This window comes from Panthera uncia, chromosome X (assembly GCF_023721935.1).
Source record: "Panthera uncia isolate 11264 chromosome X, Puncia_PCG_1.0, whole genome shotgun sequence".
Taxonomy (NCBI): Eukaryota; Metazoa; Chordata; class Mammalia; order Carnivora; family Felidae; genus Panthera; species Panthera uncia.
Genome location: NC_064817.1, coordinates 39,490,023 through 39,634,201, shown reverse-complemented (window position 1 = coordinate 39,634,201; position 144,179 = coordinate 39,490,023). Strand labels below are relative to the sequence as shown.

General features: G+C 43.2%; 2 protein-coding genes, 1 non-coding gene and 1 pseudogene across 4 annotated transcripts; 2 read left to right on the top strand and 2 right to left on the bottom strand.

Moving 5' to 3' along the window:
* Nucleotides 1–29,117: 29,117 nt before the first annotated feature.
* On the top strand, nucleotides 29,118–76,516 carry ZNF41 (zinc finger protein 41). Of its 2 annotated transcripts, XM_049643758.1 has the most exons (5): nucleotides 29,118–29,206; nucleotides 49,622–49,868; nucleotides 62,118–62,244; nucleotides 62,505–62,600; nucleotides 72,331–76,516. In XM_049643758.1, exons 2-5 carry the CDS (start codon nucleotides 49,797–49,799, stop codon nucleotides 74,349–74,351), a joined length of 2,316 nt encoding a protein of 771 aa, XP_049499715.1. In that variant the 5' UTR covers nucleotides 29,118–29,206; nucleotides 49,622–49,796; the 3' UTR covers nucleotides 74,352–76,516. The 2 variants fall into 2 exon arrangements, with proteins under 2 accessions (XP_049499715.1, XP_049499716.1); XM_049643759.1 differs by lacking the exon at nucleotides 29,118–29,206 and having other exon boundaries at nucleotides 40,804–49,868.
* Nucleotides 76,517–88,917: 12,401 nt separating this feature from the next.
* Nucleotides 88,918–96,876, bottom strand: ZNF157 (zinc finger protein 157). Its single transcript, XM_049643231.1, has 4 exons — nucleotides 96,871–96,876; nucleotides 93,345–93,471; nucleotides 92,951–93,046; nucleotides 88,918–91,596 (listed from the first exon to the last, which is right to left on the bottom strand). The coding sequence occupies exons 1-4, from the start codon at nucleotides 96,874–96,876 to the stop codon at nucleotides 90,374–90,376; spliced, it is 1,452 nt and encodes a 483-aa protein (XP_049499188.1). The 3' UTR covers nucleotides 88,918–90,373.
* TRNAS-UGA (transfer RNA serine (anticodon UGA)) lies at nucleotides 92,308–92,392 on the top strand. Its single transcript has one exon. It is a non-coding gene; the product is annotated as a tRNA-Ser (tRNA).
* Nucleotides 96,877–101,459: 4,583 nt separating the features above from the next.
* LOC125931276 (60S ribosomal protein L23a-like) lies at nucleotides 101,460–127,240 on the bottom strand (annotated as a pseudogene).
* Nucleotides 127,241–144,179: the final 16,939 nt, after the last annotated feature.

The following is a 144,179-nucleotide window of genomic DNA, read 5'->3' as shown; positions in this document are numbered from 1 at the left end:
CCTTGGGATCATGACCTAAGCCAAAATCAAGAGTCAGGTACTCAACCCACTGAGCCACCCAGGAGCCCCTATTTTTTTAGAACAGTTTTAAGGTTGCATAAAATTGGTCAGATAGTACAGAGTTCCCATGTACCCCTCTCTCCATGGCTGTTTTCTCTTGTTAGTAATATCTTGTGTTTACATGATGTATTTGTTACAATGCATAAGTTAATGTAGATACCTGATTATTAATTGAAGTCCATGGTTTACATTATGTTTTACTCTTGGTTTTGTACAGTTCCAGGAGTTTTGACATGAAACTCTGGAAACCACTGATCTTTTTACTGTCTATAATTTTTTTAAATGTGGTAAAAAAAAAAACACATAACATAAAATTTACCGTCCTAACCACTTTAAGCGCACAGTTCAGTTGTGCTAAGTATATCCACATTGTTGTGCAACAGGTCTCAAGAACTTTTTCATCTTGCAAAACTGAAACTGTCCTCATGAGACAACAACTCCTCATTCCCCCTTCCCCCCAGGCTTCTGGTAACCACCATTCTACTTTCTGGTTTTATGAATTTGACTACTGTAAATACTTCATAAGAGTGGAATCATACAGTATTTGTATTTTTGCAACTGATTAATTTCACTTAGCATAATGTCCTCAGGGTTCATCCTTGTTGTAGCATGCGTCAGAATTCCCTTCCTTGTTTAGTAAAAAAAATTTCTTAAGTGTTTATTTATTTATTTTGAGAGAGCGAGAAGGGGAGGGACAGACAGAGAGGGAGAGAGAGAATCCCAAGCAGGTCCTGCTGTCAGCACAGAGCCTGACTTGGGGCTGGATCCCAAGAACTGTGAGATCATGACCTGAGCCGAAATCGAGTTGGACCCTTAACTAACTGAGCCATCCAGGTGCCCCAGAACTCCGTTCCTTTTTAAAGCTGAATAATATTCCATTATACGTATATATCACATTTTGTTTATCCATTCCTCCATCCGTGGGCATTTGGGTTGTTTCTACCTCTTAGCTATTGTGAATAGTGCTGCTATGTTTTGCTTTTTCCAGAATGTCATGTATTTGGAGTCATACAGTATGTAGCCTTTTCAGATTGGCTTCTTTCACTAATATGTATCTAAAGTTCCTGCATGTCTTTTCCTGGCTTGATAGCTTGTTTCTGTTTTAAAGAATTGAATAATAGTCCATTGTGTGGGCGCACCATGGTTTGTTTTTTACCTTTGCCCTTTGAAGGACATTTTGGGGGGCGCCTGGGTGGCTCAGTCAGTTGAGCGTCCGCCTTCGGCTCAGGTCATGATCTCACACTCCGTGAGTTCGAGCCCCACGTCGGGCTCTGTGCTGATAGCGCAGAGCCTGGAGCCTGCTTCAGATTCTGTGTCTCCCTGTCTCTCTGCCCGTCCCCTGCTCATGCTCTGCCTCTCTCTGTCTCAAAAATAAATAAAAACATTAAAAAAAAATGAAGGATATTTTGGCTGCTTCCACTTTTCAGCAATCATGATTGAATCTATTGGAAGCGTTCCTGTCTTGGTTTTAGTGTGGACACAAGTTTTCAATTCATTTGGGTTAATACCTGGGAGCACAGTGCCTGGGTCATATGGGAGCACTATATTTAGCTTTATAACAAAGTGCCAAATTCTTCCGATAAGAAGGCTGTGCCGTTTTGCATTCTTGTCAGCAGTGAATGAAAACTCCTGTTGCTCCATATCCTCATCAGCCTTTGCTGTTGTCAGTTTTTTTGGATTTTAGACATTCTCATAGGTATGTAATGGAATTTCAGTGTTTAAAAAAAATTTTTTTTAATGTTTATTTATTTTTGAGAGAGACACAGAGCATGAGCGGGGGAGGGGCAGAGAGGGAGACACAGAATCCGAAGCAGGCTCCAGGCTGACCTGTCAGCACAGACCCCGACGCGGGGCTGGAACCCACAAACTGGGAGATCATGACATGAGCCGAAGTTGGTCGCTTAACCTACTGAATCACCCAGGCGCCCTTCAGTGTGGTTTTAATTTGCATTTCCCTGACAACATATGACACGGAGCATCTTTTCATGTGCTTATCTGCCATCTGTATATCTTCCTTGGTGGTTAATTTCCTGTGAGGTTATCAGTGATGGGAATCGGTGGCAATCAGTGATTAGTGGACTTCGGAGGACACAGGGCAAGAATCTATGCAGCTGTTTGCTGCCTGTTGAGTCTGGGGTAGAAGTCCCTGGATGTCAGGTTTTACTGTCTACTGGATCAGTGATTTGGGATCTGTTGATGTCAAGGGTTGGAGATCTGTGAGGGTCAAGAAAATGGAGTTCTGGTGCTTAACGCAACTGAGGGCCCGTGAGAACTGTTGATTGGGGGAAATGTGTAGGTGAATGATTGGGAGGCCTATGGGTTAGGGATTGTGGTTGTCTGCAAGGCAGCGATTGGGGACATCTGGGGTGTAGGTGTTCTAGAGGATTGTTAGGGACTATATGACTAGTGACTGTGGGTGGCTTATGTTCTGTGTGGTCTCTGTGAGGCCTTAGTCTTATGAAATCTATGCCTTTTAGTGATTGAGAATCTGCAATTAAGGGGTTTGAGGGTCAAGCCAGTGGGTTTCCCGGGGGACACAGATGGAGGCAATTCTAGACCAGTATTTTTTAACCAGCACCAGATTCTTGAGTCAGTGATGCTGAGCATATGAGCTTTGGAAGTCAGCAAATGGAGTATTCTTGGTGGTCATTTACTGGATGTGTAATGGGCCAGTGATTCACAGCCCAGTAATGGCAATGATTGCTTCTCTAGAACATAATTACTGAGAAATAAAATATATAACCCCCAAACATCTAGAGCAACGTCTTTGTTGTGGGGGCGGGGCATATGGTGCTTTGTGGGCTGTTTTAGCACCATCAGTGTCTCCAGACATTTCTAAATGTCCTTGGTGGGGTGCGTATGGCAAAACCTCCCCCTGCTGAGCATTACTGGTCTAGAAATAAGGCCAAAGAGTCACACTGAATATAAATGATTACACTCACCCCTAATAAACATAGAGAATCTCACAGTTGGATATATGAATGAAATACAGCTATGGTCAATGTCGAGTGGAAACGAAATGGAAAAGTTGGAAATAATAAAATGGAAGACCGTGTTTCGTAAGCATGTTGGGTCTGGTGACGCAGTTCACTGTGGGTCTGCACGTTCCAGTATGGGGAAGTGACTGGGTTTCTAGAGGTTAAAGGTCATGGAAACTCAGTTCTGAAATACAGAGGAAGATGACAGGGGGGTGAAGTTGTATTCAGAAGGAGTGTGTGGTGGATGGAAAAGTGTGGGGTCTTGATCTTGCCATTAGCAGGCAGTAGAGGTTTCGCTTTGAGGATGTCGGAAAGCACAAGCTTCCTGCCCCTGTGGACTATCTTGATTATAATTTGAGATTTTGATCTGGTGGCAGGCATGTTGCCTCCTTCTATTATTTTTGCTCGTGTAAAACTTAAGGGAGATGTCCGCTTCTGGAATGATCCAGTTGATGCATTCTCTTCCCAGAAAGCAACTCTAAAGGCTGGAAAGGGGCGCCTGGTGACTCAGTCAGTTAAGGGTCCGACTCTTGATTTTGGCTCAAGTCATGATCTCACGGTTCATGAGTTCGAACCCCACGGTTCGAACCCCAAGTCATGAACCCACGGTTCATGGTTCTGCGCTGAGAGTGAAGGCTGCTTGGGGTTCTCTCTCTCTCCCTCTCTCTCTCTGCCCCTCCCCAACCCGTGCTTGCTCTCTCTCTCTCTCTCTCTGCCCATCCCTCTGCTCTCTTGCATGCACTTTCTCTCAAAATAAATAAACTTAATGGGGCGTCTGGGTGGCTCAATCAGTTAAGCGTCTGACTTCAGCTAAGGTCATGATCTTGGGGTTTGTGGTTTCGAGCCCCATATCGGGCTTTGGGCTGACAGCTCAGAGCCTGGAGCCTGCTTCAGATTCTGTGTCTCCCTCTCTCTCTCTGCCCCTCCCCGACTCATGCTCTGTCTCTCTCTGTCTCAAAAATAAATAAACATTAAAAAAAATTTTTTTTTTAAGAATTGACAGACGTCTGTTTCAGACTGCATCTCCCTCGCTCTGCCCCTCCCCCGCTAACACTGTGTTTCTCTCAAAAATAAGCATTGAAAAGAAAAAAAGGGGGCGCCTGGGCGGCTCAGTTGGTTAAGCGCCGACTCTGGCTCAGGTCATGATCTCACTATTCCTGAGTTTGAGCCCTGCGTAGGGCTCTGTGCTGACAGCTCAGAGCCTGGAGCCTGCTTCTGATTCTCTCTCCCTCTCTCTGTGCCCCTCCCCTGCTCATGCTCTGTCTCTGTCTCTCAAAAATAAACATTTAAAAAAATTTTTAATGAATAAACTTAAAAAAAAAAAAAAAGAAGAAGAAGGGCCGCCTGCATGGCTCAGTCAGTTAAGCTTCCAGCTTCAGCTCAGGCCATGATCTCACAGTTCATGAGTTCGAGCCTGCATCGGGTTCTGTGCTGACAGCTCAGAGCCTGGATCCTGCTTCGGATTCTGTGTCTCCCCTTCTCTCTCTGCCCCTCCCCTGCTCGTGCTCTCTCTCTCTCTTTCTCTCTCTCTCAAAAATAAATAAACATTAAACTGTGGCTCAGAGCAAGGGAGTTCGTGGTGGTTTTTTTCCAGTGGGGGTCCCATCCTTCCTCCAGTGCTGTTGGTACAGTAGTTCAACCAGGACAGAGCAGGCCAGGAAAACAATCTTCATTGCAGCTGCTGGAGACGGCTAACATGATTTGGAGCATGGCCAGTTTAAGTGACTCTCTCAGCAGCAAGCAAATGGAGGGGACCAACAGTGCCATTTGCCGGACCTGGCAGCCTGTTGGGAACAAACGATGGACTGGTCCGCTGAGAATCTAACATGGAGGTCTGGGAGGTGACACATCCCTAGGAGACCAAATAAACTCTATGTCTTGGGCAGACTGGAGCCTATGCACCCGCGTAGTAGAGATCAGAATAGACCCAGATCACCCCACATATCTCTGGCTTACTGAGCCTGCGTATGCACAGGAGGAGACACGAGCATGTCTCGTGAAAAAAATATGGGGCGCCTGGGTGGCTCAGTCGCTTAAGCGTCTGACTTCTGTTCAGGTCATGATCTTGGGGTTTGTGGGTTCGAGCCCCGCATTGGGCTCTGTGCTGACAGCTCGGAGCCTGGAACCTGCTTCAGATTCTGTGTCCCATTCTCTCTCTGACCCTCCCCCACTTGTGCTCTATCTCTCTCTGCCTCTCAAAAGTAAATAAGTGTTAAAAAAAACTTTAGGGGTGCCTGGGTGGCTCAGTCGGTTAAGCGTCCAACTTCGGCTCAGGTCATGATCTCACGGCTCTTGAGTTCAAGTCCCGAGTCGGGCTCTGTGCTGACAGCTCAGAGCCTGGAGCCCGCTTCGGATTCTGTGTCTCCCTCTCTCTCTGCTCCTTCCCCGCTCATGCCCTGTCTCTCTCCCTCTCAAAAATAAATAAACACGAAAAAATTATTTAAAAACATTTTTTTTAATAAATAAATGAAAAGTAAAAGGCAGGCAGACTTGCAAAAGGCCTGGGGTTTGAATGTACTCTCCAGCAGTAAAGCAAGTTAAACGTGGCTTGCCATGTTTTCACACAACCTCTGATCAATCTTTGGCTGAACATGAAGCTATACAGACAGGGGTGACCCCTCGAAAGGGTGACACCTTAAGGACAAACAAAAACAAAAACAAAAACCGAGCAGAGACGTCAGTGGCTGGACATTGCAGGGGAGACAGACTTTGCAGATTTAGCTCAGCTATAAAACCTGAGCAAAATGCATGGACCAGCTCTTAGAGTTCTCAAAAGTAAATAGAGACAGAAGGATGAGGAAAGGAAACCCGAATTCAAGCTACCGCTGAAATGGCGGTGAGGTTAATATTTTTTTCCCCTCCAGAGCATTCTCCAACCTGAACTAAATGCAGTTGAAATCAGAAGTGAGGACTGGGGTGCAGAAAGAAATCGGGGAGAAGCCCTTTAGTTCTGGCTTGAGGAATAGAAAAGAGAATGCCTAATGCTCAGAGAGAGCGTGGAAATCCCCCTACCCTTTTATTTTTATTTTTATTTTTATTTTCTCTGGTCTCCTGTGCTCAGGCCTTTAAACAATATCATGGTGACATCAGCAGGGGCCAAAGGACACCTCAGAGGAGCTGGAACTCTGAGGGAGGGGAACCTTCCTTTCCAGTAGGTGGAGCTGTGGGCCCAGGAGGGTGGGGCCTCCCTCGCTCCCTCCCTAGGGTGAAGAACTTGGTAAAAGCAACCCTATAAAATTATTTATGAACTCCAGAGGTCAGTAAACTTGTTCTGTAAAGGGCCAGCCAGTAACCATTTTAGACTCGGTGCCCCGCGCAGGCTCTGTCACAACTACCCAACTCGGCTGTTATAGCACAAAGGCAACCAATACATGAACAAATGAGTGTGGCTGGTTCCAATAAAACTTTATTTACAAAAACAGGCGTTGGACTGGTTTTGGCTCACAGGCTATAGTTTGCTGGCCTGTGCCATGGAGGAATGAAAACTTCTGTGCACGCCAAAACCAGTACGTGAAGGTTGATCGCAGCCCTGTTCATCACTGCCCCAAACTGGAAACAACCCAAATGACCTTCAGTGAGTAAATGTATAAACAAACTGTGATACATTCGTACAATAGAACATACAGGCTATGCTGAGTATACTCAGCAATAAAAAGGAATGAACCATTGATCCATGCATCAACATGGATGAATTTTAAAGCATTATGTTGAGTGAAAGAAGCCAGTATGTTACATAATGTAACCTGAACAAAAAGGTCCTGATGATTCCATTTATATGGCATTCTGGTAAAAACAAAACTACAGGGATCGAGACAGATCAGTGGTGGCCAAGGGCTGGGATGAGAGGGAGGTTTGATCATAAAGGCGCAGCAGGAGGGAATTTTTTAAGATAGGAAACTGTCGGGGCACCTGGGTGGTTCAGTCGGGTAAGCGTCTGACTCTTGATTTTGGCTCAGGTCACGATCTCATGGTTCGTGGTTTCAAGCCCCACATTGGGCTCTGTGCTGGTGGCTCAAAGCCTGCTTGGGATTCTCTCTCTCTCTGCCCCTGCCCTGTTTGTGCGTGTGCTTTTTCTCTCTCAGAGTCAATAAATAAACTTGAAAAAAAAGATAGGAAACTGTTTCGTATACCAATTTCAGTAGTAGTTACGTGAATCAATGTATGTGTTAAAACTCATTGAACTGTACGCTAAAACAAGTCAATTTTACTGTATGAAAATTTTAAATTAACAATATAAAATATAAAAGCCTGGGGTGGCTGTGTGGCTCAGTCGGTTAGGCATCTGACTCTTGATTTTGGCTCAGGTCATGATCTCATAGTTCGTGAGTTCGAGCCCCACATTGGGCTCTGTGCTGACAGCACGGAGCCTGGAGCTTTCTTGGGATTCTCTCTTTCCCTCTCTCTCTGCCCTTCCCCTGCTCTGTCTCTCTCAAAATAAATAGATAAACTTTAAAAGATAAAATACAAAACCCATAAGGAAAAATATCGACAAATATTACCACATCTAAGTTCAAAATTCCTGCACAACAGATCACAAATAACGTTGAAAGATAAGCCACAGAAGCATGATGAAGATTAATATCCAAAATCAACCAACCAACCAACCAATGGGAAAAAGATTTTTAAAATTTTTTTAAATGTTTATTCATTTTTGAGAGACAGAGACAGACAGAGCATGAGCGGGGGAGGGGCAGAGAGAGAGGGAGACACAGAATCCGAAGCAGGCTCCAGGCTCTGACCTGCCAGCACAGAGCCTGAGGTGGGGCTCGAACCCATGAACCATGAGATCATGACCTGAGCCGAAGTCAGATGCTTAACGGACTGAGCCACCCAGGCGCCCCAGGATTTTTTAAACCCAACAGAAAAATGTGTAAGTCATATGAATAGACAATTTATAGAAAAAAATACAAATGTCCAATAAACTGAGGAAATTATGCTCAACACTAGAGTACAAAGGTATTTAGACACATGCAAATTAAAATAAATGTAAGATTTGATTTTGCTTGTTCTGCCTTTTGGAGGATAATTTGGCAGTTTAATTAAAATTAATAGCACCCCTCTTTGTCCTCGAAATTCTATTTCTAGACATCCATCCTCCTACTAAAAGATTCATGCCCCATGGCATGAATACATGAGATATAAAATACATGAGATATAAAATACAAAAAACCCTGGGGCGTCTGGGTGGCTCAGTCCATTAGCGTCTGACTCAATTTTAGCTCAAGTCATGATCTCACAGTTCGTGAGTTCAAGCCCCTTTGTCAGGCTCTGTCCTGTGCCCCTCCCCTGTTCACTCTCTACCTCTCTCTCAAAATAAACAGACATTGGAAAAGAAAAGATTCTCATGAGTACCCACAGAATCATGTGCCAAAGAATCTGCTGAACATTCCAACGACAACTTAGATGTGACCTCAAAGTTCACTGACAGAGAAATGGCTAACCAAATAAACAATGGCATTCCCCTGCTATGGAGTAACGAAAAGGTAGCAGTTAAAGATGATGAGGTAGTAAGTATATTCACTTCCTTTTGCTGCTATAATGAATTACCACAAAGTTTGTGGCCTAAAACAAAGTGACTATATTACAGTTTTGGAGGTTGAAAGTTCTAAATGGGTCTCACTGGGCTAAAATCAAGGTGTTCGCAAGGCTGCATTCCTTTTAGACACTCTACGGAAGAATTCCTTTCCTTGACCTTCCTACCTTCTAGAAGTCACCTTCATTCCTTGGCTTATTATCCCATTTTTCATTTTCAAAAGATCAGCATTGAATCTTCCTCTCTCTCTCTCTCTCACCATTCTGCTTCTCTCTCTCTCTCTCTTTTTTTTTTTTCAACGTTTTTTATTTATTTTTGGGACAGAGAGAGACAGAGCATGAACGGGGGAGGGTCAGAGAGAGAGGGAGACACAGAATCGGAAACAGGCTCCAGGCTCCGAGCCATCAGCCCAGAGCCCGACGCGGGGCTCGAACTCACGGACCGTGAGATCGTGACCTGAGCCGAAGTCAGACGCTTAACCGACCGAGCCACCCAGGCGCCCCTCTCTCTCTCTCTTTTTTTTAAAAAAAAAATTCTCTTTCTCTGCTGAGAACGCCTGCCTGTTTTTTTTGTTGTTTGGGTATATATATCTATATCTAGATCTAGATATAGATCTATATCGATATAGATCTATATCTAGATCTAGATATAGATATATAGATCTATATCTAGATCTAGATATAGATATATAGAAGGGGAGAGAGAGGGGCGCCTGGGTGGCTCGGTCGGTTAAGCGTCCGACTTCGGCTCAGGTCACGATCTCACGGTCCGTGAGTTCAAGCCCTGCATCGGGCTGTATGCTGACAGCTCAGAGCCTGGAGCCTGTTTCAGATTCTGTGTCTCCCTCTCTCTCTGCCCCTCCCCTGTTCATGCTCTCTCTCTGTCTCAAAAATAAATAAACGTTAAAAAAAATTAAAAAGAGAGAGAGAGTTGGGGGGAGGGGCAGAGGGAGAGAGAATCTCCCAGCCCTGGGATCATGACATGAGCTGAAATCAAGAATCAGACACTCAACTGACCGAGCCACCCAGGCGCCTTTTGTGTGTGTGTGTGTGTGTGTGTGTGTGTGTGTGTGTGTTTAAGTTTATTATTATTTTCAGTAATCTCTACACCCAACGTGGGGCTCAAACTCACAACCTCAAGATCAAGAGGCACACCCTCTACCGACTGAGCCAGCCAGGCATTCCTGTTTCTTTCTTATAAGGACCCTTATGATTATATTGGGACCATCCAGATAAGCCAGAAAAATCTGCTCATTTTAAGACAATTAATCTAATCATATCTGTAAGTCCCTTTTTGCCATGTAAGGTCACAGCTTCCTAGATTCCAGAGATTTTGGTGTAGATATCTTTGAGGGAGTCATTATTCTGAATGCCACAGGTAGCTTTCTAAGCACCAATATGGAAATCTCTCTGAGGCATATTTAAGCTAGATTTTTTATTGGAAAATCAATTGGCAAAACAATAAGCATATCCCCATAAAAAGAAAAAGCACAAACTATGCATTTTCCTATATACAATATATCTGTTAATGCATAGAAAATGGTCTGGAAGGATATCCCATAAACTGACCCACAGCAATGACCTTGCTGGATTCTAGGATTAGAGTGGGTAGTCAAGTGTAGGACAGTCAGTTCCCATTGGGGCAGGTCACAAAGCTGCATTCTTCAAGCAGAGACGGAATGAGTAACCTACTTTTATTATTTGCAAGAATGGACTCTAGGCCGGATTATCTGGATTTGAATCCCGGCACCACCACTTTCTAGTATGTGATATGGGGTGATATGAGATAATAGAAAATACAGGTTGGTTTCTGCCCCCAGTTCCTGGCACAGAACTTCAAGACCCTTTGTAATTTCCTAATTGATAAGAGCAGTAGAAGCACTTTTTGTTCTAATAGTTGGTCTTTTACCCTGCTTCCGGACACAGGGCCCCTAAAACTGTTGCAACTTGCTGGGTGATACCAACCTGTGGGTGGTCTCCCCGATGAGGGCTGATCACTGGAAAGACTAAGCCATGATCAGAAACTCGGGATTTTCAGCCCCACCCCCCATTCTCTCAAAAAGGGAGAAGGGCTGAAAATGGAGTTAATGATCAATCAATCATGCCTAAGCGATGAAGCCTCTATAAACTCCCAAGATGTTGGGAGAGTGGTGCCTGGAGATGGCATGGAAGCTGGGTCCCTAACCAGGAGTTTAACCACTGGTAGAATCCAGAGTCCGCTTGCTGCTCTGAAAAGCAGGCACTGGGGCAGGTGGGTGAGTGGTGCCGGGCTCTGCCCTTTACTGGTTGAGATTTGGGGCCTGGCTTTGGCCTTGGCCTCCTTGATCTCCTCAGCGGAACTGAAGCGGTGAAGGCAGATAAATTCCCCACCCCCAAACCTGGGCAGCTCCCCCAGGCTTCCAGCAGGTCTCAGACGGAGCCCGCAAAGCAGGTGTGATTAATACTTTTTTTTAAACTTTTGTTTTAGTTTATTTCTTTTGAGAGAGAGAGAGAGAGAGCGAGTGAGGGAGGGGCAGAGAGGGGGGAGGGTGGGAGGATCCGAAGCCAGCTTCCTGCTGATAGAAAAGAGCCCAATGCGGGGCTCAAACCCACAAACGTCTTTTAACATTTATTCATCTTTGAGAGACAGAGCATGAGCGGGGAAGGGGCAGAGAGAGGGAGACACAGAATCGGAAGCAGGCTCCAGGCTCTGAGCCATCAGCCCAGAGCCCGACGCGGGGCTCGAACTCACAAACCGCGAGATCATGACCTGAGCCAAAGTTGGACGCTCAACCGACTGAGCCACCCAGGCGCCCCAGTTCTTTTAATTTTTGAATTCACGGGGCGAATATATAGTGGAGGCACTGGATAGAGACCACAGTGCTAGATACAATATACAAAGCACAGTAAAAATCGATTCTAGGTTTTAGTCACCCCGAAATACTGGAAATACCATGAAATTCTGAGTAAAGCTAACGAGTTTCAGTTTCAGGTCTTCCCCTTTTTAGATGTGAAAATAGAAAGAAGGTGATTTTCACTTACTCTGTCTGAAAGATGGGTATGAAAATTCCTATCTGTCAATATAAAGGTATTTTCAGACCAAGAGTACAGAGAATTTACCATCAATGTTCTGGGCTTGAGAAAAATATTCGACAAAATTCTCTAACCTTAGCACAGAAACCTCAAAATGAAGGAAATGGTAGCAAGAAATGACTCTTGTAAATTAGGCATAAAATGAAATCTAAATGGATGACAACTGGGCATTTAATATAAATATTCTCTGCTCTAAGAGAAAAACACAATAGTCAAGGACTTAAATATTTTTATTAAAAAATAAAAGACAGTGGCGCCTGGCTGGCTCAGTCGGTAGAGTATGAGACGCTTGATCTCAGGGTTATAAGTTCGAGCCCCATGTTGGCTGTAGAGATTAGTAAAAAATAAAATCTTTGAGGGCTGCCTGGGTGGCTCAGTAGGTTAAGCGTCCGACTTCAGCTCAGGTCATGATCTCGCGGTTCGTGGGTTTGAGCCCAGCATCGGGCTCTGTGCTGACAGCTCAGAGCCTGAAGCCTATTTCAGATTCTGTGTCCCCCTTTCTCTCTGTCCCTCTCCTGCTCTCTCTCTCTCTCTCTCTCTCTCTCTCTTTCTCTCTCAAAGTAAATAAACATTAAAAAAACAAAATCTTTGAAAAAAAATTTAAATACAATATAGATAGAGAAAGCCATATAATACAAAAGTATAGCTTAAGGGGTTATTATACCAAATGTCCTTATAACCACTGCCAAATTCAGGAAACAACTTTGCCACTCACCCCAGAAGCCTCATCCAAACTGAACCAACCCATCAACCATTACCCTGACTTTATAGCAATTATTTTCTTGCATTTCTTTATTGTTTTATTGCCCGAGGGTACATCCCAAACATTGTGGTTTGGTCTTCTGCTTTAAAAGATATTGTTAGGTGTTTGGGGCACCTGGCTGGCTCAGTTACTGAGTTGCTCACTGTTTCTAGGCCTCTTGGGCAGATAGGGCTAGAAAGTGCATACACACACACACACACACACACACACACACACTTCTTATTTTAAATACACTATCTTATGACATCATACTGATATTTCCAATTTAAACTCAGGAATACAGATTTTTTGGGTTTTTAACCTCTTGTATATTGTATCTGTGTTTCCTTCTTCCACATAAAAAATAAAGGGTTCTCGAAGATAACAGGGGCTGACAGAATACACCCTAATTACTCATTTATTTTATCCCACTGTGTTAGGGGTTCCCAAGACCAGCTCACATTTGGTGGCTCAGTCGGTCGGGCATCAGTCCTTGGCTCAGGTCATGATCTCATGGTTCATGAGTTCGAACCCCACATCAGGCTCTCTGCTGTCAGCGTGGAGCCCGCTTTGGATTCCCTGTTTCTGTCTGTTTTTGCCCCAGTGGTTCTCTCTCTCTTTCTCAAAATAAATAAATAAACTTCAAAAGAAAGAAAAACTCACAGGTTTGAACATATAGTTGTATTCACAGCTAAGTTTTAATACAGAGAAAGGATTTGCCGCAGGAAAAAAAAAAAAAAAACAAGAGAAAAAGACATAGGCAGAGTCTAAAGGATGCCATGCACACAGGCTGCCTTATGCTGTCTCCCTCCCACGATGGGTCATGCACAGCTCACTATTCCCTAGCAACGAAAATACAGTGACGAATATGTGATGTTTCTGCCCTGGGAAGCCATTAGAGATTCAATGCCCCATTATTGCGGGGCAGGTCACTAGGCACTCTCTGCCTAGCACATTCCAAAATTCTAGACTCTTAAGAGGAAAGCAGATGATGCATAAACCATGCTGTTTGCACAGTCTGGGCACAGTGAACCGTTCTTATCAGTTAAAGGGTAGTGGGAGCAGTCCCCAAATCCAAGGTCCCAGCCAAGTGCCAACCTCTCAAGCAGGCCTTTCAAAAGATAGCAGTCTCAGGCCTGCTGTGTTAACCCCTTGGCCAAGTCAAGTTTACAGCAAAATTATCAGTAGGACCGCATGCAGCAGGGTGAGACCGGCCTGTAGTATTGACCTCATTTATACACTCCAGGGGTCCTAGATTTCACCAGTTCAAACAAATCCCAGGGACGCCTGGGTGGCTCAGTCGGTTAAGCATCCAACTTCAGCTCAGGTCACGATCTTGCAGTTTGTAAGTTCGAGCCCCGCGTGGGGGCTCTGTGCTGGCAGCTCAGAGCCTGGAGCCTGCTTCAGATCCTGTGTCTCCCTCTCTCTCTCTACCCCTCTCCTACTCATTCTCTCTCTCTCTCTCTCTCTCTCTCAAAAATAAATAAACATTAAAAAAATGTTTAAAAAAACCCCAAATCTCATTAACCATAAAGATCCATCTTAGAAAGCCAGGTGGCTTCCTCCTTACATTTCTATTTTAATCCTTTTTGACCTGGCTCACGGCGTCCATTCAGACACAGCATAGCCTGGTGGGGAAGCGGAAGCTGATCTGAAAGCCTTCCAGGCCAAGACAGTGTCGGGCTAGTCGGTGCACACACAGGAAGTGCAATCCAGAGGGCACACGTGGCACCCCAGGAAACAGTTTACACTTGTTAGGGCCCCCCCCATCCCGAGCAGGACAGACAATAGTCAGGAGGTATGGGTTAACAGGTCCCCAGTGTGGCCTCCCACCCAGTCCAAACCACAGAATTACATTTAGCTCTTAGTTCCAGAGAGACTGCCTGAAGGCAAGCCAGACTCCGTCGGTTCTGCTTGCCTGAGACATATGCCTAAGACGTATGTCCGCTTTTTCTTTTTTTTTAAATTTTTTTTAATGTTTATTTATTTTTGACACAGAGAGAGACAGAACATGAGCGGGGGAGGGGCCGAGAGAGAGGGAGACACAGAATCTGAAACAGGCTCCAGGCTCTGAGCTGTCAGCACAGAGCCCGATGTGGGGCTCGAACTCACGAACCGCGAGATCATGACCTGAGCCGAAGTCGGACGCTCAACTGACTGAACTACCCAGGCGCCCCCCGTATGTCCGCCTTTTCATGAGTGTGGACAACATCTGGAGGTGTCAGCACCCTGGCAGATGTGACTTGGGCTCAGCAGTCACTTTGCATTCAAGGTGCTCACGGCAGCTTGGAAATGAAACACCAAGGGGGCATTTTTCTTCCGGAAGAGGGGAAGCTTCCAGGAACACTTCAGAAAGGCAAAGGGCGCTAATGCCCTCTGTACTCCCTGGCTCCTCCCCGGATATTTCCTTATTTCTCCATGGTTACACCATCAGTGTGTCTCACTCAGTGACCTAAGCTTACATTTCCCAAGCATTTTATTCTCCACCAGACCTTATTTGTCTGGAAGGGTTGCGTGCAACAAGGACAGAATCATTTTCCCAAGAAAAACATTGTTATACAGTTTAACCAGAAAGATGCATCACGTCCAGGAACTGGTCAGGAGAAATTCTCAACTTTTGTTTTTTTTTTTTTTTTTTTTTTTCCAAAATGGGTTTACATAACTCCCACTCTTTTGGTCCCGATCGTGTTCCCAGTGAACAGCCTAGAAAAAAAATGCTGGGGACAGCTGCATTTGATAAGCAAACGGCTGGCAAATGCATGTGTAGCAAGAGGGAGATGAAGAAAAGAGAGTCAGGCTATCAATTCAGGGCTACAAACTGCGAGGAATCTAGAACTTTGAAGACTGCAAGTTAACAGCAGTGAGACATCTCCAAGAGAGGGTCGGGAGTCTCATCTGTAGGGAGTGGGTGAAGGGTTACATTTCCTGTGTGTTCCCTCACAGTTAGTCCCCATATCAGTAATCTGAAGCCAATCTGAGAACAAGCTGTCTCCTGTCGGCATCTGTATGATTTTCCAATATATTCATGGGTCTGTTTCTGATTTTTTTGTTGGCTTTCTTTGTTTCTGCATTTCTTGAGAAAAATTGGCAGTTTTCAGAGGGGAGGGGTGGAGGATGGGTGAAATAAGTCAAGGGGTGAATAAATATACACTACCAGTTATAAAATAAATGAGTCACGGGGTGCCTGGGTGGCTCAGTCGGTTAAGCCTCCAGCTTCGGCTCAGGTCATGATCTCACAGTTCGTGGGTTCGAGCCCTGCATCGGGCTCTGTGCTGACAGCTCGGAGCCTGGAGCCTGCTTCGGATTCTGTGTCTGCCTCTCTCTCTGCCCCTCCCCCACTCATGTTTTTTCTCTGTCTCTGTCTCTCAAAGATAAATAAACATTAAAAAAATTTTTTTAATTAAATAAGTCACAGGGATGAAAAGTACAGCGTGGAGAATATAGTCAATAAAGTGCAGTAACGCTATACGGCGACAGATGGTGCCCATACTTATGCTCACACCATGGCGAGCATCACACCATGTATAGAAGTGCCAAATCACGACGCTGTCCACCTGAAGCTAATATAATATCGTGTGTCAACCCTAGTTCAATAATAAAAAACACATAATAAAAAAAGCTCAAATATCCTACTCACTTGGCATCCACAATATTTTCTTTCTTTTTTTAAAATATTTATTTATTTTGGGGAGAGTGCAAGGGGGGGAGGGGCAGGGGGAGGAGGTGCTGAGAGGCTGTCAGCAGAGAGGCCACCGCGACTCGAACCCTCGAACCGTGAGACCATGACCTGAGCCGAAGTCGGATGCTCAACCGACTGAGCCACCCAGGCGCCCCTCTACGATATTTTCATAGCTTATGGCCCCACAGAGGCTGTCTTAAATAGGCGACCGGTCCAGAATCTGAGTTCTTTTCTTTGAGATATGCTTGCAGTCCTGTACAACTCATGGACGGGCTGAAAACAGCTGCAGAAGCCAGTATCAGCTTTCAGCTCAGAGTCGGGCCCAGGCAATTAGGATCTGGGGAGTCCAGGATTTTTTTTTTTTTTAAGCCAGCAGCCTTTCTTCAGGAGCAGCAAAGCCCAGACAAGGAAGGGGACAGCTGTGTTCCCAAGTCCCAGTGCCAAGCAATGCTTTCCCAGTTGCTCTTTTTATTTTGTCAATTTTTTAGAGTCCAAACAGACCCCCTCAAACATACAAACATACGTGTTTGGGGCTGGGACACCAGCACACTAAAAGCTGAGTTTTAAATCTCCTGAAGTGCCATTTCTTTTTTTTTTTTTTTTTGTTTATTTTTGAAAGAGAGAGAGCAAGCACGAGCAAGAGAGAGAGGGAGAGAGAGAATCCCAAGGCTCTGTGCCTCCCTCACAAAGCCCGATGCAGGGCTTGAACCCACGAACTGTGAGATCATGATCCGAGCTGGTCGCTTAACCTACTGAGCTACCCAGGCGCCCCCCCCACCCCCCTCCCCTGAAGTGTCCTATGTGGAGATTGCCTCTTTTCACATCCTCCCTTTTTCCACAGTCTTGTTCTGTCTCCAGTACTCAGACTTTAAACTGCGATCTGCCCACAGGCAAGACAAACGAGGGGGGTGTGATCCATCAACACTTTTTGTTTCATTTATGGCTTTCCTCTACCTGCCTAGCACTGATGAAACGTCTAATGTCTTCATCAATTGTTATCAGATCCCCCTCCCCCACCACCATGCGGTAGCCCCAGAACCCAAGGTCTTTGGAAAAATCCCTCTTTTTTCCTCAAACCCCCAGCTTGTAAAATCAGCATTTACAGGGTTAACATTACAGCTGCCAGGAGGAGATCCTTGCAGCCCAGTCAGGAGGGGCAGCTGCTAAGCCAAAGAAAAGGCTGGCATGTTTTTTTGTTCTTTTTTTGTTTGTTTGTTTCTTTTGCCCTTTTTGTCCCTCTGGCTTATCTAAAGCCTTGCTGCAGCCCTCGGATCCAATTTAGCTGTTTTTCTTCCAGTTGGAGGAGAGAGCAAGACAGGACTAAACATTTTCCGTCCACCCAAAAATCCGCCTGCAGGAATTTGGGGATTCTTTCCCCTCCTTGTCTTTAACTCATGCAAAGCTCATTTTGTGTGTGGGGGAGGGATATTCGGGGCCTTTCTCCTCTACTTGGAGGACAGAACGAAAACCAAAGCCACCTTCTGAGTTGTTCTTTTTCCTCCCTTTAGCCAGCAGGACCAAGAGTAGCCAAGAGAGCCAACAGAGCCAAGTGCAGCCCTGTTACTGTTTAATACTGTAGGTCACTCCACAGCCACCGAGACACCAGGATTTTGTCATCCCCACCCCCGTTCCATTTTCCTAAATTTTCAGTGAGTCCCACTGCTGCCACCACATCCGGTGATTAGCTAAAAGGACTCATAGGACTCGGGGATATAGTTGTACCCATGGCTAAGCTTGATAACAGCATGTAACTATGTGGTAGGATCTGCAAGGGAAAAACAAAACAAAACTGTCTTCCTCCCACGAGGGGTCACACACAGATTGCTGTTCCCCAGAAACAAAAATGCAGCCATACATGTTTCTGCCCGGAGAAGCCCCATTAGAGACCCAGTGCCCAAGATTAGTTATTCTTGGGACTTAGTCACTAGGCACCCTCTGCCAAGCACGTACCAATATTCCAGATTCCCAGCACGAAAGCAGATGTTTGACATACATCACACTGCACAGTCATGGTGCACATCGTGAGCCATCCCTATCAGTCAGGGAATGGTGGGAAACCTCCCGAAATCCAAGTTATGAGACTCCAGCCAGGGGCAAACCTTGTGAACAGGACTTTCGGAGGACGGGCTCAGGCTTGCTAGTGCGTGCTCTCCAGTCTCAGAAAAACAATACTAATTGCACCACTGATTTAATTACCACGAATAGTTTAAAGACATGAGCATATTCTTTCCCAATTGTTTTTATTTTTTTAATGTTTATTTATTTTTGAGAGAGAGAGAGAGAGGGAGAGAGAGACAGAGTGTGAGCAGGGGAGGGGCAGAGACAGAGGGAGACACAGAACCCGAAGCAGGCTCCAGGCTCTGAGCCATCAGCACAGAGCCCGACGTGGGGCTCGAACTCAGGAACTGTGAGATCATGACCTGAGCCGAAGTCGGATGCCCAACTGACCGAGCCACCCAGGCGCCCCTCCCCCAATTATTTTCGTGGTTGCGTTTTTATCTACACTACCTGAGCTGCTACATACTCACCTCTCCGTTTGAACTACTATTTAGTCTTACTCCTTCGATCAGTACTTACTGTACCTTAGGTCAAAGACTCCTGGGTCATTGTGGTTTTCTGAAGCTTGTTCTTTCATAGATTCCTCAGAAAGAAATGATGAGGACAATATTCCTTCAGTTTTTGCATGTTGATAACATTTTGTTGAAAAACAGCTTTTCTTGGTATAAAGTTCTTGGCTCACATTTTCTTTCATCCTGCTGTCAAAGTGTGATGATCTAATTTTCTTACCCTGATCTATCACTTGCTCTTTTTCTTTTCTAGCTGCTCAAAGATTTTTTTCTCTTTTTCTTTATTTTAAAGTGCAATCACTTACGAGGGTATGACGTAGTGGTGTTCACTCTGGATGGATATGCTCATTTTTCAGTTCTTTTTCCTTTCAGTTTGGATAGTTTCCATCACTATGCCTTCGAATACATGAATCTTTTCTTCTGCAATGTCTAATCTGTTGTTAATCCTGTCCGTGCATTTTTTTTCTTTTTCTTTGTTTTTTTCCGTCCATGCATTTTTCATTTCACATTTTATAGCTTTAATCTCCAGAAGTTCTATTTGGGCCTTAATATGCTTAATCTAGGCTTCTGAACATTTGGAATAGAGTTATAAGGACCGTTTTAATGTTCTTCACTATTGATTCAGATTCTCTATCATTTCTGGGTCAATTCGAATCGATTTATTTTTCTCAAAATTATGTATCATGTCTCCTGGTTCACTGGATGCCTGGTTATTTTTTACTAGGTGGCAGGCATTGTGATTTTTATCTTGCTTGGGGCTGGATATTTTTGTATTCCTATGAATATTGTTCAGCTTTCTTCTAAGACACAATTCATTTGTCTGGGAACAGTTTGATTCTTCTGGGTCTGGCTTTTAAGCCATATTGGGCACGAGCAGAGCAGCATTTAGTCTAGGGCTAATTTGGTCTCCACTGCTGGCCTCCTAAATCGTCTACTTGATCCTCTGTAAATTATGAGGCTTTCCACTCTATCTAGTGAGATCAGGAACTTCTGCCAGCCCTCTGCAAACTCCAAGGATTATTCCCTCTAATCATTTCTGGTGGTTCTTTGCCCAGCCTTGGGTGGTTTCCTCACATGCAAGAGCTGAGGAGTATTTAGCCGAAGGCTCAAGCGGGACCCTCTACAGACCTCTACAGCTCAGCTCTTTTCAACTCTGTGCAGCTTTCTCCTCTCTAGTACCCTGTCCTTGAACTCTAGCTGCCTTGGTCTCCTTGGACTCCCGAGTCCATCTCCTTAACTCAGGGAGAGCACCGGGCTCTGCCTGGATTCCCCTCTCAGGGCTGTGATGGGAAACTCTATCCGGGCTGAGATGTCCGTAGAGCTCACTTCATTTGTTTCAGGTGAGAGGGTAAATCTGGTCCCTGTGACTCTGAGTCAGAAGCAGAAGAAAATCTGGCATGCTCTTTCAGTATGCAGGGGCTTTTTTATTCCAGAAAGTTTTATGGAATTATAGTTTTCAGTATTTCTTTTGTTCCCTTAATCTGGTTTTCTTTTCTTTTTTTTTTATGTTTATTTACTTTTGAGAGAGAGAAAGAGACACAGAGGGCAAGTGGGGGAGGGGTGGGGGGAGAGGAGGGGGACACAGAATCTGAAACAGGCTCCAGGTTCTGAGCTTTCAGCACAGAACCCGATGCGGGGCTCGAACCCACAAACCGTGAGATCATGACCTGAGCCGAAGTCGGACACTTAACCGACTGAGCCACCCAGGCGCCCCGATCTGGTTTTCTTGTTCAGGGACTCTGATGGTGTAACAATTAGATTGTCTCTTTCTAACTTGATGTTTGTCATTTGTTCTCAAATCTTTTTCTTTTTTATTTGAAGAAACACGTTCCTGCTTGTCACCTTCTACTTCTCTTAAGCCATCATGTGTTGTGTGTATTTGCTTTGTGTTCCTTGTAGTTTAATCTTCTATCCTCAAATGATCTTTTTCTTTTATTTCCAAATATTTCCTGAGATCTATCAAGTCATTTCTGAATTTTTCTAGTACTTATTTTATGTTCTCCATTATCTTACACCGTTTCCTCTTTTTTTGAAAGATTTTATTTTCAAGTAATCTCTATACCCAACACGGGGCTCAATCCCACAACCCGAGATCAAGAGTGGCACACTCCACCGACTGAGCCAGCCAGGCGCCCCCTTCCGTCATTTTCTTAATGTCTCTTAGCTTGTTCAAAATAGCTGGCGATAGCTTTGATCTGTTCTGTTAGCATGTGTTTTTGGCGTGCTTTTGTTGTCTCTAGGGATGGTATTCTGCCCCTGATTCTTTAGCCTTCTAGCAACATTGTATGGGATTTCCCCTCTGAACATTGTTGTAGCTCTTTATACAAAATTGATCTTCCTTAACTTTTGGAGGGAGGTGGGGTTCAGGGTTAGCTTCTTAAATGTCAGAGCTCCCTCTTCTGTTGTTTTTGCATAGTGCTAAAAATTATGGCAACCTGTTTCTGAGAACTCTTGGCTCTATTTACCTACTATTATCTGGACATTCTCTTTCCTTATTGAGGTAGGCTGAGTTATGTCTCCCTGAAAGAAACCCATGTTCTAACCCCGGAAACCTGTGAATGTTACCATGAAAGGACTTTGCAGATGTGATGAAGGATTTGCAATAAAGAGATTCTCCTGAACTATCCAGGTGGGCCCTAATTGCAGTGGAAAGTGCCTTTCTAAGACGGAGGCAAAGGCAGATCACACAAAGAGAAGAAAATGTGACCATGTAGGCAGATATTGGAGTGATGGGGCCACAAGCCAAGGAATGCCAGAAGCCACCAGAAGCTGGAAAGAGCAAGGAGTGAATTTTCCCTTAGAGCTCCCAGAGGGAGCATGACCCTGCCAGCACCTTGATCTTGGCCCAGTGATCCTGATTTGGGACTTCTGGCCTCCAGAACTGTGAGATTATAAATATCTGTTGTTTTAAGCCACCCAGCTTTGTGGTGACTTGTCCCAGCCACAATAGGAAACAGAGTTTGGTACTGGAAGGATGGTATAACTATACCAGATTTCTAAAAATGCAAAAGTGGCTCCAGAATGGGGTAATTGGGTAAAAGAGGCTGGAATAATGTTAAAAAGCAGGACAGAAAAGGCCTAGGTTGCCTAAAACAGACCGCTGGTGGAAATATAGGTGCTGAAGGTGCTGCTGGTGAGGGCTCAGAAGTGAGGAGCATGGTGGAAAATCTTATATTGTCTTAGACAATATATATAATATATAATATAGTATAATATATTAATATATGATGTATATTAATATATATTATAATATATAATGTATATTGATATAATGTATGTTAATATAATACAGTATATATTATATATTAAATAAAATATTGGCATAAATATGAGCATTAAAGGTGCTGTTCATGAGGGCTCTGAAGGAAATGTGGAACATGTTATTGGAAACTGGAAGAAAAGCGATTCTTGTTATATCATAACAGAAAATGTAGCTTAATTGTGTCCTACAGTGATATGGAAAGCAGAACTTATAAGCAATGAACTTGGATATTGAGCTGAGGAGATTTTTGCCCCAAGTTTTTATTAACCCCCAGCTTGTTAGCATCCAGTGCAATATTAGTTTCAGGGGTAGAATTTAGTGATTCATCACTTACATACAACACGTGGTGCCCATCACAACATGTGCCCTCCTTCATCCCCATCACCTGTTTAACCCATTCCCCTCACCCACCTCCCCTCCAGTAACCCTCAGCTTGTTCTCTATAGTTAAGAGTCTGTTTCTTAGCTTGCCTCTCTTTTTCCCCCTATGTTCATTTGTTTTGTTTCTTAAATTTCACATATGAGTGAAATCATACGGTATTTGTTTTTCTCTGATTAACTTATTTCACTTAGCACTATACTTTCTGGCTCCATCCACGTTGCTGCAAATGGCAAGATTTTGTTCTTTTTATGGCTGCGTAATATTCCATTGTACATATTTACCACTTCTTCTTTGTCCATTCACCAGTCGATGGCCATTTGGGCTCTTTCCATAATGTGGCTATTGTTGATAATGCTGCTATAAACATCAAGGTGCATGTACCCCTTCGAATCAGTATTTTTGTGTCCTTTGGGTAAATACCTAGTAGTGACATTGATGGCTTGGAGGGTAGTTCTATTTGTAACCTTTTCAGAAATCCCCATACTCTTTTCCAGAATGGCTGCACCAGTTTGCATTCCTACCACGAGGAATTCCCCTTTGTCCACATCCTTGCCAACACCTGTTGTTTCTTGTGTTGACTTTAGCCATTCTGACAGGTGTGAGGTGGTAGCTCATCGTGGCTTTGATTTGCATTTCCCTGATGATGAGTGATGGGGAGCATCTTTTCATGTGTCTGTTAGCCATCTGGATGTCTTTGGAAAAATGTCTATTCATGTCTTCTGCCCATTTTTTAACGGGATTATTCGGTTTTGGGTGTTGAGTTTTATTAGCTGAGGAAATTTAAAAAATTTTAATGTTTATTTCTTTTTGAGAGAGAGAGACACACACACACAGAGTGTGAGCAGGGGAGGGGCAGGGAGAGAGGGAGACAGAATCCGAGGCAGGTTCCAAGCTGTCAGCACAGAGCCCGATGCGGGGCTTGAACTCAGAAACCGTGAGATTGTGACCTGAGCCGAGGTCGGTCACTCAACCGACTGAGCCACCCAGGCACCCCTGGTTGAGGAAATTTTTAAGCAAAGTGTTGAAGGTGCAGCCTGGTTTTTACTTGCTGCTTATAGTAAAAAGTGAGAGGAGAGAAACTGAAGGAAGAACTACTAAGTAAAAAGGAGCCAGCACTTGATGATTTAGGAAATCCTCAGCCTATCAAGATTGCAGAAGGTGCTAAAATTAGGAGATTCACTGTCAGGAAAGCATGTTCTGGAGATGGGGCCAAGGGTGTGGCCATACAACCTTCTGCTAGTACTGAAGAGATTAAGCATGTGATTCATGGAGCCCCTCAACCTTCACAGCAGAAGCCAGGAGTAGAGAGGGGATTAATGAAGAAAAACCTGTGGACGTTCCTCTTCTCTAATGATGTGAATCCCTGTGACATACACGGGAGACCTGCAAGGTTTTTGAGAATGTTAGACCGTCAGAAACACTGCCAGTGTGGACCAAAAGGGACAAAGATAGAATAACGTGAAGAAAGGCTGTCAGAGTCCTAAAACCAAAAAACAGTTATAAAACTACTCAGCTTATTTTTTTAATGTTTGTTTGTTTTTGAGAGGGAGAGACAGAGCGTGAGTAGGGGAGGGGCAGAAGGAGAGGAAGATGCAGAATTGGAGGCAGGCTCCAGGCTTCGAGAGATCAGCACAGAGCCTGACATGGGGCTCGAACTCGTGAACCATGAGATCATGGCCTGAGCCAAAATTTGGACTCTTGCTTTGGCTCAGGTCATGATCCCACAGTCATAGGATCGAGTCCTACCTATGTCGGGCTCTGCGCTCAGTGTGGAGCTTGCTTGAGATTGTGTGTGTGTGTGTGTGTCTCTCTCTCTCTCTCTCTCTCTGCCTCTCTCCCCAGCTTGCACACACACACACACACACACACACACTCTCTCTCTCTCTCTCTCTCTCTCTCCCTCTCTCTCTCAAATAAAAAAAATTAAAAAGAAGATGATTCTAGAAATGCTAGTATGGTTTAATATTTATAAGTCGGTCAACATAATTCATTACATCAATACTTTAGAAAAGCTATATAATGCTATTAATATTTCAAAAGTATATGGTACAATTCAGTGGCCATTACATGAATGATTAAAAACTCAAAATAGCAATAGAAGGAAACTACTTAAAATTAACACAACCATTTTCCAAAAATCACCTGAAAACTTTATACTAAATGGTAAAATGTTTAAATTATTTCCATTAAAATTGGCAACAAGATAGGGATGTTCTCTACTACATGTATTATTCAACATTATTTTGGGTTTGTTTTTGTTTTCTTAATTTTTTTATTTTTTATTTTTTTAGCATTTATTCATTTTTGAAAGGCAGAAAGAGACAGAGTGCAAATGGGGGAGGGGCAGAGAGAGAGAGGGCGACACAGACTCTGAAGCAGCCACGGACCGTGAGATCATGACCTGAGCCGAATTTGGCTGCTTAATAGACGGAGCAACCCAGGCGCCCCTGTTTTCTTAATTTTTGTTTAATGTTTATTTATTTTTGAGAGAGACAGAGAGACAGAGAGACAGAGAGAGACAGAGTGCAAGTGGGAGAGGGCCAGAGAGAGAGGGAGATACAGAATCCGAAGCAGGATCCAGGCTCTGGTCTATCAGCACAGAACCCAATGCAGAGCTTGAACCCACAAACCATGAGATTATGACCTGAGCCAATATCGGATGCTTAACCGACCGATCCACCCAGGCGCCCCTCAACATTATTTTGAAGGCTGTATTTCAGCATTGTCCAATACCACTGTCCAGAAATGTTTTATATTTAGTGCTGCCCAAGACAGTAGCCACTAGCCATATGTAGCTACTGAACATCTGAAATGTGGCTAGGTAACTAAGAAACTGAATTTTAATTTATTTGGCTTAAATAAATTTAAATTTATTTGTTTGTTTATCTATTTATTTAGGCTTTTAAAGTTTTTATTTTAATTCCAGTTAGTTAACATAGAGTGTTATATTAGTTTCAGGTGATTCAACACTCCCATACATCACCCGGCACTCATCATGACAAGTGCACTCCTTAATCCCCATCACCTATTTAACTCATCCCCCACCCCTTCCCCTCTGGTAATCATCAGTTTGTTCTCTATAATTAAGAGTCTGTTTCCTAATGAATTTAAAGAGCCACATGAGCCACACGAGCTACTGTGCTGAAAAAAGAAGAAATAATCACACCAAATATTGGATAAAAGAGAGAATATTATCTGTATCTGATATCACTGTACAATTAGAAAACTTTAGTGACTATACTAAGAAGCTACCAGAATTGGTAGGTAGTTTTGGTAAGGGGCTGGATACAAGATAAAATTATAAAAATAGGTATTTTCATCCTATACTAACAGTATGCAGATAGGATTAGCCAACATAAGCCTTGACAATTACAACGAAGGTATGGTAAATACCTAAGAACAAATTTCACCAAAAAAGACGATGGACTTATAAGAAGACTACAAAATGTCATTGCAGTATATAAGACATAATCAAATAGAGACACATGAAATAAAAAACAGTAACTCTTCCCAAACTATTATATTAGGGTAATAAGCTCCAATCAGAATCCCAATAGCTTTGTATTGTTTATTTATTTTGAGAGAGAGAGAGAGAGAGAGAGAGAATCCCAAGCAGACTCTGGGTTGTCAGCACAGAGCCCGATGTAGGGTTTGCATACACGAACCATGACATCATGACCTGAACAGAAACGAAGAGTCGACGCTTAATGGACTGAGCCCCCCAGGCACCCCAACATTCATTTTGAAACTCCATCTCAAACTTCAGAGAGTTCTTAGAAAAATAAATTCGCAAGAAACAAAAATCCTTTGAAATTCGGTTACAGACACAACAGAGTTCAGATCAAGCAAAACATACTTGCAATGTTGTATGACAAAAGTGATATTTCATTCAGTGGATACAGGGCAGTGTGTCCCATGAACAGTGCCAGCTGATACTGCTGAATTTTTTTAATATCTTTTTTATTTTATTTTTTTAATGTTTATCTATTTTTGAGAGAGAGTGAGTGAGACAGAGTGCAAGCAGGAGAGGGGCAGAGAGAGAGTGAGACACAGAATCCGAAGCAGGCTCCGGGCTCTGAGCTGTCAGCACAGAGCCCGACGTGGGGCTCGAACTCACAAACCGTGAGATCATGACCTGAGCCGAAGCCGGACGCTCAACCAACTGAGCCTCCCAGGGGCTCCTACTGCTGAATTTTACCTGAACCTTGTGATCCTGGAAAACAGCTTACTGCAAAGAACGCCCCTTCCCTACGTGACTTAGGACTCATGGATGCTCCTGTTGTTTACCTATGACAAGGACAGACACCTTCCAAATTCCCATTCCTTGCCTCAGAAACACTGATTTAATCAGAACAAGATGCTGGTAGCCAAACTTCAGTTGAGCTCCTCTCTTTCCTACAGGCTCCTGAACTCTGCTCGTCCCCGCCCCTGAGAAAACACAAGAACATGTGGAGCACTGCTCCCTCTTCTCAGCCTCTCCTGGGTGGGAATCCACTGACCACAGTGGGCACTTTCCAGTCAGATTCTACTGGCCATTCCCCTGCTTAAGCAGCTTCTCCTCTTACAGATTCTGCTTAGCTCGGCTTGCCTCCCCCTTGCCCTATCTATAAAGGAGAAGCCTTTTTGTTTGGTTTGGAGATAGTTGCAGATTTCTGAAATGGAAGCTTTCTCCCTTTTTGCAACAGTCTTTATAATTAATATCTCCCAATCTAAGTCACGACTTGTTTTTGACGCAGCAAAAACAAAGCTTGACCTTGACCTCATACCGTAGGCCACAGTAAATTCCAACTAGATTAAAGGTTTAAGTAGAAACAATTAAAGCAATACAAATCAAATAAATGTTAAGACTATCTTTTTAAGCCTACCTGGAACGGAGGAGGAGGACCACGCTAGACAGGAAATAGAGAAGCCAGGAAGGAAAGCGTAGACATTTCTGATGAGAGAATACATTTTTCTAATTACATATCAAAGGACACCTATAAAATGCAAAGGAGAAAAAGAGTGAAGGGGGAAATACTACAATGCAACTCACAAAGGGTTGATATCCCTAATGCACAAAGAGTTTCTACAAACGGATAAGAAAACCACAAATCAAAGTAAATTGGACAAAGGATATGAAGACTTACAGAAGAGAAAATCTAAGTGGTCAACAAACAGGAAAAGATCCTCAGTTGCACTAGTAATCAGGAAAAAGCAAATTAAAGCAAATTAAATACTACTAGCCCCCAGACTGGCAAACATTAAAGACAGCATCAACATCCAGGGCTGAGAAAATTTGCCTCTGTGAACTCATATGTTGCTGGTGGGAGTAGGAATGGTACAGTCTTTTGGGAAAGTGATTTGGCTGTATCTATTCGACAACAAAATATCCTTACCTAAATTTAATAATAAACTTCAAAATATAGGGAGCAAAAATTGACTAGCACAATGAAAACCTGACTTAGCAATACAGTGGGAGAATCTCTCTCCTTTCTAGGAACTCAGCGCACAAAGAAGAAAGTCATCAGGAAGGAAATAACACATTTTTAAAAAGTATTTATTTATTTTTGAGAGAGAGAGAGCAAGCGCATGTGCACTCATGTGCACACAGGGGAGGGAGAGAATCCCAAGCAGGCTCCATGCTGTGGGCTCCATCACAGGACCATCTGGAACCCTGAGATCGTGACCTGATCGGAAATCAAGAGTGAGAGGCTCAACGGACTAAGCCACCCAGGTGAACAAAATAACACATTTTTAAAGACCCAACTAACAAGCTTGAGCCAACAAACACATACGCTAAATGCCACAACTGGAAAATAGCCATTTTTTCTTAAAAAAATTTTTTTTTATGTTTATTCATTTTTGAAAGACAGAAAGAGAGCGCAAGCAGGGGAGGGGCAGAAAGAGAAGGAGACACAGAATCCAAGGCAGGCTCCAGGCTATGAGCTGTCAGCACCGGGCCATACACTGGGCTCAAACTCACAAACCATGAGATCGTGAGCTGAGTCAAAGTCGGAGCCACCCAGGCGCCCCAAAATAACCGTTTTTTCAATGAAGAGATGAAACATTTTTGAAAACTGGGTCCATACTTGAGCCTTAAGACAAGTTTCAACAAATTTCAAACACTCAACATCATTCAGACACTGTTCGCAGATCACAATGCAATTAGGTTAGAAATCAGTAACATTGGATTATCCTGGTGTTTGGGAAAATGAAAAACGGTGTAAGGAACTGTAAAATTTGCTGCACTCCCTCTAAATCCGCTGTGGAGTCATTAAATTTTTAGAGGAGTATGTGACAGACTGAGATGAGTCAAATCGCAAACAGCTCCTTCCGGGCAGCATTTCTTTCAACACGTGTGGACCAAAGCCCACCATACGTGCAGCTGGCACTCAGCCGCTTTTGTTTCCTTCCTCTTATAAAACTCCCCAGGCTCCAGGAAACTCTGGGCTGGGCTGTTCTCCCTGTGGGCAGCAGTCTAAATAAAGTACCCATTCCGTTACCCTGTGTGTCCTGAAGTTTTGCAAGTTGGACAATGGACTTCTCAATAATTCATGGATTAAAAGGGGGGGGGGATTTACAAATGAGCACTTGAAACCGAACACGGATGGAAATAAATCAAAACTCGGATCTTTGGTACTTTTTAGCCTTAATGCTTATATAGGGAGGCCAGGAAGGTCGATGCCTCGATTTTTTTAAACTGGAGGAAATGCCCCACCACTGATGTCACAGGTCCCGCAATTAGTCGCTCCGCAGACACTTGGTCCCTGGCGCTAAATCACCTCCGCTCCCCGCGCCCAGAGTGGTTAAACTCTCGCTGCGGGCGACTTCCGCTTCCTGGCCTAAATCTGACACGTACTATTCCCCCCACCCCGTGGGAACCACCCAGGGTCGGTGACAGTCGAGGAGCCCGGCGATGCCCTCAGCCGACGGGGCGGACAGAAGCGCCGGCAGGTGGGCATGTCGCGGCGCCCCGGGCCGTCCGGGGCCTTTTCCGTTCCCCCGAGCGGGGGAGCCGGGGCGGAGGCCGGGGCGGGGGCGGGGGCGGGCCGATCTCTGGGCCTGCCGCTCCGCGGTGTCTTGCCAGCGGGGACGGGGCGGCGGGAGACGGAGTGTGGCCCAGCGGCTTTTGAAGACGCCGCGGCTCCCCCTCCCCCCCCGGGGGGATGCGGCCCGAGGGCGGGGCCCCCTGAGCGCTGGGCAGGGCCTGCGCCCGGGCGGCCGCCGGGGAGGATGCGGCCCCGCGGCGGGAGGAGTCCCGGCGGCCCAGCGCGCGCTCCGGCCGGCTCGCTCTCCCCGGCAGATCCCGCAGGGGTGGATCGGGCCTGGGACCCGGCGGCCCCGCGACCGAAATGACCACCCTTCCAAGATGGCGACTCCCGTAGAGACACTCCCGAGGGGACAGCCATGTTAGTTGCCTGACAAAGTCACTAAAGAACACTTGAAAGCCCGCCTCTCCTCCGACACGCGCACACGCGCTGGCACCTCGCGAGTGCACCCCGTGGGGTTGCGGGCGGCCGGCCGCTCCCAAGCTGACACTGAGCATGTGCACGGGGAAGTCCAGACACGGAAGAGTCCCTCAGAGGTAGTTTCAACACTTAGGGGCCCGGGACGGAGTGTAACAGAGGCGGCACAGTTGGGCCAGTAAAGCAATTGATATGATTATGAGGCTGTTACGACATGGATTTCGTAAGCAGTGATGGTACTCTTTAGGGCCAGTGATGATGAGGCTTCTCTGAGGTCCCTAGGGAGGAGGTGTGTAGAGGGAGTGACAAGGGTTTGGGGGTGAGTGATGGGGTCAACGGGGAAAATGGGTAGTCTGTGGGATGAGTGATGGGAGAACTGTGGGGTGACTTGGCAGGTCTATGAGGTGAGCGATGAGGAGTCTACGGGGTGAGTGGTGACGACTCTCACAGGTCACTGAGGGGGTCTGTAGAGTAAGTGATGGAGGTCTGTGGAACAATGATGGGAGTTCTGAGGGGTAAGTCATAGCGGGTTGGTGGGGTAAGTGATAGGGGGTCTGCAAGATGACTGATTGGAGTTCAATGGGTGAGTGATGAGGGCCTTTAGGGAGTAATGAAATGGTCTGTGGAGTAAATGGAGAGTTTGTGGGGTGAGTATTGAAGAATCAATGAATGAATGAATGATTCCGACCGTGAGGTGAGTGTTGCATGGTCTATGAGGTGCGTGATGGGATTTATTGAGTGGATGGTCAAGGTTTCTGTGGTGTCATTGATGCATTTATTTGGGACTAGTGACAGAGGGGCCAAGGGAATCAGATATGATGCTTCATGGAGTCAGTCAGTGATAGGTGGTCTGAAACTGACATGGGATTGTTTCAGAACCCCACTTTGACTTTGTTGGTCCTCCTGTATCTTTTTCTTCTAAGTCATTAATGTCTCCCCTTGGTTTCATTATTTATCTTCTTTGTTGTTTTTTTTTTTTTCTTTCACGCGTCTTTTTAAATTCCTGACTTGAATGCTTATCTCGTTAACATTCAATCATTTTCTTTTATAATATAAGCATTAAGTTGATGAATTTTCCCCTAAGAACACTTTAGCTCCATGTAACGCATTTTGATGTGTAACATTTTCACTGTAGTTTACTTCTAACGTTTTCTGATTTGTGTTGCAGTTTTCTCTCTGACCCTCATATTTAGGTAGGAGATTTCAGTTTCCCCAAGAGTTGACATTTTGGTTATTGATTTCTAAACTATACTCAAAGGGCTCATTCTAATATCGTCTCCTGCACTGAATATTGCTGCTTTTCTTCATTTTCCCCATTCTGAGGGCCAAACAGAATGGTATTTGTCTTTAGTTTCGTAAAGTAAATGGTACCTAGTATCTTGTTTTACTTTGATGTGCATTTTCCTGGCAACTAGTGGTTGAATATCTTCTCGTATTTATTGGCCATTGAAATGTATTTTTATTTTTTTTTTTTTTTTTTTGAGAGAAAGACAGAGAGTTAGTGGGGAAGGGGCAGAAAGAAAGGGAGAGAGAACCCAAGCAGGGTCCATGCCATCAGCACAGAGCCCAATGCAGGACCCCATCCCACCAACTGTGACATCATGACTTGAGCCAGAATCAAGACTCAGACGCTTAACTGACTGAGCCACCCAGGTGCCCCAAAATCTATTTTTTAAAGGGTTGTTTTTTTTTTTTTTTTCAACGTTTTTTTTTATTTATTTTTGGGACAGAGAGAGACAGAGCATGAACGGGGGAGGGGCAGAGAGAGAGAGGGAGACACAGAATCGGAAACAGGCTCCAGGCTCCGAGCCATCAGCCCAGAGCCCGACGCGGGGCACGAACTCACGGACCGCGAGATCGTGACCTGGCTGAAGTCGGACGCTTAACCGACTGCGCCATCCAGGCGCCCCGCAAAATCTATTTTTTTAAAGTTTTCATATTCCTTGCTCTTTTTTCCCTTCAGGTGGTTTGTCTTTCTAATTTGTGAATATTAACCTTCTGTCATTTACTGTGATTTTTTTCCCCTCGATCTCTCTTTATATCTTGATTTTTGAAAGATGTCTTCACATAGAAAAAAATAATCATCTGATTAGAGCTCTCTTTTTCCTTTTCATATTATGAGTATCTTGTCTTGCCTACTGAGTTCTTCCTGCTTTGTGCTTCCATAAATACATGCCTTAAAAAAATAAATATATATATGCCTTAAATTTAACATTTTTATTGTTTTAATTTTTAAAGTTAAATTTCAATCAAACCGAAATTTGGTGTGTGATGTGAGATGAGATCAGTGTTTGTATCTTCCATTTGGATAGGAAATTTGCCAGCACCAATCATTAAAGGAATATACTTTTCTAACTCAATTAAATGCCTCTTTTGTCACAAATTTTTATTTATTTATTTATTTATTTATTTATTTTAAATAATTTATTATTATTATTATTTTAATGTTTATTTGTTTTTGAGACAGAGAGGCAGAGCATGAGCAGGGGAGGGACAGAGAGAGAGAGGGAGACACCGAATCAGAAGCAGGCTCCAGGCTCCGAGCTGTCAGCACAGAGCCTGATGTGGGGCTCGAACCCATGAACCACAGGATCATGACCTGAACGGAAGTCGGACGCCCAACCGACTGAGCCACCCAGGTGCCCCTGTCACAAAAACTTTTAAATGTATATCACTGTTTCTGAGCTCTATTTTTCCTTCTGATATATGTATCTACTCCCTTTCAAAAAATTGTATTGACTTTAGAAATACTTTAATAGCCAACAGTGCTAGTCCCCTCACTGTTCTTTTTCTTTCTTTCTTTTTTGGTTGTTTTCTTTAGTATTCTTAGCATTTATTCTTCCATTTGAATGTTAAGACCATTTTATTTTGTTTCAAAATGACCACTAAAGCTATAGTATTTTATAGTTTTCTTCTTATAGACCCAGCACCTTTTTCTTAAAAAAAAAAATTACATTCTTAGATATTTTACATTTGTTTTTGTCACCAGGGTGAAGAGCATATTTTTTCTATTTCCATAGGAAAAAAAAAATCTGTCAATTTTTCTTTTTCTTTTTTGTATTTTATTTCTTATCCAATGCAATCATTAGATTCTCATGTGAATTCTAGTTGCTTTTTATAGTCTCTTCGTTTTCCTAGATAGAATATCAGTCCATCCAATTAACAATGATACTCTCTCTTCCTTCCAAATATTTATGCAGATTACCTTGCCTTCTCTTACACTAGCCAGAGCTTTTGGAACAATGTTAAATGATACTTGATAGAGGGAATCCCTATTTTGTTACTAATTTGAAAGTGAAAGGTGTTCATTCATTCATTTATTCATTCACTCAACAGTTATTGAGTACACATTTGTGTACAAGTTTTTGTATGGACATACATTTTCATGTCTCTTGGGAGTGGAACTCATTAAGTGTTGAGTGAATGAATGGGAGTGGCATTGCCAAACTGTTTTTCAAAATGGCTGTGCCATTTTACACCCCACTGGGAATGTATGAAGGTTCCAATTAGTCTCACCCTCACCAACACTTGTTACTGTATTCTTTTATTCTACTGTTTTTTTTTTAAGATTTATTTATTTTTGAGAGAGAGCACACGTTGGGAAGGGGCAGAGAGAGAGGGTGACAGAAGATCTGAAGTAGGCTCTGTGCTGACAGCAGTGAGCCCGATGTGGGGCTTGAACTCACGAACCGTGAGATCATGACCTGAGCTGGAGTCAGATGCTCAACCTACTGAGCCACCCAGGCACCCCTTTCTTCTTTTATTCTAGCCATCCTAGTGGGTGTGAAGTGGTATCTCATTGTGGTTTTGATTTCTGTCTCTAATGACTACTGATATTGAATACCTTTTCGTGTGTGCAATGGACTGAATGTTTGGGTCCCCCCCAAAACTCATATGTTGAAATCCTAATTCCCAATGTGATGGTATTAGGAGATTAGGCCTTTGGGAAATGATTAGGTCATAAGGGTGGAGCTCTCATGATGGGATTAGCACCCTTATAAAAGAGACCCCAGAGAGTCCTTTCCCCCTTTTTGCCATGTGAGGACACAGCAAGAAGATGGCCATCTATGAACCAAGAAGCAGTTCTCACCAGATACCAGATCTACTGATGCTTTGATCTTGGACTTCCCCATCTCCAGCACTGTGAGAAATGTTTGTTGTTTAAACTGCCCAGTCTGTGGTAGTTCATTATAGCAGCCCGTAATCACTGACCATGTGTTTTTTGCCCATTTGTGTATCTTCTTTGAAGGAATATCAGTTCAAATCCTTTACCTATTAGTAACTGAGTGATTTGATCTTTTTTATTATTGAGTTGTAAGCGTTCTTTATATATTCTGGATGCAAGTCCCTTGTCAGCTATGTGAATTGCATTTGTTTTCTCCCATCTTGTGGGTATCTTTTCACTTTCTTGGTGGTTGACTTTGTAGCACGAATTATTTAATTATATTGGGGCGCTCGTCTAAAATCAATTGACTGTAAATATAAGGGTTTATTTCTGAATTCCCAATTCCATTTCATTTATTTATATGTCTACCCTTCTGCCAATACCACACTGTATTGATTTGTGTAGCTTTGTAGTAAGATTTTTTTAAATGTTTTATTTATCTTTAAGAGAGCAAAAGCAGAGGAGGTGCAGAGAGAGAGGGAGACAGAGGATTTGAAGTGGGCTCTGTGCTGAACAGGAGATCATGACCTGAGCCAAAGTCGGACGCTCAACGGACTAAGCCACCCAGGCGCTCCTGTAGTAAGTTTTGAGATAGGGAAATGTGTGTCCTCCAATTATGTTCTTATTCAATATTTTGGCTATTCAGGGTCCCTTGCATTTCCATATGAATTTTAAGATCCACTTATCACCCTCTGTACAAATTCCAGCTTGGATTTTGACAGGGGCCATGTTGTACCTGAACATCGTTTTGAAGAATATTACCATCCTAATGATATTAAGTCTTATGATCTGGGCATTCTTTAGCCTAATGTTTTCTGGTGACTTTTTGGTAGCCATTATAATATTTAAGTAGCTTTTTATGTTCCCATTTTAATTTGTATTTTTATTAGGAATGGCTCCCGAATTGTGTCAGATGCTTTTTTTAAAAATGTTTTTTTTTCTTTTTTTCTTTTTAATTTTTTTTTAACGTTTATTTATTTTTGAGACAGAGAGAGACAGAGCATGAACGGGGGAGGGTCAGAGAGAGGGAGACACAGAATCTGAAACGGGCTCCAGGCTCTGAGCTGTTAGCACAGAGCCCGACGCGGGGCTCGAACTCATGGACCGCGAGATCATGACCTGAGCCGAAGTCGGCCGCTTAACCGACTGAGCCACCCAGGCGCCCCTAAAAATGTTTTTTTAAATGTTTATTCTTGTGAGAGAGAGACAGCATGAGCAGGGGAGGGGCAGAGAGAGAGAGAGGAGACACAGAATCCGAAGCAGGCTCCAGGCTCGGACCTGTCAGCACAGAGCCCGACGCAGGGCTTGAACTCACCGCGAGATCATGACCTGGGCTGAAGTTGGACGCTTAACTGACTGAACCACCCCAGGCGCGCCCAGATGCTTTTTGATGTTACTAGTCTTATGGTGTTGTTCTCTTTAATTGACTATTGTAATGAATTATACTGATATGTAGTGTGGCCCCATCTTTGACTTCCTGGGATAATTCTGTTTGGTTAGGAGGAATTTTTCTTATGAGACATGGTTGGATTTGAGTTAGTAATATTTTATTTAAAAATTTTGCCACTAGAAGAAAACTGTTTATACTTTTCTTGTCTTTGTACTATATTTGCATGTGTCGATATTAAGGTTCTGCCACTTTTTAACAAGAATCCAAGAGATTTATATCTTTTTATATGTTAAAATGGCATAGAGATTATTTTCTTTAAGATTCAGCCATTTTCTTTGTCCATTCATCCATGCATGGACACGTGGGTTGCTTCCATATCTTGGCTATCGTAAATAATGCTTCAGTAAACATAGGGGTGCATATATCTTTTTGAATTAGTGTTTTCATTTTCTTTGAGTATATACCCAGTAGTGGAATTACCAAATCATATGGTATTTCTGTTTTTCAGTTTTTTGAGGAATCTCCATACTGTTACCACAGTGACTGCACCAATATACATTCAGCACTGGTCTTTTAAAATCCGAAAATTGTAATTATTTTCTTTTCTCTGGTTACTGGTCTTAACAGCCTTTGGGGGCGGGGGGATTAATTTCGGTAGTTTATGTTTGCTGGGGATTTTATATTCTCATAGAGCTGCGTGTGATACTCACATTATTTTGTTCACTCCCACCTTATTCTTCTCCATTAATACTGCTTTCGCTATTCTAGGGGCTGTGCCTTTCCATAGAAATTCTAGAATATGCTTGTCTGTGGATGTTGAACATATTCTCTGGTGCTTATTTGTGCCCCCTATATCGTGTTTGGTGAAATCTCTTCATGTCTTTGGCCCATTTTCTAACTGGATTGTTTTGTTCCTTCGGTATTGAATTTTGAGAATCCTTCATACGTTGCAGTTATGAGTCTTTGCCAGATACTTTCTCAAAGTCTGTAGCTTGTCATTTCATCCTCCTCACAGTGTCTTTTGCTACAGTTTTTAATCTGGTGAAATCAAATATATGTGCATTTTCTCTTATTGATCGTGTTTTTGGTGTCGTATCTAAGACGTCTCACTAAGCCTTAAGTCCTGATGATTTCCCCCCACGTTGTCTTTTAACACATTGACAGTTTTACATTGTGCATTTGAATCTATGATCCATTTCAGGTTAATTTTTTATGAAGTGTGACATTTCAATCGAGATTCATTTTGTTTTTTCCTTATGAATGATCCAGTTACTCCGGCACCATTTGTTGAAAAGACCTTCCTTCATCCATTGAATTGTTTCTGCGCCTTTGTAAAAAAAAAAAAAAAAGTTGGCTCTATTTGTGTGGGGCTATTTCTGGGTTCTCTCTTCAGTTTCACTGATGTGTGTGTCTGCCCTTCATCAGTACCACATTGTCTTGAATCCTGTAGTTAAATAAAATGTCTTGAAATCAGGTAGATTGATTTCTCCTGTTTCTTTGTCAGAAATGTTTTAGCTATTGTAGATCCTTTGTCCTCCCACATAAATTTTTTTTTAATTTTTTTTTTAACGTTTATTTATTTTTGAGACAGAGAGAGACACAGCATGAACGGGGGAGGGGCAGAGAGAGAGGGAGACACAGAATCGGAAGCAGGCTCCAGGCTCTGAGCCATCAGCCCAGAGCCCGACGCGGGGCTCGAACTCACGGACCGCGAGATCGTGACCTGAGCTGAAGTCGGACGCTCAACCGACTGAGCCACCCAGGCGCCCCGTGTCCTCCCACATAAATTTAAGAATACCTTTGCCCAGGGGCTCCTGGGTGTCTCAGTCAGTTGAGCGTCTGACTCTTGGTTTTGGCTCGGGTCGTGATGTCATGGTTTGTGGGTTCGAGCCCCACGTTGCGCTCTGTGCTCACAGTGCAGAGCCTGGTTGGGGTTCTTTCTCCCCCTCTCTCTCTCCCCCTCCCCTGCTTGTGCTCGCTCTCTGTCTCTCTCAAAGTAAATAAATAAACATTTTTTAAAAAGAGGGGCTCCTGGGTGGCTCAGTCAGTGAAGCATTCATCTTTGGCTCAGGCCTTGATCTCACGTTTTGTGAGTTCGAGCCCCACATTGGGCTCTGTGCTGACAGCTTGGAGCCTAGAGCCTGCTTCGGATACTGTGTCTCCCTCTCTCTCTATCCCTCTCCTGCTCACACTCTGTTTCTCTGTCTCAAAAATAAATAAATGTTAAAAAATTTTTAAAAGAAAACAATAACTTTGCCTATGTCTACAAAAACTTCTTGTCGAGATTTTAATAGGAATTCTATTAAGTCTGTATGTCAACTTGTGGAGAATTGATATTTTTACTATGTTAAGGCTGCCAAACCATAAACACAGTAGCTCTCTCCATTTATTTAGATCTCTGTTGATTTCTTACATCAACATTCTCTAGTTTTCAGCATGCGAGCCCTATACATGTTTTGTTACATTTACACCTAAATATTTCATTTTCTGAGTGATGTAAATTATTGTATTTATTTGTTTCATCATGTTCATTTGTAGTATATAAAAGTACAGCTGATTTTTGTGTATTGTTCTTGTGTCCCATAACCTTGTTGAAGTCATTACTTCTAGAAGTTTTTGTGTAAGTTCCTAGGGATTTTCTATCAGGACCATCATATTATCTGCAAATAGGGTCAGTATTATTTCTTCCTTTTCAATCCGTATGCCTTTTATTCCTTTTTCTTGCTTTATTGCACTGGCTAGAATTTTCATTACTATATTGAATAAGAGTGGTGAGGGGCACCTGGGTGGCTCAATCAGTTGAGCATCCGACTTCAGCTCAGGTCATGATCTCATAGTTCATGAGTTTGAGCTCCTCATTGGGCTCTGTGCTGACAGCTCAGAGCCTGGAGCCTGCTTCAGATTCAGTGTCTCCCTGTCTCTCTGCCCCTCCCCTACTCACACTCTGTCTCTCTCTCTCTCTCAAAAATAAACATAAAAAATTTTTTAATTAAAAACAAAAGTGGTAATAGTCAACATATTTGCATTGTTCCTGATATTAGGGGACATTCGGTCTCTCACTATTAAATATGATGTTAGTTATAGTTTTTTTTGTAGGTCTTTTTTTATCAAGTTGACAAAGTTTCCTTTTATTCCAAGGTTCTAAGAGTTTTTCTTTTTTTTTTTTTGTCATGAATGGGTGTTAGATTTTGTCAAAATCTTTTTCGGCATTGATTGATATGATCATGTGATTTTTTCTTCTTTGGCTTGTTAATATGGTAGATTACATTGATTAATTTTCAAATATTGAGTTCATCTTGCATTCCTGCAATACCCCCCCTTGGTCACGGTGTACAATTCTCTTTGTATATCGCTGAATTATATTTGCTAATATTTTGTTAAGAATTTTTGCATCTATGTTCATGAAGGATATTGGTCTGTAGTTTTTTTTAAGACTTTTTTGGTTAGGTAATAGAATAATTCATCAAGAAACATCCTATTTTCAAATACAGCTGATGACAGAATGCAAAATTTGCTATATGCAAACCAGGTATAAACCCAGTGGGAAAACATTAACACATCAACAGTGTCTTTTTTGTACTCTTTGTCTCATTTTGGTATCAGGCTTTAGGGAATGAGTTAAGAATTCTCTCTTCTATTTTCTGGAAGAGATGGAGTGGGACTGATGTTAATTCTTCTTGAGAAGTTTGTGGAAATCTCCAGTGAAACCATTTTAGCCTAGACATTTCTTTTTTCTTTTTAATTTTTTTATTTTTGAGAGAGAGAGCGCACGAGCAAGGGAGAGAGAGAGAGAGACAGAGACAGAGAAATAGAGAATCTTAGGCAGGCTCCACACATGTGGAGCCTGATGTGGGGCTCAATCCCACAACCCTGGCATCATGACCTGAGCTGAAATCGAGAGTCGGATGCTCAACTAAGTGAGCCACCCAGGCACCCCAGGTACCTATTTCAAGCATTATTTTTAAAATCACAAATTCAGTTTCCTTAATAGTTACGAGGCTATTCAAATGAACTATTTCATAGTGGAAGAGTTGTGGTAGTTTGTACTTTCCGAGGAATTAGTCCATTTCATATAAGTTGTCAAATTTATTATTGTATTTCTTTATTATTCTTTTGATGTCTTCAGGGTCTATAGTGATATCCCCTATTTCCTTCCTAATATTAATCATTTGTGTCTCTGACTTTTTCGTTATCAATATTAATAGAGGTTTGTTTATTTTATTATTCTTTTTGGAAAACCAGCCCTATGATTGATTGTTTTTCTCTATTGTTTTTCTGTTTTCAGTGTCCTTGATTCCTGCTCCTATTTTATTATTTCTTTTCTGCTGTTGGCTTTGGGTTTGCTTTGTTCTTCTTTTCTAATTTCTTTTTTTTTTTTTTCGGATTTTATTTCTGAGTACTCTCTACACCCAACATGGGGCTCTAACTCACAACCCTGAGCTCAAGAGTTGCATGCTCTACCGACTGAGCCAGCCAGGCACCCCTTCTTTTCTAATTTCTTGAGATGAGGGTTTAGATTACTGACTTGAGGCTTTTTCTCTTTTTACTTGTAAACATTTAGTGCCATAAATTTCACTTACAGCACTCCTTTAGTTTATGGAGCAGTGTCTTGGGCACTGGTTATCAATCCCAGGGGAGGACTCCAAACACTTCTGCCCACTGCACTTTGGTATCAGAGTCACCAAGGAAAACACAACACAGTCAAGCATGGAATGGAACAATGCTTTACTCACACGGAGAAGAGACAGAGCGAGATCAGCATCAGGAGTGTGCATTCTTTTCTCATAGCTAGCAGGTCCCCTCGCAGCCAAACGGCAAATAAGCATCGGAAGAGATCCTTCACTCCATTAGTTAGCAAGGAAATAGAAATTAAACTAAACTTAGATACAATTCACACACCTCTCATGTCACAGTGGAAGCACCTCACCCCCTCCCTTGCAGAGTCTGAAATACTGAAAGCTGGGGGCCATTGATGTACAAAAGTTCAGCAGAAAGAAATAGCACACACTGGGGCACCTGGGTGGCTCAATCAGTTGGGACTTTGGCTCAGGTCATGATCTCACCGTTGTGGGTTGGAGTCCCGCATCGGGCTCTCTGTGCTGACAGCTCGGAGCCTGGACCCTGCTTCGGATTCTGTGTCTCAGTCTCTCTCTGCCCGTCCCCTGCTCATGCTCTGTCTCTTGTCTCTCTTTCTCTCAAAAATAAACAAACATATAAAAAATTTTTAAAAAAGGAACAGCACACACTCAGTCTGAAGTAGGGAAAAATATTCCCACACAAGGCAATAAACCCAACACAGGCTATGTGAGCTCTTTGTCTTTTGGGAAGGAAGTGTTCTAGGCCCAAGGTCAATGCTTAGGTCATCAAGTAGGGATTAAAAGATTATATGCCTGAGATTGTATCCTACAAATTTTGATATGTGGTATTTTCATTTTTATTTAGTCCCATGTATTTTTTTCTTTCTTTTTTTTTTAAATTTAATGTTTATTTAATTTTGAGAGAGAGAGAGACAGAGCATGAACGGGGGGGAGGGCCAGAGAGAGGGAGACACAGAATCTGAAGCGGGCTCCAGGCTCTGAGCTGTCAGCCCAGAGCCCGACGCGGGGCTTGAACTCACGAACCGCGAGATCATGACCTGAGCCGAAGTCAGCCGCTCAACTGACTGAGCCACCCAGGCGCCCCCCATGTATTTTTTAAAAATTTCCCTTGAGACAGGGCACCTGAGTGACTCAGTCGGTTAAGCGTCCAGCTTCGGCTCAGGTCATGATCTCGCGGTTCGTGAGTTCGAGCCCTGCGTCGGGCTCTGGGCTGACAGCTCAGAGCCCGCAGCCTGCTTCAGATTCTGTGTCTCCCTCTGTCTGCCCCTCTGCTGCTTGCACTCTGTCTCTCGCATTGTCTCAAAAATAAATAAACATTAAAAAAAATTTTTTTTTAAGTTTCCCTTGAGACTTCCTCTTTGGCCTGTGGTTTATTTAGAAGATGTTGTTGAGTTTCTGAGTGTTTGGGGATTTTCCTGTTCCTTTTTGTTTTGATTACTGGTTTCACTCCATTGTTGTCAGTGAGCATACTATGTGTGATTTCAATTCTTCTACAGTTGTTGAGGTTTGTCATGTTGTCTAGGATATGGTCTTTATGGTCTATTTTCTGTGGACATTTAAAAAGAATGTATATTCTGCTACTGTTGGGTGGAATGTTCTATAAATGTTGCTCAGATCCTGTCGGTTGATGGTGTTCATGAATTCTTTTTTTAACCTTGCTGATTTTCTGTCCAGTTGTTCTGTCAGTTGCCGAAGGAAGGGTATTGAAGCCTCCAACTATAATTGTGACTTTTGTCTATTTCTCCTTTCAGTTTCATCAAATTTTGCTTCATATATTTTGCAATTCTATTGCATGGTGTATACACACTTAAAATTGCTATGTCTTCTTGGCGGATTGACCCTTTTATCGTTATGTAATGTCTCTGTATGTCCCTGGTAATTTTCTTTACTCTGAAGTCTACTACTCTATCCAATATTAATAAGTTCACTCCTGCTTCCTTTTAATCAATGTTTGCATGATACAGCTTTCCTTTTCAATTTTTATTATTTTATTTTTTTTCAAATTTTTATTTAAACTCTAGTTAGTTCAACCTACATATATCATCATATTTGAAGCACATTTCTTGTAGGCAGTACATAATTGGGTCACGATTTTTTATTTTTTATTTTTTTATTTTAGAGAGAGAGAGAAAGAGCTCCACACTCAGCATGGAGCCCAATACGGAGCTTGATCCCACAGCACTGGGATCATGACCTGAGCCTGAGCTGAAATCAAGAGTCGAACACTCCACTGACTGAGCCACCCAGGTGCCCCTGGATCATGATTTTTTAAATTGAATCTGCCAATTTCTGTCTCTAATTAGTGCATTTATACCATTTACACTTTATATAACTATTTATATGTTAAGGTTGGAGCCTGTCATATTTTGTGTTTTCTGTTCTCTCTGTTTTTGTTTTCTCCTTTATTTTTCCCCTTTCTTTGGGGTATATGGGCATTTTGAAGAATTCCATTTTGATTATCTAGTATTTTCAGGAGGATCTCCTTATGGAGCTTTTTTTTTGCCAGATGTTTTATGTATTGTGTAATATATACACAACTTATCAATGTCTATTGGTATCATTTTACCACTTTCAGCGAAGTGTGGAGATCTTCCTTACCCCTTTTCTCTTTATCCTCCCCTATTCATTGTCTTAATATAATTGTCTTATATATTTCCTTTATATGCATTGAGCACCACATTAGATGGGGTTATAATGTTTGCTTCAACTGTCAAACCTATTTTAGAAAACTTAAGAGAAGGAAAGCATATTATATTTACCTATATTTTTTGCTCTTTCCATATTCTTTCTTCCTTACTGATGGTCCATTTTCTTTTATCATTTCCTTTCTGGTTAGAGAACTTCCTATAGCCATTCTTTTTTGGTAAGCCTGCTGGTAATAAATTCCTACTTTTCCTTGACCTGAAAATGTCTCAATACTTCTTTCATTCCTGAAGGATATCTTCTATGGGCATGGGATGCTAGGCTAACAAGTCTTTCCTTTTAGCACTTGAAACATGTTGTTCGGGGCGCCTGGGTAGCTCAGTCGGTTGGGCATCTGACTTCAGCTCCCGTCATGATCTTGTGGTTCGTGGGTTCAAGCCCCGCATCAGGCTCTGTGCTGACAGCTCGGAGCCTGGAGCCTGCTTCTGATTCGGTGTCTCCCTCTGTCTCTCTGCCCCTTCCCCACTCATGCTCTGTCTCTGTTTGTCTCTGTCTGTGTTTCTCTCTCTCTGAAAATAAATAAACATTAAAAAAATTTTTTTTTAAAGGAAAGATGTTGTGCCATTTACTTCTGGTCCTAAATGGCACCTTCTTCCAATAGAGGGTTGTTTCGTCTACATTGAAAATCTACTGTTTAGTGTGGCCACCTTCCTTATCTGAGCTAGAGCTTCTGGATAATTTGCTGCAGCTTCTATATCAGCACCCACTGCTTTGCCTACACTTGTATGTTATGGAGGTGGCTTCCTTCCTTAAAATGCATGAACCGACCTCTGCCAGCATCAAACTTTTTTTCTGCAACTTCCTCACCTCTCTCAGCCTTCAGAGAATTGAAAGGAGTGAGTGCCTTGCTGGGGATTAGGCTTTGGCTTAAGGGAATGTTGTGGCTGGTTATATGGAGGTGGCTTGCGGCACCCCAAAACCATTATTATAATAGTAACGTCCAAGGTCACTGGCCACAGGTCACCACAATAAATATAAGAATAGTGCAAAGGTTTGAAATATTACGAGAACTATATTACCAAAACGTGACACAGAGACACGAAGTGAGCAAATGCCTATATTTCTTCGCTGAGGTTTTCTATTGTCTCATTTGTGTTAGGCATTCTTCATAATTGCCCAGTGAAGTGTGTTTACGATGGCTGCTCTAAAATCCTTGTCAGGCAGTTCCGGCATCTGTTGGGGTTTCAGTGTTGGCATCTGCTCAGTAATCTTTCCTCCTTCCAGCTGAGGTGTTCCCGGTTCTTGGTATGACATCTGATGTTTCATCGTGTCTAGGACATGTGGGTATTAAATTAAGAGGCTCTGGAATTCATTTAACTCTCATGTTTTCACAGGCGTCCTTTGACAGACCTCCGTTGGGTGAAGGGAGATGTCAGCTCATTACTCCACTTGGCTTCTTTGCGGTAGGCGGGGGGTGTCCCTTATATTGCCCGGTTGGGGTAGGAGTTCATGCTTCCCCCTAGGCCTCTGCTGATGCCACCCTGACTGGGAGGGAGATAGGTGCCTTGTCACTGCTTCCCATTTGATGCCCCTTGACATTGTTGGCAGAAGTGGCCTAGTTACTGCTGAGCCTTGGTGACAGCTCTAGTAGGCCTCCTCTGACATCACTCAGTGGGGAGAAGGGAGGACACTGTGTTAGCTCTGGGTGAGGATGGGAGCCCAGACTCCTCACATTGTCTCCACTGTCACCAACGGGTGGGAGAGGAAGAGGCAGTGGTTATTATTGCCCAGCAAGGCAGAAAGCTCCAGCACCCTAATGGGCTTTCTCTGATACCGCCTTGGCAGGGGGCAAGGGTTGTTGGGCTGGGGGTACTGTAAGAAGTTACAGTTTGTCAAGGGTGGGAATATGGGCTCTCCACTTGGCCTTTGCTGTTAGTGATGGTGGTGGGACCCCAGTGTTTTCTGTGGTGCTTGGCTTGAGTAGAGCCATCATTGTCTGAAAGTTTTCTATCTTCCTAGACTGCCTCTTCCCTGGTCCTTTGACTAGAGAGAGCAGGCTTTTCTTTGGGCACTTTTTGTCTGCACCCATTGGCCTTTCTAGGTTGCTGGCTTCTCTAGCACCAAGTCTAGGATATCTGAGGCTAAAAGAAAACCCCGTACTGCCACATCGTTTTTGGGGTCTCAGGATCCCTAGCCAATATGCCTTCTTCATTTCTTTCAGAATCTTCCTATGTTTTATATATGATGTCCACACTTGTTAGTTGTATGTAGCAGAAAAAACAGTTAAACATATCTACTCCATCTCCACAAGAGGAAGTCTCCATAATTATGATTTTTAAGACTTCATGTGGTTTTGGGGTACCTGGGTGGCTCAGTTGGTTGAGCATCTGACTCTTGATTTTGGCTCAGGTCATGATCCCAGGATTGTAGGATTGAGCCCCGCATTGGGCTCTGTGCTGACTGAGCATGGAACCTGCTTGGGATTCTCTCCCTCCCTCTCCCTCTGCCCCTCTCTCTGACTCGTGCTCTCTCTCTAAAAAAAAAAAAAAAAAAAAAAAAAAAAAAGACTTCATGTGAGTTCATGCATCTGTGCTAGTTTTATTTGTATATATTGAATGACCACTAAAGGTTTATGCAAAGGTTTACATCCTTCTTTATTGTATATTTTATTATTAAAAATGGCCCCCTTTGTTAATGTATTGAGCACTTTGGGCTTAATTTCCACCTCAATCATCATATTTCTAGATGTGCTTGCATTTTCTTGCACTTGCCTGGTGTGTCATATGTTTTTTAAATGTTTAATTATAATACAGAAAACTGCACAGATTATGCACATTTAGCTTGATGATTTTTTAACAGACTGAGCGAACACGCACAACCACCACCTAGATTAAGAAATAGAACGTGACTAGCACCCAGAAGACACCCCCTTGTGTTCCTTTCCAATCCCCAACCTCCTCCCAACGGGGGACCAATATCCTGCCTTCTAGCGGCAATAGAATGGTTTTACATGTTTTCGAAAGTTATATAAACACAATCGTACAGTGTTGACTCATAGCTCTTTTGGGTCTGGCTTCTTTGGCCGATGCATCAGATGAGATTCATGTGTGTTGTCTGTAGTCACTTGTTCATTCCTGTTGCTGTATAGTACTTCCTTGTATGACTGTAAGACCACTTATTTATCTAGTCTGATGTTAATGGGCGTTTGCCTAATTTTCAGGTTTGAATAAAGCCATCCTGAACATATCCTGTCTTTCAGTGAACATGTGTTCGCATTTCTCGGGAGTACACTCCTAGGAGGATATTGCCTATGTTCAGCTTTCGTAGATAATACCACACCCAACAGCTCTGCAAAGTGTTTGTACTCTTTTGTGCTCCTTAAAAACAACTTACGGGTTTCCGCCCCTCGTATCCTCACCGGGTCTCTTGGTTATTTGCCATCGTTTTCGTTTTAGCCATTTCTGGTGGGCATGAAGGCATATCTGATTGCAGTTTATATTTCCTTGCTAACTAATGAAGTTGAGCATCTTTTCCTCGGCTTACTCGCCACTCGGGTATCTTCTTCAGGAAGTTCCTGTTCCTTTTGCTCTTTTCCTCTGGCTCCTATTGGTTTCTAGGAATTCCTGATACATTTGAGACATGAATTGTTTGTCAGATACAGGTATTGCAGTTAACTTCCCCCACTGTGGGATTTGCCTTTACACTCAAAGTTTTGGGGTTTTTTAAAATTTTTATTTATTTTTGAGAGAGAGAGACTATGTGTGAGCAGGGGAGGAGTAGAAAGAGAAGGAGACACAGAATCCGAAGCAGGCTCCAGGCTCCGAGCCATCAGCACAGAGCCCGACGCAGGGCTGGAACTCACGAACCGCGAGATCATGACCTGAGCCGAAGTCGGACGCTCAACCGACTGAGCCACCCAGGCGCCCCTACACTCTTAATTTCATCTTCTGATGAACAGAGGTCTTTAATGTTAGTGTAGTCTAATTTAATAACCTCTTATTCTACCAGATAGCAAAACCTGATATGAGGCACATTAATTAAGACACGGTAGTGCTGTTCCAAGAATAGACAAATGGACCAATGGAAATACAGAGTTCAGGAATGAACCTCCACATATACAGTCACAGAGCAACATTGCAGAGCAGTGGAGAAAGGGTAGTCTTTTCAATAAGCCATGCTGGATCACCTTGATATCCATGTGGAAGAAATGAATCTTGACCCTAACACATACCATGCACCAAAACCCTTCCCGAGAGGACTATAAATCTAAATGTGAAAGAACAATAAAAATTAAGAAAACATGGGACATCTTTATGACCCTGAGGTAGGCAAAGCTTTCCTAACTAAGACATAATGAGTGCTGACCATAACAGAAAGAATGATAAATAGCACGGCATGTTTCTGTCCAGTGCTTCATCTCACATCTTTGTCTTTTTTATTTAGATGTGTGGCGACTGTATTTTTGTTTTGTTAACCGGTCCCATCGTCTTTACCTTTTATGGCAGGATTCAGCTCATTCAGTTTAGTTGAATTGTAACGTATTAAATTTCAGGGCGCCTGGGTGGCTCAGTCAGTTAAGTGTCCAGCTCTTGGTCTCGGCTCAGGTCATGATCCCACGGTTTGTGAATCTGAGCCCTACATCGGGCTCTGTGCTGATGGTATGGAGCCTGCTTCAGATTCTGTCTGTCCTTCTCTCTGCCCCTACCCTGCCTGTGCTCACTCTCTCTCTCTCTCAAATTAAAAAAAAATAATTTGGGGCGCCTGGGTGGCTCAGTCAGTTGAGCATCCTATTTTGGCTCAGGTCATGATCTCACCGCTTGCGAGTTCGAGCCCCATGTCGGGCTCTGTGCTGACAGCTCAGAGCCTGGAGCCTGCTTCGGATTCTGTGTCTCCGTCCCTCTCTGCCCCTCTCCTGCTCGCACTCTGTCTCCCTCTCTCAAAAATAAATAAATATTTAAAAAAATTTAATAAAAAATAATTTTTAAAAGGTCTTAATATCTTGGGCTTCTGATAGTTTGGAGTTTTGATTATTTTTATCAATTTCTGCTAGTAGTTGCCTTCACCTCTCTTACAGGTATGATGATCTATATTTTCTCTATTACTAGATCCAATAATGTTGTACTAGTATTTGGATCTACTAATAGAGGTATGTGATTGATTGGCCTTCCCCTCCTCATTCCACTCAGTAGATTTTTCCAGGGTATTTTAAAATTTCCAGTTAGTAATGATCTTATTTATTCAAAATGCCCAATTACATTATTTTTCTTTATTCAGATATAACTGTGTATTATGAGAATCATTTCTCAAGACTGCTTTCCTCTGATTTTGAGGTTTCTGCTACTATTCAGTTTATAATTGTTTAGACTACTCCCTGGAGTATTCTCCTGAGATAGGAATATTGGCATAATGCTGTAGATGCTTTTGTGTCTAAAATCGTCTTTTGCGCTGACAGAAGAATGGTATTGAACTAGGATGAGTTTAAAATTCTCGGATCTCAGCCCTTTTCTCTCAATAATTTGTAGATGTTTTCTTCTAATATGATTCCTATTGGTGCCAATAAAAAGTCTAGTGCCATTGTGAGCCCTTTCCGTTGTAAATAATGTGTTGTTTCTTCCTGGAAGTGTTTTGGGTTTGCTTTTTATCCTTTAAATTCAGTGCCAAATCAGATATGGGGTTGATTTGGTTCCTCTGGGAGTCCAGGATTGGGGGGATTTCTGTGGGGGAGGATCAATGAGTTAGGGTCCATTAGGATTAGATAATCTAAAGCCTATAGATGTGATTCATATTGGAGCAGTGAGTGACAATCGGGAAATTCTTGAGGTTTTATAAGAGTTGGAGATGTAAATATCTGAAGGCATCGATTAGCCCATGCGAGTTATTGATTGGAACGTGGAGGTGGTGAATGATTGATTGCAAGCCTGGGGTTACAAATGGTCGGGAGTCAGTTTTGGTGGCCCTATAGGAGTCATTGATTGGGACCTGTGGATATCTGTAAATGCAGGACTGTGCGAGTTAGTATGTGAAGGACTGTTATTGAAGGTTTGATGGGAGTCCCTCATTCTATATATGGGCTGTGAGTTATGGGGTCCTCTAGGAGGTCAGGTTTGGCCCTCAAAGGGCATTGAGTAGATCAGTGATTGGTTTTCTACTGAGGGTCAATTGCCTGTATTGGTGATTATTTGAGGAGCCTATGGAAACCAGTTGATGGTGCCATCTGGGACACGGTTTTGTCAAGCAGTGGGGGTTACAGATTTAGGAGCCTATGCAGACATGCTGGTTTTCTGGACCCAGGTGGGAGCTGGGGAAGGGAGGCAATGAGTTTATGTTTTCATCTATGGCAGAAGAGGGTGGGCTTTATAAGTTGCCCAGAACATACACTGAATTATACAGAAACTCAGTTTATACACATGTGACATGATCATCCCCTAGCCAGAGCACTTTAAGGGCAGCAGGAAATGGAAATCATGTTTTTTATGACTCTGCCATGTACAGAACACCATCTGGCATGGTAGTTAAGAAAATGTACTGTAGAGCCCGGCGTACCTGGCTTCGAGTCCCTGTCCTTCCCCCTAATCTGAGTGATCTTGGGGCAGATTTCTTGATATCTCTGAACACCTCTATCTGATGATAAATGGGAATAATAATAGCAGAATTACCTAGTTCCCAGGATGAGTTTGAAAATTAAATGAGGTACCTGATAAAACATGCCTTGCAACCTTGTAATAATAGCAATATTTAATATCACTAGAATATGTTCCAGGTAGCAAGCAGGGGTGAGTGCTTTAGAGGCTTTATACCATTTATCTCTAACATCCCTATGAGGCCAGTGTTTTCATCCTCAATTTTAAGATGAAGGAACTCTGACCAAAGTGACTTGCCCCAGATTCTAGCTAGAACATAGAAGACCTGGAATTCAAAGCCTCATTCATTTTATACCAAATCCTATGAGTATTTTTTTTCATGTTATATGCTAATGCTTGGTGTCGGTTTTACTAAACTTCTCTCTTTCACAGTATCCAGCACAGAGAGCTGCCCGCCTTGATGCCCCCAGGAGGCATCTGTGGGGTGGCTGCTAATTGACGGACTATGTGGACACTGTCTTTCTAGGGTTTCTTGGAGTCTCTGAGGAGCCCCTGGGCCAGACCCCGCAGTGAAGGCTGCAGGACCCACCTCCCGGCCCCAGCAGCTCTGATTGAGTCCACAGGTGTCTACCTGACTTCAAGCTCCTGGGAAGAGTGGAGTCGTCAGCAAGAGAGCCTGAGAGCTGAGGCCCGGCGGGAACATGCCAGCTGACCAGAGTTCTCCCCGGTGGTCCTCGGTCCTAGCTCCAGAGGGACATGGCAGCTCGTGTGAGGTGAGCAGGCAGAGGACCCCAGGGGCAGGAATTCATTCAGTGAGGACACAGCCCAGACCTGTCAGCAGGCCCTCAGGGAAGGGGCAGAGGGGCCACAGAAGTGGCAGATTCTAGGCTATCAGATCACCATCCACCTGCTGTCCCACATCCAGAGCCCTGTGTGTTTCAATGGACCTGTGATGTGGCTGATGGAGGAGAGGTGGGATGGGAGGGCCACCCTACATCTGGGGTCCTAGCCAGAGAGAGACGCTTCCCCCGCCGACCCCCGACACAGGCCCTGCCCTCTCCATTGGCTCTTCGCAGATGCTCAGCTGATCCACACTAGACCCTCCTTTTCCCTTTGTGTCTGGAGATTTGCTGATTTCTCCTCTATCCTGATCTAGGCAGAAAAATCCCTTTTCTTTGGAACTGAGAGGATGGCAGGGAAATAGGGTGACAACATTCTCCAGGGTCCTTCTAGGTCTTCCTCCTCTTTTCGAAGATGGTAATGGCCTGAGAAGGGACATGACTTGCCCAGCCTCTCAGATTGTGAGTGACAGCACTGGACTGGGACCAGGTCTCCTGAATGTGTCCTCCACCCTTGCCGCACTACAGCCAAACCAAGTTTCCCACTAAAAGTTCCCCCTTGAGGGGCGCCTGGGTGGCTCCGTCGGTTAGGCGTCCAACTTCGGCTCAGGTCATGATCTCACGGTCCGTGAGTTCGAGCCCCGCGTCAGGCTCTGTGCTGACAGCTCAGAGCCTGGAGCCTGCTTCACATTCTGTGTCTCCCTCTCTCTCTGCCCCTTCCCTGCTCATGCTCTGTCTCTCTCTGTCTCAAAAATAAATAAACATTAAAAAAAATTAAAAAAAAAAAGCTCCCCCTTGAGAATCTGTAAACAGGGGAATGTGATGAAAGAGCCAGACCCTGCCCGACAGCCCCCTCCTTCGGACCTTCCTGGATGCTGTCACCTCTGGGACAGGCTCCTTGTCACAGGGGCTCAGGGTCATATGGTCATTAGGATCATAGTAAACATTAAAAAATTATTTTGGTTTTATTATTTCACAACTTCACTATTTCCCAATAAAACGTCGGAAAATGCAGGTAAACAAAAAGAAGAGAATAAAACATTACTTATAATTCCAGCATTACCCAAAGTAAACCATTGTTAATATTTAGCTATATTTCCTTTCAGTTGATTTTTCCTTTGTATGCGCATACGTGCACGTATATGGGTATATGTGTGGGGCTGTGAGTGTGCATACGTACCATATACATATGCATTATATAGCTCAAGTTTGAAAATGGAATCACAGCATTTGGTTGCCTCCTTTCTATTTATTTTTATTTTTTATTTTTAAGTTTATGTATTTATTTTGAGAGGGAGCAAGAGAGAGTGCGTGAGCAGGGGAAGGGCAGAGAAAGAGGGGGGGAGGGCGCCTGGGTGGCTCAGTCGGTTAAGCATCCGACTTCGGCTCAGGTCATGATCTCACGGCTCATGAGTTCGAGCCCCGCGTCGGGCTCTGTGCTGACAGCTCAGAGCCTGGAGCCCGTTTCAGATTCTGTGTCTCCCTCTCTCTCTCTGACCCTCCCCCGTTCATCCTCTGTCTCTCTCTGTCTCAAGAGTAAATAAACGTTAAAAAAAAAAAACTTTTTTTTTAAATAAAATAAAATAAGAAAGAGGGGGGGAGACAGAGAGAGAATCCCAAGCAGGCTCCACACCGTTAGTACGAAACCCACCCAACCAAGGGCTTGATCTCACGAACTGTGAGATCATGACCTGAGCCAAAACCAAGAGTTGGATGCTTAACTGACTCAGCCACCCAGGCGCCCAGTTGCCTGGTTTTTAATTTGACAGTTTAACATAATTTTCTAGGCACTAAATACTTTTGTCTCCACGTACACGTAACACACCGCATTATGTCCTTTGGATAAACTTTAATTTAACCCCTCCACTGTGTGTGCATTTAGGGTGTTTCAGGTTTTCTGTTGCGATTAACACTGCTGTGGTAAAATTCCTACGCTTAAATCTTTTTGCCCGAGTCACCAAAATTATATTTGGGCCAAAGGAATAAGGGCGTTGAATGGCAAATGAAATGCTGCCTAACTGCAGTGCACTTGTACCCGTGGAGGCGTTTAGGCTCTGCTCCGTCATCTCCATCACAGACCCACAGTTTGGGGCCACAACAACGTGGTCCTCCCCAGTCTTTCTACAAGTGGCCTCTTGGCCAGCAGGTGTGTGGGAATTTCTAGATGAATGATTCTGGGCTGTACGAGTCACATTTCTCCACTCATCTCTTCCTTCCCAAGAACAGGACCAGGAAATAGTGGCTGGAGCTGGAAAAACAGGCAGAAGGGTCAGTGAGAGAAAGAGGGATGCGGAATAGCCCCAGGCACCTGCTGAGGGAACCATGGTGCACTTGCTGGAGACAGAGGATCGCCAAGGGGCCCCGGGCACAATTGAGAACGCAGTGGAACAAACAGGGGAAACGGGAAACAAGCCCAGAAGCCAGGGGCAGCAGAGAAACCAAGAAACAGTCACTGGGGCTGGAGAAATGGAGAGCAAGGAAAAGGAAGCTGGTCCGAGAACAGTAAGAGGGGGCTCCAAATAGGAGCAGGGATCAGAACGTAGAGGAACCAGGTAGCAGCCACAGGGAGCAGGGACCATCCAGAGGGATGAGAAAACAGAAGATTTGGCTCTAAAATGGAAAAAAAGCAGGTGGGTATGGTGTTCTGGGCAAGAGCCTGTGAGACAAGCAACTTCTCAAGGCACCAGGGTTTAGAGGGGAATCTGAGGGGATGGGGAAAGGCAGAGGTACCAGGGAACAAGGAATAGGAAAGAATGGGAAGGGACTAGATAGCAGCCAGAGGAAGCAGGGACCAGCTGCTGAGGCTGCAGAACAGGTGGAGGGGTGGGGAAGGGACTGACCCATGGGACAGTTGGAAGGACAAAGAAAGGCCTCCCAGGCTGAGGAGTAGCTGAGGAAACCAGGAGCCACATGGAACAAGGAATAGTCTCTGAGGTTGGGGAACAGCCAGAGGGAACAGCAAAGCTGTGCTGGGCACTGGGTGTCTACTAAGAAGTCCCAGGGGCTAACCAGAGGACAGGGACACAACGAAGTGGGCATTCAAAGTTTACCTGGTGTTGGAGAGTGACTCGAGTGACCAGAGAGCAGCAAGAGGGACTAGAGAACAGCTGAAAGGCATAGTAGCCATTCCTGAAGCTAGTTGCCAGCCAGAGGCCCCACTCAACAGGCACTGGGGTGAAGGGACAGTCGCAGAAGCTGGAGAGAGGCTGAGGAACCACCAGAGTTCCCTGGAATAAGGTGACAGGGATTTCCTGGGACGTGGGACTTCACTGCTAAAACAGAGGAAGTCCTAGACAACTGGAACAGTTGGTCACCCTACCCAGGAGGCAACCAGAGGAACCAGCAAATAGTCAGACATGATGGAAACGATGGACAAGGTGAAAGTACAGAATCAAGCATGGTGCAGAGTGCACAGAACCAGTAGACTTTGGTGATCAAGAGCCTAGGCCAGGAGCCAGGTCGACCAGCTCTCCGCAAAGTGTGGTCCCCGAACCAGATGTGGGAGCATCAAGTGAGGGTGTCTGAGAAATGCATTCCAGGACTGCCCAAAGCACAGGAAAGAAGTGGGACTGGGCGGCAGTCAGAGGGCTCAAAGGGCAGTCAATCTGTGTCAAACAGAAGGAACAAGTAAGGCTCATCAGGACCAGGGAACAGCCAGATTGACTAGGGCACAATCAGAAGAAATGTACCACAGACTAAGGATCAGCTCAAGGGAAAACTGTCCAAGGAAAACACAGAACAGTCGGGGGCAGCAGGAAGCAGTCAAAGGGAAGAAGAAACAGGAGGCGTGGAACAGTTAGAGGAATCCAGGGGCAATCAGGAAAGAGGCCAGGGACAACCTACATTAAGAGGGAACAGGAAACAGAGGGACCAAGGAAGAGTCAGATGGGGACTATGCAGACGGAATAAGGACCAGCAGAGGGAGCAGCAGGGAGAAGTGAGGCACAGTAGTGGGCAGGAGAAGCAGGGGAAAGCCAGAGGGAGGAGCATAGGGGCACCAGGGAACGGGAATAGCCAGAGGGAGCAGAAAGGATCCGAACAACCCCCGCCAAGGGCAGACATACAGAGAGGCTGGGTATCTGCCCTCTAGGGAGGGCACAGTGAGCCAAGAAGTCACCGCACACTTTCAGCCGGCTCAGCGAACATGCTGGAAGCCCTTCTGCTAGGCTGGGACAGGGTGTAGAAAGGCAAGATCATATATCACAGGAGGTGATACAGAAATGTTCTCGGGCACGAGTGAGGGCAGCCCCCAAAGTGGGAGGACCCAGCCCTAAGCCAGCTGCAGGGTGGGACAGAGAAGGTGGCAGGGACACAGTGGGTAGTGAGCGGGCAATCCCGGCAGCCCAGCACGCCCTGGGGTTGAGAGCGCACAGTGTGCCGGTTCCAGTGATCCCGAAGGGAGACATTGCTGTGTGGGTCGCTGGAGAGCCATGAGGAGCTGGAGTGGGGACCCTCACCTAGGATGAAGAAGTCCTTGTAGGGGTCCTGGTGGTGATAGGGACACATGCCATCCTCCATGGTAGAAATGGGCCAGAAAATCAAACCTTCTCATATGTGGCAGATGAGAATGGAATCTGGGTGAATCTGTACCAGCTACTTTCTACCCAAATTCCTAGTACCAAAATGCCCCCTCCCAAAGCTTCTATTTTAGTGGGGAAAGGATCAAAGAGGGGCAGCTGTGGGCAGCGTACCTTGCGTGTATTCATCTTGTGTCAATGCTCGTAATGCCTATCATGGTCTTTGTACACTTTCCCTGAGAATGTGGCCTTAGTGACTCCCAGGGAGGGGAGAGACAGATGAGGGTGGTCTTTCATCCACCAGCTTGGGCCACTGGAGTTGTTAAAATGTTTGAGAGTGTAAAATGATGGAACATCTTCATTCATTCCTACTGGTGGGTAAATAGCCACTCCTGTCCTGCTGCTTGAGGCTCCTCCCCTGTGTTACCCACACACCTGTGGGCCTGTCCTGGGTAGCCGGCAAGCTGGTGGGTTGGATGGGCAGGCAAAATGAGAGCTTCGCTCAAGCCTGACCCCAGGGCTCTCCCTGGTTGACTGCTCTTGGGTGAAGAAGGGGGCACAAGTCAGGGGGTGTTGCTAGGGGCCCAAGTGGAGGTCCTGCTCTCAGTAACCCTCAGGGCCGTGCTCAGGAGAGCTGGTGGGTGGAGAAGTGCTGGGCATGTTCTGGTGCTTACGGATCTGCCTCCAGGAGCTATTGGTGGTGGAGAACGTACTGTGAGTTCCCTGCCTGCTTGGTGCCCCTGAACATTCACCAACAAAGGGAGGGTGACCCAGGCCCCCAAAGTGAATAAAGGCTCCTCATTTCCTCATAGTCAAATCATTGGATCTCTTCTTTGATACTTAGCATGTTTTCTGTCTTGTTTAGGACATCCTCACCTACCCCAAGGCCTGAACAAACATTTACCTAAATTTTATTTATTTATTTATTTATTTATTTATTTATTTATGTTTTAGAGAGAGAGCACGCAAGCAGGGGAGAGGGGCAGAGAGAGAGAGAGAGAGAGAGAGAGAGAGAGAAAATCTTAAGTATATTCCACACTCAGTGCGGAGCCCAACTCAGGGCTCGATCCCACGACCCTGGGATCATGACCTGACCCAAAATCAAGAGTCGGATGTGCAACCGACTGAGCCGCCCAGGTGCCCCTCACTTACATTTTCTACTAGGAGTTTCAAAGCTTGGATTTTCTTGAAACTTTTGATTCTTTTGAAATCATTTTAAAATTAAGAGAAGTTACAAGAATAGTAACATCTTGCCACATTTGCTTTTGCTGTCTCTTGACTTATGCATGTATGTTTGTGTGTGCGTGTGTATATGTTTATACACACAGATATAGTTAAAACTTTATTTTCTGAACCATTTGAGAGTAATTTGCAGACACAATTCCCCTTTACCCCTAAATACTTCAATGTGTATCTCTCGAAACCAAGGACATTCTCTTCCATAACCACAGTACAGTTACCAGAATCAAGAACTTTCATACTGATGTTACTACATACCATGAGGGTACTAACATACCATGTATTATCTAATTATCTGACATCTCATGTGTAATATACAGTTTTCCCAGTTGTCACAGTAAGGTCCTTTAGAGCATTTTCCCCTGATCCAGGATCCAATCCAGCTGCCTGCATTGTGTTTAATTGTCATGTCCCTTTAGTCTTTAATCGGGAACAGTTCCTCAGCCTTTCCTTGATTTTCGTGACACTGAACATTTGGAAGAATGTCCCTCAATTTGGATTTGTTCCTGCCTCCTCATTTGATTTAAGTTATTCATTTTTTTTCTCAGAAATATCACAAAAATGATGCTGTGTTCTTCTCAGGGCTTCATGTCAGCAAGCATTCAATATCAATGTAACCTTTCTTGATAATACTAACTGATTACCCACGACTACAATGGTGTCCGTCAAGTACTATAACATGACCATCTTTCCCTGCATAATTAAAAACCATTTTGTGGGGGGATAATTTGAGACTACATAAATGTCCTGTGTCTCATGTTCTCTGATTTTAGCATCCTGTGGTGATTCTTGTGTGTAACAGTTAATTACTGTACTGTTTCCCTAATGATGTTCTAATCCCATCATTTCTCCTACATTGATTAGTTGGCATTCTATAAGGGGAAAATATTCCTCTCTCTGACCGCTGGAAGTATAATTACATGCCAGGCACAGTGAGCACACCTCGATTTGTCATTAGTCACCAAGAACTAGAGCTTTTTGGAGAAAAGACAGACTCCAGGGCTAGAGTAGAGAGAGTACAAAATGATCCTGGAAGAACTCATTGTTCCGGAAAGTAATGAAGTGCTCAAAAGATGGGGACGAGTCGACAGGACACAGGAGCTACCTTGAAGGAACTCCCTCTGGTCCAATTTGGGACAATTTGAGTAGCAAAGTATAATAAAGATAGCAATAAGTTATAACCCACGGCATAAAGTAGGAAGTCACCAGTCCATTTAATAGGTAAATAGGTTTGTAGGTAGGCAGACAAGGGAGAACTGAGTGCTTCTTTTTAATAGCATTCTGATCTTTTCTGGTGTGTCCATTCCTCCGGTCCTTCTGAGGCTCATATTGGTAGTTTGGTATTCTTTGGAAATAATTAGATTTACTAGACGTTGCAAAGATAGTAGAGAGAGGTCTCATGTATCCCTTTACCCAGTTTCCCTCAGTGGTTACATCCTGCATCACTAGGAAACTGACATTGCTACAGTGTGTGTGTATGTGTGTGTGTGTGTGTGTGTGTGTGTGTGTGTAGTTCTCTGCCAACCATGCATTGATCCCTGGGCAATAATACACATACAGCACTGTTCCATCACCAAACAAGTCTACTGGTTTTAAAATTTTACCAGTTAAAGTATAGAAAACTCAGCTGCCTTTAAATCCCTTTACCCTCAAAAAAAAAAAAAAATCCCTTTACCCTCACCAGTTTATATTATAATACAGTTGTCTTAAATATTTCCCTTACATACATGGAGATCCACAATAGACAATGTTAGACTTTTTGGTTTGGCCCTCAAACATAGTTTAGGAAAAAACTCAAGAGGTGGGGTACTGGGTGGCTCAGTTACATGTCCGGCTCTTGATTTTGGCTCAGGTCATGATCTCATGGTTCGTGGGATCGAGCCACATGTCAGGCTCTGTGCTGACAGCATGGAGCCTGCTTAGGGTTCTCTCTCTTGCTCTCTCTCTCTCTCTCTCTCTCTCTCTCTCTCTCTCTGCCCCTCCCCTGCTCACACACACTCTCTCTCTCAAAATAAATAAATAAAAATTAAAAAAAGAAAGAAATCTCGAGAGGAGAAGCAATGTCTACTGTCTTTACTCATATTTTTGCTTTTTCCATTTTTTCTTCTTTCCTGATGTTCCAATTCCTTCTCTTATTATCTCCTTTCTGTTTTGAGAACTTCCTTTAGCCATTCCTTCGGGGTAGGTCTGCTGGCAACAAATTTTCTTAGTTTTCCTTCATCTGAGAATATCTTGATTTTCTTTTCATTTCTTCTTAGTAACAGTTTTACTGAAATAATGACTTCCATACCATACAATTTACCCATTTAAAGTGTACAACTTACTGTTGTTTATATTTATGGGTAGGAGCAACCACCACCACAATCAATTTGACAACATTTCCATCACCTCAAAAAGAGGCCCCATTTCCTTTAGCCATCACTCCTCCCCACCCCACCCGTGTTCCCTGCCTCCCTTAACCTTAAGCAACCACAAATACACTTTCTGTCCTCTAGACTTCACTATTCTGGACAGTTCACATGAATGGGATCATATCATCTGTGGTCTTTGTGTCTGGCTTCTTTCACTCAACGTAATGTTTCAAGGAGCTCCTCTGGCCAAATTTGGGACAATTCGAATAGGAAAATAAATAATGATAATCATCGATTATAACCTGATGAATAAAGTAGGAAGCCACCATTCCATATGATAGGTGGGTAGATTTGTACATAGGCAGACGGGGAAGAATGTAGCATGTTGTGCGTGTACATGTTGTAGCATGTATCAGTACATCGTCCCTTTTTATGGCCGAATAATATTCCATTTTATTGGAAATGTTGATGGGTCAACATTTTGTTTATCCGTTTGTCATCTGATGTACATGTTGGTTGTTTCCACCTTTTCGCTATGATGGGTAATGCCACTATAAACATATGTGTACACATTTTTATGTGGACATATATTTTCATTTATCTTGAGGATACATATACCGAGGAATGGGATTGCTGGGTCAAGTGGCAACTATGTTTGACCATTTGGGGAACTGTCAGACTGTTTCCCCAAAGCAGCTGTACCATTTTACACTCCCCCAGCAATATATAAAGGCTCCAATTTCTCCACATCCTCACCAGCACTTGTTGCTATCTGACTTTCTGATGCTAGCCATTCTCGTGGGTGTGAGGTAGTATCTCATGGTAGTTTGGATTCATATTTCCCGCATAATTAATGATGCCAAGCACCTTTTCATGTATGTATTGGCCAGTGCCACTTCATTTCTTAAGGATAGTTTTGCCAGAGCCAGATATGGAATTCAGAGTTGACAGTTCTCTTCTTCCAGCCCTTGAAAACTGTTGGGCCACTTCCTTCTCTCCCCCATGGTTTCTGATGAGAAATCCACTGTCACTTTAATTGTTTTTCCCCAATAGGTAAGTTGTGGTTTCTCTCTTGCTGATTGCAAGATTTTTTTCTTTGTCTTTAGCTTTCCGGAGTTTGATTATAATGTGTCTTGGTGTAGATTTCTTTGGCTTACCCTTTTGGGGTTCGCTCAGCTTCTCGAATCTCTAAGTTGATACTTTTGCCAAATTTGAGAAAATTCCGGTCAATTTCTTCAAATACTCTTTCAGCCCCACACTCTTTCTCCCCTCCTCCTGGGACTCTGATGACACCAATGCCAGATCTCCGATTATAGTCTCACAGGTCCCTGAGGCTCTGCTCATTTTTTTCCAGCCAATTCTCTTTCTGTTCATATTGGATCATTTCCATTGTTCCATGGTCAAGTTCTCTGAGTCTTTCCTCTGTACTGTCTATTCTGCTGCTGAGCCCACAGTTGAGTTTTAAATTTTTAGTCATTGTATTTTTCAGTTCTGAAATTTCCATTCAGTTTGTCTTTATATCTTTTCTTTCTCTGCTGAGACTTTCTATTTTCAAATTTAAGTGTATTGAAACATTTTTATGATAGCTGCTTTAAAATTCTTGTCAGATAATTCTAACTTCTGTCTCATCTCAGTGTTGGTGTCTGTTGATTATCTTTTCTCGTTCCAGTTGAGATTTTTCTGCTTCTTCACATGATGCCTGATTTTCAATTATGTCCTGGATATTTTGGGGAACTATGAGACTTTGATATTATTTAAATCTTGTGTTTAATAGGCCTCCTCTGACACTGTTCTGCTAGAAAAGGAGAATCTTTTTCTGAAGAGAATTCGGAAGAGGATTCAGAAAAATCCTCCTTACTGCCACGTGGAAGTGGAAGTTCAAGTTCCCCACTTGGCCTCCTTTGACACCCCAGAAGGGGCCAAGCACCTTGTTGCTACTGGGAGGGGGTGGGTAGAATTTCAGGCTTTCCACCAGACCACCTCTGACACCATCCTGGTGGGAAGACAAGACTGACACCTCGTTTTTTGAGTCAGGGGTGGAGTCCAAGATCGCCACCTAGCCTAAATTGACGCTGTGGGGGAAGGGTCTCATTACCCACAGGCTGGAATGAAAATCTAGCCTCCCCATTCAGCCTTTACTGATAAGAATGGAAGTAGGGGGCACAGTTATTTCTGTGATGCCTGGCTGGAACAGGGCAATATGATCTAGGTTTTTCTCTCTTGCTACGTTGCCTTTTTCCTGGTCCTTGAACTAATGAAAGCAGATTTCTCTGGCTGTTCCTGCCTGTGCCAGTTGGCATTCTAAGTTGCCAGTTTCTCTAGCACCTGAGGATCACGACAGGTTTGCCTCCCTCTCTCCAACGGCCAGAGTATTCTTATCTTTGTTTTATATATAATATCCAGGGGTTTTAGCTATACTTAGCAGGAGACCTAGGAAGAATTATGTCTATTCCATTTTGGTCCCATTGGTAATTTTTAACTTATTTTTTTTAAGTTTTTAAATGTTTGTTTATTTTTGAGAGACAGTGAGAGAGAGTGAGCGAGCACGAGCAGGGAGAGGCAGACAGAGAGGGAAACACAGAATTAGAAGCAGGCTCTAGGCTCTGAGCTGTCAGCACAGAGTCCGATGCAGGGCTCAAACGCACGGACTGCAAGTTCATGACCTGAGCCAAAGTTGGACCCTTAACCGACTAAGCCACCCAAGCACCCCTAACTTAATTTTTGAATAGGTAATACATTCACATGGTTCCCTCCTTCAACTCCCCAGATCTCTCTAGCAGAAAACCGGTCTTGGTTAGTTTGTGAGTGGGTGGGGTATATGCTTAGAGATTATGCAAATGAAAGCAACTAAGAAACTATTCTTAATATTTTTCACAGAGTAGATATTGTTACTATTATGTTGAACACTGATTTTTTTAATTACTAATTTTTAACTTTTTATCATGAAATATTACACACATTTGAATAATGCTGCCATAAATATTCTTGACCATGCCTCTAATTGCACATGTATGCATATTCAGATTGGGCATATTTCCATGAATGGAATCACTGTGTCCTAGTGTATGCATGTTTCAACATTACCCAATAAAGAAAAAATGCCTTCTAACGTGGTTGTGCCAATTTACACCATCAACAATATGAGAGTTCTCATTGCACCATATTCTCCTCAACACTCCATACTATCAGTCTTTTTTATTGAGGACATTCTAGAAGTCATATAGTGGTGTCTCACTGTGGTTTAAATTTACATTCCCTGGTTACCAAGGTTAAGCCCTTTTCATGTTTATTGAAACCTTGGATTTCCCCTTTTGTAAAATGCCTGTTCAAATGCTTTGCCCACTTTTCTACTTGGTGCTCTCTTTTCTTCTTATTGGTTTGTAAGAGTTCTTTACATCTTCTAGATATGAACCCTTTGACAGTACTATGTGTTGCAGATATCTTCTCCTTTTCTGTGGCTTTCCTTTTGTTCTCTTATAATGCTGTCTTTTAAATAAATAGAAGTTTTAAAACGTGTTGTAGCCAGACATCAATCTTTCTTTATGGTTAATGTTTTTTGCATCTTGTTTTGAGAATTATTTTCCTAATCTGAGATCATGTCTTTTTTCTGCATTTTTTTTTTTTTTTGGTGCCAAAACCTGGGAAGGAATTTTCTGCATTAATTTTAAAGGCTTTATTGTTTTGCCTTTTCCCCTACGTTTCTTTTTAGTCAATTCTAGTTCATTCAATTCTATGTTGCCATGGCTGGCACATAATCAAGCAGTAAATGTATATAGTGCCCACATTAACTAGTGGATTTAAACAAAGCCTAATTTAATCCTCATTTTTGAAAAAGAATGACTGCATAAATCAATGAATAAATGTACTACATACGTAATGAATGCTAAGATACTTCAACAAGTTTTTTTTTTTCCTCTCATAAAATACAAAACCAGACACTGAGTGCAAACCCTGTGTGATACATTATGTCATTATGTCATATACAGATACGTCATTGAAAACAACTTCCTATTTGCCTTCTATCCAACCCCCCCAGTGCTGACCATATTGCCTTGAACAGGATTGTGTTGTTACAGGTCTCCGTGTCATTCGAGGATGTGACCGTGAACTTCAGCAGGGAAGAGTGGCAGCATTTGGACCCTGCTCAGAGACGCCTGTACCGGGATGTGACACTGGAGAACTACAGCCACCTGCGCTCAGTGGGTAAGCACAGCTGCCCTGTGTGTCTGCCAGGGGCGTCAGTGTGCTATTTCCATTCTCAGCTGCTGAGTGTTCTGGAACATCTTAAGTGTGTGATGGTGTCATCCTTGATTGGTCCAAGATTCTTCATTCCCTTTCCATGACTATTATTATTACCCTGTTCCCGGTGCAATGCGTGTTCTGAAGGGCAAATGGAAATGTCACTGAAAGTCCCCTGAAACCCAATTAGCTGGACCCAATCCTGTATCATGTCCTGTCAACAGGGTACCAGGTTCCCAAACCAGAGGTCATCTTCAAATTGGAGCAAGGAGAGGGGCCATGGACATTGGAGGGAGAAACCCCACATCAGAGCTGTTCAGGTGAGTGTGATCAGAGCAGACGGGGGACACAAAAACAAATCGACTCTTTCTAGAAGAGGCTGTGACGATAACCGGCCTTGAAAGTTCTAAACGTTGGTCGTTTATTGGAGATGGTTGACAGAAGCGTCTTTGATACCTAAACAACGTCTCTAAGTACAACCCTCGCAAGAAACCATTGTCTTGGTTGTTTGGCTTTTTGACAGGAGAGCTGTCTCTAGTCTCTGCACCCTGGATCACATACGTGCCGCCTTATCTTATCTAAGGCCTTTTTATTCTTTCTACTCCACTCCCACCCCCTTTATCTTAGACTCTTTCCTTGTACGTTCAGGTATTCTAAAATGTCTTCCCTTTTATGCCAATTCCACATGCTCCTTCCCTACATGTCCTCCCAGGGGCAACTGACCTACTGCGTCTGGTCTTTGAATTTGTGCGGTGGTCTTTTAAAGCCTAGAGGGTTGGTGTGTGAGTAGGTGTTCTTAGTGTATGTAAATTGTGTTGCACCACGTGTCTTAATTCTGTTCCTCTTTCTCACTCATCCGTGAGGTCTGTCCATACTGCAGTGTATTCCGCTGGCTGCCCTCCTTCAGACTGCTGCAAAGCATCCCCCCTGTGCCAGCAGCACATCTTAACCATTCACCCTGTGGCGGAACCTAGGGTTGTTGCTAAATGAAGCTCCCAGCTAATACAAACAGCTCTGCGAGAACTTTCTACAGCAGTGTTCCCTTATGGAGGGTGAGAATGTCTCAGGGGATGTTTACAGAAGAAGGGATTTGCCTGATCATTGTATATTTCCATCCTGAATTTGACTGAGTGCCACCATATTGTTCTCAGGTTGACTGAACGAGTCTATACTAGCAACAGTTTCTGCCAACGATTAGTAGAACCAAGCTTTCTCATCTTTTGGCCAACAATGGGTATAAAGTGGCATCTCATTTTTTTATTGCACATCTCTCCAATATCTAGTTTCAGCCTTTCATGACTGATCTGTTGTGGTCTGTTTGAGTTTCCCCTTCTATGAGTGACCTTGTTGATGTTCCCCGTGTTTTGCTTGAGTTTCCTGTCTGTTTCTTTTTTTTTTCTCTTCAATTCTATATGTTCAAATTTTTATTGTTACCTTCTTTTTTCCTCTTTTTTCTTTTTTTTTTAATTTATTTTAATCCAAGTTAGTTAACATATAGTGTAGCATTGGTTTCATGAGGAGAATTCAGTGATTCATCACTTCCATACAACACCCAGTGCTCATCATAACAAGTACCCTTCTTAGTACCCATCACCCATCTAGCCTATCCACCCTTCACCCACCTCCCCTCCAGCAAACCCTCAGTTTGTTCTCTGTATTTAAGAGTCTCTTATGGTTTCCTCGGTTTCTTACTGGTTTACATCCAATTTATTACCTGCCCTTTTTCCCAGTCTTCTCCTCTTCCTTATCCCCATACGTGAGGTTGCCCTAGGGACCCTGCCTACTGTTCACCAGTCTTTCCTTCATATACATGCAAGGATTCATCCATACTGAATTCTGATGACTCTGCTTTTGACATCCCCAGTCCGGTTTTCTCTGGCACTTTATTTATTTACTTACTTATTATTTAAAATTTTTTTCATGTTTATTTTTGAGAGACAGAGAGAGAGACAGAGTGTGAGCAGGGGAGAGGCAGAGAGAGAGGGAGAAACAGAATCAGAAGCAGGCTCTAGGCTCTGAGCTGTCAGCACAGAGCCCAATGCGGGGCTCGAACTCACAAACTGTGAGATCATGACCTGAGCCTAAGTCCAATGCTTAACTGAGCCATATGGATACCCCTATTTACTTATTTTTATGGTTATTTATTTTGAGGGGGGAGGAGAAAGATAGAGAGCAGGGGAGGGGCAGAGAAAGAGGGATAGAAAGAGAATCCAAGGCAGGCTCTGTACTGATGATGCAGGGCTAAAACCCATGAACCGCAAGATAATGACCTGAGCCAAAACCTAGAGTCCGATGCTGAATGGACTGAGCCACCCAGGTGCCCCTGGTACATTATTTTTTTAATTTATTTTTTAATTTTTAAATTTTATTTTAGAGAGGCAGGCATACGAGCAAGGGAGAGGGGCAGAGAGAAAGAGAGAATCCCAAGTAGGCTCCATGCTCAGCAGGGAGCCCGACACAGGACTCGATCCCACGACCCTGGGATCATGACTTGAGCCAAAATCAAGAGTCTGAGACTCAACCAACTGTCCCACCCAGGTTCCCCTTCACTGGTACTTTAGTACTAGATTTAGCTTCCTAGAAAGTTTCCTTGAGATGTTTCTCTTGATCCTCAGTACATAAGAAATTTGAATCATCATCTCACGCATTACCTTCTCACCTTCAAATTCTGTCACAGTCTGTCAGTGCTTCTTAAATCTTTTAGTCTTTTTTTTTAATTAATTACCTGCAGTTCCTAGTGCCTTTCCATTTTTGCAAATATCATTTTTGGATCTCAGCTCATCTTCTCAATTCCCAGTAATACCACCTAAAACCAGCTTCTTATTTTCTTATGCTTGGATTACAATGATTCGATTCCTGATTGAATTTGCTGATTCCATTCTTTTTATTAGTTCACTTTAAGTGCTAATGACAGATGTCATTACCTAAAACATTCCATTTATGTTGTCAGCTTTATGGAATAAACCCAACAATTACTCCCCATTACTTAGTATGTCATAATTAAACTCTTCTTTCAAAGAGATAAACAATATGGCCACATATTTCCAATTCAAACTTGTATCTGTGTATTTTCTATAACCTCTACTCATCTCCGTTTTAAACAGTTTTATGGTTTATTGATATTGCTATCAGTAATTGATGTTAATAATTTATCAATGTAAATAATTCTATGTGTTTTGATAAATGCGTACAGTCCTATAACCACCACCACCACTGTCAAGAATATAGAGCAAAAAATTACACCACACCCCTTTGTTGTCACTCCTTCCCACTACTTCTGGCCCTGAAAAATACTCATCTTTTTTCCGTCCTTATAAGGTTTGCCTTTTCCAGAATGTCATATATATGGAATCATATAGCACGAAGCTTTTTGAGCCTGGCTTCTTTCACTTAGTATAATGCATTAAAAACTCATTCATCCTCTTGTATGCTTCCATTGTTTGGTATTTTTTTATTGCTGAGTGGTATTCCACTGTATAAATGTACCACGGTTTGTGTATCCACTACTTTGGATGGTTTCCAGTTTGGGTGATTATAAATAAAAGTGCTATGAAGTCTATTTACTGATTTTGTGTGATGAGAAGATTTCAGTTCTCTGGGGTAAATACCTAGGAGTGGGATTGCTGGGTTGTACAGTAAGTGTATGTTTGATTTTATTAGAAACTGCCAAACTGAGTTTTAAAGCAGCTGTAAAATTTTACATCCTAGCCAGCTATGTATGAGAATTCCAGTTGATCTACATCTTTACCAGCATTTGGAATTGTCCATTTAAAATGTTTTTAGCCATTTTAGTAGGTGGGTGGTAGTATCTTACTATGGTTTTAATTAGCACGTTCGTAATGTCTAATAGTTAACATCCATATATCTTCCCTGATGGAGTATTTGTACAAATATTTTGTCCAGTTTTCTATAGGGAACTTTGTGTTCTTATTGAGTTTTGAAAGTTCTTTGTATATTCTGAACACAAGTTATAGGATATGTGTTTTGCAAATTTTTCTTTTTATTTTATCAGTGTCTTTCATGAGACATTTTATTTATTTTTTTTTAAGTTTTCATTAAAATTTTTTTAATGTTTATTTATTTTTGAGAGAGAGAGAGAAAGAGAGAGAGAGAGCATGAAGTGGGGAAGGGACAGAGAGAAGAGAGAGACACAGAATCTGAAGCAAGCTGAAGGCTCCAGGCTCCGAGCTGTCAGCACAGAGCACAACGCCAGGCTCGAACTCACGAACTGTTAGATCATGACCTGAGCTGAAGTCGGAGGCTTAACCGACTGAGCCGCCCGGGCACCTCTCATGAGACATTGTAAATTTTGACAAAGTCTAATTTATCTATTTTCTTCTTTTACAGAGTGTGCTTTGGGGGTTGTATCTATGAACTCTTTACCTAATCCAAGGTCACGGAAAATTTAGATTTTATATTTAGTTCTGTGATCTCTTTTCTGTTAATTTTTTATGTGATTCAAGTATGGATCGAAGTTCACTTTTTTACACATGGCCATCCAATTATTCCAGCATCATTTATTTTTTAAAAAATGATGCTGGGGCTCCTGGGTGGCTCAGTTGGTTAAGCGTCCCACTTTGGCTCAAGTCATGATCTCACAGTTTGTGTGTCTGAGCCTTGCATCAGGCTCTCTGCTCTCAGTACAGAGCCTGCTTCATATTCTCTCTCTCTCTCTCTCTCTCTCTCAAAAAGTAAACATTTTAAAAAAAGATTAAAATAAACGATCCTTTCTTGGGGCACCTGGTTGGCTTAGTCAGTTGAATGTCCAACTTTGGCTCAAGTCATGGTCTCTCAGTTCATGAGTTCAAGGCTTATGTCAGGCTCCTTGCTGTCAGCATAGAGCCTGCTTCAGATCCTCTGTCCCCTTCTCTCTGCCCCCTCCCACTTGTGCTCTCTCTCTCTCAAAAATAAATAAACATTAGAAAGAAACATGATCCTTTGTCAACTGATTTGCCTTTGCACGTTTATTGAAAATCAGTTGCCATATGTGTGTGGATCTCTTTCTGGAGTCTTTACTCCATTCCTGTGATCTATTCATTTATCTTTATACTATTCCACACTGTTTTGATTAGTATATAATAAATGTGAAATCATGCAGTGTTAGCCCTCCAACCTTGTTCTTCTCTTTCAATTGTTTTGGCTATCTGAGTACTGTGTATATCCATTTGAATTTTAGAATCAGTGTTTCAATTTCTACAAAAGTGAATTTTGACTGGGATTATGTTGACTCTGTGGCTCAGTTTGGCTCAGTTTGGAGAGAACTGACATCTTAACATTATTGAGTCTTCGAAGCCATGAATAAGTTATACATTTCCATTTATTTAGGCGTTCTTTACTTCCTCTCAGTGATATCTTCTACCTTTCAGTATAGAGGTTTTGTGCATCTTTTGTCAAATTTATCCCTAAGTATACCACATTTTTACTGTTTATTTATTTTTGAGAGAGAGACAGACAGACAGAGTGCAAGTGGGGGGAGGCGTAGAGAGGGAGGGAGACAGAATCCGAAGCAGGCTCCAGGCTCTGAGGTGTCCGCACAGAGCCCAACACAGGGCTCAAACTCACGAACCATTGAGATCATGACCTGAGCCGAAGTCAGACACTTAACCAATGGAGCCACCCAGGCACCCCCTAAGCATACCACATTTTATGCTATTTCCCCCCAGCTTTATTGAGATATAAGTGACACATAACATTATATAAGCTTAAGGTATACAATATGTTGATTTAATACCTTTATGTATTGCAAAATAATTAACACCATAGCCTTCGCTAATATCTCCATCCTGTCACATAGTTACCAATTCTTTTTTGTGATGAGAACATTTAAGACTTACTCTCTTAACACCTTTCGAGTGTTTGATACAGTATCGTGAGCCCGAATTACCAGGCCGTATCTTAGATCCTCAGAACTCGTTCATCATAGAACCTAGAACTGGCAGTTTGTACCCTTTGACCAATACTTCCATTTCCTTCACCCCCAACCCCAGGTAAGCACCACTCTACTCCGAGTTTGACTTTTTTGAGATTCCACATACAAGTGATAATACCGTACAGTATTTGTCTTTGTCCAACTTATTTCATTTAGCATAATACCCTTAAGATTCAGCCACGTTATAACAAATGGCACAATATTTTTCTCGTGGCTGAATTATATTTCCTTGGGGGTATATATATATATATCTTCTTTATCCATTCAACATTGACTGACAGATTGTGTCCATATCTCGTTATTGTGAATAATGCTGCAATGCATACGAGAGTGCAGATATCTCTACGAGATCCTCATTCCTGTTCTTATGGATATATACCCAGAAGTGGGATCGCTAAATCATGTGGTAGTTCCGCTTTTAATTTTTTTTTTCAACGTTTTTTATTTATTTTTGGGACAGAGAGAGACAGAGCATGAACGGGGGAGGGGCAGAGAGAGAGAGAGACACAGAATCGGAAACAGGCTCCAGGCTCCAAGCCATCAGCCCAGAGCCTGACGCGGGGCTCGAACCCACGGACCGCGAGATCGTGACCTGAGCTGAAGTCGGACGCTTAACCGACTGCGCCACCCAGGCGCCCCTCGCTTTTAATTTTTCAAGGAAGCTCTATACTGTTTTCCATAGTGGCTGTACCAATTTGCATCGCTACCAACAATGCACAAGGACTCCCTTTTCTTCACACCCTCACCAACACCTCTTCTCTGTCATCTTGATGTAGCCACTGTAGCAGGTGTGAGGTGGTATCTCATTGTGGTTTTGACTGGCATTTCCCTGGTGATTAGTGATGTTGAGCACCTTTTCATGTACCTGTTGGCCATTTGGATGTGTTCTTTGTGTTTTTGTTTTAAAATGTTTATTTATTTATTTTGAGAGAGAGAGAGAGCGCCAGAGAGAGTGAGAGTGGGGGAGGGGCAGAGAGAGAGACGGGGAGAGAGGGAATCCCAAGCAGCCTCCTTGCTGACAGCATGGAGCCTGACGTGGGGCTCAGTCTCACAAACCGTGAGATCATGACCTGAGCCAAATGAAGAGTCTGACGCTTAACCGACTGAGTCACCCAGGAGCCCCATTTTGATGTCTTCTTTGGAAAACTGTCTGTTCAGTTCTACCCATTTTTAATCGGTTTATTTATTTTTTGCTATTGAGTTGTATGAGTTCTTTATATTAACTCCTTATCAGATATATGACTTGCAAAAACGTTTTCACATTACAGAGGTTGCTTTTTCATTTTGCTGATTGTTGGTTTTTTTTTTTTTGATGTGCATTTAAGAATTTTTACTTATGTCCACCATATGTATTAGTGTTCTATGAATCAGACTCTTTATTCTGTGCTCTGTCTATTCAGTGATACATTTTCACCTGGTGATCAGATTTCGGTGTTCCATGACATGGCTCAGTGACTCTAGCATATGTGGCTCTTTCCTCTTTCTCACCTTTCTTTCCACAGGAGCTCAGAAAGAAAGCACAGACTTTAGACTATGTGGTAACTGAGGCTTTTACCTCTCTGTTTTTAGAAAGTTCCCAGAACTAAGAGCCTGTTTCTTCTTGTGTAACTCAGGGGCTGAGCAGGAGACAGAAACGACCTACTAATTTGAACAGCAAAAGTATAACATAAAGAATGATTGGCTACGGTGAGATTGAAGTGACGAGAGATTAGCTAGTAAAAGTAAAGAGAAATCTAAAGAATAAAGGAATAGCAGATAAAAAGAACAGCTGGTACCTCTAGGGCTGTGATTGAACACCCAAGGAAGGGCCTCCCTTGCTTCCCGGGGATGAATCCAGAGCTTGATGGGAGGCGCAGCCATTGGCTCACAGCACGGAAGAAGAGTGGAACTCGCTGGAAATCTGCTCTCTGGGGTTCCAGAGAAAGCTGATCATGCGGAAGCTTCTCAGCGGAGGCAGCCCCCTACGAATCGTCTGAGAGGGGTGCTAGGGTAAACTGCGGAGTGCTGCTGGCCATGTCGCACTGCACAAGCCCGGAGCTAGAGAAGCTCCCAGAGTTGACGGGAGCTGGGTGCTTGGGAAGCCGTATGAGCCACAGGAGATAGGTGCTCGAAAAGTCGTCCCCACCGCAGGAGCTGAGGTCTAGAGAAGCCACCCACACTGCAAGACCTGGGCGCCCGGGGAGCTAGAAGTGCATCAGCAGCGTGGTGGTGGCGAAGCCACAGGTGGCTGCAGGAAGCCCGGTGGCGGACGAGCTGCCCTTGCTGGGACGGCAGGGGGGCTGCTGAGTGGGCCCACCGGAACCAGGAAGCAAAACCCCTTCCTCCTGCAGTGTTTCTCCATCACCCGGTGCTGAAAAGGGCCAACATCATGCCAGTTGGCAAAGGAAACATATCTAAAGAGACTCACATCCATTTTTGTAGAGCAGGCAAAGGGGAGTGGATTCAGAGCCGAGAGGCAATAGGTTGGTACCTGGCACGTTTATTCTTCAGTTCACTGAGGCAGAGCCTGGAAAATGTTTGGCAAACTTCCAGTTATTGAATTTGGGGAGATAGGCAGCGGAGGATATCTTGCTCTCTTTCGGCAGGATTTTGCAAGTGTCTGCTCAGGGGAATTCAAAGGACCATACATCATACTTGGAAAGGGAAGAAATGTTAACAAGCTCAGCCTTTCTGTTGGAGCAGAAAACTGGGCCAAATTAGGTATCAATATGAGTGGTACCCTGTCGGCTTTCTACACTCACAGCAGATAGAATTTTGAATAGGCAGAGAAACCAAACAACAAACTCAGTATAAATTCTCTTGTGTAAGAATTCGGAGGTGAACGGATGCAGTCAACAGGTCAACTCTACCCCTGACGGGTCATTCAGGGGCCATGTTCCAAGTCATTGCCCTGCCATCCCCCAGGGCACCATGGTCAGCTACGTGGTTAATGTTGGGTCACTGCTGAGTCCAGTGGGAAGGAGAAAGGGGAAGAGAGGAGTTTTTCCCACTGACTTCAGGCCCGGCTTGGAAGCTGCACATACCTCTTCTGCTCATACTTTTCGCTGGTGAGGACAAAGCGAGGCTGGTAAATGCAAGTGCAATTAGTTGTGGGCGGACGGCTTGTACTTTCTGCCTCAGGTGGCTTTTCCTCTCCTATCTGGCTCTTGTTGAAAGCGTATATCCCTGGGACCAAGGAAAACATGCAGCTGGCTATAGAGTTGGAGCACAGATACCTATTTACTATTTGGATGGTTGATGTTGCAACACTGTTGGGTATAGCTGCAGAGGAATGGATCTCTGAGGCACAGAAATTTAATGTTGGTGCTCCTATGGTTCAGAGGAAAAGCAAGACAAAGCAGAGAGGTTATAAAGGTTCAGAGCAAGGGCGCCTGGGTGGCTCAGTCAGTTAAGCGTTCGACTCTTGATTTCGGCTCAGGTCACGATCTCACGGTTCATGAGATCGAGCCCCAGCGTCAGGCTCGCAGAACCTACTTGGGATTCTCTCCCTCCCTCTCTGTGCCACCCCCCACTCCGTTCACGTGTACACTCCAGCTCTCTCTCAAACTAAATAAATTAAAAAAAAAAAAAAAAAAGAGAAAGGTTTAGAGCTGATAAGTAATAAAGACATATAATCTGAAATATTTCTTCCATGCTAGGATTCCCCTTAACAGACTTAGGTTTCTTCTTCTGGTTAGTCTCATTATCAAGACCTCCTACATAACAGATATGAATTCCCAGGGTCACAGCCCATCTCCCTCACTTAATTAGCGATTTGGTCTTCAGCAAGTTACACAACTTCTCTGTACTTCTGTTTTCTCATCTGACTGGTCATGACAGCTGCCTCTTAGGGGTTAGTGAGGACTGAATGAGCTATTTATGCATAAAGCACTAGGAACAGTGCCTGGTGCATCATAAATGCTATAAAATTATTTTGTATATAGTAAGTGCTTTAGAAGAATTTTGTATTACTACATTATTACTATTTTCATTATTGTCATATGGACCCTTCCATTTCTGTGTCCACTTTGTACCCCGTCCACGGCCAGACCACCCCAAACGCGCCCCATCTCGTCTGAACTACATGTACCCTCGGCTGATTGCCCTTTGAGTCATTTTTACGTTCTTCTTTTTCGTTTTAGGTGAGGATATTGGGAAAGTACAACAACAGAGAATTTCTGGAAAAGTTCCACTCCCCTGTGAGAAATTTGGTCAATCTATAAGAAAAGCTCCTTTGTGTTCCATTTTAGAAGAATTGTGGCAAAATAATAGCGAGCTAGAGAGGTATCCAGGAAGCCAAAATAACCCTTTAAGTCCTGTGAAAGTGCTGAGCTGTGAATGTAAAAATATTGAAAAAATAATTCACGTGAGTTCCAAGCTTGTTCCTTCAATTAAAAGACTCCATAACTATGACACATTTGGAAAGAGTTTGAAGCACACTTTAAACTTACATAACCATAATAAAAGCAATTCAACAAAGAACCTTGATAAGATTTTTGAAAACGATAACAATTTTGCCCACAGCTCTTCCTCCCCCGAGAATGCTGCCACAGGGGCAAATGCCTGGAAAATTAATCAATGTGAAAAGCATCTTGGCAACAAACAAGTTCTCATCCCCCAGCAGCAAATTCAGACCGGGGAGCAACTTTATGTTTGTACTGAGTGTGTAAAGGGCTTCCCCCAGAAGTCACATCTCTTTGAGCATCAGAGAATGCATGCTGAGGGAAAATCCCACGAATGCAATAAAAGTGAGAACGCCCTCACTCAGAAGCCACAGATTGATGGACCTCAAAGTGTTTATACAGGGGATAAACCCTATATATGTACTCAGTGTGGGAAGGCCTTTACTCTCAAGTCAAACCTCATTACACATCAGAAAATTCATACTGGGCAGAAACCGTATAAGTGCAGTGAGTGTGGAAAAGCCTTTTTCCACAGATCGTATCTCTTTAGACATATGAGAATTCACACAGGAGAAAAACCCTATGAATGTAGTGAATGTGGAAGAGGCTTCTCTCAGAATTCAGACCTTAATATACATCAGAAGACTCATACTGGGGAGAAACACTATGCGTGCAGTGAATGTGGGAAAGCCTTTACAAGAAAGTCCGCGCTCAGAATGCATCAGAGAATCCACACAGGAGAGAAACCTTATGTATGCACTGAATGTGGGAAGGCTTTCATCCAGAAATCACATTTCAATACACATCAGAGAATCCATACCGGAGAGAAACCTTACGAATGCAGTGAGTGTGGAAAATCATTCACTAAGAAGTCCCAACTCCACGTGCATCAAAGAATTCACACAGGAGAAAAACCCTATATATGTACAGAATGCGGAAAGGTCTTCACTCATAGAACAAACCTCACTACACATCAGAAGACTCATACTGGAGAGAAGCCCTACATGTGTGCTGAATGCGGAAAGGCTTTCAGTGACCAGTCAAATCTCATTAAGCACCAGAAAACTCACACTGGAGAGAAACCCTATAAATGCAATGGCTGTGGAAAAGCCTTTATATGGAAGTCACGCCTCAAAATACATCAGAAGTCTCATATCGGAGAGAGACACTATGAATGCAATGAATGTGGGAAAGCCTTTATCCAGAAATCAACACTAAGTGTGCATCAGAGAATCCACACAGGAGAGAAACCCTACATTTGTCCTGAGTGTGGGAAGGCCTTCATCCAGAAATCACACTTCATTGCACATCACAGAATTCATACTGGAGAGAAGCCTTATGAATGCAGTGACTGTGGGAAGTGCTTTACTAAGAAGTCACAACTCCGTGTGCATCAGAAAATTCACACAGGGGAGAAGCCCAACGTATGCGCTGAATGTGGGAAGGCCTTCACCGACAGGTCAAATCTGATAACACACCAGAAAATCCATACCCGAGAGAAACCCTATAAGTGCGGTGACTGTGGGAAAACCTTCACCTGGAAGTCCCGCCTCACCATCCATCAGAAATCTCACACTGGAGAAAGGCACTATGAATGCAGTAAATGTGGGAAAGCCTTCATCCAGAAAGCAACGTTGAGCATGCATCAGATCATTCATACAGGAAAGAAACCCTACGCTTGTACAGAATGTCAGAAGGCCTTCACTGACAGATCAAACCTCATTAAACACCAGAAAACGCACAGTGGAGAAAAGCTATAAAGGCACTGACGGCAAACGCCTTCAGCTGGACCTCACAACTCGGTACGCGTCAGATGTCTCGTAGACGGGAAGAGGAGTGACCGTGACACTACAGCTTCCGTGAACAGAAGGCAGGCAAAGCCAAGTACCCTTCAGTCAACGGGAAGTACAAGTACCTGCATCGCCGCAAGCTGACGCGCAATTAGACGCGCAGGGAGACGCTTTGATAAAGCATTTGAGCAATAGTCCTATTTGGGTGCATGATTCATCCACAGACCCTCAAGCTCCTACAAGCGGTACAAATAGAGACCCCAGGAGATGACTTGGAACCTGTTATGTTTCACTTTTTGGATGAAGGACTTGATAAATTCGGCACTGATGAGTTCTTTGTCCCCCGGGGTGTAAAAGTACTCGATATTGGCCACTTCTTTTTCAGATTCCTAGGGCGGGGAGAAGAGTTTTTAGAGCACCAAGGTCAAGGCAGAAAACTATTTGGGAACGCAGGTCTGTGAGTAGAAGCCACAAGTTTTTGTGATCGTTGACATTTAAGACACAAAAAAAAGATTGCCATGAGGAACTGTTCTGTCTCTTCCCTTCACGATAGAATTTAAAAAATGTAATATTTAAAAAAATTTTTTAAATATTTATTTGTGAGGGCAGGGGAGGGGCAGAGAGAGAGGGAGACACAGAATCCGAAGCAGGCTCCAGGCTCCGAGCTGTCAGCACAGAGCCCAATGTGGGGCTCGAACTCATGAACCCTGAGATCGTGACCTGAGCCGAAGTCAGACGCTCAGCCGACCGAGCCACCCAGGCCCCCCCAAAATATAATATTTTTTAAAAATGAAATAGAATTTTTAAGCTGAAAGTCTCGCTTTAGGTTTAAATTGGCAACTTAGGCACGGCTGTAGTGGATGTTACAGAAATATAGTTGTTAAGCCTTACAGACCTCTGAAGGTGGCAATTTTTCCCTCATTAATTCCATGCTGTGGCAGCAGGCGATTCACATCCAAAAAAGACGTGCATGCGTTCTAACCTGTATCCCAAAAGCTGTCATTTATGGAAGCTGGCAGACCACAGACTTCTCATCCCCTTAGACGCTGACCCTCACCCACTGAGGCTTCTGCTTTCTTTGGGATTCCTGTTTGGAAAGGAGTGGTTGACAAATTGGGTTTCAGTACCTAAAACTTTGATTTGGTTTTCCTTTCAATTTGGATAAGATACATTCGCTTTCTACACGCACGTTAAGAGCAGTTTTGTGTAGATTGCTACAGGATAAAGTCATCTTGCACTGTATTTGGTTAGTCTCGGATATGATTATAGTTGAATAACTGCGAGACTTCTCTAGAAAGAGCACTGCTTTTTTTTAGGCACTGATGTACAGACACTTTCTCATTTTGCCTTAAATGGTTTTTTATGACACTCATAAGAAAAGGGACTTGCTTTCTCGCATGCAATTTTATTTTGTTTTTAAACCTTCTTATTAAAGTATAATGTACACAGAAAATGCGGATAGCATGAGCAAACAGTTCAGTGATCTCTCACAAAGTGAACATACTCAGATGAAGAAGGAAAACATCCCCAGCACTCCAGAAGCATTCCAGGCCTTGTCCCCCATCCCCAAGGTAAACACTATCCTGACTTGTAACAGCACAGATGGTTTTGTCTGTTTGGTATTTTATATAAATTGAGTCCAACAATTATATTTCCTATTTTAGTAATATACTCTTTGGTGTCTGTCTTCTTAAATTCACATTATAAATGTGAGATTCATCCATTTGGTCAAATGTAGTTGTAGATAATTCATTCTCATTGTCACGTTATGTTCCGTTGTGTGAATATACTACAATATATTTATCTATTCCTCTGTTGATGGACATTTGGGTTGTCTGCAGCTTGGGGCCATTAGGAATAGTGGTGCTATAAATATTTTAGTGCCTATCTACCAATGAACATATTTACGAATTTCCATTAGGTATATATATCTAGGATTTGAACTGCCAAGTCATACGGTATCCGTATGCTCAGCTTTAGTTTCTAAAACTACTTTTCAAAAGTGGCTGTACCAATATACACTCCCACCAGCACAGTATACGAGTTCTACTTGTGCTCCACGTTCTTGCCAACACTTGGTGTTTTCCATCTTTTTCATTTTAGCCCATATATATATATATATATATATATATGTATATATATATATACACACATATATATATGTATAGCCCCCCCCACATATACATATATATATATATATATATATATATATAACCATATATAACCATTATGGTTGGTATATAGTGATATCTCAATGTGATTTTAATTTTTATTTCTTGTCTTCCAATCTCAACGTAGTATCTCTCCAAGACAGTTAACTGAGATCTGAGACCTCGTCATGGTCCTCGCATGGCTGCACCATTTATATTTCAGCAACAATAGTAAGCCATTAGTAACTTTAAATCTTCCCACACAAAAATGCCTAAAGCCAGATGGTTTCACTGGTTAATTGCATTAAACATTTATAGGAGAAATAACACTGACACTCCACAAAATCTTTCAAAAAGAGGAAGAAGGAACACTCCCCAAGTCTGTGAGGCCAGGATTACCCTGATACTTAAGCCATACCATCACATAACAACAATCACAAAGACTACAGACCAATATTCTTCATGAATATAGATGTGAAAGTCTTCAGCAAAATACTAGCAAACTGAATCTAGCAACATATAAAAAAATTATATATCATGACCAAGTGAGGTCTGTTCTGTAACACAAGGCTGCCTCAACATTCAAAAATCAGTGTAATCTCCCATATTAACAAGCTGAAGAAGAAAAATCACATGACCTACAGATCCAGTACCATTTTATCAAACTTCCAGCAGCCTTTCTTCCCCCAGAATTGATAAACGAATCCTTAAAATATAGAGAGAAGTAGAAAGGACCAAGAATAGTGAAAAGGAATCTGCCAGACAAAGTGGGAGGACATTTACCTACCAATTTCAGACACATAGATTAACAGAACAGAAAACAGTCCGGCAACAAGCCCTCATACTATGATAAACATGTATTTTCCCCACAAAAGTGTGAAGGCAATTCAATGGGGAAAGAAAAACCTTTCAACATTTGGTGCAGGGATCATTGGATACCCACATGCAAAAAGATAAATTTAAATCTTGCTTCATGCCATTCTAACAATGAGCTCAAAATAGATCACAGACACAAGTATAAAAGCTACAACTATAAAAGTTTTAGTAGAAAACAGGAGAAACTCTGTGACCTTGGTTTAGGCAAGAAATTCTTAGATAGGACACCAAGAACATGATCCATAAGGAAAAAAATCATAAACTGGACTTCCATCAAACCAAAAACCAAAAAGGTTTGTGCTTCAAAAGACACAGCTAAGGAAACGAAAAGACAAAACACAGACTGGGAGAAAACATTTGTAAGGCCTGTATCTGATAAAGAACTTCTATCCAGAATATATAAAGAACACTTACAGCTCAATAAAAAGACAAACAACCCACTTTAAAAATGGACAAAAGACTTGAAGAGACATTTCATCAAAGAGGATATGATGCAAGTAAGCACATGAAGAGATGCCCAACATCATTAGGGAAATTCTAATGAAAACCACAATGAAATAACCACTTTACATGTGCTAAAATGGCTATAATTAAAAAAGACCATCCTAACAAATGTTGGCAAAGATACAGAGGATTAGGAACTTTCATACATTTCTGGTATAAATGCACGAAAGTGGTATAGCCACTTTGGAAAAGGGGCAGTTTCCTTAAAAGTCGATCATAAATTTACCATAGGACCCAGCGATGTCACTCCTAGTATCCACCCAAAATGTATGTAACATGTGCTCACACAAACTTGCCCTTATTGATAATAGCGTAATTTGTATAAGGCAATAAGTACAGACAGTCCAAATGTCCATCAACTGGCAAATGGATACACCAAATGTGGTAGGCAGCAATAAAAAGGAACAAATGCTAATAAATACTACAACATGGATGAACCTCAAAAATAGTATAAGTGAAAGAAGCAAGACACAAAAGATCAAGTATTGTATTTGTATATTGTATTTACATGAAATGTCCAGAAAAAATCTATAGAGATCTGTAGATTAGTGGTTGTCTGGGGATGAAAATTGGAATGGTCATGAATTATAAATTAGTACAAGGATTTTTATTGGGGTCAGAGAAATGTTCTAGAACGTGATCGTGGTGACGGTTGCCCCACTAGGTATAAGTTTAATAAAGGTCACTGAGGCGATCCTTAATTCCATTCCTTTTTAAACACCTGGATCCCCTGCCATAACATCTGTTGCCGCCTATAGCTAGAATGAACTGTTGTCTTGGAGCTTGTTGTACATTGAAGAAGAAACTTTTGTTTAAAAAAAAGTCATTGACCTGTACAATTTAAATACGGAATGTAAATGATACCAAAATAAAGTTGTTCCTTTTTCAGAGTTGCTTTGGCTATTCTGGGTCCTTTACATTTCCATATGAATTGTAGAATAGGTTTGTCCATTTCCACAACAACAAAAAAGCTGCTGTGGTTTTTATTGGAATGACTTTGAATCTGTAGATCAATTTGGGGATAATTGAAATCTTAACAATATTGTTTTCTGACTCATAAATAAGGTCTATCTCTCCGTTGCTTTAAGTATTCTTTAATGTCGTTACATTTGTTACATTTGCAGCTTTCAGCGTATACATCTTTTGTATCTTCTGACAAACTTCCCTAAGCATCTCATATTTTTGATGCTTTTTTACTTGGTGTTGTCTTGTTTCCACTTTATTGTGTGGTGTTGGTTTTCGATTTAAATTTCTTTCTTGGGCACCTGGGTGGCTCAGTCGGTTAAGCATCCAACTTCAGCTCAACTTCGAGCCCCGCGTCGGGCTCCGTGCTGACAGCTCGGAGCCTGGAGCCTGCTTCAGATTCTTTGAATCCCTCTCTCTCTGTCCTTCCCCCGCTCATGGTCCCTCTCTGTCTCTCTCTCTCTGTCTCTCTCTCAAAAATAAATAAACATTAAAAAAAATAAATAGGGGCGCCTGGGTGGCTCAGTCGGTTAAGTAGCTGACTCCGGCTCAGGTCATGATCTCATGGTCCCTGAGTTTGAGCCCCGCATCGGACTCTGTGCTGACAGCTTGGAGCCTGGAGCCTGCTTCGGATTTTGTGTCCCCTTCTCTGTCTGCCTCTCCCCCTCTTGCACTCTGCCTGTCTCTCCTTTCTCTCTCTCTCTCTTTCAAAATAAAGTAAAAACATTAAAGTAAATAAATAAATAACTTTCTTTTTTTTTTTTATTTTTTTAACGTTTATTTATTTTTGAGACAGAGAGAGACAGAGCATGAACAGGGGAGGGGCAGAGAGAGAGGGAGACACAGAATCTGAAACGGGCTCCAGGCTCTGAGCTGTCAGCACAGAGCCCGACGCGGGGCTCGAACCCACAGACCATGAGATCATGACCTGAGCTGAAGTCGGACGCTTAACCGACTGAGCCACCCAGGCGCCCCATTCTTTTTTTTTTTTTTTAATTTTTTCTTTTTTTTTTTTAAAGTAAACTCTATGCCCAATGTGGGGCTTGAACTCAGGACCCTGAGCTCAAGAGTCTCATGCTCTACTCACTGAGCCAGCCACACACCCCTTTAACTTAAAATTTTTATTGTTAATCACCAGTATATACAAAGTCAGTTGCTGTTTATATGTTTTTCTTGTGCAGAAGTTAGAGGAAACAGTCCCCACACAAGACTGTCCTCACTTATGACAGCAACTGCAAATTCAGAAGTCTCCAAGACCACCCTCAGTTTCAATAATTCACTAGATGGGCTCTAAGAAGTTACTGAAAGCTGTTATAACTCACGGTTATATTTATTACAGCTAGAGGACAGAGATTGAAATCAGTCAGGGGAAGAAGTGAATAGAACAGAGTCCAGGAAAATAAACTTCCAGTTGGAAAGAACAGCTTCTAGTTGTCCTCTCCCCATGAAATCAAGACATTACTCTCCCGGCATTGATACGTGACAATGACATGGAGGGAGCACTGGCAACCAGGGAAACTCACTCCAGCCTTGGCGACCACAGCCTTCAATGGGGCTCCATCGTGTAGGCATCAGATGACTGCTCACATGGCTGGTTTCAGTTTCCAACCCTCAGGAGGCCGAGCTTCACAAACCAAAGCCCCCACACTTCATTATGTTGTTCATATGACTCTGAGCCCTCACCCTAAATCACGTAGTTATGATCTGAAAGGCAGAAAGACCCCACGTAAACAAAGACATTCCTATCAGGCATGACGTTCCAAGGGCCTAAGAGATTATTTTCCAGAAGCTGAAGGCAAAGGCCAGGCTTCTCTTTGAGTAAGGTTAAATTATTTACTATACAGGCTACCCCCCAGACCTTTGGCCATGGCTCTTTCGCAGCAAAATATATTTGGGCATCTATGTTTAGCGTTTATATGACATCAGCAACAGTAAAACATCCATCCCATAAGGCCATTATATACATTTTCATGTTTTTATGCTTATTCGATTACTCTTCCCCTTTGGTCCATCTCTATTTGTACCTTATTAAGAACTTTTGGGGGGCGCCTGGGTGGCTCAGTCGGTTGAGCATCTGACTTCAGCTCAGGTCATGATCTCACGGTCTGTGAGTTTGAGCCCCGCGTCGGGCTCCGTGCTGACAGCTCAGAGCCTGGAGCCTGCTTCAGATTCTGTCTCCCTCTTCTCTCTGCCTCTCCCCAACTCATGCTCTCTCTCTTTCAAAAGTAAATAAAACTTGAAAAAAATTTTTTTTTAAAAAAAGAACTTTTTGGGGCACCTGGGTGGCTAGTCGGTTAAGTGTCCAACTTCAGCTCAGGTCATGATCTTGCAGTTCATGGCCTGGAGCCTGCCAATAGGCCGGTGTTTAAAAAATAAGGCAACCTGTCATCAAAAGTCATAAATAAGTTATACAATCAGGTGGGTATTTAATACAGATTTTATATAGAATTTTTTATATTCTATATAATATATTTTCTATAATATACATATTTTACAGAATATAGATTTTTTCAAAGGGCAAGCAACAATGGGGTATGTATTATGAGGGCTATCGATAAAGAGATTTTGGGGGGTGCCTGGGTGGCTCAGTCAGTTGAGCATCCGACTTTAGCTCAGGTCATGATCTCACAGTTTGCGGGTTTGAGCCCCGCGTCAGGCTCCGTGCTGACAGCACAGAGCCTGGAGCCCACTCGAGTTCTGTGTCTCCCTCTTTCTCTGCCCCTCCCCCACCCCTGCTGTCACACACACACACACACTCTCTCTCTCTCTCTCTCTCTCTCTCAAAAATAAACATTTAAAAAATAAGGAAACAAAGAGATTTTTAAACAAGAGTGTTGAATAAGAACTATGCCAATGGGTGTTTATGAATAGTATTTCTTAATGGCAGACATCTATGGGTGATATGTCAATGGTTTTTATTTCTCAGGGGGGAGACTTGTCAACAGGGGTCATGAATGGAAATATTTTAATGGGTATTTTTGAATGGAGTGATTTTTTTTTCCCCCAAGAGGTTAATGAATGAAAGAGTTGCCAGTGGGTGGGTATTTATGAAAGGGGAGATTTACCAATGGGAATCATAAATGGAGACATGCCAGTGGGATATTTCTGAACAAGCAGATAGCACAAAAATGGCTACAGTAAGCAGAATTGTGGGAATGACCCCCAAAATTCCAATCCCCCTTACATAAGCTCCTCCCCTTAAATGTGGGTGGAACTTGTGAATAGGATGACAGATAACTCCATGACTGTATTACATTAAGTAGCAAAAGGGATCTTGCAAATGAAAATAAGGTTAATCAGTTGGTCGTAAAATAGGGAGGTTATCCAGGTGAGCCTAATCTAATTAAGTGCAGGAGGACTTCAAAAATGCAATTTTCTCCTGCTGGTGGCATAAGAGGTCATCAGAGAAGTTGGAAGCATGAGAAGCATTTGGCACATCCTAATAGGCTTTGAAGGCAAAGAGGCCCCTGTGGCGAGGCATGCATTTGGCCTCTAAAAGCAGAGAACCACCCCTGGCTGACAGCCAGCAAAGAAACGGGAACCTCAGTACTACAACTGCAAGAAGCTAAATCCTGCCAATAACCTGAATTAGGTTGGAAATGGATTCTTCCTGCGAGCCTCCAGATAAGAGTCCAGTGTGGTCAACTTCAGTTTTGTGAGACCATTAATTAAGCAGAGTATCCAGCTAAGCTCACTTGGACTTTGTTTTGTTACATTTTTTTTTTTTTTTTTTGAGAGAGAGGGCGAGGGGCAGAGGGAGAGAGAGAATCCCACAAGGGGCAGAGAGAGAGAGAGAGAGAGAGAGAAGTTGGGGGTCACCCAGGGCTCCTGTCTTACCCAAAGCAGTGCTCGAGCTCACCCGATGTGGGACTTGAATTCACAAACCATGAGATTATGACCTGAGCCGAAGTCAGATGCTTAAGGACTGAGCCACCCAGGCACCCAACTCACTTGGGCTTTGAATCTACTTTCTGTCTCCACAGTTTTGCCTATTCTGGACATTTCTTATAAATGGAACCATACAATATGTAGTCTTTTGTAACTGGCTTCTTTCAAGTAATATTTTCAAACTTCGTCCATGTTGTAGCAGGTATCAGTACATCATTCCTTTTTATTCCTGAAGAATATTCCATTGTATGGATATACCATATTTTGATTATCCATTCATCAGTCAATGGACATTTGTGTTGTTTCCACTTGGGGGCTACTATGAATAATACTGCTGTGAACATTTGTGGCTTAGGTTTCTATATGTGGACATGTTTTCATTTCTCTTGGGTGGCTGCCCCACTTTATGCCCTACCAGCAATGTAAGATGGGCCCAATTTTTCCACTTCCTTGCCAACACTTGTTATCGCCTATCCTTCTTATTCTAGCCATGCTAATGAGCGTTAGGTGTTATCTCATTGTGGGGTTTTTTTTTCATTGTGGTTTTGATTTCCATTTCCCTGATGCCTAATGATGTTGAGGAGCTTTTCACGTGCCCTCTCCCATTCTGTGCGTTTTCACTGTCTTGACAGTGTCGTTTGCGGAAAAGTGTCTCTAATTTTGATGAAACCCTATTTATCTCCTTTTGGTTTTATAGTGTGTGCTTTTGATGCTGTATCTGAGAAACCATTAAGGGATAGGATTGGAATACAGATTTGGCTCCAGTATCTATGTTCTTCATCATACTACGTTGCCTGTTGAGAACTTACATCACTGGTACTAATAGTACACAGGAAGTTATTATTATGAGTTTCATGTTTTGACCTGAAAAAAATACCCATTAGTCATCCTCCAACCCTAGTACAGACCTCAGGATTCTGATCATGTACAGTGAGGCCCATGTTTTAGGGAGAAGTACTGAGGCTCAGGTGAGGGAAAGGCTGGCCCCCAGGCTACCCACTGAGCTGTACCGCCCCCCCAAGGCTGCGCATGTCACAGGGCTGACACCCCTCCACGTGCTTCCTCTCAGTCATCAGTCTCTCTCCTAAGCAGAGATTCACACCCAGGCACGTGGAATGCTGGCTTTGGGGGGGGGGGTAATTGACCTTACTCACATTAGCGGATTTTCTAGAAGGGTAATGGGAGGAAATGGAGTGACCTCAGGACTACAGATCTCCTACCAGGAGCCACACAAGGACTCTGAAGTAGGAAGCTTGTCTGTAGGGTATGCTTCTTCATGGCAGCCACAACTAAAGGAGGCAGGTGCCTGGGTGGCTCGGTCGGTTAAGCATCCGACTTCGGCTCAGGTCATGATCTAGGAATCTGTGAGTTCAAGCCCCGCGTCGGGCTCTGTGCTGACAGCTCAGAGCCTGGAGCCTGCTTCGGATTCCGTGTCTCCCTCTCCCTCTCTGCCCCTCCCCCACCCACGCTCTGTCTCTTTCTCAAAAATAAACATTAAACAATAAATAAATAAAGGGAGCTACCTGGAAGGAAGGTGCTCCCTCTGCAGGCTGACACTCTTTGCTGTTTAACACCCCCAGCCACATCCTGTGTATGCAACAGTCCTTGGTGCTGAGAAACAGTTGGATACACCAGAAAATAAGCAGGTGCGAACACACCCAGGATTGAGGGAACAACTGGGAGAGGAAGGTAAATTATTCCAGGCATTGGGGAACACCCAGAAGCAGCAGGAACAGTCTGTGGCTCCAGACAAATAGGCCAGGGCTGAAGAACTATTCCAGGTCACTGGAAAACAGCTTTAGGGCAAGGGATCAGTCACCGCAGTGATGTGCAACAAAGAGGCTATCAAACAGCCAGAGGGACAGAGACTCTAGAACAGCCAAATGGAAGAGGAAACCATTCCTGAATGGCATGTGACAGCCAGAAATACCTAGGAGACAGCCCCGAGAGATAAGGGAACAATCTCAGGCTGAGGGAACAGCCAGAGAAACAAGGAAACAGCTGGAGGGACAAGTAGACAGTGTCTGGACCCGAAAAATGGTAGGATCAACAAATATCTGGAGAGACCACAAAATAATCCCTGTATGTGGAAGACAATCAGAGGGACTGCAAAACAACCAGAGGAACAGGGGGTAGACCCTGAGGATGAGACCACAGCAAAAAAAGACCAAGGGATAGTCTCTGAAGTGCAAGGAACAGAAAAATCAAATAGTCTGAGGCACTGGGGAACCGCCAGAGTCTAAAGACCGATCACAAGGATTGAAACAGCCAATAAACCGGGATACAGAGATCAGGGAACAGCGGCTGGTCCTAACATAGGTTTATCAGAAACGGGAGTAATCACAGAGATTAAGGACACTGTACTTATAACTAGTGGGAATTCAACAGTCATGGGAGCTAATATAGTGCCAGCAGATACAGCCAGGGGGACTAACGGGGGTCAGACACTATACTGGTGACTAATACAGGATCATCCGAACCACGAAGGGCTCTAATGTAGGGTAGGCTCTAATGAGTCCCAGGCATTATACTGAGGCTCATGAGGCAAATACGCCGTACTAGCGAATAATGAGGGACCAGCAGCCACAGGGATGCGGGTGGTAAATGAACTGATGCTGAGATAGAGACAAAATCACTTTAGTGATGGCTAATGGCTAATCAGCAGAATGACGAAAGGCTAACGTGAGGTCAGCAGACACTGGGCTGATTTTTTACAACCAAAAACACTGTATTTATGACCAGTATTAGTAGACATAGGGATGGCAGTAATATGGTGTCAGCAGCAGATGTCATGACTGAGAAGCGTGAGGCAAAGACTGAACTAGCGAGCAGTCACAGTGTTGAGGCTAACATGGGGTGACGAGCACTGTGCTGGGGGATCGTTGCATTCTGACACTGTATTAGTGGCTAATGAGGGAGCAGAGTGATGAGGGTTCATGCAGTCACAAACACCATGATTGGAACTTCAGAGGGTGAAAGACATTCTACTCGTGGCTAAAGGGTGATCGGCAAGATGAGGCTAATGTGGAATCAGCAAATACTGTACTGGAAGCTCGTGGAAGTTAGTCTCTGGTCTTACGGCTAATTGGGGATCAGCAGACAGAGGGATGGTAGCTAAGGAGGGTCAGCAAATACATTGCTGGGGCCTCATGGGTGTCCAAGAAACTACTGTTGGCTAATGGAGGATCAATGGACACCATGATGGGGGCCAGTGTGGGGCCACCAGACTTTACTGGGGCTTCAACTGGTCAAAGACACAATATTAGTGGTTAAAGGGAGGAGATTTAACAGACACAATGATTTGACTACTCTAAGGACAAAAAACATGGTGATACATCCTCAAGGAGTTCATCCTCAGCTAGTGGCTAAAAATAAAAAGGCACTGGTGTATGGTCAGCCCATACCCTGACAGGCTGTAGTGTTGGGTGAGAAGACACAGTGATGGGGGCTATTTTAAGCAGACACCACTGGGTCTGAAGGTTAAAAAACTTGCAGGTTCGTAAATAGGGGTTCCGAAGACAGAGTGACAAGGTCATCCAAGTTCTGCAGATGGTCTATCTACTGGGGCTCAGGAGGATCAAAGTCACCACACTGGTGGCTAACTGGGGAACAGCAGATAGATACTGGCGCAACTGTGCTGTGCTGAGCTGTGGGTTCATTCGGTGGCCAATAAAAATCAACATAATGATAGGATCTAAAGTAGGATGAGCAGACGCTGTGATTCGAACACACTGGGTTGAATGTATTGCATGGTAGCCAGTAGGGGGGCAACAGACACTGCCGATGTGGGTCAACAGACACTACATTAGGTCTAAAGGAAGGTGACAAGACACATTGCTGTGAGCTAATGGGAGGTCAGCAGTCACCACGCTGAGTCCAAAGAGAGACAAAAAGCATGATATTGAGTTAATGGAGGATCATCAGTCACAAAGCTGGGGCTAAAGGCGTGAAGAGACTCCGCGATGAGCAAACAGGTCAGCAAAAATTGTCATGGCAACTGAGAGGGGTGGCAAGACATGATGCGACGAGCTGGGGGGGGTCAGTAGACTTGGTGGGAGCAAAAAGTTGTGATAAGACGGGATATTGGGAGCTGATGGTAGGTCATTGTACAGACATTGTGCTCTAGACTAGCGGGGGTGAAAAGAAATGCTGTTAAGTTAATGGGGTGTTGGTAGTCACCATGCGGACATATTCTGGGGGTAAAAACTACTGTGGTGGTGGCCAATGGAGAATCAAAGGAGACTGTGCTTAAGCTGTTGCGAGTCAAATACGCACGGCAGTGCTGGCAGTGAGGGATCACCACGTAAATGACGTTCCCTAACACGAGGCCAGCACAACCCATCATGGGGCCTCAGTGAAGGTCATTTTCATGGAGCAAAGCCATTTCTAAAGCCCTGGGACTAAGTTTCCCATTGCTGGTGTCTTTTTCTCCCAGGCAGCCCACATCCGGCTCCCGGTATGGGAACAGGGAACTTTTTATTATTGTTTTTAAAGTCTGAGATATAATTTACATGCAAGCAAGTGCAAAAATCTTAAATTTACTCATTTCATAACTATTAATACACATCCCAGTCAAGATATAGAATAGTTCCATCAACCAGGAAGTTCCCTCCTACCCTTCAGGAGTTAATTCCCCTCCTAGAGGCAACCGCTGATCTGCTTTCTGTTATTATAGATGACTTTTATTATGTTTGACATTTTCCAAAACAGAATAATAATTCTGAAACATAAACTTGAGGGGCGCCTGGGTAGCTCAGTTGGTTAAGCATCCGACTTCAGCTCAGGTCATGATCTCACAGTTCGTAGGTATGAGCCCCGCGTCAGGCTCTGTGCTGACACCTCAGGGCCTGGAGCCTACTTCAGATTCTGTGTCTCCCTCGTTCTCTGCCCCTCCCCCACTCACCCTCTGTCTCTCTCTCAAAAATAAATAAACATTAAAAAAATTTAAACATAAAATTGAATTTTTTAAATGGATGATCTGAAGATTAAAAGAATCACTGAGATGACATCTTGATAAATTTAATTAATACTCAGTAAATAAGGGTGAGGGCATGCTGTTGAAAAAATGCATAAAGTGTAATATATACACTCAAGTGTATGCTATATTTGGGGGCATCTGTTAGTTAATTCAAATACCATGGGTCATCATATTTATTATGGAATATCCAGGGAACAAAAAAAAATAGGTATTTAATGTAGCATCAATTTTCTATGGCATAGCGTTACCAAATGCTAAAGGTAAAGGATTCACTTTTGCTCATCAAAAATGCTGCATTAGAGAACATTCTCGGGGCACCTGGCTGGCTCAATCAGTACAGTACGTGACTCTTGATCTTCGGGTCAATAGTTCAAGCCCTACACTGGGCCTAGAGCTTACTTAAAGAATAAATTAAAAGATAAGCTTTAAAAAAAGAAAACATTCTCAAAGGTCAGAGGTTTGTCACTAGCAGACTTCCACTAAAGGGCATTGTTCAGGCAAAGAAGAAAATGATTGTGGATGGAATGCAGAAAGGTGGCAAATATGTGGGCAAAATGAAATGAACATATAAAAGAAAAAAGTTTTCTGTGGATATATAAGTATGTATCTCTTCTGTGTGTATGTGTGTGTGTTACACATAAATATTTATATAAACCCCATAATACATCAGTATATTTTGAAATGTATATGTATATACATGTACAAGCAAAATTTCTATTAAAAGTTAACTTTAATTAAAGACAATTTATGGGAGAAAACTGTAACATACAATTGAAGTCGAAAAAAGTTGAGTTAAAAAATAAAAAGACAAACCATATTCATGGACGGAAAGGCTTAAAGCCATTTTACATCTTCCGGACTGGCAACAATTTGAAAGACTGATAAGTCCTGGTGTATATGTGGGATAATGTAAACTTCGTCTCAAACTGCTCATGAGAGTGTAAATTAGTACAATTTGGAGGGGGGGGAATTCAATTATTTAATAAAGTTGCAAAACTTCTGTAGCAATCAGAACCCAGCTAGGAGGGGCGCCTGGGGTGGCTCAGTCAGTGGAGCCTCTGACTCTTGATTTTGGCTAAGGTCATAGTCTCACAGTTCACGGGTTCGAGCCCCGCTCTGGGCTGTGGATGATGGCACGAGCTTGCTTGGAATTCTGTGTCTCCCGTTCTCTCTGCCCCTCCACTGCTCACGCCCACCCTCATGCTGTCTCAAAAATAAATAAACATTAAAAAAGAAAAAAAGAACCCAGCTAGGAGACAGAAACGATACCAGTTGTTTTAATGAAAAGAACTTCTTATAAAGAATTTTTGACTAGTCACAAAGTTATTAACCATGTGACTGAAAAGGACAGAAAGAGAACATTAAAATTATCATGGAGGCAGCAACTGCAGGAAGCAGCTAGGCTAAGGTAACAAGGAAAGAAACTGGAGTTATTAAAAACTGGAAGGCTGGGGAGTGGTGTCACGTGGGTGGGACCGGTAACTCCCAAGGGGGTGGCACGAACCAGCTGCCGCTAGTGTTTCTGAGGGGGCGGGGCACCATTGGCTGTTCTGTGAGTGCTGAATTAACTGCCACCATGAGGAACTTCTGCTGCGCAAGGGAGGGAGCGATACTGGGCTGACACTCAGATGAACGGGGCGCTAACAGGGAGGAAAAGAAAAGGAGCAAGGCCCTTCTTCCTTCCTCACGCTCACGGTTCACGGTTACTATCTCCGATTGGCAAGGCCCCACGGGAAGCAGCTGGCAAGACAGAAACATGTTTTGTAGAGTCACAGCCCCAGCATCGCAAAGAACAGCGTAGAAGGGGGGTGTTGGAGCTAGGGGCACAACAGCTTAGTAACTTAAACGCTGCCTATACTCTATGACCCATCAGTTCCGCTTTTAGATCCAGACGCTAAACACAGAAACAACACAAATGTCTTGCGCTAGGGGGAGAGAAATGAATACACCAGACCTATATTTATCAGCATGGATAGATCAAGGACAGGTAACGTTTCATGAAAAAAGCAAGCTGCAGAACTTTCAACACAGGGTGATACCATTTATGGAAAGTGTTCAGAGGAATATAGTATTATATATTGTACAATTCACACTATACACACACACACACAACCTCAGGGGAGATTAACATTCTAAATGTTGAAAGGAAAACCTTAACTTTAGAGGAAAAGTGTAGGAGAATTGTGATCACCTTGAAACTGATAACATTCGAACATAAAACCTCAACGGAAGAGTTAGCAACATTAAATAACCAGCCACAGTCCAGGAGAAGATATCTGCCATACACATGACTGAAAAAAGGTTTGTACATTCTCATATATTGAAAAACGAAAACAAGAACATGTAAAGCCAAGATGTAAAAGATAGGCAGCCCATCAGAAAACAATGGGGAAAGGATACACGACAGTCAAAGCACAGAAGAAAAGAACCCTAACGGCCAGTCAACAGGTAAGAAGTTATTCAACCTCACCATTAATGAGGGGAATCCAAATGAAACGAAAACAACGAGCTGTCCCCTAACAGGAATCAGGACGTATTTTCACACCAGTGTCCGAGCCTAATTGTTACGGGTGTGCTCTGTGCGCCGGTGGCCGGAGGACCCAGAGGGCTTGGTCAGACGGTGATGGGAGTCTTCACAAAGAAGCTTTCTCCACAGTAAAAGGCAAGGGCCGGCCCACGTGAGTTCTCTGGTGTTCCGTGAGGTGCGCTTTCCGGCAGAAGGCCTTGCCACATTCTTGACATTCAAAGGGTCTCTCTCCCGTGTGAACCCGCTGATGTTCAATGAGGCGTACTTTCACGTAGAAGGCATTTCCGCACTCGCTGCATTCATAGGGCTTCTCTCCCGTGTGAGTTCTCTGGTGTTGACAAAGGGATTTCTTCATACTGAAGATTTTTCCACATTCGCCGCATTCATAGGGTTTCTCTCCTGAATGCATTCTCTGATGTTCAATGAGGCGTGCTTTAACGTAGAAGGCATTGCCACATTTGCTACACTCGTAAGGTTTCTCTCCTGTGTGAATTCGCTGATGTATCCCAAGAGACGAGTGTACCCTGAAGGATTTCCCACATTCCTGACACTGATAGGGCTTTTCACCTGTGTGAGTTCTCCGATGATTATTGAGAGTCATTTTCATTCTGAAGAACTTCCCACATTCGCCACATTCATAGGGTTTCTCACCTGTGTGAATTCTCTGATGTTGATTTAGGGATTTCTTTGCACGGAAGTTTTTCCCACAGTCACCACATTCATACGGTTTCTCCCCTGTGTGGGTTCTCTGGTGTTGGGTAAGGGCTATCTTGACTCGAAATGTTTTCCCACATTCGCTACATTCATAGGGCTTCTCCCCTGTGTGAGTTCTCTGGTGAATCATAAGGGTTGCCTTCTCAGAAAAGGTTTTCCTGCATTCAGCACACGCATACGGTCTCTCTCCTGTGTGTGTTCTCTGGTGTAGAATGAGTTGTGACTTCCTGCCAAAAGACTTCCTACATTCATTACATTCAAAGGGTTTCTCCCCCGTGTGAGTTTTCTGGTGAGCAATGAGGTATGACCTTGCACTGAAGGTTTTTGCACACTCACCACACTTATAGGGTCTCTCCCCTGTGTGTATCCTCAGATGTTCAATAAGGTTTGATTTCCTGCAGTAACTTTTCCCACATTCATGACATCCAAAGTTTTTTACTCCTGCGTGTGTTCTTTTATGTCCAACAAAGCCTGTGTTCTTGTAGAAGACTTTTCCATATCCATTATACTCAACAGTTTGATCCACACCTTGACTCTTCTGACGCTGAAGGTCACTGTCATGCCTGAGGGCACCACCCCCGACAGAACTCTTGCCACACAGCAGTGACAGAGATCCTTTAAAAACAAATCAGATCACCTACTTAAAACTCAACAATGGTTTCCCTTGTCACGGTACCGAATGAAAGTGCTTACCAAAGCCCACAAAACATAGCCTGTTAAAAAGTGCTTCACCTCGCCTAAAAAACTCAACATAATTTGGCCCCCAGCTAACTCTCTGATATGGCCCCCGGCCACTCACACCACCCACCATTAAGCTACACTGGCCTCTTTGCTCTTTTTAGGATCTATCACCCTAACACACACTGTTCTCTCCACCCCGAATATTCAAAGTCTACGTGGCTCTGTCTCTCTCACATCACTGAAGTTGGTGCACCAATGTTAACCTCCCCAAAAAGTCGTCCCTGGACATATCCTCCACAGGCACACGACACATCATTGTCTATCTTTCATATCTTGCATTGATTTTCTTCTCACCACCAAACGTGACATATCAGACTGCCAGCTCCAGGACAGTGATATTAGTTTCCCAGGTGCTAGATCCCTACACCTAGAACGTGACCAGATCATAGCTGGCACTCATTTAAGAGGTGGAGGAACACCAGAGGCGCGTACGAACGAATGCCCCACAACGAACGGCATCCAAGGCAGTGGAAGGTGGGCAGGCAATTGAGAATACTAAAGAGAGACAGACTAGCTGAGAACGTGTAAGACGAGGCGGGCGGGGATAGGTAAGAGTGGTAGACAACCACAAAACTCAAGAGGGGCGCCCGGGTGGCTCAGTCGGTTGAGCGTCCGACTTGAGCTCAGGTCACGATCTCGTGGTTCCTGGGTTCGAGCCCCACGTCGGGCTCTCTGCTGTCAACACTTCGGCTGCGGCTCCTCTGTCCCCCTTTCTCTCTGCCCCTCCCCTGCTTGTGCTCTCTCTCTGTCTCTCTCAAAAACAAATAAGCTTGGGGCACCTGGGTGGCTTAGTCGGTTAAGCGTCCGACTTGTCCGACTTCGGCTCAGGTCATGATCTCACAGCTCGTGAGTTCGAGCCCCGCGTTGGGCTCTGTGCTGACAGCTCAGAGCCTGGAGCCTGTTTCGGATTCTGTGTCTCCCTCTCTCTCTGCCCCTAACCCACTCGCATTCTGTCTCTGTCAAAAATAAACATTAAAAAAAAATTTTTTTTTAATAAATAAATAAATAAATAAGCTTAGGAAAAAAAAAAAAAACCTCAAGATAAAACAGGCCAGAGCACTTAAGTGTGAACGTAATGAGGGCAGGTGTGATTTAGGTACCTGAAGTGTGTAAACCTTCTGCCCTCCAGTCATTTGCAAAGAGGAAGGGCCCCTAGAAAGAGCCTACTGGAAACCACTGCCCCAAGCGTGAATTTCTGCACTCTTCCTTCCCGTTTCTGCTTACTCACCTGGGAAACCTTGGCCTGAGGATTCCTCCTCTAATATCCACAGCTCTTCTCCTCGCTCCAACTTGAAGATCATCTCTGGTTTGGCCACGCAGAGGCCTGTTAATGGGAAATGGCAGAGGACATGGGCCAAGTTGTCTGAGCGCTAGGGCCTCTGATGGAGGAGGAGGAAGGTGCATCTTCATGAGCTGCACAAGGAAGGGGGCCCATTTAAACCTTTCATTGGGGGAAGTGACAACACACATCATGTTTCCTGGTGCCTCAAACCTAATCAAGCATCTGTGACCCTTGAATCTAGAACCTAAAGTATTGTTAAAGTCTACAAAGGCCATACACGTTACAGTAACCAAGAAAGGAAACCTATGGTACCAGGAGTTACGTGGACAATAATCCTCACCCACGGATGCCAGGTTGCTGTAGTTCTCTAACATCACATCCTTGTGCATGGTCCTCTGAGCAGGGTCCAGTCTGTGCCACTCCTGTCGGGTAAAATCCACAGCCACGTCCTCAAAGGACACAGATCCCTGTAACAACAAGCTGCAATGATCAGAATGGGACACACGGAGGGGCGCCTAAGTGGCTCAGTCAGTGACGCACCCGACTCTTGATTTCGGCTCAGGTCATCATCTCACGGTTCGTGGGATGGAGCCCTGTGTTGGGCTCTGCACTGATGGCACGGAGCCTGCTTGGGAGTCTCTCTCCCTCTCTCTCTGCCCCTCCCCAACCTGCTCACACACTCTCTCAAAATAAACATTAAAAAAAATGTTAAATACTATCTCAAAAAAAAAACAAAAAAAACGGATATGTGAAACTAATTCTCTCCACAGAGCACCAGTAAGAGTTAACTAGAAGAAGCTACATTGGACACCTGACCCTGTGTCTTGCTCGATATTATATTTTGTTGGGCGGGGGGAACCCAGAACGGCCCTGCTATTGTGTTACTATATCAATCCATGAAGAAAAGACTGCTGACTGCTGAGTTAACACGAGGTGCCCGGACCTGTCCCAGTTGCTGGGAAAACAAAAAAGGGATAAGATGGAGTGCCTGTTCTCAAAGAGCTCAAAACCCAGTGAAGAGGCTTAGGTATGAACACAGTCTCGCAATGAGGTGTCACGGGAGCTGCGTTAGGCATGCGTACAGGGTGCAGTGGGCTGTGTTATCAGATCCAACTTCACTTGGGGAGACGGAGCGTGGAATCCTTCAACAAGAATACAGTTTCCCTCAAAAATATGGGACAACAGCATTAAAAAAGGCAGGAAAACATGAAACACACATGGTGAGCTATGAAACTACATATAGAACCGGAGGAGAGAAAAACAGCACTTCAGGCTATGATGAGCTTAAGGGCTGCAGAGACATTCCGGGGCCAGAGAGGGGAGGGATTTTCAACTGGTTTTTTTTTTTTTTTTCCTACAGGTCATCAGTCTCTAAAATGCCTGACTCCCTATACCATCAGAATATTTTCTGACCCTCCCACAATATATTTATATTTCGAAATTAGACAGAAGTCCTGTTAAGTGGGAGAAAGGCACAGATCATTACTCTCAGGATAATGGCGCGAGCAGATGGGTTGAGGCTGGTGCCATATATTGAGATGAGCAAAACAAGAGAGATACTGGGTTGGCAGAAGGAGAAATTGAAATAGATCTTGGACCTGAGCTGGGTTGTTTATGGCACATACTGATAGACGTCCAGCTGGCAGGTGGCTATAGGATTCTGAAGCTCAGAAGAGAAGGCTAGGATAGGCCAACGATTGGGAGGCAATAGCATTTCAGTACTAGCTGAAACCACCAGAATAAACTGGAAGGCTAAGAAAACACAAAGAGCTTGAGAGAAGCACCAGGTACAGAGTCAGCAGGGACACCAAAAGTACATGAAGCTTGAAGGGGGGGGTGCTGTGAGACACAGAAAATGGGAGAAATACTGTTTTTTTTTAAAGCAGTCCTGCCCCAAAGTAGGCCCCAGGGCCAAAAAAAAAAAACCCCAAAAAACCCCCAAAAAACCTGTAACCTTGTAGCAGCAGACACCTCAAACTCTAGGGAAGAGAAATCCTTTTCTTTGGCAAGAATAGTGGTCTGGAGAGTGTGGGAAGGATCCCCATTGCCTTTTTTCTAACCTCCCACCCCTTGGCCCCAAGGGCAAACTTCCTTACAGAAAGTGAGTGCCAAAGCGGACAGACTAAATCCCTAACTGTCCAGCCAAAAGATCATGGGAGGGAGTGTGGGGGAGCACGACTGTGGGGGAGACTGCCCTAATAAAATAGCCTCAGAATACATGAAGCAAATCTGAAAGAACCGAAAGAAGGAAGGGGCAAATGCACACTTAGAACCGCTGACTTTCAACACTTCTCTTAGTAATCAAAGTAACCAATAGACAGAAAATCAACGGGGATATAGGAAAACTGAACACCACCCAGCAACCAAAGGACTCTGCAGAGCATTCCACTCAGAAACATAGAAATTAAGTTTCTTCCAGTACACACGGAATAGTCACCAAGCTAGGACATACCCGGGATCATTGAGCAAATCTCAACACGATCAAAGGCCCCTTGGGTACCAAGGAAAATTGACCCGCAAAACCAACTCTGACATAGCACTTAACAAAACAATTAGAATTTAAAGAGAAAGAAAATATCTCTTCAGGGCCTCCAGGCAAAAAAAGATGAAATAACTTACAAGACCAGAGAATTAAACTGGCATCAATTTCTCAAAAACACTTGTGCCCTTCCTAAGGAATTTAACAGAGCTGCGCTGTCCAATTTGGTAGCCACACGTGGCTAGTTATAGTCCTGGACAGCAAAGATAGAGAACGTACTCATCACTGCAAGGGGTTCTATTGACCAGCACTACTCCAAACGGTGAGCTTCATCCGACCAAAACTGATGAATGGGGAAATTTTGGCAAAAGCCTGACACTGGGCATTTTACATACTACCATAAAGTTAAGACTAACACAACGCTGGGGTCACGGGCTGAAGGATAACGTATAGATATTAAGTTGTCCCGACAAAGTAGAAAAACAACTAAAAAATGGAAGAAGAGAAAGAAAAAGAGAAAAGATGAATAAGATCATTGACTGCCATGTAGGTAAAGGTGAGAGACAAATTAGATGTTATAAAAGATTAATAAAGAAAAAAAAAGTACGAGCACCTGTCGGCGGAGCGTGCAACTCTTGATCTCAAGGTTGGAAGTTTGAGCCACGCATTGGGTAGAGATTACTTTAAAATAAAATCTTTTTTGAAAACAAGGTAAATTGGTATAGGCGTTACGGGAAACAGTATGGAGGCTGCTCAAAAAATTAAAACTAGAACTACTATATGATCCAGCGGTCCCACTTCTGGGTATATATCTGAAGGAAATGAAATCACTCTCCCAAAGAGATATCTGCACTCTCATTGTCATTGCAGAATTATTCAAGATATGGAAAACAAACTAAGTGTCCATCGATGGATGAATGGATAAAGATGTGGTGTGTATACACACACATACACACACACACACACACACACACACACACAACTCAACATCATTCAGTCATGAGAAAGAAGGAAATCCTACCATTTGCAACAACATGGATGAAACTGGAGGGCATTTTGCTAAGTGAAATGACTCCGACAGAGAAAGGCAAATATTGTACTGTATGATCTCATTTATATGTGAAATCTTTTTTTAAAAAAAGTCAAACTCACAGAAGCAGAGTAGAACATTAAGAGGGGTATGGGAGAAATGTGGCGATGTTGGTCAAAGAGGACAAAGTCAGCTATGTAGAATGAATAAAGTCTAGAGATGCATGGGGCGCCTGCCTGGCTCAATCCACGGAGTGTGCGACTCTTGATCTCAGGGTTGTGAGTTTGAGCCCGAGGTTGGGTATGGAGATTACTTAAAAATAAAATCTTAAAAACAAAGTCTAGAGATCTAACGTACAGGCATGATGACTATACTTAAGTAATACTATATTGAACAATGGAAATATGCTAAGAAAGTAAATTACAGGTATACTCATCACACACAAAAAATGGTAACTATGAGAGATGATAGGTTAACTCGACTGTAGTAATCATTTCAATATGTATATGTGTATATCATGTTGTACACCTCAAATATATACAACTCTTATAAATAAAGTAAACAAAAAGAAAGAAACAAGGACTGCCTAAGGGTACTATATGAAGTATTAACACAAAGGGAATTATCAGCATGAAAATACAACCTTCCTAATAACCAAAAAAAAAAAAAATGTAGAGGGAACACTAAATAGAGAAAGAAACAGCAAATATAACAATCTCACAGTGATTACATCAGAAGATAAAGTGAAAAAATTGAGACCAAACATATCTGTATTGTTTATGACATCAAACAGTAACATAAGTAAGTGTAAATGGGTTTACGTCACCTACGAACTGAAAAATGTTTTCATGTTGCCTCGTAAAGCAGAGCCCAATAATACTGTGCACAAAAGGTATGTTTAAAACACAGTCATTCAAAAAGGCTAAGGGGCGCCTGGGTGGCTCAGTCGGTTAAGCGTCCGACTTCAGCTCAGGTCACGATCTCGCGGTCCGTGAGTTCGAGCCCCGCGTCGGGCTCTGGGCTGATGGCTCAGAGCCTGGAGCCTGCTTCGGATTCTGTCTCCCTCTCTCTCTGCCCCTCCCCTGCTCATGCTCTGTCTCTGTCTCAAAAATAAATAAACATTAAAAAAAAAAAAGGCTAAAACTGGGGCACCTGCGTGGCTGTCAGTTGAATGCCCGACTTTGGCTCAGGTCATGATCTCACAGTTTGTGAGTTCAAGCCCCACATCAGGCTCACTGTTGCCAGCCCAGAACCCGCTTCGGATCCTGGGTCTGCCTCTCTTCTGCCCCTCCCCCGCTCACACTCCCTCACTCTCAAAAATAAACATTTTTTTAAAAAGGTAAAATTAAAGAGGTGGATAAAGATTTACCAAATGAAAACAATACAAAAGCAGGGACTGAAATCCTGATGCCAACGTAGAATTCCAAAAGCAATTATATGAGACAAAGGAGGATACTTTGTAATATTAAAAGCCCTGTCCAAAATAAAGATCTAACAACAGAGATATGTGTAAATACCTATGCACAAAGTGATACAGCAAAAGCCTATATAAACCAAAAACTACAAGAATACAAGAAAAAGAAGCATTCTCTAATGGGAGGCTTTTAACATACCATTCACAAAATAAGACAGATTACGTGGACAAAATAATAAGCAATGATACAAAAGACCCAAGCAACATAATAAGGTGAAACTTTTGGATATATACATATTAAACACTACACTCCGATCATACAGAATATACTTTCTCTCAAGCACACATGGAACATTCACAAAAATTGATCATGTAGTAGGGCACAAAGAAGATAATCTCAGTAGGTTCCTTAAAATAGAAATATTATAAACAGGGGCGCTTGGGTGGCTCAGTCGCTTGAGCATCCGACTTCGATTCAGGTCATGATCTTACATTCATGGGTTCCAGCCCCGCATCGGGCTGTGTGCTGACAGCTCAGAGCCTGGAGCCTGCTTCGGATTCTGTGTGTGTGTGTCTCTCTCTCTGCCCCTCCCCTGCTCATGCTCTATCACTCTGTCTCTCAAAAAATAAAACGTTAAAAATTTTTTTTAAAAAATACAACTATTATGAACACCAATCACAATCAGTGAAGAGATTTAAGAGTTAGAAATTGACAAGCTGATTCCAAAATTCATATAAAAAAAGGAAGGTGGGGGACCTAGGTGATTCAGTCAGCTGAGCATCCAACTCTTGATTTTCAGCTCAGGTCATGATCTGAGAGTTGTGGGATCAAACTCCCTGTTGGGCTCTGTGCCAAGCATAGAGCCTTCTTGAGATTCTCTCTTTCCCTCACTCCCCTCTCCCCAACTTGTGTGCTCGCTTGCTCTCTTTAAAATTAAAAAAAAAAGAAGGGATTGGGACTTGATGCAGGTCCTAGAAATAACAAGACACTACATTGATGATATCATGATAATATCAGAAACTGAAAATCAAGCCAGGACTGGCTGAAATGCAATAGTGACATATGGGGAGCAGAAGAGAGTTGATAGATGCGACAAAAATCCAAGGGCCTACTCAAATGGAGTAATTTGTAAGAATACCCGGGGCAGAAGCTATCCCTGACATGCCACAGGCAACACAAAATGAACTATCGTTGGACTGCGAGCGTGGGTAAGAGCCAGAAACTGGCTGGAGCTTGAGAGAGGTCTTGTCATTCTCGGAACGGGAGAAGGCCTCAGGCCCTGTATAAACCATCTGTGATGGAATTTGCATTGTTGACTGAAAGGAGGATTCTGTAATCACTGTGTCAACTGGCATAGAGATTTCTCTTCATATAATGAGGATCGGGGATCTAAACTTACCCAAAAAGCTAGAGAGGCGCCATTTGTTCCCATTGCAATGGCGGGTTTTGCAGCAATCATTATGTGTGGATTATATAACCTGAAGAGCAGGACAAATACTAAATGTTCAATGTTTATTTTTGAGAGACAGAGGGAGACAGAGTATGAGTAGGGAAGGGGCAGAGAGAAGAGGGAGACACAGAATCCAAAGCAGGCTCCAGGCTCTGAGCTGTCAGCACAGAGCCCGATGCGGGGCTCGAACCCACGAACTGTGAGATCATGACTGGGGCCAAAGTCAGACGCCCAACCGACTGAGCCACCCAGGAGCCCCAGCTAAATGTTGTCTGTTCACCTGTTCCACATGTGCGTGGCAGCCCAAGGCTTTGCTGTGGGAGCAAGGATTCTTGGTATGAGCTATTCCATATATGAGGAGTTCTGGGCAAGGCCTAAACCTTAGAAGAAGAGATAATGTCAGGGCCCCTGGCTGGTTCGGTTGGCAGGGCATCTTTATTTTTAATGTTTATTTATTTTGGGGAGGGAGAGAGAGCACGAGTGGGAGAGAGGCAGGCAGAAAGCGTGGGGACAGAGGATCCGAAGCGGGCTCTAGCTCTACACTGACAGCAGCGAGCCCAAGGCGGGGCTCGAACGCACAAACTGCGAGATCATGACCTGAGCCGAAGTCGGATGCTCAACTGAGCCACCCAGGTGCCCCCAGTCGGTAGAGCATCTTGATCCCAGGGTCACGAGTTCAAGCCCCACATTGGGCGTGGAGCCTACTTTAAAAGAAAATTAAAAAAAAAATAAGAGCAACTGTTTTGGTCTTGGTGGTGGTGGTTAGACATCTCATTTGAAGGTTATATGTTCATGTTCAAAATAAATCATTAGTGCCTGGGTAGCTCAGTTGGTCAAGCATCTGCCTCTCGATTCTGGCTCAGGTCATGATCTCACAGTTGGTTGGTTCAAGCCCTGCGTCGGGCTCTATGGTGACAGCGCAGAGCCTGCTTGAGATTCTCTCTCCCCCTCCCCTGCTCACTCATACACACACACACACACACACACACTCTCTCTCTCTCTCTCTCTCAAAAATAAATAAACTTAAAAAGAAAAGAAAAATCATTAGAATGGGTCAATTCCCTGGTAATTGAATATTGGCTTCCTTTTATACAGGCTTGATTTGGCTGGTGACTAAATTATTAGTGCCTAGTTCCCCAGGGGAGTCAAATTAGCACCAAAAAAACGTCACTTTCAAATGCACTTGATAGTGGTAAAATGTTCAGCTTCTTCAACTCTTCCAATGAAATCAGTTCTGAAGAGGACAACATGCAAATCCTGAAGTATTTTCAGTTTTTTGGGCTATTGAAGGGTTGGCTACTGAAGCCCCTTTCAGAACAGTGCGTGGAATATAACATCATAAGCCTCCCCACAACCAAAAATGTGTGTATATGTGTTTAAACCAAACCTAAAAAGCTGATAAAGGGCTCCTTAGAAGTAGTATTTATTTCAGGATCGTACTTGCAAACATGGAATAACTTAATTATGGATCTTAGCTTAGCTTAGCTGTTTGTGAGTGCAGAATTATATTTATGCTGCTGTTATATTAGAATAATTTTAAATGCCAGGCACCTGGGTGGCTCAGTTGGTTAAGCATCCAACTCTTGGTTTCAGCTCAGGTCATGATCTCACGGTTTCCTGAGTTCGAGCTCTGCGACGGGCTCTGTGCTGGCAGCACGAAGCCTGCTTGGGATTCTCTCTTTCCCTCTCTCTCTGCCTGTCCCCCACTTGCTCTCTCTCTCTCAAAATAAATAAGCAAACAAAAAAAATTTTTTTAAAGAAAAGAGTAATTTTAAAGTCATCTTGATACAAAACAGATGATCATAAGGGAAGGGAAGCAAAAATAAATATAAAAACAGGGAGGGGGACAAAACATAAGAGACTCTTAAATATAGAGAACGGAGGGTTGCTGGAGGGGTTGTGGGAGAGGGGATGGGCTAAATGGGTGAGGGGCATTAAAGAATCTACTCCTGAAATCACTGTTGCACTTCATGCTTACTAAATAAATACATTATTAAAAATAAATAAAGTCCTCTTGAAATAGAAAGCTATCTTTTAAGTGCTAATGCAAAGGCAAATGAAAAACACTTTTTAAACATGCGAAGTATGTTTATTTTTCCTGTAAGAACCATAAATGCTAATAAATTACCTAAAACGGAAGCGACCAATGATTTATGAGCAAGCTGCTTTGGTCAGACATTACAAACTTTGGTATACTCCAGAACGTGTTACTGCACTTGTGAAATTTCTCTTGTCTAACCTAAATTCACATCCCATGGTGATAACATGGTAAATGTAGTGTTATTAAAGTAAGTGAAGACGTTTAAAAAAAACACCATCGTTGTCAACCCCTGGTACTAAACAAAAAACACAGCACCTGATCAGATTACTTGGGATTTTGCAGGGTGCGTGCTCCACATCTATAGGTATTGCTAAGCTCCTATCTACAAAATTACCCCAAAGAAGGTCATATTTGAATAAGATGCTGAAAAAAAGTAAGCAGTCTCAATTGTAAAAAGCAGTAGCTCTTTTTTTTATGGTGAAAAAACTTATATTTAGATTTAGCCAGCTGGACTCAGCTTAGATGATCCCAATTTTGTTGGCAACACCCAAAGCATCATAGTCAGGAGCCAGTCGAATATATGTCTTCTTTTCCCCATCGGGCCCGATCAGAGTGTTGACTTTGGCCACATCAATGTCATAGAGCTTCTTCACAGCCTGTTTGATCTGGGGCTTGTTGGCCTTGACATCCACAATGAACACAAGTGTGTTGTCCTCTATTTTCTTCATGGCTGACTCGGTAGTCAGGGGGAAGCTGATGATGGCATAGTGACCAAGCTTGTTTCTCCCGGGGGTGCTCTTTTGAGGGTATTTGGGCTGCCTTCAGAGATGCAGTGTCTTGAGCCGTCGGAAGGGAGGTGGCGTGTGGGTCTTTCTCTGTGCAACTGGATGCCTTTCAGCACTGCTTTCTTGGCCTTCAAAGCCTTTGCTTTGGCTTCAGCTTTGGGAGGGGGTGGAGCCTCCTTCCTCGCCTTTGGTGCCACCTTCGCAAAAGGGAACAGTAGCTCTCTTGATGCCTTTGGCCATTATGATCCACACTCAGACATGATTTTGAAAGTGTATGCAACTTGTACTAATGGAGACAGGAGCCCAGTAGGCTCATGAACCAAATGACCATGGTGACAGGGATGGAGGCTATATATGGAACCAGCGACACAGACTCTCACTCACCAAGGCTGACCTGGCCACAGCGACAGCACAGTGGCCAAGGTGCCAGCAGCAGAGACCAACACTGAGTCTCTGACATGGCCCCACACTCTGGGGTTATCAGCCAGCTACCTGGTGGCAGGTGGATTACACTGGGCCGCGTCCACATGGTGAAAATTTTTGTGATCTTGGGTTAGGTGAACGTCTCCCAAATACAGCACTTAAAAGCAAGATCCGTAAAAGAAAAAAAATTGTAAATTAGGCTCCATCAAAATTAATGTCTTGTTTTTTGGCAAAACTCCATGAAGAGAATGAAAACACAATCCAAGACTGGGGAAAGGATTTGCAAATTACCTATCTGATAAAGACAGCATGGGAGAATGGCCTTTTGAAGGCTCAGCTGCAGTTCTAACTAGGTGATAATACCTTGCAGAGCTGAGACGATATCCACCAGGAGGCTGTACAGCCTCGGAATCAGCATCTAATATATGGTACTGTTTCTCCCAGAGACAGGAGTCACGGATCCAGAATTCAGAGGGGGGAAATGGGAACGGCATATCACTGACTATTGCCCATAATGATCAGTGAGCAAAAATGTTCCTGCTCATCCGTGTGACCTTTATGCTCTGCTGGTATAGAGATCTCAGTTCCAAAGGGATGAATGCTTGGGGCGCCTGGGTGGCTCAACGCTTGGTTTGGGCTCAGGTCGTGATCTCACGATTGGTGAGTTCGAGCCCCACATTGGGCTCCGCGCTGACATCGCAGAGCCTGCTTGGGAGTCTCTCTCTCCCCCTCAAAATAAATAAAATAAATTTTAAAAAACATAAGAGTGATTCCATTTCACTGGAACCTAAGACTGCCACCCAGAAGCTTTGGGCTTCTCATGCCTCTGAAGCAACAGGCAAGGAAGGGAGTTCCCGTGTTGGCTAGGGAGACGGAGTCTGCTGATACACCATGGAGGTATGGAGGCATATGCCTGAAATATAGAAGGCCCCCTGAGGCATGCTCTCCTGCTGTGTGATTAAAGTCAGCGGACAACTATACAACCCAATTCAGGCAACTATTAATAGACGGACCCTGAAGGAATGAAGGTTTAGGTCACCGCACTAAGTAAAGAAGCGTGACCCAGCGAGGTGCCTGCTGAGGGCGACGGGAATATGGGATGGAGAGAAGAATGTATTTATAAATACCAGGATGGTTGCATCATGTTAGACAGAAGGATGATCTTGTTATTGTCTTTATTTGGGGACTGGGTATGGCTTAGGGTGACGTGTGTGGGCGCCAAGTTGACAAGGGCTGGACTGTGATGGTCAGTTTTATGTGTCAAGTGGGCTAGCTATCATCCCCAGGTACTCAATCCAACACTAATCTGGGCGTTGCTGTGAAGTTAGTTTATAGATGTATTTAACATCTACCATGAGTTGATTTTAATACAGAAGATTATCCTTGATAATCTGGAGTGGGTTTTATCCAATCAGTGGAAAGGCCTTATGAGCAAAACTGGAGTCTCCCTGAAGAAGAAACTCTACTTGTGGATGGCAATGTCTGGCTCCTGCCAGCTTCCACTTTGCCCTTCCTGCTGGCTCACTCTATGGATTTGGGACTTGATTAGCCAACTCACACAATCACTTAATCCAATTTCTTGCAATAAATCTCTTCTTAAAAATTTTTTAATGTTTATTTATTTTTGAGAGAGCGAGATAGTGCGAGTTGGGGAGGGGCAGAGAGAGAGGGAGACACAGAATCCGAAGCAGGCTCCAGGCTCCGAGCTGTCAGCACAGAGCCCGACGTGGGGCTCAAATTCACGAACAATGAGATCATGACCTGAGCCGAAGTCAGACGCTTAACCGACTGAAGCACCCCAGGTTCCCCATTGCAATAAATCTGTTAATGTACATATATATCCCCTAGTGGCTCTGTTTTCTCTGGTAGAACTATGACTGATACAGGGTACCCAGTTGGGCCTTTAATCCATTGACAAGCAATCCTTATACAAAGAGAAGGCAGACACAAAGGAGAGGGTCGTGTAAAGACAGAGGCAGAAATTATAGTGATACAGCCACAAACCAAGGAATACCCATAACCATAAGGAGCTGGAAGAAGGAGTCAAGCAAGAGAAAAAGCCTAGACTGCCCTGAAGAGACTGTTGGAAGAAATACAGACGTGAAAGGCACTGCTGGAGAGGGCTCAGAAGGAGGTGAAAAAGATGGCAAGGGAGGGGCGCCTGGGTGGCTCAGTCGGTTGGGCATCCGACTTCAGCTCAGGTCATGATCTGGCAGGCAGTTCATGAGTTCGAGCCCCACATCAGGCTCTGTGCTGACAGCTTGGAGCCTGGAGCCTGCTTCGGATTCTGTGTCTTCCTCTCTCTCTGCCACCCCCACCCACCATGCTCTTTCCCTCTCTCTCTCAGAGGTAAATAAACACTAAAAAATTAAAAAAGAAGATGGCAAGGGAAATTTCTATCATCTTAGAGAATACATGCATCACGAACAGAATGGTAACAGACACAGAAACATTAAAGGTGCTTCTGGTGAGGTTTCAGATGAAAATGAGGAACACGTTATTGGAAACGGAAGGAAAGACTATCCTTGTTATACAGTAGAGGAAAACTCGGTAGAATTGTGTTCTATAGTTCTGTGGGAACTAAAACTTGTAAGGAATGACCCTGGATAACTTAGCTGAAAGATTTTCCAGTGAACCATTGAAGGTGTAGCCTGTTTTTGTCTTGCTGCTCATAGTAAAAGGTAAGACAAAAGGAACGTATTGAGTAAGGAACTGTTAAGCAAAAAAAGAACCAACAGTTAATGATCCGGTATATTCTCAGCCTACCCATCTGTGATGAATGCTAAACTCGGAAAATTCATTGTTGGAAACTAGAGCTGTGGAAAGCCAAGGGTGTGGCCAGACAATCTCTTCCTGAAGAGATTAGGTGTGTGACTCATGGATCCACTGAACCATCTCAGCCAAATCCAGGAATAGAGATGAGACTATCCAGTAAAGATCTTTGGGGGCCCTTCTGTCTAATGAGGACACACACGAGGGAGTCACAAGGCTTTTGTGAACGTTATATGTTCAGAAACACTGACAGCTCGAACTGAAAGGCATGGATACAGGACAAAATGAGAGAACGCTGGGAGCTTCCGGGCTGGTGGACACGTAGAAAGGTGGGGAGACTGATGTGCCTAGAGAGGGCATGGAAGCTCTATATCCCTTCCCCATACCTCGCCTTATGTGTCTCTTAATCTGGCTGTTGGCTCGTTTATCATATCCTTTAATAAACTGGTAAACATTTAAAAAACTGAGACAAGGATGTCAGACTTCCAAAATTTTACAGGCAGGAAACTGGCTGAGGGAGCTAGCTGACTGTAAATGTTTGCCACCCTGCAAGAAAAAAGGAAGAATGACTTAAAAGGCACAGTCAGAACGGAATTGTAGGTCCAGAGGTAGAGGCCAATGGAGCCACTGTCGGCAGTGCAGAGGCTGGAAGTGTTGCCACAGGTCCAGAAGATCAAAAAAGAGTCTGATGCAAGAGAAAGAAACACTAGTGCAGTAACTCAATTCTGTCTTCCGATGGTTCTTCCTTTATAGAACAGCTCCCTCCCAACTCTGATCGAGAAAAAGCACGGCAGTTTGCTGCACAGGCAGAAAGACCAGCTACATTCATGGGACACTCTTCCAATGGAGACATTTGGACACCATGGGGGGCAGTACTTTACCCATGACTTGTCATCTGGATATTGGTTAGCAATTTCTAACTTAGTAATGTTCCTCCTGCACAGACTTATTTGAGAGCATTGTCAGGACACTCAAGTCGTGCACCATCTGGTAACCCAGGAAAAAACTAAAAAAGAACCAACCAGAACAGAGTGTCAGAAAAGCATGGGTAAAGACCTCAGAAAGGAAGGGCAACAGATTAAGGACTCAAGATGATGGTGAAGAGGAAAACACATGGAATGCAAATTCTACTCAACAGAGGTGGTGATGTAGTAAGACTACAACAATATACTCACTAATCATTGTTTCTCTCATGATTTAATTCAACCAAAATTCTACTGGGGGTATTAGAGAGTATACTCGGGGGCACGTGGGTGGCTCAGTCGGTTACGCCTCCAACTCTTGGTTTCGGCTCAGGTCATGATCTCAGGTCATGATCTCAGCCTGCTTGGATTCTCTCTGTCTCTCCCCCTCTCTCTGTCCCCACCACACACACACTCTCTCTCTCTCTCTCTCTCTCTCTCAAAATAAATAAATAAACTTAAAAAAAATAATATTACACTGTATGGTAACTAACTGGAATATAAAAACATAAAAAAAAAATTCTGTTGGGGAAATAGGACTGCTTTATGTTTTCCAACTAATCTAAGTTTATTTATTTATTTTGAGAGAGAGAGAAAGCACAAGTCAGGGAGGGGCAGAGAGAGAGAATCCCAAACAGGTTCCACACTGTCAGTATGGAACCTGATGCAGAGCTCGAACCCACAAACCATGAGATCATGACCTGAGCCAAAGTTAGATGCTGAACCTACCGAGCCACCCACGTGCCCCCAGCTAATCTCTATTTTAAAATATTTCTTTAATCCTGTTTACTGGGTGTGAGTTAAAACACATGAAGCAATGGAACAGAAAACCATCAACAAAATGAAAAGGCAACCTATCGAATGGGAGAAGATATTTGTAAATGAGATGTCATACCCAAAATACATACAGAACTTAAACAACTCAATACCAAAAAAACCCCCGATTAAAACATGGACAGAATGGGGCACTTGGGTGGCTCAGTCACTTAAGCATCCGACCTTGGCTCAGGTCGTGATCTCGCAGTTCGTGAGTTCGAGCCCCGTGTCAGGCTCTGTGCTGACCGCTCGGAGCCTGGAGCCTGCTTCAGATTCTGTGTCTCCCTCTCTCTCTGCCCCTCCCCCACTCACATTCTGTCTCCCTCTATAAAATAAATAAACATTAAAAAATTATTCAAAAAATTAAAAATGGGCAGAGGATCCAAATAGATATTTTTCCAAAGAAGACAGACAGAGGGCCAACAAACACATGAAAAGATGCTCGACATCCCTCATCGTCAGGGAAGTGCAAATCAAAACCACAATGAGATATCACTTTACAGCAGTCAGAATGGCTAGTACCCAAAAGAAAAGAAATAACAAGTATTGGCAAGGGTGTGGAGAAAAAGAAATCCTGGTGCACCATTAGTGGGAATGTAAATTGGTCCAATCACTGTGGAAAACAGTATGGTGGTGCTCCAAAACTTTACTACCACTTTGGAAGACAGTAATTTAATTACTCAAAAAATTAAAAATAGAATTACCATACGATCCAGTAATTCCACTACTGCGTATCTACACAAAGAAAGTGAAAACACTAATTTGAAAAGATATACGCACCCCTATGTTTATTGCAGCATTATTTACACAAGCCAAGATATAGAAGCAGCCCAGGTGCTCACCCGTAGATGAATGGATAAAGAAAATGAGGTAGATCTATACGTATATCTACATACATACTAGAACACTGCTCAGCCATAAAAAAGAATGAGATCTTGCCATCTGCGATCACATGGATGGGTCTGGAAGGTATTATGCTAAGCGAAATAAGTCGGACAGAGAAAGACAAGTACCGTATGATTCCACTTCTATATGGAACATAGAAAACAAAACAAACAGACTTGTAAATACAGAGAACAAACTGGTAGTTGCCAGAGTATAGGTGGATGGGGAAATGAGCAAAACAGATAAAGGGGATTAAGAGTTAGAAACCTCCAATTACAAAATAAATACACCACACAGATACAAAGTACGGCATAGGGAATATAGTTAATACTGCAATAATGTATGGTGACAGATAGTAATGTGTAGAACTGCTGAATCAATACGTCGTATACCTGAAACTAACATAATGGTGTATGTTGACGAAGTTTTCATTTAAAAGTAAATTATTCTTGGGGCGCCTGGGTGGCTCAGTCGGTTAAGCGGCTGACTTCAGCTCAGGTCATGATCTCACGGTCCGTGAGTTCGAGCCCCGCGTCGGGCTCTGTGCTGACCGCTCAGAGCCTGGAGCCTGTTTCAGACTCTGTGTCTCCCTCTCTCTCTCTCTCTCTCTCTGTCCCTCCCCCGTCCATGCTCTGTCTCTCTCTGTCTCAAAAATAAATAAACGTTAAAAAAAAATTAAAAGTAAATTATTCTATAACCTATAATTCTATAACCTATCATCTACAATCTACATATTCCCCTGGGGGGAAGAGAAACCCACTCTAACTCGGAAGAGTCAAAAGATAAACAACTAACTGGTTGCAAACTCCCTGCATAAGGTAACCAGCTGTCAGAAGCCTAAAGAGTCAAAAGGCGTGACGCCAGTAACCTCCATCAGCTTCCTTATGTAGCATTTCGTACACCCAATATCACTATTCTCCTCTCAGATGGCATGCTTTGCTTAGAAGTATGTTACTCTAAAACTCTTTTTGGGGGGGAGTGCCTCAGTGGCTCAGTCGGTTGAGCGTCCAACTTTGGCTCAGGTCATGATCTCATAGTTCGTGGGTTCAAGCCCCACATCACGCTCAGTGCTATCAGTGGAGAGCCCACTTGGGATCCTCTGTCCCCCTCTTCTCCTTGCCTCTCCCCCACTCGCGCTCTCTCTCTCAAAAATAAATAAGCATTTAAAATAAATAAATAGGGGCGCCTGAGCGGCTCAGTCGGTTAAGCGTTCAACTCTTGGTTTCAGCTCAGGTCATGATCTCACGGTTCGTGGGTTCGAGCCCCACGTCAGGTTCCATGCTGGCAATGTGGAGCCTGCGTGTGGGATTCTCTCTCTCTCCCTCCCCAGCTTGAGCTCACGCTCTCTCTCAAAATAAATAAATAAACTTAAAAAAATTTTTAATAAATAAGCAAAAGAAGTAAAGTTCTGTAATTTTAATCTGAATTGAAAATGAATTCTGTATTTTTCATTGTCTTAAGAAAAAGTACGCTGAGTTCTGCTTCCAGGAAAATACACGTAAATGTACTCTTCCCTAGTCCTCCTGCTAAGTACATCTAAGAACCCTGGACACTATATATAAAACAAAGAAGAGAATTTTCTATGTACAGCATCATGTCATCTGCAAATGACAGTTTAACTTCTTTTTTTTTATTTTTTTAAAAAATTTTTTTTTTTACATTTATTTATTTTTGAGACAGAGAGAGAGAGCATGAACAGGGGAGGGTCAGAGAAAGAGGGAGACACAGAATCTGAAACAGGCTCCAGGCTCTGAGCTGTCAGCACAGAGCCCGACGCGGGGCTTGAACCCACGGACCTCGAGATCATGACCTGAGCTGAAGTCGGACGCTCAACCAACTGAGCCACCCAGGCGCCCCTAACTTCTTCTTTACCAATATGGATGCCTCTTATTTCCTTTTCTTGTAGGACTGCTGTCGCTCAGACTTCCAGTACTATGTTAAATTAAAGTGGCAAGAGCAGACATCCTTGTCTTCTTCCTGATCTTAGAGGAAAAGCTCTCAACCCTCACACGCCATTGGTGGGAATGTAAACTGGTACAGCCACTGTGGAAAACAGTATGGAGGTACCTCAAAAAATCTGAGGGACACCCGGCCGGCTCAGTTGGTAGAACAGGTGACTCTCGAGTTCAGGGTCATGAGTTCAAGACCCGTATTGGGTGTGGAGCCTACTGAAAAAAAGATTTCAAATCGAAATACGATATGACCCAGTAATTCTACTACAGGAATGAAGTGAAAATGAAGAAAAGGCAAATGAAAACACTAATTTGAAAAGATACATGCACCCCCATGTGTACTGCAGCCTTATTTACACTAACCAAGATATGGAAGCAACCCAAGTGATCACTAACAGATGAATGGATGAGGAAGATGTGGTACATACACAATGGCGTATTACAGAGTCATAGAAAAGAATGATACCGAACCATTTGTGACATGGATGGACCTAGACGGTATTAGGTTAAGTGAAATAAGACCGAGAAAGACAAACGTCAGAGGATTGCATTCATATGTGGAATCCAAACAAAACCCCAAATGAATAAACGAACAAAAAGCAGAATCACACCTATGAATACAGCAAACAAACTGGTGGTTGCCAAAGGGAGGGGGTGGGAGAATGGGCAAAATGGGTGAAGGCGAGTGGGAGACACAGGCTTCTGGTTATGAAACGATGAAGTCACGGGAGTAACAGGCACAGCATAATGGTATCTACACTTGTGATGGGCAGAGAATAATGTATAAACGTGTCAAGCCGCTATGCTGAACACGTAAAACTAATTAATGTAACTCTGTGTGTCAACTACACCCACATTAAAAAAGGCACGGCATAAGGAATACAGATAGCGCCGTATGGCAAAAAAAGGAGGCTAGGCTGGTGGTGAGCACAGCTTAATGTATAAACCCGCTAATTCACTATGGGGTACACCTGAAAGTAATGTAACACCAGGTGTCACCTATACTCAAATTAAAAAGTTTAAGAAATAAATAAGATATATTTCAGTAGTCAAAAATAATAATAATTCCTTCCTACCTGTGGTGCTCCCTGTCTGGGTCATAATAAAATATATTTAATTTTAAAAAGAAAATAAAATGAAGAAGACTGTGCCACTTGGAGATGAGGCAGATCAGTGGGGGACTTAAAACTCCAGGAACAACATAGCAGTGATTCCCCTGAGTTTTCTTTATACCACATATATCCCAGAGTAGGTGCTGGAGACGGAGGCAACCCAAAAATTCCAATGGACTAAGAAAGTGCTTTATCTGGTCAAAGGACCAGGAAAAGGACAACCTAGCAAGAAAGCATTTTTTAAAAATATTTATTTATTGGGGCGCCTGGGTGGCCCAGTCGGTTAAGCGTCTGACTTCGGCTCGGGTCCTGATCTCACGGTTCGTGAGTTCGAGCCCCGCGCCGGGCTCTGTGCGGACAGCCCGGAGCCTGGAGCCCACTTCGGATTCTGTGTCCCCCTCTCTCTGTGCCCCTCCCCACTCATGCTCTGTCTCTCTCAAAAATAAATACACTTAAAAAAATTTTTTTTAAATAATTATTTATCTATTTTGAGAGAGAAAGAGAGAGATAGAGAGCATGAGCAGGGGGGAGGGGGGGGGAGAGACAGAATGCCAAGCAGGTTCCATGTCAGCATGGAGCCTGACACGGGGCTCGATCTCGCGAACCGTGAGATCACGACCTGAGGTGAAATCAAGAGTTGGATGCTTAAGCGACGGAGCCACCCAGGCGCTCCCAGAAAACTGAAATAATAACCAACTTATTCCAGTCAAGCAACGTGGGAGAAAAGCACGAAAACCTATGGGTCCCGGCTCCATCCCGTCAGCAAAAGCCAAGTGGGGAGCATATAGTTCCACTTCTTTGTGGCTTTGACAAAGTGCTATACCCCCTACAACAGTGGAGTGGTATCACAAAAGACAAGCAGGGAGCTGAGGCTCATCCCTTCTGGGCAGCAAGGAGCCTCCTCACTCAGTGCCGTCAGTGAAGAAACCAGGGGGAGCCTGGACGTCCATCGCAAATCAGCAGTAATGAGGCATCCTTCCCCCGTCCTACCGAGTAGTGGTATCAGAGGTCTAGCCTCCGAGAGTCAGGAGACGTGTCTGGAAAGATACAATGGAAAGCTGGAACCCGACGCCTGCCCAGAATTAACGAGAAGCTCTCTACCTCGGGTTCAAGGGAAGCCAACTGGGAAACCTGGGCTTATTCTGCTGCCTGGTAGTGGTGACATGTCATCCTTTCTTCCCCAGCTGCACTGAAGTTAGAGGAAGCCAGCTACAACCAGTTTAAATAAGTACCAGAATCTCGTAACATCATATCAAAAATGTCTAACGGTTTCGATGGATAATCACTCATATCAAGAACCAGAAAAGGGGCGCCTGGGTGGCTCAGTCGGTTAAACGTCCGACTTCGGCTCAGGTCATGATCTCACAAGCTTGTGAGTTTGAGCCCTGTGTCGGGCTCTGGGCCGGCAGCTCAGAACCTGGAGCCTGCTTCAGATTCTGTGTCTCCCTCTCTCTCTGCCCACCCCCCCCCCTGTAAAATAAACATTTAAAAACTAAAAAGAACCAGAAAAATCTCAAACTGAATGAAAAAAATCAACTGCTATCAAGACTGAGGTAACAGAGAAAACTGTCCGATGAAGACTTTGAATCAGCCATCACAAAAACACTTCAATGAGCGCATCTCAGGAAAACAGGAGAAGATACCAGGAAGACGCAAATGGAGATGTTAGACCTGAAAAATACAATAACTAAAATAAAAAACTCAATGGATGACCTCAACAGCAGAACAGAGGAAACAGAGGAAAGAATGAATGAAGTGAAACACAGAACAGAAATTACCCAGTCTGAACAGCACAGACTAAATAGACTGGCGGGGGGGGATGTGCCCCAAAGCTCTATAACAAAAGAACCAACATCTTGCCATCAGAAATCAGGAAGGAGAAGAGAAAGAGGTGAGGCTTTAAAAGTACATGAAGAAATAACGAATAAAAATGTCCCAATTTGGCAAAACAAATACATTTACAGACTGAAGGACCAGAACAAATCCCAAACAGGATAAAACCAAAGAAATCCACACTAAGATATATTATCGTTAAGCTTTTGAAAACCAGAGATTTAAAAAAATACATATTGAAAGCCATGAGAGAGAAATGACACCTTACCTACAGAAACAATTTGAATGACGGCAGATTTCACATCAGAAACCATAGAGGCCATAGGACGTAGCACATCATTTTTCAGCTGAAAGAAAAGAACTATCAACAATGAAAATATCCTTCAGGAATGAAGGAGAAATAAAGACATTCTCAGGCGGAAAAAAAAAAAAAAATCCTAATACAATTTGTCCCGAGCAGATCTACCTTAAAAAGAATGGCTAAAGGAAGTCCCCTAAACAGAAAATGAAAGATAACAGAAGGAATCTTGGAACATCACAAAGAAAGAACAGATGCAGGAAACAAAAATATGGATAAATAGGGGCACCTGGGTGGCTCAGGTCATGACTGCGGCTCAGGTCATGATCTCATGGTTTGTGGGTTCGAGCCCCATGTTGGGCTCTGTGCTGACATCACGGAGCCTGGAGCCTACTTTGGATTCTGTGTCTCCCTCTCTCTGTCCCTCCTTCACTTGCTCTCTCTTTCTCTTTCTCTCTCTCTCAAAAATAAACATTAATAATAACACTAATAATAATAAGCTATACAGGGGCACCTGGCTGGCTCAGTCATCAGAGTGTGTGACTCTTGATCTCAGGGTCATGAGTTTGAGACCCACATGGGGGGTAGACTTTATTTAACAAAAAAATAAAAATAAAAAATAAATAAAAAGCTATACAAAGAGATACACTCAAAAACACTCTAAGTAAATCAAAATGGAATTCTAAAAAATGTTCCTATGACTGACCGGAAGATGGGGAAAAATAAAACAGAAAATGAAACAGAACAAACACAGAAGAAAAAATAAAATAAGACCTAACTTATCATTACTCACATTGAACGTCAATGGTCTAACTGCACCAATTAAAAGACAGAAATTGGAAAAAAAAATTACACACAGGACCCAAGTGTATGGTATCTGAAAGAAGGTCACTTCAAATATAGCAATATAGGCAGGTTGAAAGTAAAAGTATGAAAAGAGATATATCATGCAAACATTCATCAAAAGGAAGCAGAAATAATGTTAATTATACCTCAATAAAGTTGAACAAAGAAAAGCAGAAGTAGCTATACTAATATCAGACAAAGTAGACTTCAGAGAAAAAAATTACCAGAGACAGAAAGAAGACATCTAATGATAAAAACGCCAATTCATCCAAAGAGACAAATCAATCCTAAATGTAGAAAACAAAAGCAAAAGCTAATGAAACTGGAAAAAAAAAAAAAACAGAAAATGGGCAATTTGGGGACGTCTGGTGGCTCAGCTGGTTGAGCATCCTCAGCTCAGGTCGTGATCCCAGGGTCGTGGACAGAGCCCCGCATTGGGCTCTGCGCTGAGCGTGGAGCCTGTTTAAGATTCTTTCTCTCTCTGGGGCGCCTGGGTGGCTCAGTCTGTTAAGCATCCGACTTCAGTTCAGGTCATGATCGCGTGGTTTGTGAGTTCAAGCCCCACATTGGGCTCTCTGCCCTCAGCGCGGAGCCTGCCTCAGATCCTCTGCCCCTCCACTTCCCTCCCTCTCTCTCTCTCTCTCTCTCTCAAAAATAAATAAACATTAAAAAAAGAGTCTTTCTCCCTCTGCCCCTCTACCCTGCTACCCCGCTTGCATGCTCTCTCTCTCTCTCAAATAGAAATTTTTAAAAAAGAAAAGAAAATGAGCAATTTTCCCTGACCACACTGGAATGAAACTAGAAATCAATAATGGAAAGCTAACAAGAGAGCAGAAAGCTAACAAGAGAGGGGCACCTGGGTGGCTCAGTTGGTTGAGTTGGTTCAGCTCAGGTCGTAATCTCACAGCTTGGCTCCTGAGTTCGAGCCCCGCATCAGGCTTTCTGCTGTCACGGCAGAGCCCACTTTGGATCCTCTGTCCTTCTCTCTCTGCCCCTCCTCTCCCCCTCTCTCTCTCTCTCTCTCTCTGTCTCTCTCTCTCTCACAAGAATAAACAAACATTTAAAAAAAGAAAGATAACAAAACAATCTCCAAACACTTGGAAGCCAAATGACACATTTCTAATAATCTATGGTACAAGGAGAAAGTCTCAAAGGAAGTTTTAAAAATACAATAAACTAAATGAAAATGAACATACATTTACAACTTGTGGAACACATCTAAAGCAGTGCTGAGAGGGAAGTATAGCACTAAATGCATACATTTGAAAGAGGAAAGTCTCAAACCAAAAATCTAAGGTCCCGGGGCACCTGGGTGGCTCAGTCGGTTAAACGTCTGACTCCTGTTTTCAGCTCAGGTCATGATCTCACGGTTTGTGAGTCGGGGCTTGACATTTCTCTCTCCCTCTCTCTCAAAAAAAAAATAAATAAATAAACAAATAAACATTAAACATTTTTTAATAAAAAAATAAACAAAAAGAAAAACCTAAGGTCCATTTCAAAAACCTAGAAAAAGAAACCATATTGAGGTTATGCTGTTTAAGGGTACAAACTTGGAACAGCAAGTGATTATAGGAAACAATATTATAAACTTCAAAGTTGTTAATAAACTAGACTTAAATTGTTCCCACCACAAAAAAGAAATGATAATTATGTGATGTGATTGAGATGTTAGCAAACTTACGGTAGTAATCATATTGCAATATATAAATGTATCAAACATATGTATACTTTAAACTTACACAATGTTATATATCAATATTTTAATTTTTATTTTTTTTAAATTTTTTTAACATTTATTTTATTTTTGAGACAGAGAGAGACAGAGCATGAACGGGTGAGGGTCAGAGGGAGGGAGACACAGAATCTGAAACAGGCTCCAGGCTCTGAGCTGTCAGCACAGAGCCCGACGCGGGGCTCGAACTCACAGACCGTGAGATCATGACCTGAGCCAAAGTCGGCCGCTTAACCCACTGAGCCACCCAGGCGCCCCTCAATACTTTAATTTTTAAAAAAGAAAAACAATAGGACTAAAATAAACCCAGAGCAAGCAGAAGGAAAGAAATAGAAAAGAGACAAAAATAGGGGCACCTGGAAGGCTCAGTACGTTAAGCGTCCGACTTTGATTCAGATCATGGTCTCATGGTTTGTGATTTTGTGCCCCTCATCGGGCTCTGTGATGATAGTTCAGAGCCTGGAGCCTGCTTCAGATTCTGTGTCTCCCTCTCTGCCCCTCCCCCATTCATGCCCCATCTCTTTCTCTCTCTCTGTCTCTCAAAAATAAACATTAAAAAAAATTTTTTTAAATAAAAGAGCAAAAATTAGTTAAGTTGAAAACAGAAAAATAATAGATAAAAATCAGTGAAATAAATCTTTGAAAAGATCAATAAAATTGACAAATTTTTGGCAAGACTGAAAAACAGAGAAGACACAAGTTACCAGAATCAGGAATGAAACAAAGACTATCACTACAGACCTTGCAGACATCAAAAGGATAATAAAATTATAAATAATTCTTCATATACACATTTGATAACTTACATAAAATGAACTACTTCCTAAAAAAAACCCACAAACTATCACAAATTGCCTGAAATGAAATAATTTGAATAGCCCTAGTACTACTAAGGAAATTTAATCCATAATTTAAAAGAAGAGAAAAGAAGGAAAAAAGAAAGAAAGGGAGGGAGGGAGGGAGAGAGAGAGGAAGGAAGGAAAGAAGGAAGAAAGGAAAGGAAAGGAAAGGAAAGGAAGGAAGGAAGGAAGAAAAAGAAAAGAAAGAGAAAGAAAGAAAGAAAGAAAGAAAGAAATCAATCAATCAATCAATCACTGGCCCACACAGTTTTCCTGGAGAATTTTGTCAAATTCTTTTAATTAACACCAATTGCAAAACCTCTTACAGGAAAAAGAAGAGGAAGTAATTCTTCCTAACTCATTCTACAAAGCTAGTTATTTACCCGTGATAAGCTTAAAAGGGGGCCCCCAAATATATCCGCATCCTAATCCTGACAGCCTGTGGATATCACCTCTAAAAAATGGCAAGAGTAAAAGGGTCTTTGCAGGTGTGATAAAGGATCTCAAGATGAGAGGAGTATCCTGAATTATCCAGGTGGGTCCTAAACGCAGTCACATGTACCCTAACAAGAGGAACGTAGAAGAAAATTTGCCACACACACAGAGGGCAGTGATGTAAAGCCAGAACAGAGACAGATTCGAAGATGCTGGTGGCCATAAGAATGGAATGAGGAAGGCCAAGGAACAGGGGCAGCCCCCAGAAGCTAGAAGAGGCAAGGAAGGTTCTGGAGGGAGTACAACCCTGCCAAAACCTTGATTTGGGCCCAGTGATACTTATTTTGGACTTAAGGCCTCCGGAACTGCGAGAGAACACATTTCTGTCATTTTAAGCCACCAAGTGTGTGGCAATTTGTTGCGGCAGCCACATGAAGCTAACACATTCCCTGATTACAAAGTCAGACAAACACAGTATAAAAAAGAAAACCACACCCCAATAACACTCATGAATATGCAGGCAAAAATTCTTGACAAAATATTAGCAAATATAACTCAGCAATATATTAAAAGAATTATAGGGCGCCTGGGTGGTTCAGTTGTTAAGCATCTGACTTTGGCTGAGGTCATGATCTCATGGTTCGTGAGTCCCACACTGGGTGAAGGCGAGTCCCACAAGTCCCACATCAGGTGAGTTCAAGCCCCGCTTCGGGTGAGCCTCGCTTCTCTCTCTCCGTATCTCTATCTGTCTCTCTCTGCCCCTTGTGGGATTTTCTCTCTGTCTCTCTCTCTCTCTCTCTCTCTCTATCTGCCCCTCGCTCACTTGTGCCCTCTCTCTCTCAAAAAAAAAAAAAAAAAAAAACAAGAATTATACACCATATCTAACTGGGGTTTATTCTAGGAATGCAAGGCAGGTTCAATATTCAAAAATCAATCCATGTAATCCACCACATTAAGAGGATTTTTAAAATCACATGATCATATCAACGCATGTAAAAAACAGCATTTGACAAAATTCAATATTCATTCCTACAAAAAAAAATATGAATAGAAACAGGAAAAGACAGGAACTTCTTAAACCTGATAAACAGCATCTAAAACAAAACTGCAGCTAACATTACACTTAATGGTGAAAGACAAGATTAACCAGCAAGGCAAGAACGTCCATTCTCACAATTCTTATTCAACGTAGTGCTAGAAGTTCTAACCTGTGCAATAAGGCAAAAAATGGAAATGAAAGGCGTACAGAATAAAAAAGAAGAAAGAAAAAGTCCCTATTTACAGATGATATGATTGTCTATGTAGAAAAATCACAAAACTTTGGGGCACCTGGGTGGCTCAGTCCGTTAAGCGTCCAACTCTTTATTTTGGCTCAGGTCATGATCTCACAGTCGTGAGGTAGAGCCCTCACATCAGGTTCCATGGGGCATGGAGTGTGCTTAAGACTCTCTCTCTCTCTCTCTCTCTCTCTCTCTCTCTCTCTCTCCCTATGCCCCTCCCCCATGCACACACGTACTCTTTTTCTCAAAAAAAATGTTTTTTAAATCACAAAAAAATCTACAAAAAATAAAACTCCTGGGACTAATAATTGAATTCATCAAAGTCACAGGAAACAAAATATAATACAAAAATCAACTGTATTTCTATGTTAGCAATGCAAATGTGGACTCCAAAATAAAAAAAATATAAAACCATTTATAATCACTCAAAAAAATGAAATACTTACGTATAAATCTAACAAACTATGTACAAAACTTGTAATAACTACAACAGACTGGCCATCTTGAGAAAAAAGAACACTGCGGGCCTCATGCTCTCTGATTTCAAACTATAATACAAAGCTATAGGAATCAAAACAGTGTGGCATTGGCATAAAAACAGACACACAGATCAATGGAACAGAATAGAGAGCTCAGAAATAAACCCACACACATATGGCCAATTAATTTACGTCAGAGGACCCAAGAATAGTCAGTGAAGAAAAAGGACAGTTTTTTCAATAAATGGTGTTGGAAAAACTGGGACAGCCACATGCAAAAAAATGAAACTTTTTTTCAAAGTTTCACCATGCACAAAAATTAACTCAAAATGAATTAAAGACTTGAACCTAAAGCCTGAAACCATAAAACTCCAAGAAAACATAGGCACTAAGCTCCACGGTAAAGATTTTTTGGATTTGACACCAAAAGCAAAGGCAACAAAAGTAAAAATAAACTACTGGTACCACACCAAAGCAAAAAGCTTCTGCACAGCAAAGGAAACCATCAACTAAATGAAAAGGCAAACTACCGAATGGTAGAAAATATTTGTAAAGCGTATATCTGATAAGGGGTTCATATCCAAAATATATGAATAATTCACACAACTCAATGGCAAAATAAAAAAAAAATCCGATTTAAAAATGAGCAGAGGAGGGGCGCCTGGGTGGCTCAGTTAGTTAAGCGTCCGACTTCAGCTCAGGTCACGATCTCACGGTTGGTGAGTTCGAGCCCCACCTCGGGCTCTGTGCTGATGGCTCAGAGCCTGGAGCCTGCTTCGAATTCTGTGTCTCCCTCTCTCTCTGCCCCCGCCCCTACTCGCGCGTGTGCGCTCTCTCTCTCTCTCAAAAATAAATAACATTAAAAAAATTTTTATAAAAAAATGGGCAGAGGATCTGAGTAGACAGTTTCCAAAGAAGACATGCAGATACTCAACACGTACATGAAAAGATGCTCAATGTCAGTAATCTAGGGGCACCTGCCTGGCTCATTTGGTAGAGCGTGCGACTCTTCATCTCAGGGCTGTGAGTTCGAACCCCACATTGGGCATGGAGCCTACTTTTAAAAAGAATCACTAATCATAGGAGAAATACAAATCGAAACCACAGTAAGATATCACCCCACACCTGTTAGAATTGCTAGGCAGTATCAAAAAGGCAAGAAATAACAAATGTCGATGAGGATGTGAAGAAAAGGGAATCCTTGCCCACCACTGGTAGGATCATAAACCGGTGCAGCCACTACGGAAAACAGTATGGAGGTTCCTCAAAAAATTAAATATAGAACCATCATATCATCCAGCAATTCCGCTTCTGAATATTTATCCAAAGGAAAAAAAAAACACTAACAAAGAAAGATCTGCACCCCCATGTGCAGTAAAGCATTATTTACAATAGCCAAGATATGGAAACAACCGAGGTGCCTGTCCATCAACAGATGAACGGATAAAGAAAAATGAGGTGTGTGTGTGTGTGTGTGTGTTTGTGTGTGTGTGCACGCACACACACAATGGAGTATTATTCAGTCATAAAAGAAAAGGGAAATCTTGCCATTTGCAAGAATGTGGATGGACCGTGAAGGCATTATGCTAAGTGAAATAAGTCAAGACAGGGAAAGATATAAACACTGTATGATCTCACTTACATGTGAGATCTAAAAGAAAAACAAGCTCACAGTACAGAGAACAGATTGGCAGTTGCCAGATGTGGGAGTAGGAGGTGGGCAAAATGGGTGAAGTCAAAGGTCAAATAAATAACTCACGGAGATGTAACGTACAGCATGACCACCAGAGTTAATTATACTGTACTGAATATTTAAAAGTTGCTATGAGAGTACATCTTCGAAGTTCTCATCACAAGAAAAAAAATTCTATAACTCTGTACGGTGATGGATGTTAACTGGCTTTATTGTGGTGGCCGTTGTGCAAAACATACAAATATCAAATGATTATGTTGTACATTAATATAATGCTGTAAGTCAATTATACCTCAATGAAAAAAAAAGAGCATGGTACTGGTGAAAGAAGAGATAAATATATCAGTGTAACAAAAAGAAAGGAAATAGATTCACAAATATAATCCACTGATCTTTGACAAAGGAGCAAAGGCAATTCAATGGAGAAAACAAATTGGGTGGAAACTGGACATCCATATGCAAAAAAAAAAAAAAAAAAAAAAACTCCAGACATAGTCCTTATACCTTTCACAAAAATTAACTCTAAATGGATCTTAGGATACAAAAATACTGATTCGAAGGGGCACATGCACCCGGACGTTTATAGCAGCATTATCAACAGGAACCAAACTATGGAAACAGTCCAAGAGTCCACCGACTGATGAATGGATAAAGAAGATGTGGTATAAATATACAATGGAGTATTAGCCTCAAAAAGAATGAATCTTGCCATTTGTAATGACATGTGAAGCGAAAGAAGTCAGTCACAGAAAGACAAATACCACATGATTTCACTGATCTGTGGAATTTAAAAAACAAAACAGATGAACATAGGGGAAGGGGAAAAAAAGAGAGGAAAGCAAACCATAAGAGATTCTTTTTTTAATGTTCGTTATTTTGAGAGAGACAGAGAGAGCACAAGCGGAGGAGGAGCACAGAGAGGGGGGACAGAGGATGCAAAGCAGGCTCTGGGCTGACAGCAGAGAGCCCGATGCTGGCTCCAACTCACGAATGCGAGATCATGACCTGAGCAGAAGTCAGATGCTTAACCAACCATAAGAGACACTTACCTATAGGGGCGCCTGGGTGGCTCAGTCAGTTGAGCGTCCGACTTTGGCTCAGGTCATGATCTCGAGGTTCGTGAGTTCGAGCCCCACATCGGGCTCTGGCTGACCGCTCAGAGCCTGGAGCCTGCTTCTGATTCTGTGTCTCCCCCCTCTCTGCCCCTCCCCTACTCACGCCCTGTCCTTGTGTCGAAAATAAACAAACATTAAAAAAAAAAAGTTTTAAAAAAAAGAGAGAGACACTTACCTATAGAGAACAAACTGAGGACTGATATATATATATCCCTATGCTTATTTCATTATTATTTATAATAGTCAAACTATAGTAACAACCTAAGTGTCTATCAATAAATAAATGGATAAAGAATGGGGCGCTTGGGTGTTTCAGTCAGTTAAGCGTCCGACTTCAGCTCAGGTCATGATCTTGCAGGGGTTCAAGCCCCACATTGAGCTCTGTGCTGACAGCTCAGAGCCTGGAGGCTGCTTCGGATTCTGTGTCTCCCCCTCTCACTCTCTGCCCCTCCCCCACTCGTGCTGTCCCTCTCATAAATAAATAAACTTTAAAAAAAAAAAAAGAAAAGAGGGCGCCTGGGTGGCTCAGTCGGTTGAGCGTCAGGCTTTGGCTCAGGACATGATATCGCAGTTCGTGAGTTCGAGCCCCACGTCAGGCTCTGTGCTGACAGCTTGGAGCCTGGAGCCTGCTTCGGGTTCTGTGTCTCCCTCTTTCTCCGCCCCTCCCTTACTCATGCTGTCTCTCTCTGTCTCTCAAAAATAAATAAAACGTTAAAAAAAATTTATAAAAAATAAATAAATAAAAGAAAAAAATGGATATTAGACATATATGCAAAATGTAAAACTATAAAACTTCTACAAAATAACAAGGGAAAATCTAAGTGACTTGGGTCTGGAGATGTTCTAAAATACAACACCAAAAGCATGATTCATAAAAGGAAAATTGACAAGTTGGACTTTATTAAGATTTTAAAATTCTGCTCTATGAAAGACACTGTGGGGTGCCTGCCTGGGAGGCTCAGTTGGTTAAGCATCCAACTCTTGATTTCAGCTCAGGTCATGATCTCACGGTTCGCGAGATCAAACCCCACATGGGATTCCAAGCTGACAAGCGTAGGAGCCTGCTTGGGATTCTCTCTCTCTGTCTCTCTCTGTCTCTCTCTGCCCCTCCCAAGCTCGCTCTGTCTCTCAAAATAAATAAATAACCTTTTTTTTTTTTAAAAAAAGGGACACCATTAAGAAAATAAAGACACAAGCCTAAGAATGAGAGAAAAGTATTTGCAGAACACATGTCTGATAAGGGACTTGTATTTATTTATTTTTATTTATTTATTTTTTAACGTTTTATTTATTTTTGAGACAGGGAGAGACAGAGCATGAACGGGGGAGGGTCAGAGAGAGGGAGACACAGAATCCGAAGCAGGCTCCAGGCTCTGAGCCATCAGCCCAAGAGCCTGACGCGGGGCTCGAACTCACGGACCGCGAGATCGTGACCTGAGCCGAAGTCGGCCGCTTAACCGACTGAGCCACCCAGGCGCCCCGGGACTTGTATTTAAAATATACAAACAACGCTTAAAACTCAACACTAAGGAAACAACCAACCCAATTTAAAAAATGGACAAGATCTGAGTAGACACTTGACCGAAGAAGATATACAGATGGCATATGAGCACGTACAAACTATGTTCACCATCATTTTTCATTAGGGAATTGCAAATCAAAACAAGGAAATACCATCACACACCTACTAGAATGGTTAAAATCCAAAAACCCAACAACACCAAATGCTGATGAGGATGTGGGGCAACAGGAATGCTCTCGTCCATTGCTGGTGAGAATGCAAAATGGTGAAGAACTTGGGAAGACAGCTTGGCAGTTTCTCACAAAGCCAGTCTTACCATACGACCTATCGTTGCACTCCTAGTTATTTACCCAAGTGAATTGGAAACTTACATCGACACAAAAACCTGCATATAGGGGCAGCTGGGTCAGTGGGTTGAGCGTCTGCCTCTTGATTTCGGCTCAGGTCACAATGCCAGTGTCTTGGGATAGACCCCAGCACTGGGCTCCTCTACCTCTCCCCGTCTCGTGCACACACATGCTCGCTCTCTCTCTCTCTCTCTCTCTAAAAAAATTAGAACTAAAGTAAAATAAAAACCTGAATATAAATGTTTATAGCAGCTTTACTCATAATTGCCAAGAACTGGGAACCGCTAAGATGTCCTTCAATAGGTGAATGGACAGGCAAACTGTGGCACATTCATACAATGGAATATTATTCAGTGGTAAAAACAAATGAGTTATAGGGGTGCCTGGGTGGCTCAGTTGGTTAAGTGTCGGACATGGGTCCGACTCTTGATTTTGGCTCAGGTCACCATCTTGATGTTGGTTCAGGTCATGATCTCATGGTTCGTGAGATTGAGTCCTGCGTTGGATTCTATGCTGACAGCATGGAGCCTGCTTGGGATTCTCATTCTCTCTCTCTCTCTCTCTCTCTCTCTCTCTCTCTCTGCATCTCCCCTTCGCACTCACGCTCTTGCTCTCTCTCTCTCTCTCTCTCAAAAATAAATAAACATTTAAAAGAATAATGGGGAAACTGTAGGGGAATACAGAGTGGTAATGGACCTGCATGTACTCTTTTCTCAATTATTCTGCAAATCTAAAACTGTACTACAGAAATTAAGTCCATTAATTGTTTGAAATGCACTTAGCATACAATCCAGCGATTGTCATTCATCTCCTACAAAATCCTTACACAAACGATCACAGGATCTTTATTCATAATAGCCAAAAACTGGAAACAACCCAGATTCCCTTCAACTAGAGGTTGGTTAAACAAACTGCAGTACATTTATACCATGGAATACTGCTCAGCAAGAAAAAAGAACAAGCTATTCGTAAATGCAACAATCTGCATGGATCTCCGGAGAATTACGCTGAGTAAAATCCAGTCCCAAAAGGTTACATACTGTATGATTCCATTCCTATGTCATGCTTGATACGACAGAATTATACAATGAGAGCACAGATTAGTGACAGCCAGGAGTCAAGGAGGGAGTAGGGGGAGGAAGGAAGTGGCTACTAAAAGGCAAGATGAGGGGCGCCTGGGTAGCTCAGTGGGTTAAGCGCCCGACTTCCGCTTAGGTCATGATCTCGCTGTCCGTGACTTTGAGCCCCACGTCGGGCTCTGTGCTGACAGCTCGGAGCCTGGAGCCTGCCTTGGATTCTGTGTCTCCCTCTCTCTCTGCCCATCGCCCACTTGCACTCTATCTCTCTCTCTCTCTCAAAAGATAAATAAACATTAAAAAAAATGTAAAAGGCAAGATGAGGGGGTCCTTGTGGTGATGGAAATGTTCCATATGTCAATAGCCTGGTTGTGATACTGTACCAAGGTTTTGCATGATGTTCCCATTGGAGAAAAGTGTGTAAATGGTACATTGCATTTGAATCTACAATGATCTCAAAATTAAAATTTACCTTAAAAAAACAAAAGAAAAAATGTGTTAAGTAGGCTCCTCCTCCTTACCTCAAAGGATCTGCCAGGCTGTCCTGGAACCAGGGCAGGGAACCTCTGGGGTGATTTCCCAGTAGCTGGCATGTTCACCCTGGGTCTCAGCCCACCTTCCAAAGCTGGAGGGGAGTCTGTATGTGGGCTGCGGTCAGAATGAATGGAAGATCCCGCAGCCTCCAGTAAGGAGGAAACTCAACAGCTCCACGGGGACACCAAGAAATCCTAAAAGGACAGTATCCATGTCATCAGTGTCATTCTACATTCACACCACAAAATTCAGCACCGCCCACTCTGAGTGTTAGGGTGGATTATGAAAACAATCATGATATCTGAAGTCACACTGATGACCTCAGAGTCCTTGATTCTGGGGTGGCTCCCTAGGGAGCTTCACACCTTACCTAGCAGCCTACTCCTCAGTTCCAGGTTCAGGGTAGATCGGGGTTTGTGGGGAGGGCAGAATTGGGGCAACAAATGGTGCTAAAGCCCTATGAGGTGGACAGAGGAAGGACTTGTCCATGGGGACCTAGTGGGTGACCGCGGAGGCAGGAAACCTGGAAACCTGAATGAAAGGTCTCTCTTCTGCCCTCTTTAATTATTTTGCCATTTATAGGGTGAGAAATCCCTCTTAAATTCTTCTACAGGAAGCTCTTAACCTCTTCTTTCCAGAAGATGATTCAACATTAATGTTATTTATTAATCAATAGATGGGGGGGCATGCTGTTATTAAATTACACCAGAAAAGCATTTGACACCATTCTGCAGATATTACTAATAAAACTCCAACTAAAACTAGGGAAGAAGTAAATCACTTAAATATCACAAAAAATCATTTACCAAGCATAGCCCTGAAATATTATGCTAAAAAGTAAAATGATGACGCTATTGCCGTTAAAATTACGAACAAGATAGGGATGTCTGACATGACTCAAAATTGTTTTGCTGGCTCTATGAGAGATGAAACAAGGAGAATAAATGTTGCAAGTTAATAGAAATGTGGCTTTCCTTGCCAGTGATATGATTTTACACAAAGAAAACCTGACACTACTAGCATTCAGAGCAATTTGATAAGGGGCTGGATACCAGATAAAATTATAAGAGCAGATAATTTTTCCTCTGTAATGGCAACAATAATCAAACAAATGAAAACGGGAAAACAAAAATCCATTAATAATGATAGCAAGAAATACACAAAATATACTTAAGGAGGTGGTCGAGTATGATTTAAACAAAAATTGACAAATATAAAATAGTCACACAGATATACCATATCCTTGGATAAGAAAATGTAATAAAAATGTCAACCCTGCCAAAAGCATTGTATTAAAGTAATGTAAAGAATAAACAAAAAAGAAACACAAAACTCAGTAATAGTAAGATGGTGTGTACAAAATGTGTGGAATGCAGCTAAAGAGATTCTTCAAGAGCAATTCACGTTCTACATGGTTTTTAACAATGAAGAAAGGGTGAACATTCATGAAGTAACGTCTCGACTTAAAAAGTTACAGAGAAAATGGTACAGATAAGAGTAGAAATTAATAGAAAACAAAGGTACATCAGAGAGGATGAACAAGGCCAAAAGTTGGTTCTTTGTGAAGGCTAATAAGATTAGCAAATCTCTGGGGAGACTGATAAGGAAAAACCTAAACACACACTCTATTAAGACTTGACAACAAGAAGCAGCAAGCTATCTAAAAACCTGACCACCCCAGAATCCCCTATCCCTGACCTGCACAGATTCCCATTCACCAGATTCCTTAACTCCCCACCAATGGACCTCACAAACTGACAATTCATCATTCCCAAAAGCCAACAAAGCCATCACCTCAAAAATCACTGATGACTGTCACGCCACAAAACCTCATGCACTCGCTTTAGCGTCGCGCGCCAACAGGACTTAAACGTCCTCTGAGGGCCACTTCCGTTTCCTGTCCTCACCCCTGACCGTGCCCCTTCTGCGTGGTTGTTCTCGCACACGATCGTAAGGGCTGTGATGCTGTGGTCTACTCACTCCGAGCAAGGTGCAGTTAGGGATCAGCAGAGACTTTGTCCACGAGTGGCGTTGTTGGGCGAGGAATATGGCTGTGCCCAGGCTTTCCTCCATGGGGGCCGCCATCTTAGCGCCCATTCCGTACAGTGGGCTGTTCCACCGAAGGCGGGGGCGGGGGGGGGGGCGTTGTTCAGGGGTAGAAACCTTCTGAAGGCAAGCGTTCCAGAAGAGCTGGTCTTTGGAACTGGGTTCTATAGGTCTGTGCAAAAGTTACAGAAGCAGAGGTGCTGGGAGCAGGGGAGATGTGCCCTCATCTTCAAGGGAGATACCACTGAGGAGAGGGGTAAAAATCAAGATTAGTGCCCCCCTGGAAGATGTCACTCAGAGGAAAGGAGAAATTAAAATGGTACAGTCCTCCTCCTGACAGATACTTCTGGGCAAGAAAGGGAAGGAGTCGGGGGTGGTATAGTCCTCTCCTTGGAGATACCACGGGAAAGAGGGGGGAAACTCAGGTTACTGTTGATCCCCTCCTGGGCGATACCACTGGAGAAGAGTGGGGAGAGGCATGGTGGTACATTGTTTTGATGTGCTGGAATTGGTATTGAAGGGAATTGAATCCCCCTCAATCTCCATTACCTCCATTACCCCACTAAAATGACAGTAGCTAGAAATAAATAATAACAATAGACTTTGATATGGGCAACTATTTTTTTTCAATATATGAAATTTATTGTCAAATTGGTTTCCATACAACACCCAGCGCTCATCCCAAAAGATGCCCTCTTCAATGCCCATCACCCACCCTCCCCACCCTCCCACCCTCCATCAACCCTCAGTTTGTTCTCAGTTTTTAAGAGTCTCTTATGCTTTGGCTCTCTCCCACTCTAACCTCTTTTTTTTTTTTCCTTACCCTCCCCCATGGGTTTCTGTTAAGTTTCTCAGGATCCACATAAGAGTGAAAACATATGGTATCTGTCTTTCTCTGTATGGCTTATTTCACTTAGCATCACACTCTCCAGTTCCATCCACGTTGCTACAAAGGGCCATATTTCATTCTTTCTCATTGCCACGTAGTACTCCATTGTGTATATAAACCACAATGTCTTTATCCATTCGTCAGTTGGTGGACATTTAGGCTCTTTCCATAATTTGGCTATTGTTGAGAGTGCTGCTATAAACATTGGGGAACAAGTGCCCCTATGCATCAGCACTCCTGCATCCCTTGGGTAAATTCCTAGCAGTGCTACTGCTGGGTCATAGGGTAGGTCTATTTTTAATTTTTTGAGGAACCTCCACACTGTTTTCCAGAGCGGCTGCACCAGTTTGCATTCGCACCAACAGTGCAAGAGGGTTCCCGTTTCTCCACATCCTCTCCAGCATCTACAGTCTCCTGATTTGTTCATTTTGGCCACTCTGACGGGCGTGAGGTGATATCTGAGTGTGGTTTTGATTTGTAATTCCCTGATGAGGAGTGACGCTGAGCATCTTTTCATGTGCCTGTTGGCCATCCGGATGTCTTCTTTAGAGAGGACAACTAATATTTTTAAGCAAATTGTTAATAGAAAAATATTTAGAAAATGTTATAAGCTTACTTTCGCTGAAACTACATCTCCAAGACACGCCCCCAACTCCTCCTGTCAACCAGGTTGCAGCCGCTTAGCCTCTCTTATATGGGAATTTAGGAGTTACTACTTACTCTTGGGAGAGAAGAGAGGATTCTAGGGGTTCTTCACCTCTGAACCCTTATCTTAAACATTCTTCGAAACCTACTCCTGGGGCACCTGGGTGGCTCAGTTGGTTAAGCGACCAACTCCTGATTTCTGCTCAGCTCATGATCTTGTGGTTTGTGAGTTCGAGCCCAGCGCCAGGCTCTGTGCTGACAGCATGGCGCCTGCTTGGGATTCTCTCTCTCTCTCTCTCTCTCTCTCTGCCCCTTTCCCACACACACACTCTCTCTCAAAAAATGAATAAGTAAACTTAAAAAAAATAAAACCTATTTCTACATGTAACCGTCCTGCAGGCCTTCTCTGACAAGAGGTGGAGGGCTCTTTTCCCTGCTGAAGGCATTTCAAACACAACAGATTTGTGTTGTGTGCTAAGCCTAGTTAGCTTGGGCGTGGATTGCTGTGTGTCCTAAGGACATTCAGATCTCCTCTCTGGGCCTCAGTGCAACAATCTGGAGAGTTAGAGTGTCAGCCTCTCAGAATTTGTGAATCAACTGGAAGACAGAGTAGCAAATGTGAGAACATTGCTGTAAGACACTAAAGAAATTTCCAAAACTTATTATTGTCATGACTTTTGGCCAACAACTCAAATCCTAGATTCTGCTAACCTCCACCATCAATGCCTCCTGGGCTGATCTCAAACCTGGGCCTTTCTTAACTCTACCAATACCTATGTTGCATTCTTCTGATCTAAATTCATGTGTTCTATTAATGGTTTCATCATCTGTGTCCCTGTATTCTGACCATGAATCCAAGATGCTCTTTTATCATATGTGCCCTTTTTTGATAGACAAAGAGACTAGTCATATGTTAATTTTCCACTATCAATGCCTCTCTGATCCATGTCTCAACTATTGGACCATGGTTAACTTTTCTACCATCAATGTCCTTTTGATTAGACTTCCAAAACAGACATATGTTGCAGAGGGTCTGGGTTCCAGTTCAAACCAGAGGGGAAATGATGTTTGAAGGATAGCAGAGGCCCAATTTCAAGAACTGGACCTGAGGACCATTGAAGGTAGAGGTTCATTCACGGTGGAAGGCTGCTGACAAGACTGGGCTAACGGCCTGTACAACAAGATGGGGATTTCTGGCAAAATCATTAACAGATGTTTTTAGATCAAACCAGGGAGATTGATGATGCTGAAAATTTCATATTTTCCTAAGATATAGACATGGAATAGTTAATGGAGGCCCAGGGTTCAAGGTCAGAAGTGATGGCTTGTCACTTCAGAGATGAGATGAGAAAAGATTGAGGCTTCCATATTGTTCTCTCTCTCCGTCTCTCTCTCTCGCTCCATCCCTCATATCACTCACGCAGGGAGAAGCCAGCTGCTATGTCATAATGACACTCAGGCAGCCTTTGAAAAGAGGCCCATGTGCCAACCACGCCTACCAGTAGCCAGTGAGGAACTGAGTCTCCTAGGCTATAGCCATATGAATGAGCCAGCCTCCAGCCTCAGGTGACTATAGCCCCAGCCAACAACCTGACCGTAACATCAGTTAGAGACCTTAAGGCAGGATCTCTAAGCCAAGCCACTCCCAAGTTCTTAACCCCACAGACACTGTGAGATAATAAATGTTTTCTTTAAGCTTCTATGTTTCAGGGTAATTGGTTACCTACTAATATCTATTATCTACTAATGAGATATTAGACACAGCAATAGATAACTAATACAGGCATCTAAAGTTTTGGTATTTTGTTCATCATGGATTTTTGCATTAATTTTGACTTCTGAAAACATTGCACTAAAATGTTATTTATCTCGATTACTGAGGTTTTCTGGTACTCCCTTACATTTTGCACTGTGAGGTGAGTGCCTCATCCTTGTCCCAAACTTGCTGGGAAAACTTTTTCTCTAAAATCATAGACTATCAGAAACTTGGCTATTTGAAATTATATCAATAAGAATAAAACATCCTCCTGGTGCCTGGAGGATCCAAGTCTCTTTAACATAGAGGAACAGCTTCAATTTCCAGCCCATGTTCAGAGGCTCAAATAAGGGGCAACTGGAGTCGACATGTCACATCTATTTTTACTTTAGTGTTTCTAAATAAAAAGGCCCCTGAATCCACTTCACCTTCCAGACTGAACATTGATTCTTTTACATACCAACTTGCTTTGCTTTGGGCTGATCAAAACCCTGCTTCCTCTGAATTTTAACTAAACTCAGCTCTTCCCCCAAATCCTGCAGTGATCCCATTTCCCCCTTTGTTTGCCAAGACTAGGGTGATCTACCAGCCCTGTTGGCCCAAGACGGAGGGATCTACCGAGACGAGGGACAATCATTGCTAAAACTAGGAAAGTCACAGGCAAACCTGAACAAGTTGGCCACCCTAGGTGAGATCCCCCGCAGTTCTCATGGTGTGTGGTCTCCCTTGCTGCAGCCAGTTAATAAACCCATTATGGTCAAACTATGGATGTGACCCTGGTGGTCTTTATCAGGTAGGCTTTATCAAGGTCATTAAGTTTGGAAGCGTTCACCGAGGTCAAGTTTGAGATCAGTCCTAATTTAACAGACCTGGGTTGAAGCTCCAGATCAAAGGGGCATTGATTAAGAAATAATTAATTGAAGGCTGAATGCTAAACCATGCCAGAAAAGCATTGATAGTAGAAGAGTTATCAGAGCTCTGAGTCAGACTGGAACCATAGTAGATAGGGTTGGAAATTGGTCCGGGGGTGATAGAAATGTCAACAAGGGCTTGGATTTTAGATTTTGACCAGAGTCATCGATGAAGCTGGATTAGATAACAAATGACCAGTTCAAGTGCCAACCGGATGAACAGCGGTGGTGGAAGAGTTAACCGAAACCAGCAATTTGAGCTCTCTTGTCTAGACCCAGTCCGTGGGTTGCAGATAAATGGTACAGCTGGCCAATGGCTGTGTAGGAGAGGTGGGGTCTCGTTCCTAGTGGCCAATGAGATGAAGCAGCAAGCCTGTTACTAGGGAGAAGCCCCTGTTGCTATGTGCCGAGTAGGAGAGTCAGGGTCTAGCCTGAGTAGCTACAGACAAATAGTTAGCCAATGACTGCAGGAGAAGTTGGACTTCAGCCTCCTCAGCCTATGGTAAACTGTTACCATGTAGCAACCCCCAATGCCAAGTGAAATGAGGCGGCCAAAGTGACACCTGAGAAGCTGTAGACAGAAGGTGCAGTTAACGAATGGCTGAGCAGAAGAATCAGGCTCTGGCCTCCCCACTCAAATAAGGCTGCTGGGTCTGTAAATCAGCAGAAGTCTCCATTTTCCAATGCAGGGAGGGGGCAGGGCATAGTCTGAGGGGGTATAGATAGATGATGCTATGGGAGGGAGGTGGAAGTGGGCGGGGGCAAGGCCTGAGATTGCTTTGGACAGAGGGTGCGGCTGGCCAATGACTCCGTGTGAGAGGCAGGGTTTGGTTTCCATGGCCAACAAAATGTGAACATCCGTGTTACTACGCAGAAATAACCCTGCTGTTCCAAATGACACCAATAAGAATGAAGCCTCTCACTCTTGCCTAGAGAATCTAAATCACATTGATGCAAAACAGCAGCCTCAACCCAAGTGGAAGAGGAGGAGGAAACTTGGCATGAGGGGCTGCAGACAGGTGACACATTAAAAAGAAAAAGAAACAAATGAAATGTAATGATGGGTTTTATTTAAACTACAAAGCCAAAACATTATCATTTCAACTTGTAGTCAATTTTTAAAATTACTAATGGGATATTTGGCATTCTTTTGGTTGTAATAAGTCTGAGAAGTCAGATGCACTTGCAACATGTCACAGAATACTAAATTTTCACCAGAAATATTTGCTGTGTATTTAGATTTCATAAAATTTACATTTGAAAACAGATTAATACTCACAAATTGGTCCCAACATATGTTAAATGTTTTCCAATAATCGGGGCGCCTGGGTGGCTCAGTCGGTTAAGGGTCCGACTTTGGCTCAGGTCATGATCTCGCAGTTTGTGGGTTCGAGCCCCGTGTCGGGCTCTGTACTGACAGCTCAGAGCTTGGAGCCTGTTTCGGACCCTGTGTCTCCCTCTCTCTCTCTGCCCCTCCTTTGCTCATGCTCTGTCTCTGCCTCTCAAAAATGAATGTTAAAAAAATTTTTTTAAGTTTTCCAATAACTGAATTGTCTATTTTAAATGTTTAGTTAATAAAAATAAATATAATTTAAAATTCAATTCTCAGTCTCACGTGCTTCATCTCAAGTGCTGAATAACCACATGTGGCTAGTGTCTGCCATATCACGTGGCACAATTCTAGACAATGTGCCACTGGTGGTGGTCAAGTTAAACAGGCATGGTTTTGAGTTGTAAACCACGTAGGCATGGGCGGTAGAAGAGCTCATAGAGACCAGGGTTGAAGATCTGTAAAAGATCGACAAAAGATTGTTGACAGAAGTCCACGTTCAAGGACAGAATAAAGTAGCACTAATGGTGGAAGAGTTAACAGAAGCTTGGGTTTGAGTTCAGACCTGAGGTGTGGATGGTTAAAAAATAGAAGTTTCCAGGGGCACCTGGGTGGCTCAGTCGGTTGAGCATCATACTTCGGCTCAGGTTGTGATCTTGCGGTTCGTGAGTCCAAGCCCCACATCGGCCCGCTGCTGTCAGCCTGTTAGCGCGGAGCCCGCTTCATATCTTCTGACCCCTCTTTATGCCCTTCCCCCCACTTGCACTCTCCCCAAAATAAATAAATATTTTAAAAAATAGAAGTTTCCAGTCCCAACAAGATAGCATAGGCCCATTTCTCCCTGTTCCCTCTTGCTAAGTACAACTATCAACCCTAGAAATAAAAGAAAACATCAAAAGAAAAGGGATGAAGGGTGGTAAAAAAAAAAAAAGTGAATTCATTTAGGATCCCAGGAATGGAGGTACAGCACAACTGAAGGGCATCTTATATTCCCCCTGATGTGGAAATGTTGGGGTTCGGAGCTGACGGCCAAGAAAGAATTCTTGAGATGTCTTCGGTGCAAAAAGGCGGTTTTATTGGGGTGCCTGGGTGGCACAGTCAGTTAAGTGTCTGATTCTTAATCTGGGCTCAGGTTCGTGAGTTCGAGCCCTGCATCGGGCTGCGTGCTGATGTCATAGAGCCTGCTTGGGATTCTGTCTCCCTTTCTCTCTGCTCCTACCGTGCTTGTGCTCATTCTCTCTCAAATAAATACATTTTTTTTAAAAAGGTGGTTTTATTAAAGCATGGGGACAGAATCCATGGGCAGAAAGAGCTGCATTAGGGTGTGAAGAGTGGCCAATTATATACTTTCAAGCTGAGAGGAGATTAGAGACAGCACAAATCTCCAAGGTATTTTGGAAACAAGGTTTCCAAGGCCCTGAGGGGGCCAGCTATTGTTAGGAAAAGGTCACTTATTAATGTTTAGTAAAACCTCAGTCATGAGACCCTTCAGATGTTAATCAGTGAGCCATATGCTTGGAGTATGATTGCCAACATACATCTTGTTGGAATAAAGATAAAGGAAATTTCCAAAGGGATTTCTATGTTTAGAGTAGACTCACAGGATCTTGGGGGATTGGGCTAAGATTGCCTTTTGCCCTTAGCAAAGTATCAACATCGAGGCAGCTGAGGTACAGAGGAAGGTCATTTTTTCTTTTTTAAGTTTTATGTATTCATTTATTGGAGAGAGAGGGGTGGGGGAGAATCCCAAACAGGCTCCGCACTGTCAGCACAGAACCCAACGTGGGACTCGAACTCATGAGCTGTGAGATCATGAGCTGAGCTGAAATCAAGAGTCAGACGCTTAACTGACTGAGCCCCCCAGGCGCCCCCCAGGTCATTCTGCCTGTTTCAAGGACTTGTCAGTGGGCTGTAAGTAGTAAGGCAATTTAATTTTTTCTTTTGCCTTTGTTTCCCATATCATCACCCACCCAACAGAAGGCAACTTGGGCCCAGCATTTCCTGACATCCAACCGAGCAACATGAGGCAGCTTAAGTAGGTTCATTTCTCCCCTGGATCAAATGGAAGTCCCTCTGACCACATGAGGCAAGCCCAGTAACCACAAGGGGATGGATTGGGAGCCGGTTTATAATAAGAGAGAAGTTCTCTCTTTCTCTACTGGGCCTGAGACTGCCCTCTCCCACCAGCACTGCCACAGGCAGGGGGAAGCTGTAGGACTGATGCAGCCACAGCAAGAGGAAAACTTCTTTTACCTTGAAGGCCTCCCAGACCTGAGATTTTCTTCTCCCAACAGGAAGCACAAGGCAAGTGGGTGAAATCAGCACGAAGAATCCAAGTAGGCAGCCAGACTTGGAAAACCTGTCACGTGACCGGAGATAATGGGGCAGGCAGGAGGAACCAGCAAAAGGGACTCAGCCACAACAAGCATCCTGGCCCCGATGCCACTTTGACCTTGCAGGCCTACGATTCCCCTTCAGCAACCATAAGGCACTGGTCACAGGAGCCCATCATATCCCTCTACCACAGTGGGACACCTGGAGGTCTGGCTTGTAGAAATCTTTTCTACCCCCTCAGGCATAAACCAGCAGAAATAAATGGAACCCCCAGAGATACCAGATAGACCAAGCAAATGAAAATAACACCACAAATTTTCTGAAAAATAAACTTCCAGGGTGCCTGGATGGCTCAGCCGGTTAAGCGTTCCACTTTGGCTCAGGTCATGATCTCACGAGTCAGGAGTTTGAGCCCCACGTTGGGCTCTGTGCTGACAGCATGGAACCTGCTTGGGAGTCTCCCTTTCTCTCTCTCACTCTCTCTCTCTCTCTGTGTGCCCCTCCCCCACTTGTGCTCCCTCTCTCTCTCAAAATAAATAAATAAACTTAAAAAAAAGAAAGAAAAACAAATTTCCATTAGAACTATGACACAAAAACTAGGTCAAAACCTTCATGCTAAACCAGGTAACGGGCCGCTGAAATAAAAGATTTTAATAGGACCCAGAGTCTCCTAACATCATAGACAAATGCCCAGGATACAATGGAAAATTATCCATCATTCCAAGGACCAAGAAAATCACAACTTGAATGAGGAAAGACAATCAACTGACGCCAGCAGTGAGATGACTCAGAATTTCAGATTATCAGACAAGGACTTTAAAGCAGCCATCATCAGATGTTTCAACAATCAATTCTACATTCCACAAACTCTCTTAGAACACATGCAAAACAAGAAAAACCTCAGCAAAGAAACAGAAGTTGTTTTTTAAACACCCAATGGAAATTACAGCACTGAAAAATACAATAAAAGAGATGAAAAACACACTGGATGGGCTTTGCAAAAAACAAAATCCATCTGAGTAAATTTAAAGCTCTCATCGGCTTTATTCAATGATTCCTGAATCTAGCAGTGTTCCATCCAGCAAATACAAAGGACCTGCACAAACTAGAAGATTTTTTATAAGTATTAGTAGGCAGGACAAGGAAGTTACTCGAGAGCAAATTGTTTCAGGCAAGGTCACCTTCCTTTGGGGGTCTACGAGCAATTACCTCACTAGTGCTGACCAGGAAATTCCAGACTGGTTTAGATTACATCCCAGGGAAAGACTGAAACTACAATTAAGTTAGCTATTAAGTCTCCATTTGGTGATGTGGGTTTAGCACAAATGACTCCATTTGGGACCTTTTGTCCTTTTTTTCATAGCCTTAGGAGTGGAGTGGAGATGACAGAAGATAGTATCAATACATTTGAAAGCTGATCAAGAGAATCAATCCAATCATAACAACAGAGAGAAAATTGACTGAAAATATTGAACTATGAGACAATAACAAAAGACGTAGCATTCATTATCATGGAAGTCCCAGAAGTATGAAAGACAGTGAGGCCAAAATAGTATTTGGGTGTTTGTTTGTTTGTTTGTTTGTTTGTTTTAAGATTTTATTTTTACGTAATCTCTACACCCAACGTGGGGCCCGAAATCAGAACCCCAAGATCAAGAGTCAAGCTCTCTTTCAACTGAGCCCCCAAAGGAGTATATGAAGTAATGAAATGTTCCAAATTTGGCAAAAGACACAAACCTACAGATCCACGAAGCCGAGGCAATCTCAACAGGATAAACCCCCAAAAAAGTTCACGTCAAGATATAGCATAACTAAACTTTTGAAAACTAAAGACAATGAAAATATCTTGAAAGCAACCAGAGACAAAGCATTGCCTCTAAGGGAACACCAATTTAAATGACAGCAGATTGGAGATGCCTGGGTGGGTCAGATGGTTAAGCATCTGACTCGGTCTGGGTGGCAGCTCAGGTCTTGATCACAGGGTCATGAGTTCAAGTCTCATTTTAGGCTCCATGCTGGTCATAAAGCCTACTTAAAAAAATAAATAAATAGGGGTGCCTGACTGGCTCAGTCAGTTAAGTGTCCAACTTCGATTCAGGTCATGACCTCAAGGTTCATGGGTTTGAGCCCCGTGTTGGGCTCTGTGCTGACAGCTCAGAGCCTGGAGCCTGCTTTGGATTCTGTGTCTCCCTCTCTCTCTGCCTCTCCCCCACTCATGCTCTGTCTCTCTCTCCCTCAAAAATAAACCTTAAAAAAATTTTAAATAAATAAACAAACAAATAAATGACAGCAGATTGGGTGAGACAATTAGGGAGATGTTGTTTAAGGGTACAAACTTGCAACTAATAAATAAGTTCTGGAGATCTAATGCACAGCATAAGGAATATAGCTAATGATACTATATCATATCCTTAATATTGCTAAGAGAGTAGATCTTAAATGTTCTCACCACAAAAAAGGAATGGTAACTATGTGACAGAATGAAGGTATTAGCTAATGCTATGGTGGTGATCATACAGCAATGCATAAATGTATCAAATCAACACATTTATACCCCTTGAGCCCACACAATGTTATATGTCAATTATATCCCCATTTTTAAATTTTTTAAATGTTTTTATTTTATTTTTGAGACAAAGAGAGACAGAGTGCTAGTGGGGAGAGGGGCAGAGACAGAAGGAGACACAGAATCTGAAGCAAGCTCCAGGCTCTGTGCTGTCAGCACAGAGCCCGATGCAGGGCTTGAACTCACAGATGGTGAGATCATGACCTGAGCCGAAGTCGGCCACCCACTGAGCCACCCAGGTGCCCCTATATCCCCATTTTTTTAATGAAAAACAATTTTTCAATTAAAATGACGGTATATTTCTCATGTGGAGACCAGAAGGAAGAGGCATAACATTTTTCAAAGTGCTGAGAGAAAAGAATTGTCAACTACAAATTCTGTATCTGGTGAAACTATCCTCAGCTAAGAAGAGGAAATAAAAAGCTTCCGGGTTGGTGAACACATGGAGATTCAGAGAGAATGGCACTCCTAGAGAGAGCATGGAAATTCTGTCCCTTCCCACATAATTTGCCTTATGCATCTCTTCCGTCTGGCTGTAATAAACCGGTGTTAAATAACAAAAATTTAAAAACAACAAAAAAAGGGGCCCCCGGGGGGCTCAGTCGGTTAAGCATCTGACTCTTGATATCGGCTCAGATCACGATCTCATGGTTCATGAGTTTGAGCCCCAAGTAGGGCTCCGCACTGACAGAGCAGAGCCTGCTTAGGATTCTCTCGGTGTCTCTCTCTGTCTCTCCCTCTCTCTCTGCCCCTCCCCTGCTCATGCTTGCTCGCGCGCTCTCTCTCTCTCTCAAAATAAATAAATAAATAAATTTTAAAACAGTAACAAAAATTCAACCGTGTAAATTTTATTTCCTTTTTTTTAATCGACTAAAGTTTGAAGATCTAATGGGCTTTATGAATTGATTCATGAATTGAGTAGCATCCGGTCTACCAAGAAGAGGGGAGCTCCAAAGGGCTACAGAAAGGGAAAGGTTTTTAAAGGTAGAGAGGGAGCAGGAAAAAGGAAAATATTAGCAAAGAATCTGTTGTTTTAGGCAAGGTCATCCTCCTAAGGGGGAACGGAAGGGGTCTATCAGTACATTTCCTAGCGCTACCCAGGAAATTCCCATGTTGACTGGTTAAAGGTGACATTACCAGGGGGTTGAAACTGCAGTTAGGTTAGGTATTAAGTCTTGGTTTCTTGACTCAGGGCCTCAACCCTGAGTGATTTAACTTTGGGCCAGTGGTTTTCTTTTTAACACTGGTAATCTAGTAAGTAAAATGTCCCTCTGAGTTATGTGAGCTGCTAATTATGTGAGTTATGCGAGCTAGCAAATTGACTGAGCCTTAGGAGGGGTCGTGGGAACCTCTGGTTTATAGCCAGTTGATCATAAGTACAGGTAACCTGAGCTTGTGACTGCCATCTGAAGGGGGGGGGGGGGAGTCTTATAGGACTGAACCCTTTAACTGTAGAATCCGGTTCTATCTTCCGATAAAAAGGGTCCAGAATGTCTGGGTGTTGGGTCAAACTCCCCCCCCCCCCCCCCCCCCCCCCCCCCCCCCCCCTCCCACGCATTGGGTCCAGGAACCAAACGTTGCTGGTGTCAGACAAGTGAGATTTGCTAAGAATGGCCCCGGCTGGAAACAAGTGGTTTGGAAAGAGAAGGATGAAAGGGCGGGTGGGGGAGGAACCTTTGATTCCTCGGTGGCCACGTGGTCACCTAAGGTTTGGAAGAGCAGCTGTGCTATGCACAGTTACTAAAGATAAAAATTACCAATGAAATTTAGAAATGGATCCAACTCCCAAGCAGTTGTTCACTGAATGCATAAGGAAGCAATGAGAAACTAACAAGTAAGCGCATAAGAAAAAGGCAAAATATTCAATCCCTTGGTTATTGTAATTTACAATAGCGAAACAAACAAACAAAAAGTAAGAAGAGAACGCTGGGTCAGACTTTGAGGCTAGTCCAAGCTCAGATTTCAGTGAACCTCAGCCACTAGCCTCAAAGCGGGCCCCCCGCCCCAAGGTAAAAATCAAGATGGGGGGAGGGCAAACCCAAGAAACTATTGAAATTGGGGGGGGTGGGGGTATCAGTGGGAAGGAGTGGTTTCATTTTGTAGATCGGTACCCTTAGCTTCCCAAGGAGCCTTTACCAAAGGGATTATGCAGATAACTTACTTAGGAGCTGGGTCTTGGGTTTTTGAGTGCCACAGAGTGGAAAAGCAAGTTTGGGTTGATACAGGACTCAGAGCTCACTACCCACGTCAAGGGAAATGCTGTGATTCAAGCGGGGCCCCTCACAGGGTATACCCCATACAACCTTATTGTTGCAAAACTTAAAAACAATTCCGGAAGCCTTAGCGAATTTGCAGTCTCAGTTTCTCCTCCCGGATCTTAAAAATGCTAATAGAAACATTAGGTTAATTAACAAGTGAATGGGGAGACTCAGAGGGGGGGATTCTGAGGACTCTTCCCGACCAGGTGGAAATTTTTTTCAACAGTTATTTAAAAGTCAGGTGAATAAAGCAAAAATTATAGAAGCAAAACAGAGAGGAAACAGAAAGGGGAGAGTCACAGGACTCTCATCCCAGCAAGATAGACCTGTTTTGATGGTTATTAAGAAATGGAATGAATAAAACAGACATTGATGGGAATAAAACAAAGGTTTTATTACAGCACCACCAAAGGTTGGGTGGGCCAAAGGGACCCCACCCCGCAGGTGCCCCAATATTAAAGAGCCCCAAACAATTCTGCTTTATTTACCCCAGTTTAAAGCAATTCCATGGAACAATGCTTAGGCAGATTAATCAAGTCAAAAGTTGACAAAAGGGGGCCCCTGGCCGATTCAGTGGAGTGTGCAATTCTTGATCTGTGAGTTTGAGCCCTACATTGGGTGTAGAGATGACTTAAAATAACATCTTAGAGAGGCGCCTGGGTGGCTCCGTCGGTTAAGTGTCCAACTTGGGCTCAAATCGTGATCTCACGGTTCATGAGTTGAAGCCCTGAGTCCGGCTCTGTGCTGACAGTTCAGAGCCTGGAGCCTGCTTCCAATTCTGTGTCTCCCTCTAGCTCTGTTCCTCCCCCACTCTCTCTCACGCATGCGTTCTCTCTCTCTCTCTCAAAAATAAATAAGCATTTAAAAATAAAATATTTTTTAAAAATTGACAAAAGGGTTATAGTCCCTTGGCTTGATCCCTCACTGAAGACCCAAAAGCTTATTGTAGCAGAGTAGGTAAAATGGTCAGGGGGTGGAGAAGTTTCCCGGACTCCTTGATATAGGAGCCCCATGAACTGTGGTACCAAAACCTGTTGATGAAATCTTAATGGAGGCTACAGTTAGAAATGTAAGTTAAGGGGAGCACACTTTACCACCCCAAAAGGTTCTTCTTTGGCAGGGGAATTATTTAAGCTGCTTATTTTCAAGAAAGAGCAGACACAGGTGAAACTCTGAAAATTGAGTAGAAGTTACCATTTGGTAAGAGACATTTACATGTATAAAGGAAATCTCCACTTATAAAAGTGTCTTCCTTGTTGTACCAGGGTGACTCAATCTCTAGAAACTCTTATCCATGGAGAAGACAGTGACTTAAGTCTGCATAAGAACCCTACCCCTGTTTACTGTGCTTTACTTCTTTTGTCTTTAGCTGAAGGTGGCATTTAAGGGATGCCTTTGACCTTTTTGGGAGAATGACACAGTTTTCCTGGGTGTCTCCCATGTACACAGGAGGTATACATGTGATTAAACTTGTGTTTTTCTCCTCTTGATCTGTCTTATATTAATTTAAATATTAGACCAGCCGAAGAAGCTAGAAGGGAAAAAAAGAAAACTTTTCTTCCCCTACATAAGGGCTGATAAAATTAAGGTAAAAGTTTGTACAAGAATTGGTATGTCTGAACAGGCCTCATGTGAAGTGATTGCAACTTTTTAATCTAATTGTGGGGGCACCTGGGTGGCTCAGTCGGTTGGGCGTCCGACTTCGGCTCAGGTCATGATCTCACGGTCCCTGAGTTTGAGCCCCGCGTCGGGCTCTGTGCTGACCGCTCAGAGCCTGGAACCTGCTTCGGATGGATTCTGTGTCTCCCTCTCTCTCTGCCCCTCCCCCGCTCAAGCTCTGTCTCTGTCTCTCCCAAAAATAAATAAACATTAATCTAATTGTATGATGGGGATGGACATTGTATGTGACCAGGGAATGTTTTCCCTGCCCAACACTGTAACCCAGAAGGCATGTAAATCCACCCTTCAAAGCAATCTTAATTGGACACGCTAAATGGGAATCAGTAAGAGTGCCTGAGCCCTCAGTGCAGAACAGTTGCTTGAGCTTGTGAAAGATTTCAGGCAGCTCCAAGCCCTCCACCTGGACTTAACTTCTCCCCACCAGGACACCCGAACCATTCCCAATTTCACTTTGAAAAGAGACAAGGCGATTTGACAAGTTTCAATCCCTTATTTGCATATTAACGCAACCAATCCCAGTTAACCTAGTTTCAATCCCTGTTTTGTGTAGAGGACCTGAATGAGAAGGACACTATAGGCTTTTGCCTATATAAACGCCTATATAAATCTGCCCTGTCTTTGTTTTCCTCGGAACATAATGATGAGGAAGCATAAGGCAAGCTGACACTACGAAAACCCTACCCCCCCAACCCCCCATTCCCCCCCCCCCCCCTCCCCCCACCCCTGCCTCCTGCCCCCTCCGTGGGATATCTGGGATATTCCTGCCTGCCCAAAAACAAAGGAAAGGAAAGAAAACAAATGGTTAACTGATAGAGATCCCGAGTCTCCATCAGTTTATAAGTATCTTAGTAAATTACAAGAAGAAGGCAATCTTATCAATAGCCTAATCTCCAGAAGTCTATAGACTCAGTTCTCTGGAGCCCCTCATATCACCCTCCCTTCCATAGTGATGTAGGGAACAAAGGCAAGAAGGAAATAGCAAGTAAAATTAAATTTCTTTATAACCTGCAGCCCACTGAGAACTACTTGAGGCAAATACAGAATATAACATTTCTCTGGAAATCCCCTCCTGTCATAATGTTAATGCCTTACTAGAAGTAAAACAACCTTAACCTGACAATAGCCAGGCCTCCAGTATCTTAAGAGTCCTCTTTAGCATATGGAAGTCCTTCTGGAAATTTTCCTTTTTACCTTTACCTCCGCCAACTCCATAGTATACAGTCAGTCACCCTTCACACTATTAACGCAGCTCTTCCTGCCCACAGATCCTGTCTGTATACTTTAATAAAATCACCTTTTTGCACCAAAGACATCTCGAGAATTCTTTCTTGGTCATCAGCTCTAAACCCCCATCACTCCAAAACCCCATCAATAATTTAGGTTTCCACCTGAATTTGGATCTCATAAATTGCAATTCAAATTGCCCAAGTCAATGCCTCTTTGTTTAAATGTTCAGTGAATTCTTTTTTTTTAATGTTTATTTATTTTTGAGAGGGAGAGAGAGACACAGAGTGCAAGCAGGAGGGGGCAGAGAGAAGGAGACACAGAATCCGAAGCAGGCTCCAGGCTCTGAGCTGTCAGCACACAGCCCAACACGGGGCTTGAACTCACAAACCAGGAGATCATGACCTGAACCGAAGTCAACACCGACTGAACCACCCAGGCAACCTTTCAGTGAATTATTTCTTAGTCAACAAGTGTTGATAGGGACAAATTATGCAATAGCCCACATGGAGCTTAGATTGAGCCTTATGGCAAAAACTTGTGAACGCCTCCCAGGGACTACTACAAGGACTGTGACCTAGAGAATTTCCATTTGAAGGGCACTTAATGCTTTGCTATTAGACATTATTAATTGAAGCTACTTCTATGACCAAAAGATGTAAAGTGATCTTCCTGCGAAAAAGTCGGCCAAGACAAAGACCCAGTGAACAAATCTGGGCCAAAAAGTAGTCCAAAGGCAAAGTTCGGAATAAGCTCATAACCTAGTCTTGTTTGACAAACGACATATGACAAACTCCATAAAACAGTTCACAACTAGAGGACACCTGGCTGGCTCACTCAGTGGGGTGTGTGATTCTTGACCTCGGGATTATGAGTTTGGGCCTCACATTGGGTGTAGAGATCACTTCAAATAAAATCTTTAGACGCCTAGGTGGCTCAGTTGGTTAAGCACCTAACTCTTGATTTTGGCTCAAGTCATGATCTGAGATTGAGTCCCACGTCGGGCTCCATGCTGACAGCACAGAAGCCTGCTTTGGATTCTCTCTCTCCCCCTCTCTATGCCCCTCTCCTGCTCTTATTCTCTCTCAAAATAAATAAATAAACATTAAACAAAAATAAAATAAAATGAAATCTTTAAAAAAAAAACAGTTCCCAACTATAAGGTTATAACCCCAGCTACTGTCTCTGAGAGACTGAAGATTCAAGATTCCTAGGCCAGGGCAGGCCTTCAGGGGCTCCTTATTAAAGGACTTATTAAACTGATTTCAACACATAGAGCTCAAATGTAAGCAACCATCAACTTAATATAGACTGCTATAGGCAGAGGTTATATATAAACCTAACGGTAACCACAAATCAAAAATCACTAATAGATATACAAAGAA

What these genes read in the sequence shown, in the direction of transcription:
- ZNF41 (XM_049643758.1), top strand. Translation starts at nt 49,797, where the DNA reads ATGCCAGCTGACCAGAGTTCTCCCCGGTGGTCCTCGGTCCTAGCTCCA. An exon ending in GACATGGCAGCTCGTGTGAG is followed by an intron (nt 49,869 to 62,117) that starts GTGAGCAGGCAG and finishes GTGTTGTTACAG; the next exon opens with GTCTCCGTGTCATTCGAGGA. An exon ending in CAGCCACCTGCGCTCAGTGG is followed by an intron (nt 62,245 to 62,504) that starts GTAAGCACAGCT and finishes TCCTGTCAACAG; the next exon opens with GGTACCAGGTTCCCAAACCA.
- ZNF157 (XM_049643231.1), bottom strand. An exon ending in CAGCAACCTGGCATCCGTGG is followed by an intron (nt 93,047 to 93,344) that starts GTGAGGATTATT and finishes TCCCATTAACAG; the next exon opens with GCCTCTGCGTGGCCAAACCA. An exon ending in CTCAGGCCAAGGTTTCCCAG is followed by an intron (nt 91,597 to 92,950) that starts GTGAGTAAGCAG and finishes TTGTTTTTAAAG; the next exon opens with GATCTCTGTCACTGCTGTGT.